This window comes from Sorex fumeus, unplaced genomic scaffold (genome assembly GCF_029834395.1).
Source record: "Sorex fumeus unplaced genomic scaffold, SorFum_2.1 ptg000034l, whole genome shotgun sequence".
Lineage (NCBI taxonomy): Eukaryota > Metazoa > Chordata > Mammalia > Eulipotyphla > Soricidae > Sorex > Sorex fumeus.
Window position 1 is genome coordinate 36,489,176 of NW_026606091.1, and position 144,179 is coordinate 36,633,354.

At 41.3% G+C, this 144,179-nt stretch overlaps 4 protein-coding genes and 2 pseudogenes across 5 annotated transcripts; 3 read left to right on the forward strand and 3 right to left on the reverse strand.

Moving 5' to 3' along the window:
- Nucleotides 1–12,352: 12,352 nt before the first annotated feature.
- On the forward strand, nt 12,353–12,471 carry LOC130026725 (uncharacterized; annotated as a pseudogene).
- A 19,967-nt stretch (nt 12,472–32,438) lies between these two features.
- Nucleotides 32,439–32,984, forward strand: LOC130026640 (allograft inflammatory factor 1-like; annotated as a pseudogene).
- A 5,311-nt stretch (nt 32,985–38,295) lies between these two features.
- On the reverse strand, nt 38,296–41,590 carry MRPL50 (mitochondrial ribosomal protein L50). Its single transcript, XM_056117193.1, has 2 exons — nt 41,478–41,590; nt 38,296–39,122 (listed from the first exon to the last, which is right to left on the reverse strand). The coding sequence occupies exons 1-2, from the start codon at nt 41,567–41,569 to the stop codon at nt 38,735–38,737; spliced, it is 480 nt and encodes a 159-aa protein (XP_055973168.1). The 5' UTR covers nt 41,570–41,590; the 3' UTR covers nt 38,296–38,734.
- Nucleotides 41,591–41,832: 242 nt separating this feature from the next.
- ZNF189 (zinc finger protein 189) lies at nt 41,833–54,047 on the forward strand. 2 transcript variants are annotated; one of them, XM_056117192.1, is made up of 3 exons: nt 41,833–42,200; nt 42,826–43,005; nt 51,328–54,047. In XM_056117192.1, the coding sequence occupies exons 2-3, from the start codon at nt 42,972–42,974 to the stop codon at nt 53,043–53,045; spliced, it is 1,752 nt and encodes a 583-aa protein (XP_055973167.1). In that variant the 5' UTR covers nt 41,833–42,200; nt 42,826–42,971; the 3' UTR covers nt 53,046–54,047. The 2 variants fall into 2 exon arrangements, with proteins under 2 accessions (XP_055973167.1, XP_055973166.1); XM_056117191.1 differs by having other exon boundaries at nt 41,834–42,200; nt 42,921–43,005.
- Nucleotides 54,048–63,930: 9,883 nt separating this feature from the next.
- Nucleotides 63,931–78,495, reverse strand: ALDOB (aldolase, fructose-bisphosphate B). Its single transcript, XM_056117324.1, has 9 exons — nt 78,380–78,495; nt 73,161–73,282; nt 71,595–71,806; nt 70,117–70,171; nt 68,508–68,668; nt 67,299–67,382; nt 66,344–66,518; nt 65,754–65,953; nt 63,931–64,482 (listed from the first exon to the last, which is right to left on the reverse strand). Exons 2-9 carry the CDS (start codon nt 73,270–73,272, stop codon nt 64,387–64,389), a joined length of 1,095 nt encoding a protein of 364 aa, XP_055973299.1. The 5' UTR covers nt 73,273–73,282; nt 78,380–78,495; the 3' UTR covers nt 63,931–64,386.
- A 37,897-nt stretch (nt 78,496–116,392) lies between these two features.
- PGAP4 (post-GPI attachment to proteins GalNAc transferase 4) lies at nt 116,393–137,293 on the reverse strand. The gene is made up of 2 exons (XM_056117075.1): nt 137,125–137,293; nt 116,393–118,202 (listed from the first exon to the last, which is right to left on the reverse strand). Exon 2 carries the CDS (start codon nt 118,123–118,125, stop codon nt 116,914–116,916), a length of 1,212 nt encoding a protein of 403 aa, XP_055973050.1. The 5' UTR covers nt 118,126–118,202; nt 137,125–137,293; the 3' UTR covers nt 116,393–116,913.
- Between the last annotated feature and the right edge of the window lie 6,886 nt (nt 137,294–144,179).

Below are 144,179 nucleotides of genomic sequence, written 5' to 3' on the forward strand. Positions count from 1 at the left end.
ATCCAGTCTGCAGAGAAACCAAATTTAATTGTCTCAAGAAATAAACCAGGGGCCAGTATGATAGTACAGTGGGTAGGTTGTTTGCCTTACATGCAGCCGACCAGGGATTCATTCCCGGGCATTCCATATGGTCCCCCATGCCTCACCAGGAGTAATTCTTGAGTGCAGATACAGGAGTAACCCTTGAAGATCAGCGCAGTTTGACCAAAAGCAAAAACAAACAAACAAACAAAACCAAAAACAAACAGAAAGAACTAAACCACATAGAACTGCATTGGAATCTTGAAGCAAGAAGTCCCACAAGAAAAATCTGATTCACTTGCTTGTAGACCCTATATTATCCAAAGCCTACATTAAACTCAAAACCAATCACCACTTTTCTCTCGTATTTGCTTTCACCCGAAACCTATAAAAACCTCTTTCCCCAAGATCAGGAGACAATGATATTTGGCTTCCTGCCTCCCAGCTATAGCAAAGCTTCTTTCTTTTCTCAAAAGCTGGTACCATAGAATCATTGGCCTCTTTGAGCTCAGCAGTAAGCCATTACTTGAGTTACATACAATAAAACTTTCCATTTCATACAATACTCTTAGAAGGCAAACTGTGAGCACTACAACAACTTAGCTGTATCCTAAAATCCCCTGCTTGGCTATAGAGCACCTCTTCACTGTGCTGAAGTTATCTTGTCCTTTTGATTTCAGTGTCACCCTTTTGCACTTTGAGAAAAGGAAGCAGAGAGTGGTACCTTTGTCCTCTTCCTTCACATCTATGTGAACTGTCAGCATAAAACTTCAGGAGGCTATTATTAGGCAGAGCTTGTTGATTTGAAGTTAAAGAATTATGGTTTGGGTACACTCTATAAGCAGAAAACCTAAAATGTGTGCCCTGTAGTAACAAAGTCAGGGGATTTTATGAGAAGTTAAAAGGAAGATGAACTTGGGGGGCTGGAGCAATAGCACAGCAGTTAAGGCATTTGCTTTGCATGCGGTCGACCCGGGTTCGATTCCCAGCATCCCATATGGTCCCCTGAGCACCGCCAGGGATAATTCCTGAGTGCAGAGCCAGGAGTAACCCCTGTACATCACCAGGTGTTACCCCTCCTCAATAAAAGCAAAAAAATAATAATAAAAAAATAAATACAGGAAAGATGAACCAAGTTATTAAAGAGTTAATAAGCTTAAATTAGTTTGACTATATTTGATTGATAACTGATTTTCTAGAAAAGATGGAAAGGCATTTGATTGATTCTAACTTCTGGCTACAGATACATAATATAGAATTAATATGTGCTCTATATTTCCAGGAAATACAATGTTAAGCAAGGTAAAACACCTACCTTTGAAGACAATCAATTTCATTTCTATTTTGCTTGTTGGTTCATTCAAACAATTATTTTGGTACATAAGGTTTTATTCCCAGTTCTAAGAAACAGGTAAAGCAGTTTCTGTAATAGCTCCTCATTTTCCTTCTAAATATGACTTTTCATGTTATTTACAATACACAGTTTCTGTAAATGATCCAGTGCCCAATGACAAATGAATTATGGAAAAAATCATGAGATATACATGCATACATACACACATGGGAATATAACTCAGCTATAGAAAAAGATGAAATAATATTTCTTCATTCAAACTTGGAAGGAGCTAAGAAAAGTCATGTTATGTAGAATAAGTCAAGAAAGCGAAGGCAAAAAGTGACCGATTATGCAAGTGGACAGATGATGGTCAATGAACACAAGCTCTCAAACTGTCAACAGAACTGACTTTACCAAGTACTCATGGAGGGAAGATGAGAGAGGGAAGGAAAGAACAGATAAGAAGGAACCTAGGAAAAGAGGCGGAGGGAATTGGTATTTTGGTGATGAGAGGGGTACATAATTTTCATGTGTAAAATATAAATATTAACACAATTGTAAATCACAGTAACTCAATTTTTACAAAGATAAAATTCTAAAAAATAATAAAAATTGCTTCACAGATGTTAACTTTTCACAAAGTAACAAAATGTCTGAATCTAAAAGGCACTCCTGATTTCACTACAAGCTAAATATGTCCATCTTGAGCTTGGACTTCCCTTGTATTTATATATTTTATAAATAATATAATCTAATCAAAGTTTTTGAAATTCATTATTGCATATATTATTGCATATATTGCTACATTATTATGCAATTATATTATTGCATTATTATGTCATAATAATGCATTATTATTATTATTATTGCATATATTGCATATATTATTGCATATATACTAATACTACAGTCATGGACTGGAGCGATAGCACAGCGGGTAGGGCGTTTGCCTTGCACGCAGCCAACATGGCCGACCCGAGTTCGATTCCTCCGCCCCTCTCGGAGAGCCCGGCAAGCTACCAGGAGTATTCGATATGCCAGACACAGTAACAACAAAGTCTCCAATGGAGACGTTACTGGGCCCGCTCGAGCAAATCGATGATCAACGGGAGGGCCTTTACTTTACTTTACTTTTACAGTCATGTATTACAAAACTTCCAATATAACAATATAAAATCTGCTCCTTTAGAGAATGTATAACATGTATTAATGTATATAAAATGTATAGCACATATTACTTTCATATTCTTTCCCTTTCCTGCTCCATCCAATATAGGACCCACTAGTCATTTGTAGATAATTAAAACTCAGTTCCTTTTTTTATGTAGGAGTACTGCTACTGATTAGGTTGATTGAATTGGGCATGAACTCCACCTTACTTTTTTTTCATTTTTTTATAATTTATTTATTGAATCACCATGAGAGCAGTTACAAAGCTTTTGGGTTTAAGTCTCGGTCATACAATGAAACACCCATACCTTCACCACTGCCCACCCTCCGCCAACAAAACTCCAGTATACCCGCATACCACCCTCCCCCTACCTGTGGAGCAGATGATTTCCACATTACTCTCTCTCTACTTTGATTACATTCAATATTTTGACACTAGACCCAGCAGTATTATTTGGGATTTTACCCCAACACTCAGATCTGCCAAAAAGGCAACAGTAGACAATTTGTTTTCTATTGCTGGTTATGAATAACATATGATGTCGGCAACTGCAGTAGTGGCTGCATGATTTTGAAATTCTGAAATTTTAACAATTAAATCTGGAGGGATTTCTGCCAAAACTTCCAAGATTTGTTCCTGAGTCTCTGGGATCATGGCCATTAAGCAGCTTGATCAGGAGCCAGAGATGCTGTTCATGGGTGGCGACTTGGGATCTTGTTGGTACAGTGAGGAAAGGGCCGGCTCCATCCCCATCCCATGAGGTGCCATGTGTCTTGTCACTCATGGCCCAAACCTGACTGTCCAATGACCTCTGGAGGATCGCAGCTACCGAACCGCCAAGGGGAAGCAGGCAGAGGGACAGCACCCTTTTCCCCCTGGGGTGGCCTGGCAACAGTAACCTACTGCAGGGTCCAGACGCATTTCTACCATAAACCGCTGGGTTTCGAGATTTGTTTCTAAGTCTCTAGGATCATGGCCACTAAGCAGCTTGATCAGGAGCCAGAGAGGCCGTTCATTTGCGGCAACTTGGGGTCTCCTTGGGATGAGGAGGAAAGAGCCGGCTCCACCCCCATCCCATGAGGCCCAAAATGTCTCGACAATGCGGGCCCAAACCTGATTGTCCAGTGGCCTCTGGAGGATAGTGGCCACTGGGACGCCAGGGGGAACAGGCCAAGGCACGAAACCTATTCCCACCTGGGGTGGCCCAGTGCCTGTAACTTATTCCAGGGACTGGACGCATTTCTGCCAAAAGCCGTTGGGTTTTGAGATTTGTTTCTGAGTCTCTGGGATCATAGCCATTAAGCAGTCCGATCAAAAACCAGAGAGGCCATGCCTCCAATATATAGCTGAGCCAGAGGTGGTTTGTGGGTGTGCCTCCCACATTTCTAACTTTTGGCTGTTTACTTTTTTGGTAAACTTTGCCCCAAGTTTTTGGGGTCTGGCCAAAGGCACAGCAGTAATTTTGGGATATAGATAAGTCACACCCAGCGATGCACAAAGAATAGGGGTTACTTCTGGCTCTGCACTCAGGAATTATTCCTGACAGTGCTCAGGGGACCATATGGTATGCTGGGAATCAAACCTGGATTAGCAATGTTCAAGGCAAATGCCCTATCCACTGTAGTATCACTCCATTCCTTCAACCATGTATTAATTGTTCAGTAGCTACATATAACAGGAGCCTATTCTATTGGGACAATGTAAATATAGAATATTTTTATCATCACAGAATAATCTATTGAACACCCCTATTTTAGATTGTAAACTCTTTCTCAAAGGTGTATGCTATACCTTATTCATCATAATATTTTTTTCATTCCCAGGACAGCATCTTTCACTTATTAATTGTTAATAAGTATTTCATCAATTAAAGGAATAAATGATAGGTGAAAAAAGATAAACATACACACAAAAAAGTAAACTTTCTCAAAGACAATATGAAGAAGCAAGAACAGAGGTCAATTTAATTTAATAGACAGTTTCTGGAGATGGGAAACACTTTAAAATACAAAAAACAAGCTTGATTTTTTTAAAATACAAAAAAACAAGCTTGATTTTTTCTTGGTAAGTCAGCGTTCTGCAAGATGCAGAGTATCAAAGGAACCTAAGCAGGAAAACAACAAGAGCACAAGAAGTAAAAAGAATTCAGTGGCCTCGCCTTACATCAGTCTTGGGGTGGTTAGAGGGAGAGCCAAAAAGATGAAACTAAACAGGAGAACAACCAATGATGGCCAATAACAACTGAAAAACCTAGAGCCACACTGTTGATACTATTCCAGGCTCAGTGTGAAAGAGACCAGCTCTCCACCTCTGGGAGTCCTTGGCTTGTCAGAAGAAAGGACTGGCAATAATTAGCAGAATGCCAACAAAGCAGGAGGCATTAAGCAAAGAAAAACAGAACAAAAGTTCACTTGCAGAGGTTAAAATTACTCATCCAGAAACAAAATTCCATTCCTTTTCTTTAAGCTGGTTGTTTTTCTTTCTTCTTTTCTCTTCTTTCTTCCTCCTTCTTTCATTCCTTCTACCCCCACCAAAATAAAACTCATAGTCTCTCCACATGATATGGACAAAATGGGCACAGGTTGGGTAAGATTAATAATATGTCCCTAAAGAGATGAAATATCAATATAGAATTTTACAAGGGTGGACTAGATGGTGCCTGAATACTGGATGACCTTAGGCCCTATTGGATAACCTAGAAGGTTGGACACAAGAAGATAATAATCCGAGCAAACTTTCCTCAGGTTTAATGGTCCATATTCTTGGAACATTATAAAGAAATATTCACCCACCCACCTTTGGTAAAAAGGGCATAAATAGGGTAAAGTCTTCTGATTTTCTCTGGAACCCTTTTGGAGAGGCCCCTGGTGATCTGGGAGTTTCTCTGCACTCTTTTCCCTTCCCTACATTCCCTTCCTCTAAATGAAGCTTCTGAATTTAGCCATTCAATCTACAGTTCCTTGCTTTCAGTCTTGGTCCTTTGAGGATAAGAACCTGAGGATATTGCCTACTTTAACAGCTAAATTTCACATTTTCTGGCCCCGGTTTGGGCAGCCACATCACCATTTTATTCCAACATAGTCTCTAAACCAGTCTCTCGGTTTGGCTGATCCATCTGTCATATATCTGTGTTTCTGAGCAAAAAAACATTCCATGAGCTGGTCATAGATGATCCCTCAGAGAACTGTACCACCCCGAGAGGAAAGAAACATAGAGAAAAACAAAAGCAGGCTTATTTGGTGTCCTATCTACTAAAATCTGAAACCTTTCAACCAGGCAGAAACAGTCTTTAATAACCAAGTACTTGCCTGAATTCAGAGAAAACCTGGAACAAGATGGATCTCTGCAGTCTTGAACTCTGGGCATTGCTGCCTAACTTATCTCATTAGAAACACTACTTTCAGCATTGAAGTTGTCTCTGCAGAAACTCTCAGCTGCTTCTTCTTTTTAAATACCGCTTGACAAAACTATGAGCTAATGCTGCCACTACGTTTGCATAGAGCCTCAGGCCAACTAATTTGTCTTTTATATTTAAATATTTCATTATGATATTTAGTGTTTCATCACAGAACTCAGATTTCTAAGCTGTTTTCCTTGAGTTCTGAACTCCCAGCTCTCAGCTTCTTTCAGCAACTCCTTCTTTGTTTCAGTCAAGCAAGTACAGAGTATTTTAAGTGTCTTACATTTAAAAGACACTTAAATGGGGGGCAAAATTTCATCCTGTGAAATTCTATATGGATGGTTCTTTTCTTTAGGGCCATATTTTTAATCTTACCCAACCTGTGCCCATTTTTTCCCTATCATATGGGGAGCAAAATTTACCACCCCAAGATGTCTCTTTGGTATTTGATGTATTGGGAGGGGAAGAGTAATCGAGGACAAACATCTGAAGGTCTCTAAAAGCAAAATGAAGATTTCCCTTTTCTAATTGCAAAGGTTTTACTCAATGGCTACTTCACGGACTCAGTCAACTGAGAGACAAGGTAATAGGTAGAGAAAGGTCTTCACAACTGGCTGATATGTTGGAAGATGGCAAGCTTGTGTCTTGAAAAGCCATCTTGCCTGCATGGTCACAAGACCCAGCTTGTAGACGAAAAGAATAGGAAAGTCCTCTTTTTATTGAAGTAATGGCAACCTGTGGGGTGCTCAGACGGACCATAAATTTGACTCTGGCGTGGTCCTGCAATGCGTGCTCTGTTGTAACTCTTGCATAAATCGAAAGAAAAATTTCTGGTGAAGGATTCTGTCTGCATGCTGTCTTCTCTATATAGTCTTCCCAGGAAAAGGCAAGAAAGGGAACTTTAGTTATATTATGAACAGTTCTTATACAAAGGAATTGCTCATTTGTTTTGCATTTAGGTTTTAGCACTTTTGAGGCAGATTTCACTCCATGGAAAAGGGAAAACAACCATTTGTCAGGGAGTTCCTTGGTTATACCAGAAGAGGAATCAGATGAAATCATTTTATGGGGGCCTGAAAGATAATACAGCACTGAGGGCATTTGCTTTGTATGCGGCCAACCTGGGTTTGACATACAATGCCCCAAAAGGTCCCCTGAGCCCACCAGAAGTGATTCCTGAGCACAGAACTAAGTGAAAGCCCTGAGTACTGCTGAGTGTGGCCCAAAACCCAAAACCGAAAGACATTTACCCCTTATCAACTGAGAAGACAGAAAAAAAATTTCTCATAAAGATACTATTCCTTAGAGTGCTTTTTCTCATAACATCTGATAATATGCTTTCTCCTTCCTGGCTCAAACATTCTTTTATTTAACTAAAAATGTTATTTAAGGAGATGGATTATGCTATTTTAGTGAGTTATTCAATTTTCCTGGTTCTCTCCTCTTCACTTGTGTTTTATTAAAGCTAGATTGCAGCCAGAACCCAGAAGGGAAAAGCAAAAAGAAATTTTTTTCACCCATACAAGTGAATTCTTAGACACATCATAGGCCCACATATCCTTATTGAGATAAGTCACCATTTAAGATTTATCTGGGGACTTTATCAAATAAGCATTCTAGGGGCCAGTGAGATAGTACAAAGTTTATGGCATGTGCCATGCATGTAGCCAACTCCGGTCAGCTGAGAATGGCTGAGAGAGGCTGTCTGTAGGCCTTCTGAGCACCACTTGGGAAATCCCTCTAGTTAATAAATAAATAAAACCTTTTGCATTTCCCACAGCTGATTCTGACTCGGTAGGTCACAGGTGAGGTTCTGAGATATCTATTTTTAACAGAAGATTCCAATATGCTCTACAGTTTAGAAACCACTTGTCCAAGGGGCAGCAGTAGCTAACACAATGGGAAATGTTTCCACTAAACCAGAACCTACGCTCTCTGTCCTACAGTTAACTCCATCAGTCACTAACCTTTGTCAATACATTTAAATAAACCAACCTATAGATTGTCCTGACTGTGCTTTCAGTTGTAGATTCCTATAAGGAAGGAATCAGGTCTTTTAAGTTTTGCATCTCTTGCAAGAAGTGAAGTATACTGGTCAATCACTGGTTTCTAGAGTCCTAGAATGGATCACAACTCCTTCAGCATCTGTGTGTCTGAAATCAGGAACTTAACTTCCCTTGTGTTGAAGACTTTTAAAAATTTATAAAATGGAAGCACTGTGGTAAAAAGCATTTAAAGTAAAATATAAGCCTTGAGGAGAAAGGACTGATCGTAGAAGTCATAGCTAAGTCAGAATATCTGGGACAGGGATGTTTTTCAGAACCAACACTCAGGAGTGGGGATGAAGCACTTCAATAAACCACATACTTTGTATATGTGAAGTCCTGGATTTAATCCCCAGTACCACCTCCCTCAAAAAAAAAGAGCAATTCTTGTTATTTTTTTTTAGAGAACAGGAATATAACAGATCATTTTTAATATCAAACTGGTTATATTAAGTGACTCATACCTCAGTATTCCATGGAGCAAGTAGAAACCCATTGCAAAATGTTAATCAAAATGTAAGGTTCTAATCTTCACACACTTTCTTCTATAATAATCTTCTATAATAATCTTCAGATTATTCATGGCAAGCAATACAAAATAAATTAACTTAGTTTTGCTTTGGGGGGCAGGATTTGGGGTTAAAGATGGAAACATCCAAAATATGGTGGTGAGAAGATGTAATGGTGGTGGAATTGGTGTTCAAATATTAAATGTAATAAAATATGTGAACAACTTTATAAAAATAAAATTAAATGAAAAAATAAAAAGTAAAATATCTAAGGCCTTATAATCAGATATAATGTGAAATCTGACTATAAAAAGTGACACAAGGTCATTAACAAAAGAAATGTAGGATTCTTTTAAAGTTAACATCTGGTTTGGAAGGAAAGAGGTCTAACTTATAAGCTGTATGACTTACTTCACTTTCCTGACTAGGAACTCCAGATTCCTTAGTTGAAAATGTAGGATATCATATTCATTTAAATATCATGGAAAAGAGGGAGAAAGATAAATACCAAATCATTTCACTCATCTGCAGAATATAGAGACAGAACAAGGGAATACTCAGTATCAAATAAGAACAAACTCTTGGTCTCAAATTACAAAACTGATTAATAGACGGTTTGGGGACTGATGGAAGGAGATGAAGATCTGACCGGGGGGACATAAGGACAATGGTGTAGGGTCATAGGTACTATGATGGTAGTGGAGGCAGCAACTTTGTATATCAATATTGCAAACATTAATACTACCATAACCATGTTACACAAACTATAAATTAAAGAAACAAAATTAGTGAACTGAAGCAATATATAAAAAATTTCAAAATTCCCAAACAACTAAAATAAAATGAATTTTCACTTTTGGGAGAGGGTGAAACTTCAATTAAACTGGTTAGATACTAGATCTTGGAGGACCCAACATAATTAACAATATTTTGTGCTTATTTATTTTGCCCCTTAGAAGTTTCCCCTTTGATTAGGCTCTAAAATGCAGAGATTTGAGCAAACATCATAGGACAATACAGTTGCTCTCTGAAAGTTAGAAGAATCTTTTTTTTGTAACCATTATATTTTATTGTTAGTTGTTAATATCTCTTTTTTAAAAAATTTTTTATTAGTGAATCACCATGAGGTACAGTTATAGACTTACAAATTTTAGTGCTTGGGTTTCAGTCATACAATGCTCAAATATCCATCCCTCCACCAGTGCCCATTCACCACCAATGATCCCATTATCTCTCCCATCCCCCACCCCATCTCCCCACCCCACCCCACCTCTGTGGCAGGGCATTCCCTTTGTTCTCTCTCTCCTTTTGGGTGGTGTGGTTTGCAATAGAGGTACTGAGTGGCCATTGTGTTCAATCTATAGTCTACTTTCAGCACGCATCTCCCATCCAGAGTGGGTCCTCCAAACAGACATTATTTGGTATTCCCTTCTCTATCTGAGCTGCCTGTGAGACCAGCATGTGTGGCCAGCTTCCAAGCCGTGGAGCAAACCTCCTGGTACTTATCTCTACTATTCTTGGGTGCTAGTCTCCCATTCTGTTACTTTATATTCCACAAATGAGTGCAATCTTTCTATGTCTGTCTCTCTCTTTTTGATTCATTTCACTTAGCATGATACTTTCCATGTTGATCCACTTATATGCAAAGTTTATGACTTCATCTTTTCTAACAGCTGCATAGTACTCCATTGTATAGATGTACCAAAAGTTTCTTTAACCATTCATCTGTTGTTGGGCACTCGGGTTTTTTCCAGATTCTGGCTATTGTAAATGTGCTGCAATGAACATACGAATGCAGATGTCACTTCGACTATACTTTTTTGCCTTTCTGGAATATATTCCCAGGAATAGTATTGCTGGATCAAATGGGAACTCAATTTCTAATTTTTTGAGAGTCATCCATACTGTTTTCCAAAAATACTGACCCAGTTGGCATTCCCACCAGCAGTATAGAAGGGTCCCTTTCTCCCCACATCCACGCCAACACTGGTTGCTTTTGTTCTTTTGGATGTGCGCCAGTTTTGTGGTGTGAGGTGGTATCTCATAGTTGTTTTGATTTGCATCTCCCTGAAGTTTAGTAATGAAGAGTATTTTTTCATGTGCCTTTTTGCCATTCTTATTTCTTCCTTGAGAAAGTTTCTGTTCATTTCATCGCCCCATTTTCTGATGGGGTTGGATGTTTTTGTCGTGCAGAGTTCAACCAGTACCTTGTATATCCTTGACATGAGCCCCTTATCAGATGGGTATTGGGTGAATATCATTTCCCATTCTGTAGATTGTCTTTGTATTTTGGTCACTGTATCTTTTGCAGTGCATAAGCTTCTTAGTGAGAGAGAGGAAAGTGACATGAAAAAAGCAATCCTGTTCATAATTGTGCCCCAAAAAATCAAATACCTCGGAACCAGTCTAACTAAGGAGGTAAAGGAGCTCTACAAAGAAAACTACAAAAACCTACTCCACAAAATAAAGGAGGACATGAGGAAATAGAAACATATCCCCTGACTGTTCGACTGTACAAGAAGGGAGACATCCACGACATTGGCAACTATCACCTGATCTGCCTGTTGTCCATCGTCTACAAGCTGTTCACTCAGTCATCCTGAATAGGATTGGCAGAAGACTAGATGAAAGACAACCATGCGAGCAATAAGGGTTCCAAAAAGGATTCAGCATGATTGACCATATCCACATGGTAACCAAGCTCATTGAGGTTTCTCAGGAGTTCAAGATTCCACTCTGTCTAACATTCATAGATTTAAAGAAGGCTTTTGATTCTCTTGAGACTGAAGTGGTCATTGAAGCCCTAGCCAAACAGGGCGTTCAAACTCAATACATCAGGATCCTCTGTGAGCTGTATTACAGATTCACTACCAGGATCTCACCTTTCTACAAGAAAGTGATCATTGATGTCAAGAGAGGGGTTCAGCAGGGTGACACCATTTCACCAAAACTCTTTGGTGCTGCCCTCAAGAACGTCATGTGATGACTGAAATGGGAAGGAATGGGAGTGAAGATAGATGGGTCAGCAACTACACCACCTCCACTTCGCTAATGACATCATTCTAATAACACCAAACATTAGCCAAGCAGCACAAATGCTGGCTGACTTTGACTGTAAGTGTGGAAAGGTCGGACTGCAGCTGAATCTCATAAAGACAATGTTCATGAGAAACAGACTCATTCCTGATGTTCCATTCACTCTCAATGGAACGATCATCTACGAATGCAGCAGTTACGTGTACCTAGGTCGAGAACTCAACATGACAAACGACCTGGCACCTGCGTTGCGCAGGAGGAAGAAAGCAGCATGGAACACCTTCAAGAGTGTTGTTTTGCTCTGCGAAAATTCAGAAAGAAAGTCTTTCCTCTTCCCCAAAACCCTCTCCAAGTAAACTGAGTGTCCAAAGTGATCAGTTTAACCAAAGGGGCAGGTCCAAATAATAAGTTATCATTATGAGTGCCTTAAAAACCCCAGGGAGCCCCTGAAAAGCCTGCCTGCTCAAAGGAGAACAGGAAACATCCCACTATGAAAAACAAGAAATGTCAATATCTGCCACCTTTGCCTGGACCCTGCTCTGTGTCAAGAGAAAATCCCTAAAACCTAGAAATTCTCCTTGCATCATGCCCTATATTTACCATTGCCAGAACCTTTCAGCAAACAACAATGTACTCTAAATAGGAAAATATACAATCTTGCTGTTGATGCAGAATAATGAGCCAAGTTTGTATTTGGAAAATGAAAGATAAAAGTAAAGAGAAAATTGTCTTTATAAGTAAATCAGACTCTAGTTTTACAAAGGTGAAGACTCTAGTTCTACAAAGAACTATATTATCTGAGGTCTGATTTAAAAGATGCCCCCTCTTTAGGACCCACTGATAGACCTTGAACAATTTGCTGTTGTTCTTTTTGTTTACACTAGAATGAGAAAGGAAAAAAGTCCAGCGTTTTCTGTCTCTGTGAGAACCAGCTTGACTAGGGGAGAATGTCTAAAAAAATTTTTTAATAAATAAACACATAAACATTGCCCCTCTTTAATAATTCAGACCCAACTTCGTTAACTAATGGTTCCAACCTAGTTTATAAAGAGAATCAAAAAGCTGCATATGCTGTCATTAGCTGACCAGGATCATGGAAGTCAGAGCCTTATCCAAGGAAACTTCAGATTTAAGAGCTAATTGCTCTTACCCAAGCTTGCTAATTGACTAAAGAACTTAGAGTAAATATCTATACTGATTCTAGATATGCTTTCTTAGTTCTATTTGCTCCTGCCACAGTATTGGATATTTAGCAGATAAAAAAGTCCAATAAACTTTAAAATTTTAAAAGCACTATAGCACTGTCCTCCTGTTGTTCATTGATTTGCTCGAGTGGGCCCAGTAACGTCTCTATTGTGACACTTATTGTTATTGTGTTTGACATATCAAATACAGCACGGGTAGCTTGCCAGGCTTTACCGTGCGGTCGAGATATTCTCGGTACCTTGTCGTGCTCTCTGAGAAGGGTGGAAGAATTGAACTCGGGTTTTAAAAACTTTACTATTTTTGGAGACAGTTCAAGATCCAAAAGAAATAGCAGTTATTTCAGGAACATCAAAAATAGATGCTGAGATAGTTAAGGGAAGCAGTCAAAGGAATGCCACAGACAGAAGATCATCCTTAATTCTTATTCAATTATTGGATTTATTGCAAATCCAGAAAATGCTTCTATTAAGCCAGAATGATTTTTCAAAAGAAAAACAATGGACATTGTAACAGAAGAAGAAGAAGAAGAAGAAGAAGAAGAAGAAGAAGAAGAAGAAGAAGAAGAAGAAGAAGAAGAAGAAGAAGAAGAAGAAGAACTTTACCAGATAAGAGAAACTACTTATTCCTGGTTTAATATAGTGAAAACTTGGTAAGGAATTATAGGAGACTTCCTATATAGAAAGAGATGCTTTAACCACATTGGTTAAAACTATCTTTCATGAAAAAGGACTGAAAGAACTGTATAACAGGCCTCAAAGTTATACTTTGTGCACTCTTAGTGAACCTAGTCAAAATTTCAAGCTGCTTATGGCTCTACTTGTTCAGCTTTGAAAAATCTATTGGCAGCTTGATTTTATACGAATGCTTAAAAACTCAGGGTACAAATAGTTATTGATGCTTATTGACATCTTCACTGGGTAGGGAGGTGTCTCCACCTCTCTGTCCTCTGTCCTCACCCCCCGCCCATTCTCAGCACTGAGAAAGTCAGAGAAATCTCTAAAGTGCTACTTAAAGAAGTAATTCCTGGGTACGTTTTTGCTTACCCGGGTCTCTACAAAGTGACAATAGATTTTTTTTTTATTTCAAAAGATACTAAGGATTTAGCCTCGGTTTTAAAAAATCATCAACTCTACACAGCCTGGCACTCCATTTTCAGTAAAGGTGGAAAAATTTAATCTCATGCTAAGAAAGATGTTAGGGGATTGGAAAAATAGTCCAGTGGGTTGGGCACTTTGGTTGGAAGTGGCTGACCCAAGTTTGATTCACTGCAACTAATATGGTCTCCAAGACCTGCCAGTAGTGATCTCTGAACACAGAATCAGGAGTAAGCCCTGAGTACTGCTGAGATCACCTGGGTGCTGGTGAAGGGATTGGTATTAGAACATTGTACACCTGAAACTCAATCACAAATATTTTTGTAACTTTATAAGTCATGGTAATTCAATAAAAAGTAAATAAATTAAAAGCAAGCAAGCAAACAAACAAAAAAAGATAGTAAGGGGCCAGAGCAACAGTACCGCTGGTAGGGTGTTTGCCTCACACATGGCTGACACAGGTTTGATCCCCAGTATCCCATATAGTTCCCCAAATGCCAGGAATAATTCCTGAGTCCAGAGCCAGGAGTAACCCCTAAGCATCCCTGGATATGATCGCCACCCCACACACAAAAAAGATATTAGAAAAAAATATGTCAAGAAATTAAGAATCTTTGAGTCTTGGTCATTAGTGGCAGCAAACATAGAGCCCAAACTTTGAAAGAACAAAATAAAATTCTTAACTGGAGCGATAGTATTTCAATAGGGCATTTACCTTGCATGCAACCTACCCACATTCTATCTTCTGCACCCCACATGGTCCCCTGAGCACCTACAGGAGAGATTCCTAAATCAGGAGTAAGTCATGAGCATCTCTGGGTGTAGCAAAACAAACGAGCAAACAAAAGAATACAATAAAAATTTTAAACCTATAAAGGGAAAATATCCATGGTTGAAGTGCAATTGAGTGTCAAAGTATCCAAGACCCAAAACAATGAAAGAGAAACCTCCCAAAATAGGCTTTGAACCCAAGCAGTTTACTCATTGACATTCAACTGAGCTTCAACTTCTCCAGAAGAGTTGATCCAGGGGTCAAATGTAGATTATGGACTAAATCTTGGGACTGGGGGTGAATTTTTAAGACACTTTTTTTTTGCCAGCCATATAAACAAAAGATAATTTCTCTTTTCTTTTACTATAAAAGTCCTGCAGTTGCCCCACATTTTACCCATACCCTGGCCTCCTACTCCTTCACTGCTAAGAAAAGCCTACTCTAAAAACTATGGATAAGGCCAAGGATCAAGCTAAACAATTATCTTTAATTGGTAGTGGTTGGGTCACAGCCCCGGTGCTCAGAAGCAACTCCTAGCTCTGTGTGTAAGGTTTCCTGGTAGTGCACAGAAGACTTTGTGGTATGGAGATGGATCCTGAGTTGGCTGCACGCAAGACAATGACCTTAATCTCTAAACTATCTCTCTGGCCCCTAAATAATTTATCTTATGATAAAGTGTTATCATTTAATTAGAACTTCTTTACAGGGCACTGGTTTTCCTCTGGAAAAATATTAATGAAAAGAACATGACCCTGCTTTTAAGAGGTCAGGATGAATCCTCTTTCCTTAGGTTAAAGAAACCAGAATAAAGGAGACCAAGAAGAATTAAAGAGGATTGAAAAATGGTGGAACCCAGCATTTGTTTTTTCATAAATTATCAGCTATTTCAGTAAGACAAACCTTTACAAATGAAATCATAAATCAAACCTGAAAAAAAAAGGAGACAGCAACTCTCTGGTGAGCATGGTGAATGGTGTCAGGTAAAGGAAGGCCAAGTGGATGCCAACCATTATGCTTTAGGTGTAAACTGGTCTCATGGTGAAATACATCACTGCAATGACAATAGTCTCATCAGGAGATATACATAAGGCTAATCACTGTCACCAAAGCTCCTATTGTAGCTGTAAACATCATGGAGAGAACCAGGAGAATCAGACATGTGATGGAGTGACCGCTGAAACTGACCAGATACTCAAGCAGCTTATTTTACTTGATCTATAGCATCTGTCACCTAGTTCCTTGTCTTGCTAAATGAATTTTTTAATAATTAAAACATTGAAAGCTGAAATACACAAGACTCTGTACAAAAAACTCCTACATTTTTTCCTGGTAATTTTTATGTTTAACCCATATATAGTTCACACTTAGAAATTTCTCTCTTTGGGGATACTTTACAAAAGGAGATCTCACATTTAAGTGGCTACATGGGTGTACTCATGACATACCAAAACTAGCAATGTTATATGCACACTTTGCCTGCTAAAAATGAAATGGGATAGAATTCCTTCCATTATTGGTGTCTGGACTCTACAAAGAGAGAACATGATCAAGTTTTTTCAATGAATGACATTATAAAACTTTGATAGATACTGTTTCTAAACTGGAAAAATAATTGAAGCAAATATTTCCTTTGTCTCCCCTCTTTCTCACTAACTTCTTTTCTCTGAACATCCTAGACCCATCTTTTTCTATATCTCTATCTCCATCTTCTATAAGTTATTAATATGACAACTAGAGACCCCAAAGCTATATCATAACTCCTCATTGGAAGAATTCAGTTTTAGCAAGAGGGAAATCTGTTACCAGTGTAACATATAATTTGTGGCCCAGGACTGAATTAAACACTATACCTACAGAATTCCCATATCTCATATAACAACTCATAAGACTTTCTAAGGAACTTGACACAGTTATTAGAACGTATCTGCCAGGACATTCAAGTGTCGCCAAAAATTGCAATGGCAAAAGATTTCTGATTTCCTGGTGACCAGAACATGATTTAAAATTAAAGATATAAAGAATCTGAGGTGTTTATGGCACAGCTAATCTGTGTTTCATTCCTCAAACTAGTAGGGGCTATGGGTGGTAAAATTGAAGAGCCCTGATTTAAATGATCTCTTGTTAAGTTCATTCTTTCCAGAAAGATTAGATTAAAAAGTAGTTTAGTTAAAAGACAATTTGAACTGGTTGACACTTCACACTAATGTATTAGCCCCACTAGCTGGCTAATTATCTCAAATCTTAACACAGAAAGAAAAGGATTTGGTTTGCTAAGATTAAGAATCTCCAAATAGATCTGGAGAACTAGAACTATGGTAAGGCATTTACCTTGCAAGTGCCAAATCTAGATTCTATGTTCTGCCTATTTGATCCCTAAACTCACCCTTGGACATATTCCCTGAGCACAGAGCACATTTCCTAAACACAGCCTAATGCGCAAAGCCCAAACCAAACAAACAAAAAAAAACTATCTCCAACTAAAGCAATTTTCTCTCAAGTTGGCAATACAGCTGCCTGCAGAATGCTGGGACAGTGGGTTGGGGTGGGGGAAGGGTAGCCTAGAGGTATAAGTATACTTGAACAGTACTATACTGAGTCCTACTTTACCCAAGCTAAAAAAAAAAAAGAGCTCATTCTTTCCTAAGAGTCCAAAGACATTCATATGTAGATGACTTTTTATGCTTCACTACCTTGAAAAATTCTAAAACTGGTGTTGTTTACTCAAAGAACTGGCAAAGGTCAAAAGGTAGCTATAAAAATCTTCACTTGTGTTGGGAAACAGAGAAATCTACACATCGTGTGGCACTAGGCCAGGAACTTTCCATAGACCCAAACCGGGTAGAAAGGAATTTTTCCCTCTTTCTGCACCAAGAAAAAAGTGAGGTTCCTAGAATTTGTCTGCTATTGCCAGAGCTAAGTCCCCTGCTTTTCCTCTGTGACCATTGGGTGACCTTTGTATAAGCTCCTTAAAAAAGATTGCCTGACTCTGGCTTGAACTTTAGAACATTCAGAAATTACAGGATCTTAAGGGGCATCTAGCATAGCCCGTCTAGCTATGGGTCACCCAAATACACTACCCTGCTAATTTTTGGTTGAAAAGGGAGATACAGGGGTCAGAACAATAATACAGTGGTAGGTGCTTGCCTTGCATACAGCCATACAGGGTTTAATCCCTGGCATCCCATATGGTCCCCCTAGCCTACCAGGAGGATTTCTGAGTGCAGAGCCAGAAGTAATTCCTGGGTATCACAAGGTGTGGCCAAAAAAAAAAAAAAAAAGAAAGAAAGAAAATGAAAAAGAAAAGAAAGGAAGAAAAAGGAGATGCAATCATAGGGTTGTAACTCAAAAGCAGATTGATCACTATACACCCTTATGATATTATTAGTTAGCAACTCTGTTACTGTCTCTGTCCTCCCGTTGTTCATCGATTTGCTCGAGCCGGCCCAGTAACATTGTGAGACTTGTTACTGTGTTTGGCATATCGAATACGTCACGGGGAGCTTGCTAGGCTTTGCCGTGTGGGCGAGATACTCTCGGTAGCTTGCCAGGCTCTCTGAGAGGGGCGGAGGAATCGAACTCGGGTTGGCCATGCTGGCTGCATGCAAGGCAAACGTCCTACCAGCTGTGCTATCACTCCAGCCCAGTTAGCAACTCTACCCAGATTTTAGAGTTAGAGTGAGTTAGAGTCAAAGTTGTCACAGTAACAGCTGTATTATGCAGATCAACAGGAGAGATAATTATGGGATGACCCTTTCTTCTATAAACACTCTTAAATTCATATTCATGTTTTTCCACTGGCATACTTACTTCTTATAAAACCACCCTCCTCTCTGGTAACATCACTTTGATGTAACAAACTGAACCCTGCAAACTATTCCTGAACTAAGGTGAATTCTATGTTGTGAATTAGTCTTGGCTATGTGCTGATTTGATGTATATCAGTGGTCAGGTGAGCCTGTACAGAAAATATCACCAGGTAAAGTCAACTTCAACTGTCACACATAAGCAGGAGCAACCAGGTGATCCTTGGTTCTAGTTTTACATTTTTCTCCAGTTTATGCTAAGTATAGATGAAGATAGAAAGCCCCTAATGCCCAAGATAGAAAAAAACACTCACAAAACTTAATCAGAAACAAAAACAATGATAGTTGGAAATGATCACTCTGGACATAAATTGAGTGCTGAAAAGAAGTAATGCTATGCACGATACCCTTTCAGTAACAGTACGGAGAACCACAGTGCCTAAAAGGAAAATAAATGAGAGAAGGGAGTGGGGAGAAGAATATGCCATTTAGGCAGGCAACAGGGGTGGGGTTTGGGGAGATAGTCAGGAGAGAAACTGGGGACATTGGTGGTGGGAAATGTACACTGATAAAGGGATAGGTGTTGGAACATTGCATGACTGAGTCTCATTGTATGATTGAGACTCTCTCATGAACAGTTTTGTAACTATATCTCAAGGTGATTCAATTACAAAATAAATAAATAGGAAAACTTAATAAGAAGCTTAAAGGGGAAAAAAATAAGCAAATAGAAAATATCAGGAAGCAGAGGTCTATGGGCTGGAGTGGTAGCACAGCGGGTAAGGCATTTGCCTTGCACACGGCCAACCCGGGTTCAATTCCTCTGTCTCTCTTGGAGAGCCAGCAAGCTACCGAGAGTATCCCGCTCACTCAGCAGAGCCTGGCAAGCTCCCCGTGGAGTATTCAATATGCCAAAAACAGTAACAATAAGTTTCATAATGGAGATGTTACTGGTGCCTGTTCGAGCAAATTGATGAACAACGGGAGGACAGTGCTACGGTGCAGAGGTCAAGAGAAATAAATGTAAAAATAATTAAAAAAAAAAAGTTTGAAACCTTGTTCTATACCCAGAAACACAAGTACTGCTGGGAACACTTCCTAGTCACTGCTGAGAAATAGCCATGAATGCACAAGTAGTGGCCTATGAAAGCAAACAAAATACCCAATTTTATTTTTAAAAATGGAGAGAATATGCCCACCGACATTTACTCAAAGACATTTACTCCTGTAGAACTCATTTGTACTGCTCCTTGGCATCTTCCAAGAACACAATGATTTGAAAATATTTATGCCTACTGTGTTGTTTGAAGTGTTGTTGATAACAATCAAGATATGGAAACAACCCAAATGTCCAAGGACAGATGAGGTGTGATATTTGTACACACAATTAAATACAACTCATCCAGAATAAAAGATGAAATCTAGCCTTTTGCTAGGATTTGTATGGAATTAGAAGGTATCATATTAGGCAAATTGATATGGAAGGTGGACAAATGCCACCTCTCTCACTGTCTCTCAACACACACACACACACACACACATACACATACGTGTGCACGCACAGGTTCATACAGATATAAATGACATGAAAAGAAACAGAACAAGGAAAATGGAAAAGAGCCAATGAAAACAAAACCTTGAACTGTAATTATTGCAGAAATGAACTAAGGGAGGGAATGTTTATTTGCCTGAGGGGAGATTTAGAGGACAGAAGATAAGGAAGCGGTGGTGGATCTTTGACATTTTTCTGATGGTGGAGGTACAATTACTTTGTACACAGAAAGTATAAGCATTAACAGATACATTTTAAACTACAATATCTCAATAATAAAAAAATTTTAGCAAAAAAAATCAGGCTGCAATTCTGCTTTTGAATTTATTGAACAAAATTAACTTAAACACATTGACCTCTCAAAAAAGGTGGGGGCACAGGCTCCTTTGTTACAAGATAGCCATCAACTGACCCATTGAGGTTCTGATGAAAGGGTGAGTTGGGGAAAATATTCCTGGGAACCTTACTATACTGTAAAACAAAGGTATATCTCTACTATTTGCCCAAAATATAATCTAAGGAGATTTTTACATCATTCTAAAAGAGTTTTCCACTGCCAACTGACCCACTTGAAGTCTGGTAACTGGATTTTATTCAAATGCTGCCATTTTGGGGATATCATTATTCTAGTTTTTACTTGTATGTCCTCTCATTGTTTTGAAAAATTCTGATGCAGAAGGGCATCCATGTAAACCATAGAAAAACTATTAATTGAATGGCTTTTTTCCAGCATGTGGGATTCTTACAGAATTGCCTAGTGATCATAGGACCCATTTCATAGGCCAAATATGAAATAAATTTGCAAAATTTGATCCATATTTCAATACCTCCACTGCATTTACAATCTCCAAGCATCAGAACTAGTGGAACATGCAAATAATATAAAACTCAGTTGACAAAACATAGTAAACTCTCTATTTTGCATTGACCCAAGTTACCCCATGATGCTTTTCACTCTTAGATCCACATATTTTGGGGAACACCAGTGATCACCAATTGACTATGTCATCATAATGATGAATAAAGCACTATATGAATTTTACCCACGAAAAGGAACCATGTTACAATATTATAAACAACTATCCAACATATTTAAAGAGCATTTAAACTTAGTGATATATATTATGCTAATCTACCTTTGGATGATGAGACACAATTTTAATCTCCAATAAGATGACTTGTTTTATGATAAGGACAAGTGAAATATTACTTGCAACCCAATTTAAACAGTCTTTTCCAAGCTGTACTAACTTATGTGCAACAAAACTTCAAGGTCTTGACTAATGAATCCACGTCTCCCATTTGAAAAGGTCTCTAGCTCACACCTACTTATGAGTTATGAGTTTATTTCTCTCTCTTTTTTTGCTTGTTTTTGTGTCATATCTGGTAGTTCTCAGGGCTTATTCCTGGATCTACACTCTGCTGCTAAGTATTGCACCTGATTTGGCTGCATCCAAGGCAAGCGCCCTACCCACTGTAATTATCCAGGCCCTCATAAGTATATTTCTGAGATAAACTAAAATTAAACCTTCTATGTACTTCCAGCTCTGACTAACATCAACTAACCAAAAACCATCAATCTCATTCTAGTGGAGAAATAACTAGAGAAACATCCATTACCTTGTCTGACAACCTATCCTGAAGATATTTTGGGATCAAAACAGGTTGCAAAGGCCAGAGAGATAGTACAGAGGGTAAGGCACATTTTCTTAAATACCCAATCTGGTTCAATCCCTTGTGTACATATGGTCCCTCAGGCACTGGTAAGAGTGACCTTGACAAAAGTAAGCTCTGAGCACAATGCTGGTTGTGGCCTCAAAGTCGACATAAATAAATAATAAACAGGCTATAAAACAAAAACAACACCTTGCCCCCATAAGCCTCACCTCAGAAAGATGGGAATACCCTAGAACCTTCTTAGGTACAAATGGTCCTCCTCCCAGATAGATAAGAGCAGACATAAGAGGAAGAATTCAGTGAACAAAACCAAAACCAAACCAGCTTTACCTCAATCATGTGCATGACTAGAAGCTGATACAATTGCTCCTCTGTGTAATTAGTCCTCTCAATCAAAGAAGGTACCCATCCCAAAACTCTACCTCCAAAGAATGATATAAAAGTTCCAGAGTAGATAAAGGTGCAAGAAATGTGAAGTGGAGTAAGAAAAGCCTCTTTAACAAATTGTGCTGGCATCACTGGACGGCTACAAGCAAAAAAATGGGCTCAGAACTCTGCCTAAAACCATGTACAAAAGTAAGATCAAAATGGATTAAAGACCTCAACATCAGACCAGAAACCATAAGGTACATTGAAGACAAAGTTGGCAAAACCCTTCATGACATTGAAGCTAATGGTATCTTCAAAGAAGCCACGCCACTGGCTGAGCAAGTGAAAACAGAGATAGATAAATGGGACTATCTTAAACTAAGAAGTTTCTGCACCTCCAAAGAAACAGTGACCAAAATACAAAGACAGTCAACAGAATGGGAAAGGATATTCGCCAAATACACATCTGACAAGGGGTTGATATCAAGGATATACAAAGTACTGGTTGAACTCCACAAGAAGAAAACATTCAACCCCATCAAAAAATGGGGCAATGAAATGAACAGAAACTTTCTCAAAGAAGAAATCCAAATGGCAAAAAAGCACATGAGAAAATGCTCTACATCATTAATCATCAGGGAGATGCAGATCAAAACCACAATGAGATACCATCTCACACCTCAGAGACTGGCCCACATTCAAAAGAACAAAAGCAACCGATGCTGGTGCGGATGTGGCGAGAAAGGATCACTCCTTCACTGTTGGTGGGAATGCCAACTAGTTCAGCCCTTTTGGAAAACAGTATGGACGTTTCTCAAAAAATTAGAAATTGAACTCCCATTTGACCCAGCAATACCACTCCTGGGAATATATCCCAGAGAGGCAAAAATGTGTAGTCGAAATGACATCTGCACTTGTTTGTTCATTGCAGCACTCTTTACAATAGCCAGAAACTGGAAGAAACCTGAGTGCCCAAGAACAGAGGACTGGTTAAAGAAACTTTGGTACATCTATACAATGGAGTACTATGTAGCTGTTAGAAAAGATGAAGTCATGAAATTTACATACAGGTGGTACAATATGGAAAGTATCATGCTAAGCGAAATGAGTCAGAAAGAGAGGCATAGACATAGAAAGATTGCATTCATCTGGGGAATATAAAGAAACAAAATATGAGATTAATACCCAAGAATAGCTGAGATCAGCACCAGAAAGATTACTCCATAGCTTAGAGGCCAGCCGGGCATTCCAGGGGAAAGGGCAGCTCAGATAGAGAAGGGAGCACCAAATAAAAGGTATTTGGAGGATCCTTCCAGGAGGGGAGATGCATGTTGAAAGTAGACTATGGACTGAACATGTTTGCTACTCAATGCCTCTTTTGCAGAACATAACACCCAAAAGGAGAGAGAGAACAAAAGGGAATGCCCTGCCACAGAGGCAGGGTGGGATGGGGGGAATGGGGGTGGTAGGGATATTATCCATGGTGGTGGAAAATGGACACTGGTGGAGGGATGGGTATTTGATCATTGTATAATCGAAACCCAAGCACAAAAAATTGTAAATCTACAACTGTACCTCATGGTGTTTCACTAATAAAAATTTTTTTAAAAAGTTCCAGAGTAATAGAGCACCCTAGCAAGGATACCTACTCAGAATCTCTAAAAAAAACTCTGAAAGACCCATCTCCTGTGGCCTCTGGCAACATAATAACTAAAATTATCTGCATAAGCCACAAGCTCAATTTTGGTTTTTATTTTTAAAGACTCATTAGACTTCCATGATGAGCAAAGATCTAAATTAATTAAATTCCACATGAGTGGTGACTTTTAATTATGATAAAGTAGACAAACCAATCTCAAAAACACCCATAAGAGAAGAAATCTATAGAAAAGTTATTGCACTATAAAAGAATTTCTATCAGCTGGCTTCAAGAATATTATGCAAAGAAACTCCAACTACAGACTTAATCTTGATCCAGTTGTTCTCACTATAGAATATATAGTATGGTCAAAAATTCAGAGGCGTGATGTGAACTGAAAGAAATCTGCCTAAGGTATTGTCAACTGTTACAGAGAGTAAAGCAGCTGCCTTCCAAAGGATCATGGTAGAATGGCAAAATAGACATTTGTTTTCCAGCAGAAAGCCAGGATGTGGACTACAAAGGAAAGAAAATTTAGTGATCTTTCTTCCAGCAGGATGGTAAAAAAATACAAAAGCTATCAACATAACTATGAAATACAGATACAGATACCTCCAGAAATACACCAGTGTTTAGAAAACCCAGAATTTTAAAAAAATTTTTATTAGTGAAACACCATGAGGTACAGTTATAGATTTACAATTTTTTGTGCCCATTTTCCACCACCACGGATCCCAGTATTCCCCCTACCCCTCATCCCCCACATCCCACCCTGCCTCTGTGGCAGGGCATTCCCTTTTGTTCTCTCTCTCCTTTTGGGTGTTGTGGTCTGCAAAAGAGGCATTGAGTGGCAAACATCTTCAGTCCATAGTCTACTTTCAACATGCATCTCCCCTCCTGGGAGGATCCTCCAAACACTCTTTATTTGGTGCTCCCTTCTCTATCTGAGCTGCCCTTTCCCCTGGAATGCCCGGCTGGCCTCTGAGCTATGGAGTAATCCTCCTGGTGCTGATCTCAGCTATTCTTGGGTATTAATCTCATATTTTGTTACTTTATATTCCCCAGATGAATGCAATCTTTCTATGTCTATCCCTCTCTTTCTGACTCATTTCGCTTAGCATGATACTTTCCATGTTGTACCACTTGTATGTAAATTTTATGACTTCATCTTTTCAACAGCTACATAGTACTCCATTGTGTAGATGTACCAAAGTTTCTTTAACCAGTCCTCTGTTCTTGGGCACTCAGGTTTCTTCCAGTTTCTGGCTATTGTAAAGAGTGCTGCAATGAACAAACAAGTGCAGATGTCACTTCGACTACACATTTTTGCCTCTCTGGGATATATTCCCAGGAGTGGTATTGCTGGGTCAAATGGGAGTTCAATTTCTAATTTTTTGAGAATCGTCCATACTGTTTTCCAAAAGGGTTGAACCAGTCGGCATTCCCACCAACAGTGAAGGAGTGATCCTTTCTCGCCACATCCGCACCAGCATCGGTTGCTTTTGTTCTTTTGAATGTGGGCCAGTCTCTGAGGTGTGAGATGGTATCTCATTGTGGTTTTGATCTGCATCTCCCTGATGATTAATGATGTAGAGCATTTTCTCATGTGCTTTTTTTGCCATTTGGATTTCTTCTTTGAGAAAGTTTCTGTTCATTTCATTGCCCCCTTTTTGGATGGGGAAACAGAATTTTTTGATACTAAAACCAATTTCAAAAACACCTGAAGCCAGTGATACAATGGATCAGATAAAACTGTACCAAAACTCAAATTCAGCAATTGCAGCCGACTTAGGTGAAATGGGGGATGTAGACATTAGTAGCCTCCAGAAAGGGAATTGCCTCTAACTTCCTGTTTAACCACCTTGGTTTTTAGGCAGGGAAATGCCGGGGGGAAGGTTCAGATTAATAAAGCCTGCTATGAGCACCCTCAAGTTACCCATGTGATCCTCTTGATCTTCATAACATGGGAACAAATCCCCGCCCCCTGGATTCTCATGGTCTCAGGTTAATGTGAGTAAATGTTCTTTGTAGTCAAATAAAACCTAATTCTCCCTTAAAGATACCTTTAGTTTCAATATCATAGAGGGTTTTTCTGACCTTTTCTTCAGTGTACCTTATGGATTCTGGTCTGATGTTGAGATCTTTAATACATTTTAAGGACAGTAGAGATAAGGGTAAAGATAATTGATGAGGGGCTGGAGCAATATCACAGCGGGTAGGGCGTTTGCCTTGCACACAGCTGATCTAGGTTCGATTCCCAGCATCCCATATGGTCCCCTGAGCACCGCCAGGAGTAATTCCTGAGTGCATGAATCAGGAGTAACTCCTGTGCATCGCCAAGTGTGACCCAAAAAGAAAGGAAAAAAAAGATGATTGATGATTGCTCCACAGCTTGGAAGCTGGTCTCACGTGTTGGGGAAAAGGTAGCTAGGATAGAGAAGCGACCACTAAGTAAATGATTGTTGGAGGAATCACTAAGGATGGTAGATGCGTGCTAAAAGCAGACTATGGACCAAACATGATGGCCACTTAGTACCTGTATTGCCAACAATAACACCCAAAAGGAGAGAGAGAATGAGGGAATGTGCCTTAATGCCCCAAAATAGAGAGAGAGTATGGGAAATATTGTCTGCTACGGAGGCAGTGGGAGGGTGGGAAAGGGGAGGTACACTGGGGACATTGGTGGTGGGGAATGTGCACTGGTGGAGGGATGGGTGTTCGATCATTGTGTGATTGTAATTCAAACATAAAATCTTGTAACTATAACTCATGGTGATTCAATAAAATAAAAAAAATTAAAAAAAAGAGGAAATGTACCTGCTACGCTGGTGGGGGGGGGGGGTAGGAAGGGGTGGTGGTGGTGGGAAGGGCACTGAGAACATGGGTGGTGAAGAATGAGAACTGGTGGAGGGATGGGTACTTGAACTTGACTGAAACGTAATTATGAAAGTTTGTAAGTCTGTAACTGTGTCTCACAGTGATTCATTAAAATAAAACTTAAAGAAAACAACAAACAAATTCCGACCACTTCCCAGGTTCCCACATTGTCATCTCTCCTCATAGATAAGAATTTCTGACAAATAGAAGACAAATATTGATGCAAGGTATCTTTTATTCAGAAAGCATAATGAGAGCAAAAGAGAAACATATTCAGAGAGAATGTAGGCTTCTCCAGAAGGGAGAGAGTCAAGAATGCAACCCCAAATTGAGATTCTGTGGTATAGGAAAAGCCCCAAGATGGGAAATGTGTACTTCTTCCTCAGCAAAGTTTGTGTTACAGGATTTTCCCAAACTGCTTTTACTTGCTGCTTTCTTTGTAGAGTCTGTTGTGAGGAAGAGCTGAGAATTTGGGTGGTATTCCTTCATGTTCTTAGCACAGTTTCTCCTCTCCTTAGGGATCCAGCCAGTGCTGGAGTTATAATTTCATCCGGTCACCATTTCTGCATCTCCATAGTCTTCAGACCTCATGCTTTGGGGATATGTTAGAGTTGGGGACACAGAGCCTTCTTTAATCCACATCTTGGTTTTGTTACTTTTGAAAAACTCGTTGCCAGTCTCTCATATATATACCTGTCTGAAATACAGCCAAACTGTATATTAGATTTATTCAACCCAATCCTAATATTCTGACAGAAAAGAAAATTTCTATAGATTTATATTATTCATGAACATTTTAATACTTTTGGACATTGATTTTTCATATAAAATATCCATAATACAATAAAATAAACTTAAGGGTCTGGAGCAATAGCACAGAGGGTAGCGCATTTGCCTTGCATGTGACTGACCCGGGTTCGATTCCCAGCATCCCACATGGTCCCCTGACCACCGCCAGGGGTTCCTTTGCACATAGCAAACCCAGTTTTGATTCCCAGCACCTCATATGGTCCCCTGAATTCAGCAGGGAGTGATCCCTGAGTGAAGAGTCAAGAGTAAACCAAGAACACGACTGGGTATGGCCCAAAAAACAAAATAAATAAATAAACAAGAAAGCAATGTGTTGTGGGACTTATAGAATGTGTTGAAATAAAATATCACATGAGTGTATGGATGGGATAAATGAATTACATTGTTGCAACATTATTATATTTCTATTTTTTGAGTAATGCAAGCTGTAAACTAGAATGCAAGGTAAACCAGAATCACTTAATAGTAGTCTGAGGAGCTCTGGTGAACTGGGTGACAGGGAGAACTAATCTGTTATACTTTAGAATAGCTAACGAAGACAGCACACTAAGTACATGAGTTAAGCCTTTACTCACTTAATATCATAGGAGAAAATGCAAGTGGAAATATAAGACATGGGAGTTCTCTATGTGTTAAAGTAATGCCAAACAACAAGATCCAGAAATTTAGAGATCTGGGGAGAATAAAAGGAATAGATCAAGTGTATAAAACCAAAAAAAAAATGGAATACTAAATAAAAGTAAGAAAGGCATTTTCTTGTGTCCCTTCTTGCTTAAAGAGGTGTCAACAGAGATATCTGAAAATGACTTTGGACTTAGAGTGAAGGACTGAGATAAAAATGAAGGTTCCTAGCCAAGAAAGGGGAAATATTGAAAGAGCGTAATGGGCCAGAGTTGCCCCTGTTCTTGACTGCAACTTCCATCAGACGACCTGTAGTTCGCCTAATCTGGTGTGAGGAGATGTTTCCCCCATTGAACCAGAATCTGGAAGCCTCAGGTTTACAATATGTAAACTCTAGAGTAAATAGGCACATGTATGCGCGTGCACACACACATATTGCTCAGTGAATATTTAATTAACCCCAAAGGAGGGAAGGGTACTGTATGACCAACCACCTGCAAACTAATAAGTATGCAAGTCATTTGTTATATTTCTATATTCTGTGGAACAGGAATTAGAACACAGTTCAGTGAAAACACGTGTGCATCTACCATCATGTCTAGTATCTCAACTGGGGGATGAAATCATGTGTACTTACGCTAGGAGTGTCATTTCCCAAATGAGCCTTCCCAAATGTGATTTTTCTGCATGGTATTTGGATGTCTCACAGCTTGGTGGTTGGGTTCCAAGCACGAGTATCTCATCACCAAGAAAAGAGATGTAGAGATTGTATCCTATTCTAGCCTTGAAATCTGCAAAATTTAACTTCTGCCACTTTATATCTACTCGTAGTAGTTACAAGTTCCTGTCAAAATTGAAGGGAGAGACTGTATATCCCTCTGACAGTGGGAGGAATGATAATTATACTGGCCAACCTTAATCTTGGCAACTTCACTATTTGAGTCTGTGATCACTTTGTTCTCTGTGATACTTGGGTCTGTAAGTAATTTCCAACTATATTTTTATAGTTGGAATTATAATTTATAAAGTTTATAAAATTATGAATTATAATTTCCAATTTTGCAATCAGGTGGGGTGTGAGCACCATGACATAGAGGTGGGATCCCTGGTGAGGGTCACTGAAAAATGATGGAGCACCATAGTCAGGAAGTGCAGCCCCTTGAGCACAAATGTGAGCACTAAAATTTCTCTGGTGAGCACTACAGTCAGAACTTGTGTGAACACCAAAACCAAAGAGAGTTACCTCTGACAATTATATGTGCAAGTACTCTGACCTACAAGAATGGGTAACTCCCAGTGAGCACCACAGCATGTATGGGATCCCTGGTCAGCACAACAAAGGGAAGGGAAAATAACCTTATTAATTTTCAAAAACATGTTCACAAGATAAAGATGCAAAGAAATTTTAGCAAGAAGGATGAAAAATATGCTCAGTACAAATTTTACACATAAGAAAGTCAGTGGGTATATATTATTTTGAGAGAAATCAGGGTACTAATTTCTCTCAAGATAAATTGTAAAGAAATTTACAATTATATATTTAAAAATAGAGAAATCTGGAAAGAGTACTGTTCTCATCTGAATAAGAAAATTTGAGTAATCTTGAAAATCAGAACTTAGCTTGTGTATCAAAGAGCTGAAGTTGCAGATCAACTAAGTAGCCTGAACCCAAAAACTTACTGGTGCTTTGAAATGATGTGGTACATCTGCAGCAAAACACAGGAGGAAGATTGAGCATCCAGACAGAGTGGGTAACTAGAATTCAGTTAAATTGCTGAAACAGAGATTCAGAAAAACTCTTCAGACAGAAATAATATGATCCCATGATACAAGATTAAAAATTAAATATATCCTAAAAAATAAGATCACTAGAAATGGTTACAAAATAAAATGAATAAACATTTTGTTCCTTCATTTTTTTCCCTTTCATTTCTCTCGACATATAAATCAAAGTATAAGAGATTTATAATCACAAGTCCTTACTGATATCTTCTGTAAACAAAGTCCAACTGGATGTATTTACCCTTATCAGAGTATTCTAGGAACTCTGCTGCTGAGATTATAAAATAAGAACTATGCATTCTCAGCAGATTAACTGGTTCATGACTGGAAGCCTGCCTCAAGTGCTGGGGAAGAGGGCAGTTGAGTTAGAGAAGGGACCACTATGACAAGGATGGTTGGATGTGAAACTTTGGATGGGAGATGTATGCTGAAAAAGGGTAAAGGAACAAACATGATGGTTTTTCAGTATCTGCATTGCAAATCATAATGCTCAAAAGTAGAGAGAAAAAGACAAAGAAGAAAAGTGTCTGCCATAGAGTCAGGCTGGGGAGGATAAGGAATGGTGGCAGGGAAACTGGGGACATTGGTGGTGGACAATGTATGCTGGTGGAGGGTTGGGTGTTGGAACATTGCATGACTGAAGCCCAATCATGAACTTTTTTTTTTTTAATTTTTATTAGTGAAACACCATGAGGTACAGTTGTAGATTTACAATTTTTTGTGCTTGGGTTTCAATTGTACAATGATCAAACACCCATCCCTCCACCAGTGCCCATTTTACACCACCAGGGGTCCCAGTATCCCTCCCACCCCCCATTCCCCCGTCCTACCCTGCCTCTGTGGCAGGGTCATTTACTTTCCATTGATCACTTTGCATATAAGGAAATGTCACGCGGCCGCTTATGCAGCCCTGCAGTTCGGAAAAAATGTCCTGGTACCCGCATGCCACAGCCATGCTTGTAGAAGCTCATGGTCACCGGGATTCCATCTGGAGAAGGTGGGACAGCAGCACCTACCCCATCTGGGATCTTCCCGTGATATTGGCTCTGTTTGGGACCTAGAGTATTCTCTAGGAGCTGTGGGGCCCTCCAGCTGGTTTTCTTCTTTGTTGCTGTGTCACAATCATGAACAACTTTGTAACTATGGATTTCATGGTGGTTCAATTTTAAAAAGAATTAAAAGTTAAATTAATAAAATACATCTGTTTTAAGCAGCTTGAAGTATATAGTTATGTGAAACCACTTCTGTTAACCCTTTATTTATATTATATTAGCAAGTTTTACATAAACTTACTTATTAAACTCAAACATAATCAAATAAAACTAATAGCCAAGTTGATAACAGTTTTTATGCAGCATTTAAAAAGATGCAAATCCTTCCTAATTACATAACGTCATAATATTTGGTTATTTCAGCGAACAAGTTATCATAACTAACTTAGTTTTCCCTAGGAAACTAAAGCTTTGAAAAAGAAAACAAAAGCTCATTTATCCCGTTTATTTTGTGTTAGAATTGTATGGCAACAGCGCCCTCTAGCGTCAGCAGTGGATGTGCAGTTTATTTTCAGTTGCCTCAAGTTGTTTCAGTGGGTGCTACTCATTTCCCACCTCAGTACTAGCACCCAGGGTGGTGTTTCTCAAAACTCTATCAGCATTGATAGGAATGTTTTAGAAATGCAGCTCAGGACCTCTTTACCTATTTTATCACTCTTTAAAATTTTTAAATTATTTATTTAAATATCTAAAGAATTTTAGGGAACAGAAAATATAGGGGTTAAAGCATGCGTCTTGATGCAGTTGACCCTGCTTCAATCCCCCGTACCTCATTATCCTGAGCATCACCAAGTGCTGCCCTGGAGGCCCCAGAACTGCTGGCATAGCCTAAGTAATCTTGGCATCACAGGTTCTTGTATTAAACCACTGTCTAGCTGAAAATCAGCTACAGTGGCCCATGAACATCACCTGGGAGACCCTCCTCACCCTTGACACACATACACTCCCCCCCCAAAAAATTTTAGTACCAGAAACGTCATTCAAAGCGCTAAGAACATAGTATGCATGCAGAAAGCATGGGGTTGATCCCCAGGAAATACAAATGGTTTCTTTAGCACCCCTAAAGAGTGACTCCTAAGCACAGAGTTGGGAGTAGACGCCAAGAACCACCATAGGTAGCCCTAATTCTGCCCCCATTTTAAAAAAATCATTCGATTTGCTCCAGCGGGCCCAGTAACGTCTCCATTGGAGACTTTGTTGTTACTGTGTTTGGCATATCGAATACTCTCGGTAGCTTGCCGGGCTCTCCGAGAGGGACAGAGGAATCGAACTCGGGTCGGCCATGTTGGCTGCTTGTAAGGCGAATGCCCTAAAAAAATCATTGGAGAGAAAAAAATCCAAATGCATTGATGGGGGCACATTTGGCAGTGCTCAGAGCTTACTCCGGGCTCTGTGCTCAGAGATCACGCCTAGTGGGCTCAGAGGAAACTATAGGGTGCAGAGACGAAACCTGAGTTGGTGATGTACCAGACCCACTGTCCCATCTCTTTGGTCCCAGTTCTAAAATTCTTTATGGGGGCTATTAAAGTCTTGAACTCTACCTAGGTTTACGATCAATTCCAATGATTTTCAGACAATGAAACAACTTAGCTTCATTTTTAAAATAAGTAAGGAAAAAAAGAAAAGTGTCCAAGAGGAAACACAGGCTTCTCAAAGAAAACCCATTATGTACCCAAACACAGAAAAGGATGTGGGCAACTCCAAAGTGTCCAACTAGCACAGCAGAACCTCTATGTGGGGGACTGAGGGTGCGGGCAGCTGGCCCTGGCTCGTGAGCCCTGACAAGTCCCACTTCCCTGTACCCCTCTTTGTTTCCTGTGGGAGGGAAGGTATCGGCTTGCTCAAAGCTGGCAAGATCAAAGGCTGGCAGAGATCAACTTGCAGTTTCCTTGTAACCAAGCAGATCGTCCAGAGACGCTTGAAGCCTTCAGAGACAAGTACATGGAGTTTGAGCTGAACATGAGGGCATGATTGGCCTGAAGTCTTTAAAGAGGATGATGGGGAACCTGGGAGTCTTCAGGACCCATCTGGAGATAAAGAAGATGATGCCCCAGGTGATGGGTGGGAGCAGCGACATCTTTTCTCACCAGGACTTAGTGAACATGATGCTGGGAAATAGTTCACGGTTCCCAAGCTGGTCATGAAGCTTAAAGGAAAAGCCAACGACAATGGCCCCAAGCTTTCAGGCTCCCTCCAGAGAGAGAACCACTGAAACCCCCCAACACACACACTTGTCTCCTGTCCAGTCACTCATTATGTCTTTTGGTTCTGTGTGGTTCCCGTGATTGTGTCTTCCCATTGGAAAAATTAGCGATTGCTTTTGCAAAGCACACATTCTCTGCCTTAAGGAGACCTGTTCCTATGCTGAGAGGGGGACTCCAGGCTTGCCTGAAGGCAGGGGGGAGGGTGTCTGCCTCCCTTCATGCCTTCTTTGCCCCTTCCCCATGCAGAAGGGCTACAGGCAAACCAAAAGTCAGAGGGCTCTAGGCCGAACCAGGGGGTAAGGGCCCACGCTTCCATTCTTGGAGCAGGCCCACCTGTTCCTTCTGGACACCTCTGTGCTCAGTTCAGGCTTGCTGGCCTGGCACTAGGAAGCCTGTTTTTAGAAGGCACTGAAAGGGACTGTGGGGACACCTTAGTATTTCCTTGGACAGCTGTGTAGTTCTGAACCTCTGGGGGTGTCCAAGGGGTGGACGCTCAGGAGCCCAACTGATCCCCTTCAGGCCACTCTCCTGAGCCAACAGAGGAGGAGGGGGGTGACAGGACTTAGCAATTTGTGCCCTTCAAGAAAGTTTTAGGAGTCCTCTGGTCATACCTTTCCAGGCATCTCTGGGGGAAGGGCACTTCCCCAAGCTTTGGAGACTTGGGAAGTGGTGGGGAGAGGAAGGAGAAGCATTTGCTCAGGTAAACCCCCTCTTCAGGAGACTGTGAGGACAAGGCAGGAGGAGGAATATGATTTGTGGCCAATAGAGCTGGACCATTAGTCCTGGAGCTGGGAACGAGGTTGTCTTCTTGCTAATAACACTCTCCTTGACCTCCAACCTTGTGGCTACTTCAACCTTTACGTTTGCCATCATTGATCCATTCATTCATTCACTCCACCCTGCATCTCTTGGTCACCTCCCAGAAGCTTTAAGTTCTTGGCGCACATTTATCCTGACCCAGGCTGTATCCTTCCATCTCATGGTTTGGGTATGGGATTGGTACCCAATCCCAGCCTTATCCTTTCTGGGGCCTCATGAAACTTCAGAGCCCTGATCTGTCCATGGGTGAGTAGGTCCAGGTGAGGAGTTGGGCCGGCTCCCAGGGAATCAGCACCTTGCCCGTTGTCAGGGTTGATCAGGAGAGAGAAGGCACTGACCCACAGCCAGCACTCACAGGTCCTGTCTATTGATGTATTGGGACCACTTTAATCAGCCACAAGAACAAGAGACAAGGAATAGTGGGAGGGGCAGGCTCCTGGCTGGGAGCAGCGCCTTCAATTCTGCCTCAGGCTTGGGTGAAGAAAGTACCTGTCTTTGGATTTCCTCCTCGAACCACCTGACCAAGCCACTGTGCAGAATGCACACAAGAGAGTAAGCCTGTGTTAGAAAAGATGAAGTCATGAAATTTACATACAAGTGGTACTACATGGAAAGTATCATGTTAAGCGAAATGAGTCAGAAAGAGGAGAATAGACATAGAAAGATTGCATTCATCTGGGGAACATAAAGTAACAAAATAGGAGACTAACACCCAAGAATACCCGAGATTAGTAGCAGGAATTTTGCTCCATGGCTTTGAGGCCAGCCACACGTGTTAGGGGAAAAGGGAGCTCAGGTAGAGAAGGGAGCACCAAATAAAGGGTGTTGGGAGGATCCTCCCAGGATGGAAGAAGCATGCTGAAAGTAGACTATAGACCAAACATTATTGCCACTCAATGCCTCTTTTGCAAACCACAACACCCAAAAGGAGAGAGAGAACAAAAGGGAATGCCCTGCCACAGAGGCAGGGTGGAATGACGGGGATGGGGTTGGGAGGGATACTGTGACCCATGGTGGTGGAAAATGAGCACTGGTGGAGGGATGGGTACTTGATCATTGTATAACTGAAACCCAAGCACAAAAATGTGTAAGTCTACAACTGTACCTCATGGTGTTTCACTGATAAAAAATAATAATAATAATAAAGGGCTGGAGCGATAGCACAGCAATAGGGCGTTTGCCTTGCATGCAGCCAACATAGTCGGCCCGAGTTCGATTCCTTCACCCCTCTCGGAGAGCCTGGGCCCGCTTGAGAAAATCAATGAACAGGAGGACCGTGACTAATAAAGTAAGCATGTAAGTCCAAGCCTTGACTACTTTCCATATCTCATCTCTATTCTGGAGAAACTTTCCCTGACAGCCCAGGATTTTGATGCACTTCTTCATTCAATTCATTGATGAAATTCCTGCTTTGGGTCAGGAACCCAGTGGTGAAATTGACAGACTCGCAGGATTCGGTGTTGTAGGAAGTTTGATGTGAGTGATAACAAGTGAGATGATGGGTTTGCAGACTGTTGGACACCGGGTTCACTGTGACAAGGTTCAGGGAGTTGCCCTCACTAGATACTGCTCTGAGCAGCTGGGGGAAGCAGGTAGGGGTGGTGGGTGGATTCCTCTGTTGGTTTCAGCCTGTTCCCAAGCAAGAGTACTCAGCCATGACTGGCTAGTTTTCAGTCTAGGAGATGTTTCGATCATACATGCCTCATTGAAGTTTAAACCCCAGCAAAACACCACTTTGTAAATGTCAAATCTTTCTTGGAATCATTAAATGCCTGTCTGTACCCTTTCCCCAATGCCCCTTTCCTAGAACAGACTGAGATCTTTAAGGAGGGCTGGTCTTTGCAGATCACTGATCAGAGCAGACTCACTCCTCACTCATTGCAGAGCAGAATATGCTTATTTCAGACTGTTCCAAGACTTGTAAAACTAGAGCAGGGCTCAAGGATGTAGAGCAATTGTGCCTGTCCTGTTCTGAGGAGACAGGGAAGAGTGGTTGGAGACTTTCCTGGTTTGCCCTTTCACTTCCTGACCATTTCTTGGAACTCATCCCTGAAAAGAAAAGGGAAGAGGATTCAAGAATGGTTTCTGGGAAGCAGAGAGCATTCGTCTATATTTCAGACTCTGGCTTTCATTCAAACTCCTGATTTCTCTGAAGGTTTTCTTCATCCCTAAAGCTGTATTCCTCTCTCAAAGACCAAATCTAACTCAAGAAACTCACGATTTGGGGGGACTGCCAAGTATGCCTTTGTCCCCTCTGAACTCCCAGGAGGGCAAGGTGTTGGGTAAGTTTAATAGGATGATGGTGTGTGGCTTGTGGATGACAGAAGGTGGTGTGGGATGGCTTCTGTGCAGACAAAAAACTTCATCAGAACAAAAAATTGGAGTGCAGAGTAAAAGGTGCAGGTCACCTCTGATTTGCACCTAGCCTGCTTCTGAAAAGCTTTTACAGGCCTCTTGAAGCTTAGAATTTTCTATGCAAGTCAGTCCTCAATAGGCGTAATTAGGGAAGGACTGAGACTTATGTTATCAAGGTCTTTGTTCCTACTGAGCAGGATGCCCTTCCACATAGAGTGGGGCCTTAATTTAGCCTTTGGGCTGGTATCCTCTGGCTGGAGGTAGGGACTAGTGGCAGGAAGGTTTTTAAATCATGTTCTTGGTTTTGTTTTGCACTCATTGCCAAGGGGCCACCTGACTATTCTTTAATTTTGTCATTCAAAACTATCTAGTAACTTGCTATTTAATTACCACAAATTAAGTATATCAATCTGCAGACTTATCACAGTAATGGTTATTCAAATTGTCAGTTTGATATATAAAATGAAATTGTTTTCTGGTAAACTGTTACAGAGATTACTCCCTTGAAATCATACCTATTTTGTGTATGTTAAGGTGTTATGTTAAACACTCAGAGCCAAGAACAAGGAAGATCAAGACTCCATAGTATACTGGTCAGAGCCAAGAGAATAATATTAGATGGCTGGAGATATATATATATATATATATATATATATATATATATATATATATATATATAGACTAAGTGACCCATGAACAACTTCCAAATTATAAAAAAAAACAAAAACAAAAAATCTATCAACCGCCTGTAGTAATCAAATAAGGTCAGAATTTGGGTGATAACAATACTCTAGGAAATCTTCACCCCAGAGTCGTCCTGCCCTCTCCCCCGTGCCCCCCCAAATCATAACTATCCCAGCCTTAATTTGCCTTGCACGCAGCCAACATGGCCGACCCGAGTTCGATTCCTCCGCCCCTCTCAGAGAGCCCGGCAAGCTACCGAGAGTATCTCGCCCACACGGCAGAGCCTGGCAAGCTCCCCATGACGTATTCGATATGCCAAACACAGTAACAACAAAGTCTCCAATGGAGACGTTACTGGGCCCGCTCGAGCAAATCGATGATCAACGGGAGGGCCTTTACCTTATTACTAGTCTCTCAAGAGTATGACCACACTCCAATTCTGAGATTATGTACTATTACCTTTTTTTTAAATGTACTATTACTTTTAGTATAATATGCCTTATACATCTTTTATTCCTTTTTTCTGACTCATGTCTAAATTCTTTCAACTATGCGGGTCAAGAAAACCTGGTGCTCTCCTCTCTGAAAAGAAAGATGGCGGCCGCACGGGAGCCTTGTGGACAGCAGGTATGAGCCGGGGGTCAGGGGCGACAGGGACCTCATGGGAAAGGGGGCGTTCTGGCCCATCCTTCACGCCCTACCGAGGTCACCAGTTGCCCCCCACGAGCGGCTCTCCGGCACGGCCACGACTCCAGAGCACAGAAACCAATCTCTTAACTATCTAACTTTTAATAGAAATACTTCCAGGGTTAATAAGTAAAATAGCAGAAATCCAAAACCAACATTTAATTCTTGAACCCAGCTGTAGAAAGCAAATCATTTCACAACGCTTTTTCAGCATGTCTGATTTGGGGGGGAGGGGCATAAACTCTAAACAATAATGGTGCATCTTTTATCAAAACAATGAATCTAGTCAAAGTAGATAGTGTTAAATAGAACTCATCTGCCTCACAGGAATTGGGAGGGGTGGAAGGTGGGGTACTATTGGGGTTCGTGGTAAAAAATAAGTATTGGTAAAGGGAAAGGTGTTTGATATTTACATGACTGAGACCTAAACCTGAGAGCTCTGTAACTTTTCCCACGGTGATTCAATAAATAAATGAATTATTTAAAAAAAAAAAAAGAAAACCTGGCACCAGATCAGAACCCAGGGGTCATGGTCCTAACTGGACTCTTCCTGCATCATGTATAATCTTCAAAGAAAGTACTCACTTAGATATAAAATCTGGTATACCTAATTATTAAAAGTCACAACACTTAGTGGTTGGCACCTATTTTAATTTTTTTCATTTATAATTTTAAAGAAATTGCAAAGCAAACAGTATATTCTATTAACATTTTTTTAAAACACAAAACACTTCAAAAAGCTTTCTCAAAAAAAAAAGCTTTCTCACAGATTAATCCATATCAATATTTTTATTTCTACTAGAATAATACAGTGAAAAAAAGACACTTGTCATTTTAGATTATATGCTTTTATGTTTCTTTTTACAAATATGTTTCCTTGTTTGTACATGTACATGTAATAACCTCTTAGATTTAATAGATCTAACAGGATCAATACACTTCCATGCATCATTTTCTGCTTCTGAAAAAGACCACATGTAAACTTGTAGTGGCCACTTATTTAAATCTACATTATAATGTCTTCTGAAGAACATTTTCATAAAATAGTGGTCTATGAAAAAAGTTTCAGCAAATATGAAAAAAGAAAATTCTGTTCACTCATGGTATGAGAAAAGATAAATTTTCCTCCACAAAGAGTTTAGAGAACAGTTCTGATAGCGTTCCTCAAGGTTAAATAGCCCGATGATTTCAATGTATTCCTCTTCTGATCCGCTTAGTATCCCCAAGTAATTTTTAAGTTAGGAGGCAGATTACTGGCAAGAAGATCATCAAATTTAGATCTATCCTGAATAGGGACATTATAGAAATCCAGAACATCTTTGACCCTGCACATCTGGTGAAGTCTAGAATTAGGCACTGCGTGGCCTAAGTCATCAGCTAACCGTGTCAGGAAATTAAACTTTAGATGACCATCTTCCAGAGAGATGTCTTGCCAACTGCTAGAAACAGATGAGCCAAAAACCTCTTTGGCACAGGATTCCAAACGGTTCTGGAGATCGTCAGGTGGAATATACGTTCGGCTTCGTAAAGGTGGGCACACAAGTCTGGATTCTTCCTTCACTTCTTCTACTGTCTCAACTACCAATGGCTTTTCTTCTTTTCTGGAATGATTGAAAACAAGTATGTGAAATGGTTCATTACTTAACAAACTGATAACTCGATCAACACTGGGCTCAACCTTGTCTACCAACTGAATACATTTGCACACTTAGAAATTAAGTGTGGTGCTGTCAGGATGACAATTGCCTACTTATGGCCAAACTGACCGGGTACAGAAAAATAATCAAAAGGCAGTTAAAGATTTTACATGTTCTAAGACTTCACCAAAATGAGCCAAACAGGCAAATCATTGTCTTGGATTACTGGATCTTAATATTCTACACCCAATCTACCCTCAAACCTCATCTACGACAAATCTCTAGTATAAAGTCTATGCCCAAACAAAACTACGTGAGTTCCTGTTTTACTTAAATTGCCTGTCTTCGGAAAATGCCTCTTGTATCTCATCTCCACTTATGAAAATCTTCTTTCAGCTTGTAAGTATTAGGAAAAAAGTCTCTCCCGAGAAGTTTTACTTGATTCTTCTCAAGCAAAATATGTTTCTCTCAACTTCAATAGCATTTTACAGTTTATGAGGATTCTCCTTGAGTTTTAATTTAATGTCCTACTCCACTTAGGACTTCTCTAAATGGTTTCTCTTTTTTTTGTACTGGCAATTCTTTGTAATGGGGAACAGTGTCCTCTTCACAGCAGGATGGTCAGCATCATCTCTGTCCTCTACCCACTAAATGCCAATAGAGCCCACCCTCCAGACATATCAAAGAGACATTAGCCCTTGGGAGGCAAAACTGTCCCTAGTTAAGAACACTGTGCTAGATTATACATTTCTGAAAATAAATACCTGCTTTGCTGATTTGGGGAGCTACTGAAAACTACTGGAGTAACAATGACTGCATTAGGGAGCCAATGTCAGAGAATCTGCCTGGAAAAACTATTTTCGTGCTTAATGAAAGACTTGTCCACAAACAGATTCTTGTCTTTGATGAAGCTGGCATCTGATTAGGATGAGTCACAAAAACCAAAGGCCTAGAAGTAGGTGACATGTGGCCAAGAACATGTTTGAAATGTTATTCCTCTCTGCCTCCTAGTCTTTTCCAGCAATTAAGTCTTTCTGCAACAATCTTTCAATCAACTTTCCCTCTCTAGTGGAGTATTACTGGGGCCCCGATAATGTACTACATAATATACTACATAATATACTACATTTTCTCCCCACCTGTCAGAGAGGAAGAAAATTCCTCTTGGACTCCACATTCTCCTGCTGCCTTCAGGAAACCTCTTCTAAGAACCAACCATCCTTCACCTCCTACTTCCTCGGCTTCTGAGTCTCCCCTCAAACTACCCCCACCAAGTCTCACCAGAGTGGACGGAAAGAATACACCCAGGGGCAGGCATCTCTTCTAGGCCTGCAGTTTTCCTCCTGCTATGCACCACGTTCTGAATTCAAATTCAAGGCCATCTATTGCATTGTCCCTCCCCATCCCCACAAATGTGCTTCCCAAGAACAAAGATACGGTCCATCACCAACAATGGACCCCATAACGTGGCTATGGAAAGGACTCTATAAAGATTTGTTAAATGAGGGCCCCTGAGCGATACAGGACAGCAGGTAAGAAAGGCGCATGCCAGGCACACGGCGGACCAGGGTTCGATCCCCGGCGTCCCGGACGGTCCCCAGAGCACCGCCAGGAGTGGCTCCAGAGAGTATCGTTGGGTCTGGCACAAAAACAAACAAACGAGACTGGTTAAGGGAAACAAGCGTGCAATCCAAAATTAAGAAAAGCGCGTCCAAACTGGGAGGGGGAGGAGCTAATCAACAAAGGAGCCGATGGAGAGAGGGAAAGAACAAATTCGACCTAGCCAAGACGTTTGCGATCAAAGAGGGCAAATACCGATCCCTGAAGACTCGTCCCAGTTTTGATGCTCCGAGCGAGCGCCGGTGAGTTTGGCGATGGCAGAAGGGGACTAGCGCTGGGGGCCAAAGGGTGCTTTGCCAGTAACTTGCCTAGTCGTTGGCAAAACTCTTCCTCCCCGTGCGGGGGTCCCACCTCTCCCGGTCGCTGCACACGAGCCGCCAGTTCCCTGAAACGCTGCATACCTGGGACCACAGGTTGGGGGGGGGGGGGGGAAACGACCGCGCGAAGTGGAAGAGAAACGCAAGGGCAGGGCAGGAGGTGCGGGCACTTCTGGCGTGAGGAAACCAAGAGAGAAGCGAGCGGGCTCGAGCACTCGCCGAGACCGAACCCGGCACCGGCACGCGTCTTGCCGCCCTTCCCCTGCGCGTCCCGTCCGAACGGCGCGGCGCTTTTCACGTCCTTCCCTTTGGCCCTCCAGAGCTCATCAGACTTCCCATATATAGAGATATACATGCCCTGACGGCCGTTCTCTCGCTTTACCTGGACCCAGACCAGAGTGGTCTGCGTGGCGTCCAAGACGCTGCCCGCGTGAGGCCCCTTCTCAGAACGCCGGACACGGAGAGCGCCGCCATGGCTGAGGGACGGCCGGGACACCAAAGCCCCGCCCACCGCCGGAAGCGCCGTGACCCAGACCAGCCAATCGCGTGTTGAGTTTAGTGACAGGTTCCGTCCTCGTGCTCAAGGCTCCACCCGCCGCTTCCTTGCCCGCCTGTGCACGCCGGGAAGTGTAGTCCGACCGACCTCCGTCGCGGACCGCAGCTGGCCCTCGGCGCTCTCTCGGAGCATGACGGGAGTTGTAGTTCGGGGGCGTGTCGGGGGGCTTCCCGGGAATGTTTCGGGTAACGCCTTCTTGTCCGGGGGCGGGCGGCCGGGGAGCTGCTGGGCTGAAAGGAGGAGAAGCTGACAACACGGAGGAGGCTTGCAGGGAGGTCCGGGAGGCTGGGCAGTCTGGCCGAGGACCGGGTTTGGGTTGGGGAGCAGCCCAGAAGCGCGGGTAATGTGCCGCTAGGGTCGTGACCGCTTAGGGACCGAGGCAGGACCTGGCCAAACCTAGCCCGGAGGCCTCGCCTCCATCGGGCCTCGTTTCCACCGGCCGGCTAGGCCTCCGCAGAAGCTTCTTTCCTTGCGATCACCCCGGATTCCTGCCCTGATTTCCTGGTCCGCCGGGAGATGGCCTCCCCGAGTCCCCCGCCGGAGGCAAAGGTAAGTCATCCTCTCCGGGTACTCCGGCTTCCCTGGCCACTACCGGAGCCAGGCCGCGCCTCCTCGGCCCCCCGCTTGGCAGTCCTTGGGCTCTAGGGCCAGGGCCCTGCAGAGAAATGCCCGTGGGGACTCCAGGTCCGGACTGGTCAATCAGGGGGAGGTGCATTGCTGCAAACTAGTGCTCTGGGGTGTTTGTTCGTTCTTTCAGGTGCAGCACCAATTTTTGACCCTCTTCTGTGCATTCACGATGCCTAGACCTCAGGTAGACACACAGAAACTTGCAAGCAATTCAACAGGATCGCAAGTCGGGGTGCAGGGAGGATTGGAGCCGGGCAAAGAGGGGGAAGGAAGCTGCAGGACTCCATGGGACAGTGTACGAGGGTTAAGATACCAGGTTCCGATTTATGACTGAAATTAAAATGTGGGAATCCAAATTATTAGGACAGAAAAACCCTGTGCTTGGGCCCCTCGCTGCTCTGGTCCAGCTCCCTCAGCCTCTGGTTAGACATGCCCATCAGTGACAGTCGCATCCCACCGGTGGCCTCATTTGGAACTCTCCCTGATGTTCGGTCCAGCCTCCCTCCCTGCAGGGGTCAGTGATTGCTTCTGCCACTTTTCCTGGTAGAGCTATCCTCAAGGCAAGAACTGATTACAGCAAGCTAGCTGTTCCAGGGGTTGCTGACTGACATTTGAGAATGTGGCTGTGTTTTTTTTACCCAGGAGGAGTGGGATTACCTGGATGCCGCCCAGAGAAGCCTGTACAAAGATGTCATGATGGAGAATTACGGGAACCTGGTCTCCCTGGGTAAGAATCCGCAGTTTTCGCTGATCAAAATATCTACTGACTAACACTCACTGACCAAAATACAAAGACTTTGCTGGCTTGCTGTCCTCATAATCTTACTCCCATATTGCTCTGTACTTTCTCTCCTGGCTCATCCTCCCCCAGTTTTCCTCCCACCCCCTTTCACTCTGCCTTCTGGATCCCCTGTTCCTCTTCACATAATGTTCCTTACCCCTCCTGGCCTTAACCAAAACCTGGCTCTTTCCCAAGGACACCCCTTCTCTGGCAGGCACTGATTATTCTCCCACATCTCCTTCCTTCTCATCCTTGGTCTCAGGGCTACAAGGAAGGAGTCGTTGTTCCCCCAGCTTGTCTGTTCTGATCCCAAAGTGTAGGTCTTCTATTTTGAGGCAAAATGCCTGTCCTTGAGGGCCTAAGCCATCTTGTTCTACCAGTGAAATCCCTTGTCCTTTGTCAGCTTCTTTTGGTCCTTCCCACCAAGACTTTCATCTTGTTTCAGACTGTTCTCTATGCTAACCCACGCCATGGAAGAGGGAGTATCTACTTTAGCTTTCTTGTGTCTTGACAATATTGTGCGACCCTGCTTTACATTTGATTCAACAACTCACATCAGTGATTCCACCACCAAAAGTTTCGTAGGCAGACCTTAAATCCCAGTCTTGCATTCTCTGACCAGTTTATTCTAGTGGTGGGTGTTTATGGCTATAACTAAACGAGGGTGACTAAAATAGACATAGTCGCTGCTCAGGTGAACTATGTCTTATCTTCCTACCTCTCCTACTTCACCTTTTCCAGTTAAAAAAAATTAATGCTTTTTATCATAGCATGACTATTCATGCTTTAGGCATACAATGCTGTTGCACCACCAGAGTGCCAGTATCCCTCTGCCACTGTCTCTTACCCTTCTAACCCTCTTCACACAACCTTCCTCCTCAGTTCTGTTGGTAGTTCATTTTCACTGCCCGTTATCTCTTCCCTAGCTTTTTTTTTTTTTAGTACTCCACATATGAGTGAGATCGTGAGGAAACCTACTCATTTTTTGTAATGTTTCCCTTTCCTTGACTTCTTCGTTCCTGCCCACCACCTCCCTCTTATCTTCTCCTCCTCTACTCCATGAGCCCATATATAAATGATTACTAGCATATTGTCTTGCTACCTTGTCATTACATTTCTGCAGACTTCAGATCCTATCTTAGGTTATTAAAGCTGTCATTTCTTCTCTCCCACTTGAGTTGCTCAACATAACAAGAGAAATTACCTTTATCCATTTTCTTTTTTCTCTTTTGGTTTTTAGGCACACCTGATGGTGCTCAGGAGCGTCTCCCTGAGGTTCATGTGGGTGAGCGGGGTGGGAAGCCATAAGGGTAGCAGGAATTGAAACTGGAATTGAAACTCTTGGTTGCAGAGCATCCGCTCCAGCCCGCTGAGCCATCTCCCTGAGCAAGAGAAATTCTTCAACTAAAAGAATTGATATTTGCTTTTTTTTTTCTCCATATAGCTAAGTCTCTGTGTGTCTCTGTTTTTACTCGACTAGTGTCAAATAAGAACACTTGCATATCATGGCTCTTCCAGTTGGGTAAAGGAGGAGGAAAGAGAAAAGAGAAAATTGCTTTCAGGCACAGTCTCCTTCTTGATACTTTCTGTAACTTGCTATTTGTTCTCTTTGTAACCAAATTTAATAAGATTATTATGTATTCTGTGCTTTTTTTATTTTTTTGCTCTTTTTGGTCTCATTATCACTGAGCTTCCTTTATGGCTTCTCTAGCTTCCCTTAAATTGTTTGGTATTAAATATATATGATATACTGTAGCACCGGTTAATAACCCAATTGTCGAGTACAGTGGAGTCTTTATGAGCTTCATTTATGTTCCCTCATCATTCATGTTTGAAATTCTGTTGTTTTCCTCCATAGCCTTGTATTCTTGCACTACTTCTAGGTCCGTATAGTTCTTCAGCACAACTTATCTACAGTTCATCAGGTACCATTATGTGATGATAAGTCCCATCTTTGTCTCACCAAAGAGAGGCAATATGGAATATAACTGCACAGAATCTGCCTAAAATCTGCCACTACCTACCGACATGCATGATCATGCATGAATTTGCTTTCATTCTTTGTGTCTTGGTTCCTTATGTAATGAAAATAATAATAGCATTCATCTCTTGGTATTATTGTGATATAGTACTTGTTAAGCTCTCAGGACACTAACTAGCAATGAAGTATAATATAAATGTTGTTTGCTCTCACCATCAATATTACTATATCTTTTCTATTGAGTTCCAAATTCCTGTCATTGTCTTTTGAAGAACTTGCTAGTAACTTACACCTGGAAAATCTCCAAAAAAAAATCCATTAAGATTTGAAAATAAATCTTCTCTTTAGAAGTAAGCACTGCTTTTAGGGTACTACCTTAAATATACTTACTTTATTGAATTCTTTGTTCTTTCTCAAGCCACACTGTTCATCATGGGGATGTTTAATTCTCATTTTAATTTTCTAGCAGGTTAGTACAAAGCCAAACGTATCCTATGTGCTTCTCAAATATTTGTGTTATTGAATGAAAAATTTAAGATTCAATTCTTGGATAGTTTATTGCATTAGCCCGTAAATTACTGTATTGGCACTAGTTTCCCTTTCTTCTAGTATATCTCTTTACTTCCATCAGAGTGGTTTTATATTAGTTTCTAATGGTTTTGGGTGTTTTTTGGTGAAGCAGGTAGTTTTTATTGAACAAACTCCCTTAGAAAGATGTAAGGGGGGTGGGGAAATATGTGTAAGAGAGAATACAGGCTTCTTCAGAGTGTAAATGGCTAGCAAAAAAACATAAAAGCAAGCAAGTCAGATATCTGTTCAGTGGCGACCACGGACTTGAAGAGCCTAATGCTTGAACATTTTCAGAATGAAAAATCTTGGAGCTAGAGCAATAGCACAGCAGGCAGGGCGTTTGCCTTGCACACTGCCGACCCGGGTTCGATTCCCAGCATCCCATATGCTCCCCTGATCACTGCCAGGAGTAATTACTTCCTGAGTGCAGAACCAGGAAAAACCCCTATGCATCAGCAGATATGACCCGAAAAAAAAAAACAAAAACAAAACAAAACAAAAAGAATGAAAAATTTTAATTCCTTATCCTACATACGAGAACCTCCCCAGAATAGTGCCTGCCTAGCTTTCTAGTATTGTCTCTTACTTTCTGCGTACTGCTTTAATCACTGGTCCTATCAGCAGCAGACTGTTTTTTTCAGAATGCCATGGTATCTCTGAATTACTGCTAGCATTACCCATACCTACTGTATCCTGGTTGATAGGATTACACAAATACCACCCTAGACTTTCCCTGCTGTAGAATGTGAGTACCATATGGACAAAGGCATGGCAGCAAGCCCATCTGTAGTTTGCATTTTCAGGCACTCTTTCAACGGAAACATAGCATCTCAGCATTTATTATTCTTCGCCCCCAACCCCCAATCTTTTCCTCCTCCTCTTTATACAGACTTTATTCTCTTGAAGAGACCTGCCTTGCTGAGAGACCACCATTACTCAACAGTTCTAAAGTAGTGTTTTCACTCACTTCATTTTGCTTCATAACACAGCTGTGTTGTAGCTTTGTGATTTGAATTTTTCACACCTTCTCGTGACATTTTTTTAAAACTTAAAAAGCGTTGGTAACTCCATTGATGGTACACAGCTTGATTTTTAGTATATTTTTTAATTTAAAAATATTTTCAATGGGGCTGGAGAGATAATATAGCAGGTAGGGTGCTTGTCTTGCAATAGCCAATCTGAGTTTAATCCCCAGAGCCCTAGTGGTCCCCCAGGTCCCACCAGGAGTAATCCCTTAATGTAGAGTCAGGAGTAAACCCTGAGCACCACTGGGTTTAATCCCCAAATCCAAAACAAAAGCAAAGAAAAACCTTTTTCTTAAATATAGTTTTCTCCACAGTGATAAGGGTGTCTCAGGAGCTACTCCTGGTGTTACCTAGTCCAGCTGTGTACAGGGGACTTCCAGGTCTATACTCAGAGATGCTCAGTGGAGATGTAGTGTCAGAATTGAGTTTCAGGTTTACAGCATAAAATCACGTACTCTACCTGCTCCCAGTCCCTTGGTTCTTGATCTTACAGTTCTTTCAAGTGAAATTAATTCCAGTTTTAGTGACTTTTTCTAGTCTCTATGAGTCATATAAGGCTTTGACAGAATTGGGAATTATTGTATCTCACTGTTAACTCACTGTTTCTCTTCTTTGATTATAACCTCTTCAGTTATTTGTTCAAGTGTTTATTCATTCAGTAATTATCAAGCACTATGCCCAGCCTTAGACTGAAAGTGTTTCCCCTTTCCCCTTCCCCTTTCCCCTTTCTACCATTCCCTGAGAAAGTTATTAATTACAATCTCTCTTGATGGGAGTAGAAGGTCTCATCCTTAGCTAAATCTAATCCACTGCCTGTTTTTGTAAATATAGTCGTGTTGGAACATGGACATTCCCGTTCCTTTTTGTGTTGCCTGTGACTGTTCTCACCCTATAGTTGCAGAGTTGGCTAATTCAGCAGAGACCACATGGCTTACATAGCCAAACATTTCTTTTCTGTCCCTTTACAGAGAAAGTAAACCAACAACGTCTCTGGCATAGAGTTCAGGCACTTTAACTTTATCATGTCCTTGCCTTATCTCTCTTCATCAGCTACCACATTGTTAAAACTATTGGGTTAAGGATAATAGACATTCATTAATGTTAGCTTAATTCACTAAGAAAAGTTATAGTCCCAGAGATGGTTCATGTATATAAGCAGGGTTGTAATTTGCTATCAGAAAAGGACTGAAATCAGAAATTACATCACTTCTGTAAAGTCAGGAATGATGTCTTTGTACTCTTTCTCCTTGACATACTAACTCCCTTCTTAAGTTCTTGAATATGTTCCTTTAGCTTCTAAATAGATTACAGTTCTATAACATCCCAAGTAGCTGCAACAGGTTGACTAGATATTTTAGCTTAACTCCAAATTCTTCTGAAAGGACCACATTTGAGTTTGCTCTTACTGTAGCTCACAAGATGCAAACATACAGTACAAATATGGCAGATACCCCAGAAGAGACCCCCGCATGTTTCCACCATACCCACACCTTATAGGTCTTCTCAAGGCAATCTATGTGGAAGCAAGTCACTTATTTTCTTTATTAGGGTATCTGATAAATCAATATTTTTATATCAATGCTGCGGTTGTTTAGCAATATATTGCATTTTATATTTGATAGGATGTACCAATTTTTATTCAGGATGTTTCAGTAATTTCCTGTATTTTATTGAAATTAAAATTCGTTGAGTTGTTTTTTTTTTTAACTAATGGGATTTTGATCAGATTGCAGTAGGTTCATAAATTGATTTGAGGAAAAATAATCAATTTGGTTGATCCCAATTCCTGTTCCCTTCAGAAAAATTTTATGATTGCTTTTAGTCTTGCACCAAGTTTGTTTCTGTGTTTTATATTTTTATTAATGTTGCAAAACATATTTTAATTTTTTATAGTATTTGCCAACTAATTTCTGGGTAGTAAGAGCCAATTTTCAATTCATATATTAGTCTTCTTGTTACTGCTTTTTGATATAATTCTTCTAAGAGTTGTGGTAGCTATTCAAGCAGTCTGAAAATAATATTTTGTCTTTATCCTTGATATGGACTCCTGGAGCTATTGGGGAAATATTACAAGGTGACTGTCCCTTTTCACACAGGATATAATCCAGTAGAAGAAGAAGCACAAACAGTTCAGAGTACAATAGTAGTTCTAATGGTGTTGTGGACCAGCACTCATGAAAAAATATACACACATACATAAATTAAGTAAAACAGAACTAAATATGTCTGATGAACTTTGGGATGGCTTTGTAAAGAATAGAATCGAATATTAAAGATTAGTCAGCAGTTTATAAGGTAAACAATTTGAGAACCGTTTAGTAAATGAGATTTACAGTGAATTGTCAGATAGCATGAGCTGTTTGCCCACTTAAAGTGTAATAGTAAATTGCAGCTTGGAGACGATGTCAACTATCATATTTTAGAGAGGTGTATTTTTTTTATCTTAAAGGTGGTGGAATGCTAATGAATTCACATATAAACATAATTTTATGAAACTCTTTGGTTCTAGTGAAGTGATTATGTGGAATGTACTAATTTATAGATTATTAAGTTGCTTTTGAAATTATCTAAGGAAAGGGTGGTTTTGCAGGAAATGGAAAAGGTAGTTGTTAGAACATCTGATTTTGGTGACTGATTAATATTAAGGAGGTGAAATCTAAGATTATTTCCTGCCTAGGGACTGTAGGATAGTAGTGGTTGCTTTTAAGAGATGGAGATAGGAAAGCAGATGAAGAAGATGATGATGTTAATAATAGGCCTTTTTGAGACTGGTGGTGATATTCAGAAAGTATAGAGAAAAAAAGATAATGATAAAAATATCTGAGTGTGTGTACAAATAATATAATTGTTGACAGAAGAACAGAAATGTATGGAAGTGTAGTAAATGAAAAACACAGGTAATTAGAAGATGGCAACAGCTTAAGAACATAAAGAAGATAGTATCAAGAAATTCAAGCATCATATGCTGCTGAGTAAAATGACAAAAGAACATCAATTTGTTTGTTATTCTAATGTCACTGGTGATTTAATAAGTTGCTCTTAGATATTAGAAACAAGCTTTACTTCACAGCTATGAAATAAATAGAAAAAAGGGGGCTGGGACAATAATACAGTGGGTGTTTGCCTTGCACATTGCCGACCCACATTCAATTTCTGCCATCCATATGGTCCCCCAAATCTCACCAAGAGTGATCCTTGTCCAGTGCCAGGAGTAACCTCCAAATATAACTAGGTGTGACCCAAAACAAAAAAGAAAAAAAGTTGGCCATGAAAAAAGGTGGTGAGAAACTGGAGTTACTATGTTAAGGTTCCCCCCATCCCCCACCAGAGCTTGGCTTTAATCAAGAGAAGAATTGTAGGTTTAAGATTAAATTAGGCATATTTGTATGTTAATAGGAAGGTGTCACTGTCAATACAGATTGAAGATAGAAAAAAAATTCACCCAATTTTATTCGGTGGGAAAAAAAAGAGTTCATGTGGAGATGAGAAAAAAATACTCTTTAGTTCTTAGCCTAAAGTAAGGTTCTGATATGTTTCTTTGGGGAGTAACAAAAAGGGGGAGATTCTGGAATAGAACAACTTTATGGTCAGTTTAAAGCAAATGAAAAGTCAGACATCTCCCCAGAAAGCTAGAAAATTAAAATAAAAGAAGCAGTCTGAAAAGGAAATTGCTTAGGAATATATGTAAATTTGGTAGCTATTGAATCTTATAGTGAAGTTATCTAGCAAGAGTAAGAAGTAGAAAATCAGGAAATATGTCAAGGGAAGATGTAATTATCCTATATGTTATTTTGTTATTTCACAAGCCATTATGATATGCTAGATTTTCACTTTATAGATATAATGTAGACTCAGAATCTTGTATCTTTAAAGGAGTAGGAATCATGTATACTCTTGAAGAATGGGATGTGACTTGTGATGGGTGAAGTCAGAAACTATGATAGAATGTTCTTTGCCTTTGTTTCTTTTATGACCTTATTCTTTTAAATTAATTTGCATTTCCTTTTTCTGTCATAAACTCCATGTCACTTTGATACACTTTTTTTAAAAGATCATTTTGTCACTTAACATAAGAACTTTTTCCTTACTGTTTTCATTTGCATATTCTTTTCTTTCCTCGTTTGTAATTTGTCATTTTATAGATGCTTGCATACAATCTCTAATTCCTGGCATACAAAACATAGAAAACTTTCAATCACAATATTCTTTTCAGCATCATGTTATGTGTTCCTTTTTCTCAGTTTAGCCACACACATCTCAATAATGTTATATCCTGAATTTTTAGAATTTATTGTTTTCTTTTCATATTATGCTTTCTTCTTTGACACACTGGTTCATCCCTGCATTAATTGTTCTTTTTCTTTGTTGACCCGTCTTACCATGCATAATTTATAACTGTTATGCTACCATCCTTCCAATTCTACATGGTCTTAATGACTTTTTCTTTGTTTTGTAAATATCCTAACTTTTCTAACTTTTCTCCAAGATAAACATTGGTACAATGATGTAACTTTACCTGGTACCATTCTAAATGCTTGATATCTATAGTATACAAGTTTAATTCTTACAATGGTGCTCAGGTAAGCTATTATATTTTGTTGAAGAGTAGATTATTTTCTTAATCTTATTTTCCTGACAGTTTCTTCAAATAACAGTTTGATAGTTTGATTTTTTTTTCTATTATCATTTCAGATGTTTTAAACAGAGATAAGAATGAGGAACCAACTGTGAAACAAGAAATGGAGGAAATTGAGGAAGATGTTGAATCACAGAGTGTAATAGTCACAAGAATTAAAAGTGAAATGGATCAGGATCCCATGGGTAGAGAAACCTTTGAACTTGTTGGTAGATTAGATAAACAAAGAGGAATCTTCCTATGGGAAATACCAAGAGAATCTTTGACACAAGAACAGAGAATGTTCAGAGGGAATACTAACATTCGTAAGAGACTAAACTCAGAAGAGAAATGTCATAAATGTGAAGAGTGTGGAAAGGGTTTTGTCCGCAAGGCACATTATATTCAACATCAAAGGGTCCATACTGGTGAGAAGCCTTTTCAATGCAATGAATGTGGGAAGAGTTTTAGCCGCAGTTCGTTTGTTATTGAACATCAGAGAATTCACACTGGAGAAAGACCCTATGAGTGTAATTACTGTGGGAAAACTTTTAGTGTAAGTTCAACCCTTATTAGGCATCAGAGAATTCACACTGGAGAAAGACCCTATCAGTGTAATCAATGTAAACAGAGCTTCAGCCAGAGAAGGAGTCTTGTTAAGCATCAACGAATTCACACAGGTGAAAAGCCCCATAAATGTAGTGATTGTGGGAAGGCCTTCAGTTGGAAGTCGCACCTTATTGAGCATCAGAGAACACACACAGGTGAGAAACCCTATCATTGTACCAAATGTAAAAAAAGCTTTAGTCGTAACTCTTTACTTGTTGAACATCAGAGAATTCACACTGGAGAAAGACCTCATAAATGTGGTGAATGTGGAAAAGCATTTAGATTAAGTACATACCTTATACAACACCAAAAAATCCACACTGGTGAGAAACCTTTTCTTTGTATTGAATGTGGAAAAAGCTTCAGTCGAAGCTCTTTCCTTATTGAACATCAAAGGATTCATACAGGGGAAAGACCCTATCAGTGCAAAGAGTGTGGGAAAAGCTTCAGTCAGCTCTGCAACCTTACTCGTCATCAACGAATCCACACAGGAGACAAACCGCATAAATGTGAGGAATGTGGAAAAGCTTTTAGTAGAAGTTCGGGTCTTATTCAGCATCAGAGAATCCACACCAGAGAAAAGACTTACACATACAATGACAGTAAGGAAAGTTTTGACCCAAATTCTAGTCTGATTATACAGCAGGAAGTCTACCCTAAGGAAAAGTCTTACAAATGTGATGAGTGTGGGAAAACTTTTAGTGTAAGTGCTCATCTTGTACAACATCAGAGAATCCACACTGGTGAAAAGCCTTATCTCTGTACTGTATGTGGGAAAAGCTTCAGCCGGAGCTCATTTCTTATTGAGCATCAGAGAATTCACACCGGTGAGAGACCCTATCTGTGCAGGCAGTGTGGTAAAAGCTTTAGTCAACTTTGCAATCTTATTCGGCACCAGGGTGTACACACAGGTAATAAACCTCATAAATGTGATGAATGTGGGAAGGCCTTTAGCCGGAACTCAGGCCTTATTCAGCATCAGAGAATACACACAGGAGAGAAACCTTATAAGTGTGAAAAATGTGATAGAAGTTTCAGTCAACAGCGCAGCCTTGTCAACCATCAGAAGATCCATGCAGAAGTGAAAACTCAAGAGATCCATGAATGTGATGCTTGTGGTGAAGCTTTCAAGTGCCGCATATCTCTTATTCAGCATCAAAAACTGCATACAACATGGATGCAGTAAATATAGTGAAATATTTAAATTCAGTTTGACTTGAAACTAGCTACCCAAGTGCAGTTTCATTATGACTCATAAGAGTCATTTAATAGTAAAGCATATTCGTGTTGGCTTCCAGCAAGTGGGTTCTAAGTATTCTCTTCATAGTGGGCAGCTACCCGCTGGCACTGGAAGATTTATGTTACTCCTTGTTGTAATGATCATAGAGAAACATAAATTAATTACCTTAGCATCTTTAACAGATTTTCAGCAGAGAGGTTAAACCCAGGTTCAAAGAATTTGGTTATAGTTAAAGCAGGGACAGAATAATAGGCGGAACTAAGGATCTGGTAACAGATAATATTAAAATAGAACTGTTCAAAGAGCCCTCATCTATCATCTTATATGGTTGGTTCAGCTTTGTGAAATGTTTGGCTGTGCATGCCAAAGTTAGGTGATTAACCGTTTGATTAAGTTTTTGAAGAAATAGTCCAACTTTTATAACTGGTATCCAAAGTTTTTGTCATGTTTAATTTCTAAAGCCAGTTGTCAGACATGTGAATTAAATAAAGGCATTTCTGGTGCCTTGTGGTTCCTGGATCTGTGAAATTAGTGTACCATTAATCTTACATGTAGAAATTATGTGGGTCATTAAGTCTAGCAAAGATGTTACTAAGGAACCTTTAGGAGAGTGCCTTTTTTTTAATCCAAGATGGACCCAAGAAGGTGGAGGAAGACACTTATTTTTGTGCCCTCCATCTGTGAAAAATATTTGTAATCCTATACAAATAATGACTTCTCCTCTTCCAGTAGCATGTGAAAGTGTACATATTTTGATTATCAAGAATTGGAAATAAAAAGACCTGAAGTCTGCTAAGAGGCAGAGATATTTTTTGTATTTCTTTTATTTTTATTGTAACTAGACTCTGCATGCAGTTTAAAAATTCTTCTTATTCTAGGGTTTACCTTAGTTTATAGTTATTACAAACTTATTCATCTGTTTTAATCATTAAACCTTCCTTTTTTTGTTTAAGAGTTCTTTGTTATTTTACTGTAAATGCTGTACGGTTTTATTGCTGCACTTAAATTAGAACCATGGATTTTTTTTTTATTTGAGGCACTGATTTACAATACTTTCCACGGGTGTTTCATGTATACAAAATTCCAACACCAAACTCATCCAGAGTGTCTGCCTTCATCCATCTGTCCTCTCCCATCCGTAGCGCCTCCATGTGCCCCCCCCCAACCCCCTTCTGCCTTAGTAAGCTCAACTCTGTAGACCAACTCTCAGGATCTGTTGCCTTTGGTAATGAGAAGAGTTTGAAGATTTTAAGACTTGGTTTCTAAAATTAAATGAGAAACACAAGGAAGAGAAGAAGCAGCTGCAGTTAAATGGTTAGTATTCTCATTCACTAAGCAGGTTTTTTTTTTTAAAAAAAGGACAACAAAAGCTAATGTGGAGTCAGGGGATTAAATAAAATGTTTTTATACATGTCGAGTTTGACCTATCCATAAAACAGTATGGATACCCAGAGGTTATTGTAGATGGAATATGGTACGAGAGGAGAGATCTAAGATATAAACTGATTTAGAAATTCCCTGATGTTTAAATACAGAAAATTAACTAAAGGGGGAAAAAAGAAAAAAAATGAAATAATAGGAATTGACTTAATAGACTGGGAAGGCCAAGATACTGTCTGCAAACTGGAGAACCATGAAAGGTGGTGTGTTCAGTGCAAGACCAAAGACCCAAGAACCAGGAACACTGATGTCTAAGGACAAGAGAAATGGATACTTCAACTTGGGCAGAGAATAAATTCGTACTTCATCTTTTTGTTCTATCCAGGCCCTCAGCAAATTGGATGATGCCCATGTCCATTAATGAAAGTGATCTTTATCCACAGATACAAATGCTAATCTCTTCCAGAGATTTCACAACACAGACATACCAGAAATGTTTAACCAGCATCCCTTAACCCAGTTGAGGTGACAACCATGACAGCATTTTAAAAGGAGTCTACACTGGGGCTGAAGCAGTAGTACAGCGGGTGGGGCATTTGCTTTTATGGGACCTGGGTTTAATCTCTGGCATCCCATGTGGTTCCTTGAGCCCACCAGTAATAATCCCTGAGAGCAGAGCCTGAAGGAATCCGTGATCACTACCAGGTGTGGCCAAAACAAAAGACAGTTCTATATTGGTTTGCAAAGTGTAGGGAAAAAGGTCTGCGAGGAAGGGAAAATAAAAATAAAGATGTTTTTGTTAAAAATTAAAAAATGAAAGTTTACAGAAAAAAAAAAACGAGGAGAGGGGAGTAGCCTAAAATCATTTTTTACTTTTCCCTGTACTTTTGATGAGTCCGACCCCATTTTCACTTTCCTATATAAAGGAAGAGGTCATTGACAAATAGAAGAGCATATCCATAGCTCTAAGGACTAGAGTGCTTGCCTAGCATGCAGAAGCCCTGAGTTACAACAGCACTGTCTCCATAGTGTAACTTGATTGTCCCCAGCACACATGGCCTGAGGAGCAGGCATTGAACATCTCAGCCAAGTGGATGTGCTTTCATTCACAGCAAAAAATCACACCCAGATACTGCAATCGTGTTTTAAGTTACTGTTCCTAATCTGTATTTAATATCCTTCACTTTCCTTCTCTATCTCCTTCAAAAGTGTTTTGTGATCTTGCATGTTTGGGGAAGATGAGTTCATTGATTCTCTAAAAAGACAAAGATTATATATATATATATATATATTACATATATAACCACATATAATATATATTACCACACAAGTTGTATAGGCTCAATTAACATACCTTCAAGGTTCTATGTTAATACAATTAACATTATGTAGTTGTAACACATCATTTTTCTGTCAAGGACACTTTGAGGAATAAGTCTAATACAAACTACATTATATTAAGTTTAATACAATAAGTCTAATACAAACAGGAAAAATCACCTCACTTTTCATAAAACATTTGAGCTTTGATACATTCTGCAATAAGTAATAGTGCTTATTTCTAAGTATTGCAGAATAAAGCTAATACTACTAATATTTCTGTGCTATTTCCTGTCCAGAGTTCTTCCAGGTAAAGCCAGAGCAAGACAAGAAAATATGGGTGTGACTGCAGGAAAATGCCTTAATTTGAATTTTATAAGAGGGGAAGAGAGAGTTTTCTGGTATCTGAGATCTTGGGCTATTGAAAACTGCCAGAAAAATTAGTACTATGTTACAAAGCTAAATTAACTTAATGTTTCATCCCAATCCTCTGTATACCTCAGAAGATATCACAGGTCTTTATTTTATTGCTTCAAGAAAAGATTTCATAATATCCCTGCCCAATCTCCCCTTCTTCAATATTCTATTCAATTTGCCTCACCATTCTAGTCTTATTTCCCACAATGTCCACAACACAAACTGTATTTCAATTAGACCCATTTCATATTTATTTCCATCCTTTTATTTTAGATTTTTTCAAGACTCAACTGGAAATATTGTTCATATTTATTCATCACATACCTGCTATAGTACACAAAAAATGGAATATTTAAATATTCCATTAAAAATATTAAATACTTCATTCAATTATTTTATTCATTAAACATAAAATAACCTTCAAATAATTGTTTTACATGTAAGAAAACTCGAATTCAAATGGGCTATGTTCCCCAATATATGATTAACAATTATTTGCCTAGAACTCATTTCATTGCCTATAAAAGCATTTCTTCCTTTTTGATTCAGCACCAAGCTTAATTGAGTCTCATAATTTAAGATATTATACTGTACTATTTTATTCTTTAATGGTGTGTTATCTATACAGAGCTGAACTTACAGTAATAGATGCTGAACTTGTTGACTGGTCTTATCTGTTTACATGAATTGATTACCAGATCTTGAGTGTTATAGACTATTTTTAAGAGGCTTAGGCAGAGATAGATATTTAGTTTTAAAAAAACATCTTTGCTACTCAAATCAGTATTTGAGCAATGGGAAAGACATGTAACCAGTTGTGGCAATATTTGCCTATCTTTTAACTCATTCTCAGAATAAAGTGGGCTTGAGGGTCTTGGTAGCATAACAGTCATCTGGGCTATTATTAAGCATAAAGTTCTTTCACCTTGGAAGTGCAACAGATATTGTTATAAGGAGAGGCCCACAATTCTTAATCTGAGAGTCTGTTTTCAAAGTGAGAAATATTCCAGTTTTAGAGAGTGAATACAATTTAGAGAGGTGGCCTCTCATGGGGCCATTTCAAACAGTACTTGGCAGGGGTGGAGGTGAGAGGCTGCTCCTGGCTAGCTTGTGTGTAGGATAACATTGATTTGTCCTTTCTGCCTTGCCGCAGGGAGTTTAGGTTTATTGGGTTACTCCCATCACAGTGCTCCCATTCCTCTGTGTTTATTTGTAATCTCTTCCTTTGTGCTCTGCTTCCCCAACTGGTCAATTACCTTTATCTCCTAAGCAGACTCTGTTAACTTGTGAATATTGCTTTTCTCTTCTCTTTAAGTCTTTTGCATAGTTAATCCAGAGCAATGTACTTTTTGTATGGACATAGAAAGGCAGTTAATGCTATGCTTTTGTAATTCAGGAGTTAATTGACTGAATTATGTTCACCCCCGGTCATCTGTTCTCTCGAATGAAGCCTCAGTTGCCCTTACTTCCTAGCATCCCAAAAGCAGGGCCCTGACGAGGGTCTGGATGGTCTAAGGGCAAGCTGTGAGCTCCCCTGGCATTGACATGGGTAATAATACTTAACTATGTTAAGAGCACGGTCATGAACAAATTCTGTCATGATCAGCAACCAGCCTGGCCCTCATTTCCTCCTTCATCCGCCCATGACATTGGCTGTCCCGGGTGGGGAAGCAGCTCAAGATCTCCGCACGCAGGTGGCAAGAGAGAGAATGCTGCTAGAGGCTTCCTACTCGCCCAGAGATTACACACTTGGGGAGCCATATGGAACAAATTCAGAGCCTCTCACATGCAGAATATGCAGTCAGATCTTTGCATTATCTCTCTGACCCCTAACTTCAATTTCTATGCTATATATTCCATTAAGCCCCTTACAGCATGAGTCAGCAACAAGATGCATTAAAGTTTCTGTATCCAATCAGTGTACTTAAAGACACTCTCCAGTCAGATTTTATCCTCGTTTTGCTGCATTTACAAGAAAATTTGATTTCTAGAAAACTTTGAATTTCTGAACTGCAGACATGGAATTGTGAACTTATATTTGAAATGTCTTGACATACTTACTCTGAATCTTTAAGATAATATAATTTTGTTCTTTGGAGATGTAAAAACCAAATATCAAACAGGTAGAATAATGTATTCAAGATCCAGTAGTTAGTAAGTGCATATGATTTTAGAATGTTTTCACTCGAGAAGCTCTGCTTTCCACTGCTAGTAGGACTTTGTCTGAGGAAGATTGCAAATGACATTGTAGCACTGTAGCACTGTCCTCCTGTTGTTCATCGGTTTGCTCGAGTGAGTACCAGTAATGTCTCCATTGTGAGACTTGTTGTTACTGTTTATGGCATATCGAATACATCACGGGTAGCTTGCCAGGCTTTGCCGTGCGGGCGGAATACTCTCAGTAGCTTGCCAGATTCTTCAAGAGGGGCGGAGGAATTGAAGTCAGGTTGGCCGCGTGCAAGGCAAACACCCTACCTACTATGCTATTGCTCCAGTCCACAAGTAACATTAGCCCAGGTTTTAGCTGCTAGCATGTGACCTTAAACAGCGTCTGAACAGAAGTCTAGTTTTCCTCATTGCAGTCACAATGAAATATAAATGTGAACTGGACTTCTCAGGAAAGTTAAACTAAATGCACTTGTACATCCATTCCTGATTTGTTGCTTAAAGCCCATGTCAAGATTTCTGCAAGTTTCTAAAGATGAATATTCTTGTTATCACAGTTGGCTTCTGCTTCTACTAAATTAATTTACATTATGAATCATTATAAGTCTTAGTAACTTGATCTTGTAAAGCTTATACAGATGCATTATGTGAAACTCAACTCTTTCTCTTAAGAAAAAAATGTACCTTAAAAATGATATGTTAACAGAAACTTTCTCAAAGAAGAAATCCGAATGGCAAAAAAGCACATGAGAAAATGCTCTACATCATTAATCATCAGGGAGATGCAGATCAAAACCACAATGAGATACCATCTCACACCTCAGAGACTGGCCCAAATTCAAAAGAACAAAAGCAACCGATGCTGGCGTGGATGTGGCGAGAAAGGGACACTCCTTCACTGTTGGTGGGAATGTCCACTGGTTCAGCCCTTCTGGAAAACCGTATGGACGATTCTCAAAAAATTAGAAATTGAGCTCCCATTTGACCCAGCGATACCACTCCTGGGAATATATCCCAGAGAGGCAAAAATGTATAGTCGAAGTGACATCTGCACTTGTTTGTTCATTGCAGCACTCTTTACAATAGCCAGAAACTGGAAGAAACCTGAATGCCCAAGAACAGATGACTGGTTAAAGAAACTTTGGTACATCTACACAATGGAGTACTATGTAGCTGTTAGAAAAGATGAAGTCATGAAATTTACATACAAGTGGTACAATATGGAAAGTATCATGCTAAGCGAAATGAGTCAGAAAGAGAGGGATAGACATAGAAAGATTGCATTCATCTGGGGGATGTAAAGTAACAAAGTATGAGATTAATACCCAAGAATAGCTGAGATCAGCACCAGGAGGATTACTCCATAACTTAGAGGCCAGCCGGGTATCCTAGAGGAAAGGGCTATTCAGATAGAGAAGGGAGCACCAAATAAAGGATGTTTGGAGGATCCTCCCAGGAGGGGAGATGCATGTCGAAGGTAGACTATGGACTGAACATGTTTGCCACTCAATGCCTCTTTTGCAGACCACAACACCCAAAAGGAGAGAGAGAACACAGGGGATTGCCCTGCCACAGAGACGGGGGGATGGGGGGATGGGGGTGGGAGGGATATTATCCATGGTGGTGGAAAATGGGCACTGGTGGAGGGATGGGTATCTGATCATTGTATAATTGAAACCAAAGCACAAAAAATTGTAAATCTACAACTTTAAAAAAAATAAAATAAAATAAAGGGAAAAAAAAATATATATATATAAAAAAAAAAAATGATATGTTTTGCCATTGTCAAGTCTTTTAGTCACCTTACCGTTAATCCATATTACTCTCACTTCTAAGACTTGCTGAAGCTTCCGTAAAGCTAAAATGTCTTGTGATTACTTTCAGTGACTTGCAGCACTGGGCTTTACTTTTAGTACTTGTTTTATTGCTAGCAGAAATATTCTGTATATAAAAATCTAGGAATCACTCATATTCTCTCCAAGATCATCCAGTTAATACTTTCTATATCCACTCCCGGTCACACACACACACACACACACACACACACATACACACAAACATTGAAATGTAATATAGGGATTTTTTTGGAGGGAGGAGGAGGGGGCGGATGGGGGTTATACCCTGTGATACTCAGGGGGCTTTTCCTGGATCTGCACTCAGGAATTACTCCTGGCTGTGCTAGGGAGACCATATAGGATAATGTATGTATCAAATCTGGGTTGGCCACATGCAAGGCAATCATACTATTGCTCTTGCCCCTCTGAAATGCAATTCAGTCTTGATCAAAATATATAAATAACTCAACCTTGATTACAAATTCCTCGTCCATTTCTAAATAAGAATTCAAGAGATTTCTTTGCACTATAGTATCGGTGATTCTGAGAAAGTTCTCTTGAAAATTTTTAGTCAGAAGAGCTTTATCATGCAAAGGTGTTACCAGATTTTGCCAGCTTGGCTCATAGTATGAGCCCTAGTGCTTGCTGATTGAATAAGTCAAATTCAACAGTAAACATAGAAGACCTACACTGGTGGCAGAGGTATTAAACACTGCTCTTCTTTGGCCTTGTGTCCATTATAATAGAAAAGATCTGAATTATGACTTATCTGCTTCATCTGCTGCCTTAAGTGGGTGACTACCAACAAGTAATTTGACTGCTTTAATCTTGGTCTTGGGCTGGAGTGATAGCACAGCGGTAGGGCGTTTGCCTTGCGCGCAGCCAGCCTGGCCGAGCCAGGTTCGATTCCTCCGCCCCTCTCGGAGAGCCTGGCAAGCTGCCGAGAGTATTCAATATGCCAAACACAGTAACAAGAAGTCTCACAATGGAGATGTTACTGGACCCGCTCGAGCAAACCTTGGTCTTATCACCTCTGAAATGAAAATCTTGTCTGGTGATCTCTAAGGTAGATTTTAATTGTTTATATGACAATAATGGTTTTTAGAAGCATAATACTGGTATATGGAAATAAATATTCAGATGCCATAGAGGAACATCATAATTAAAACATCTCCCCCACCCTCCACTTTTAGTCATCTACTCAGTTTCTTTGGAGTCTATATTATTAGTCTATACCCAGAGCATTATCATGTTTTTGCACTCTTGAAGACAAAGTAGTTCACTACCTTCTTCTATGCTGTACTGTATGATCATTTTAATGACTTATGTGCATTTCCTTTATTAGTTTAATAGACAGGAGTACTATTTCTTAATCCATCCACTTTAAGCATCCTAACCTCACAAAATGAAATAATGCTCTTAGCTTTCCTCCACTTCTCCTTCTCCTTATATTTCCCAGGTTTTTTGCCTGCTTAGGAAGAGATTTCTTGATTCCTTCCAAAATTTATATTGAAATAGTCCAAAATTAAAACGTTTAAATTCTTGGGGGCATGGTACCGCCAGCAGGTCAATCGGTACCCATGAGGCGAGTGCATCAGCAGCCTGATGGTGCCTTCAGACGTCCAGATACCCCAAAATTGCTGCTGTGCCTTTGGCCAGACCCCAAAAACTTAGGGCAAAGTTTACCAAGAAAGTAAATGGCCAAAAGTTAGGTATATGGGAGACACACCCACAAACCACCTCCAACTCAGCTATATAATTGGAGGCATGGCTCTCTGGTTCCTGATCAAACTGCTTAACGGCTCAGAGACTCAGAAACAAATCTCAAAAGCCAACCACTTTTGGCAGAAATGTGTCCGGTCCCTGCAGTAGGTTAACGGCGCAGGGCCACCCCAGGTGGGAATAGGTTCTGTGCCTTGGCCTGTTCCCCCTGGCGGCCTGGTTGCCACCATCCTCCAGAGGCCACTGGACAGTCAGATTTGAGCCCGCAGTGACGAGATACGTGGGGCCTCATGGGATGGGGGTGGAGCCGGCCCTTCCCTCCCTGTCCCAACGAGACCCCTAGTCGCCAACCACGAATGGCCTCTCTGGCTCTTGATCAAGCTGCTTAATGTCCATGATCCCAGAGACTCAGAAACAAATCTCGAAACCCAGAGGCTTTTGGCAGAAATGCATCCAGTCCCTGCAGTAGGTTACCAGCACTGGGTCACCCCAGGGGGGATTAGGTTTTGTGCCTCGGCCTGTTTTCCCTGGCAGCTTGGTGACAGCCATCCTCCAGAGGCCACTGGACGGTCAGATTTGGGCCCGCAGTGATGAGACACGTGGGGTCTCACGGGATGAGGGTGGAGCCGGCCCTTTCCTCCCCGTCCCAATGAGACCCCGAGTTGCCGCCCACAAATGGCCTCTCTGGCTCTTGATCAAGCTGCTAAGCACTCATGATCCTAGAGACTCAGGAACAAATCTCAGAACCCAGCAGGTTTGGCCAGAAATTCCTCCAGATTTAATTGTTAAAATTTCGGAAGTTCAAAATTGCTCGGCTACTACTGCAGCCACATAACATCATGTGTTATTCATAACCAGCAATAGAAAAGAAATTGTCTACTGTTGCCTTATTGGCAGATTCAAGTGTTGAGGTAAAATCCCAAATCATAAGGGTGGGTCAGGTGTCAAAATGTTGAATGTAATCAAAGTAGAGGGAGTGTAATGTGGAAATCATCTGCCCCACAGGTAGGGGGAGGGTGTGGGATGGGGGTATACTGGGGTTTTTGGTGGTGGAGAATGGGCACTGGTGAAGGTATGGGTGTTTCATTGTATGACCAAGACTTAAACCCAAAAGCTTTGTAACTTCTCTCACAGTGATTCAATACACAAAATTATAAAAAAATGAAAAAAGTAAGGTGGAGTTCATGCCCAATTCAATCGGCCTAATTAGTGGCTGAATAAATAGCAGTACACTTACATTTTAAAAAATTAATAAATAAAAAATAAAATAAAATGTTTAAATTCTCTTTTGTGATTATGTTTGTCTTTAATGCTGTTATGAGTTCATTTCAAAATCTAAAAATCCAATAAAGCATAATTATGTGGGTATTATTAACTGTAGTACCAGGCAGTCTGCTTGGATGTGCAGAGAAAGATGTCCTGTCACCACACATGAGCCACTTGGAGAGGAAAGCTTTAGGACAGGCATGGTAATTGTCTTTGTACACTCAATTTATTATTTTAAACAATTTTATATTTCAGCTAGTTTCATATTACAGATTGCTTTCAATTTCAACATCTGTAGATTGTCAATGTTCAGACTTGACTGTGTATTGAAATCAAAGGGGCTTTAAGAAACCCTCGTCTTTAGAGGATCCCACATCGAGAATTTCCTATTTCATTAAAATGTGGCATGTATATCTTTTTTTAAAAAAAAAATTGCCTGGACTGGCCAAAGAGTAATCAAAGTTGAGCACCCTGGCCAACAATATCAATCACGTCTAATAGAGTCAAAGATAACAAAACACACTGAGTAGAGGGCCAGACAAATGGCTCAATGCACAGATGCACGTGCTCCACATGTGTGAGTTTCAGATTTAATCCCCAGAACCACATAGTCCCTAGAACTCAGCGAGGTAAGCTGTCCCTCCACCCCCCTGATCCCGCCACCATAAGAAATCTATTGATTTCTTTTGAAAGCAAGAACTGAAAATCAAAACCCTATACCAATCTAAAGCTTATAGAATATTTTATTTTTTTTTTGTGGTTGCTGTTGTCTACATAATTTACCACTGCAAACATTGTTTAATAAAATGCATTTCTCAGCGCTCATCTTCTGAGGCATATGAATGGATAGTTGATATTTGAACAGAAAACTGATTTCATTTGAAAGTCTGTTTTATTTTTTATTTGGTGTATGTGTGGGGATGGTGGGACTTGGGTGATTGAGGTGTAGGAAATAGAATGTGTTATAAGGAAACCACTAGGTGAAGTTTGCCAGATCCTTGGTAGTCAGACTTTTGTTCAATAACTGATTTTTTTCCTTTTGACTAAGAATTTGAGTTGTATTGGCTTCCCAGTGGTTCTAAAATGATTTTGTCTAATTTCCAATGTCAATTGAAAGCTGGTGCCTTTTAATCCCTCCTTTTACGACACTCAGAAGAGCTAGAGTCAGGTTGGCCATCCTTCTAGTAGGTATAAGATGTTATGAAAAGGGACTGAGTAGAAGCAGCACCAGAAGAGCCCGAGTGAACATACTGTCCTTTGGCTGCCTGGGAATTTGCCTAAAAAAGCAAGCATGACAGAAGACTGTTAGAGCAAATGTAACCCTGGGCTTGACCCTCTCGCACCAGCTCTTGTTTGAATTTTTTTTCTCTTTGAACTAATTTACTATCCCTTCCCTTCCATAATATGTTATCTCCTTTACTAATCCCAGTTTTCTGAGTATTTCTCAAGAGATTTGAGTAATGAGGAAAGTTTCTTCTTAATACCAGCAGTAATACAATAGCAATACTAGAAATTCATATTGATGAACTTTCCATTAATATAATAATAAAATGTTTGTTTCTATCTTAACAGTGGGGGGTTTAGAATAGCTGTCTGCTAGGAAACTGACCATATCAATTGGCCAAGCATCAGACAAAGTGCAGCAAAAAATATACTCTGGAAAAATTAGATGTACTTACAAATTAAATTATGTTTACCTGTATTTGTCTGTCCATTCTACTAGGAAATTTATGGATGGCATGGTCAAGTATCAGGGAAAGTACAACTAAAGGAGCATTATAAACTTTTTAGTTTATTTACAAGTATTTCCTACCTTTATTTCTCTAAAAGAATATTTTATCTAGTTGTTATATTATTCTTTGATTCCTGTTAATTAGATAAATTCTAATTAAAATTAAGTTCAGAATATTGAAACCCGCATTGTAATTTGAGTGCCTTTTTATAGTACCTTCTCTTTACATCACAGTTGTTATTGTCTTCTCTCTCTAGAATTTCTTTGTCTCCAGTAATTTTTAGAATGCTTTACGAACCTAAGCACATGTTTGAAAGAGCAATGATCTGGCTTAGCCTCAGAACTGCAGAACCAGAAATTTGTGCAGTTTCTTGTTGGTTTGTTTATATTTTTGGTTTTGGGACACACCTTGCAGTGCTTGGATATTTCTCTTGGCTCACAGTCCTCAGAGATCACTCCTGGCAGTTCTCAACTGGACCATAACGTGTTATCTGAGGATACCTTCCTTGACTCTTCCTAACATACTGTCAGTGTTTGTCCAGATGGTTTCTCTTCATCTTCCCCCAAAGCAAGATATTCTTGATTTAGTCTTTGATCCTCCTGCCTACCTTCAGTAGTCTAGTGAAACTGTCCTTCAATTATCATAAACTATCCCACTGCAGATGATTCAAAACTCTTTCTAGTCCTAACCTTTCTATTGAGTTCCAATGCCAAAGACCATTATGCGCTATCTGAAGATACCTTCCTGGTCTTAAGAAATCAAATTTCCTATCTCAAAAAACCAGCTCAAGCTTTCAGTAAACGAGAGCATCTTACCACAGCCCGCTTCATAAAAGCCTCCTGAGTTGCCTTCTTGTTTGCAGCCTTGCCACCCCAGGCAGCCAATGCACTGGCCTGCAGGGCCCGTCCGTAAGAGAAGCTCAGTTTCCAGGGCCTTGGTAGAGGGCACAAGTTGATGGCATTGAGATTGAGAGTAGCATCCTCTTCACTCATGCCGCCAGACAAAAAGCAGATGCCTGAAAGGACAGAACATTCTACGCTACCACTTCCAGCTTACACACCTTGCTTAGGAAAGTTAACAGTGAATTTATATGCAACAATATCCCTATCTTTTCTTCATTTGATATGCATGAGACTGGGTAGGAGAAATTATTTTGTCTTTGCTGAGACTAGGAGGGGGGAAAATGTTTTAAATAAGGAGGATGGCGAAACACCAAAGAAATCAGTGGCTTGTGTGCAGTGGATAAGTGGTCTTAGGCTACTGAGGGCAAAGTGCTGACTGTTGTGAAATAGCAGAGGTCTGTTTCCTAGTGAGACTTAAGATTCCTGGGCAAACACGAAAGCTCGTGGAAGTTCTTTAGATGATCAGAGCTAAGACAGAGTTGGAGGCACAAAGAAAGCTTTACCAGGAACAGCAGCAGGAACAGTCCGGTGGAGAGCCGTGACAGTGGCCATGGCTACTTGCTCTGGAGTATATTTCTTGGTGCAGGCATGTCCAGCAGTCACCATGTTAGGCTTCAGTAGGGTGCCCTCCAGGTAAACATGATGGTCACTGAGGGCCTTGTAGACAGTAGCCAAGACCTGAAGGAGAAAAAGTTCATATAGGTGAAACCCAGAGCCAGTTTTTGAATCACATCTCTTTGACTCTGCTATCCTGGAGGGACACAGGATGAAGAATTTTCAATAAACTGCTTGGCTGAAGCTGTCTGACCAGCCCCTATCAAGGCAATGCATTGCAAATTATACCTGTTTGTCACTGCCAAAATAGCCTATTTCAGCTCCTCTATTCCTATTGTCTGTGCTGCCTAGAGGTCCTTCCTTCCTTCTTCCTTCCTTCCTTCCTTCCTTCCTTCCTTCCTTCCTTCCTTCCTTCCTTCCTTCCCTTTTATCACTTGAAAGTTTCTCAATTTTCTTAGTTTGAACATTAAATTAGACTCCATTCTCTGTCCCTACAGAAGTACATGGTTGTAAAAAAACATTTTAGAGGCAGAAGTGTTTTTCATCATTTCAGTTTTGTTACTTTAAACTTTTTATGAATCTCATGTTATCCCATATCTTATATTTTTAAATGTTTCTTAGTTTTTGAATAGTGGAACCAATGTATAAAAGGTACATATGACTGATCCAAAGTCTGAAAACTGGGAACCCAAATCTTGGTGATTCCAATTCTGTACTTTTTCCATAAAGTGCATCCATGAACCAAAAATAAAAGTTCTAACAATTAGTTCCTAATTTTCTCAATACTACACAATATTCCAACTAAAGAACATTTCACATACAATATCTGTTACATATTATGGAGCAACTGTTACTTTAAAAAGATTTTCAACTGGAATTTTGACCTTTATATGCAAAACTTACTTTCTCTGTCACATAAAGGCAGTGTTCTAAGTCGTGGTCTCCATCAGGAATTACCTCTGGTTCAACAATAGGTACCAGCCCATTCTAAAGAGGAAAAAAGAAAGAAAAAAGTGAAGTTGTGTCCATTTGCAGCTTTCCTAAGGATAGTCAACAGTTGCAGTTAGTCTAAAATGAAACCATTATGAAGAAATAGCCTATACATGTGAGTTATAGTCCTTGAAGAAAAAGTTTATGGGACATTTAGTGAGCATAGCCTACTAGAGATAGTAAGGGGGTTTTTAAAAGCTTCCCTGGAATGTGATTTTTAAGTTCAATCTTTCAAAAAGTCTTAAAAATGCTTTAAAATTTCTATATCTCATTCTGAAGACTATTTGAGATTCCTCAAAACCTATCTGACTCATTGAAGAACTGATCCACAGAACTGAGTTTAGGAGTTGGACAAAAGGGAGTAGCTTTAGGGTTCTTAGGAGAGGGAGACAGGTGGACTGGCTATGGATGTGGTGTTTGAGTTATGTACTAAGGAAATCATCATATACGGTATTGTAAGTTGTAGTACCTCAATCAATTAAAAATGTTAGAATAAAAATTCTCTATCTCTCTTTTAGAGCAATAAAGCTTAAGTAACTAAGAAAGATATCTTTTATGTGAGTTAAAAATTCAAGCCATTCAAATTGGAAATCTCTGGTTGCCTATAACTCAGGCCACCTCAATATAGCATGCATGCACGCACATGCACATGTGCACACACATGTGTGCACGCATGTGCGCGCACACACACACACACACACCATACTTAATACTTAATGTGGATCCCAGAAACATTTAAATATGTATTGTAATTTTAGTATCAAGTCAGATTTCTCCATGAGATTAGTAGAATTGATAAAGATCAGAGCTACCAGCTACCAATTGAGATCCATAAGGAATATTTCTTAGACATATTAAAGCATAGACAAGCAAGTATCCTGTTTTCTCAAGAGCTTGAGCCTTTTAAGACCTACTTTGTAGATATTTGGCAGGGGGAATAAATCAAATGCCTTTTGGACATAGCTTGTTTGTGGAGCCAGATCATTCCCACTATACTTGATTATGCCAGAAGTTTTGAAAAACTCTGCCAGGATATGCAATGAAAGGTATTAGAGTAACATGAAGAAGACACGAGGGAGAGCTCCCTGAACTGTTTTTATGGTCAAAGGGAAGACAGGGCACCTGCTGACAGATGCTGGCATAGCGGGCCAGGGCGTTGGCATTCTCCTGGATAGCAAGGCTGGATGGGCACTGGTCAGCAATCCTTAGCACAGCACGCCATTTGCCAAAGTCAGCACCATCTTTCTTATACTGAGCACAGCGCTCAGAAAGGCCATCAAGCCCTGCAAGTCACAAAGAGAAAAGAGATTCTTCATGTGGTTCATAATCCACAGGGTTTCCAAAACCATGAAGTTTTCCTCTGGCTTAGCTTTACGTAAGTATACGTTGAACTGATCACATCCAAACAAATAAACAAATAATCAAAATTCTCAGCCAAAAGTTCTGGGTTTAATGTCTTGATGCATTTTGTGCATACTGCCTAAAAAGAATTCATCTGTCTGATCCTGAAGCTTGGGGTCTTTCCTTTCTACTGCTACTGATTTTCCTTTCAAAATAATACTTCCATGGGGTTAAGGATATGGCCCTGCAGTAGAAAAACAACTCACAAGAGTCCGTAGCTTTGCTCTCTAGCATCAAATAATACTTACATACACATGTAAAATGACACTTTGGGTGAAGAATGGCTATTTTTGTGCAAGCTATTGCAGTTAGCTCTTTCTGTCTGCTTTATAGTTTTATCTCACAATTATTCTGTGATTAATTGATTGATTACTTAATCAATGGCCAAGATCCAGAGACTATAAAACCAAGCTCCCAGAAGAGAACAAGGCAGAGTCTCCTGCCCCCATGCCTGGCTGTCCTCACTGGGGCTGGGTTAAGTTCCCTTCTTCACCCCGACAGCTGAAGACCTCTGGGACCCAGCCACAGCCATGATGAGACCACTCTCCACAGGCATGGATGAGCCTCACGCATGAAGGAACCGGCAGAGGAACCCAGGTGTGCAGGTCCCGGGGCTGAGATCTCCAAGCCTGCTCGGTTCGGGACTGGGCCTCCTCCACCCAGATCACCCATCATCCAGTAGCTAGACAGTTACACCCACCAACTGCCATGTAACCCCATAAGGATCCAGAGACTATAAAACCAAGCTCCTGGAAGTGCGCAGCCACATTTTGTGACCACACAACCTCTTATTCTCTAGTTCTCACTCAGAGAACCCGGCAGGCTACTGAGAGTATGCCTGCATATATGCCTGACTGGGAACACTTGTAAAGGTGATTAGAGGCTACCCCAAAAGCCTCCATTCCTCTCGGAGAGCCCAGGAAGCTACCGAGAGTATCCCGCCCACACAGCAGAGCCTGGCAAGCTACCTGTGGCATACTTGATATGCTAAAAACAGTAACAATGGTGGTCCTCATTCCCCTGACCCTGAAAGAGCCTCCAATATGTCATCTGGCTACACTAGCACGTGACACGTACTAATGGGGACATTACTGGCACACGCTCGAGCAAATCGATGAACAGTGGGGTGATAGTGATATTCTGAAAAGCCCATTTTAATTGGCACCAAGAAAAGTTACGTAGCAGTTTTTAGAGGAGCAGAAATTGCAAGTCAAGTGTGTGTAACTTTAACACCAGTACCTTAGTCATATTTTTGCTTTCCCTTGCTCACTTCTTTGCCTTCATTGGTAGCAGAACTGGCATAATTCACATCTGTGGATAATATTCTTACCTTGAATGGTGGTTTCTTTGTTGGTTCCTGCAAGGGGAGCAGCTCCTTGGTCTAACTGTAAACATAAATAATTAAGACATCATAAAAGGTGTCAGGTATCCCAGTAGAACAGAAGGCAGGCCCCTCATCCTAAGTGACAGTTTTGTTCCTTCCCAGATCAAAGAGTTGAATTAGAAAGGTTTATTAGCTATGGAGCAGGTGACAAATTTAGTCCAGAACAGAAGAACACTTATCGGAAGGCTCAAAGCAGAATGTCAATTTTAAGAAAACGAAGAATGAAAAGCACATGTCTGGAGTTTGGGAAGTGAGGAGTAATTTTCTAATACTAGGAATGCAAAGAAGAACAATATCCCTTCAATTCATTCATTTTTTTCCATCTATCTGCACTCTCAGTAGAGCATAGGCTAAGGTCATGAGCAGTAGACAGATTTGGTTTGAACTGACTCCCACTCCAACTTTTTTAAAATTAAGGGTCACCCTAAAAGAGCTTTGGACTCCCTGAGACACTTCAAGAGATGGACTGATGGTTTCGTGCTACAACCAGTAATTTAGTGCTTCTTCACTCTGCAATTCTCAGGGGTTACGCTTAACAGTGGCCATGTAATGCTGGGGGCTGAACCCAGTGCCTGGTGCACAATGAACATCTGTCCTACCACTTGAGCCATATCCTTTTCCCTGAACTAGTTCTAATTTTATCTGTTGTGGGCAAATTATAGTACTATTTTGCCATTCTGCTTTCATACCTCATCTCTAAAATAAAGATTTGAGTCTATCTCCAGGGTTGTGAGGAGGATTGAATGAGCATTTGGAGTGAAAACACTTAGCAAATACTAAATGAAGTATCAGAAGATCTAGCTTCAATAGAACAGTAAATGCTTTATTGTAACAGCTAGCATTAACTAAATAATAAGTAAAAGGAACTGTTTTATAAAACTCATTTCGTCTTTATAAGAACCTTGTCAAGTAATATTAATTTCCTTTATGCTTTATTGTAACAGCTATCATTAACTAAATAATAAGTAAAAGAAACTATTTTATAAGAACCTTGTCAAGTAATATTAATTTCCTTTTAGACATGAGTATTTTCCTTGAGACCCTAAGGAAATTGTAGAAAATTTAGTTGAAAGAAGATAACAGTGAAAGAAAAGTTTCAAGAGTCTCTGGAGTTCAGTGGAAAGATGATGGCTGGCATGAGATAATGAGAGTGGAGAGAATAGGGGCAGAACCTCCACTAACAATAACGGGTCACATTCCCCTGACCCTGAAAGAGCCCCCAGTATACCATTGGGCTACGCTAGCATGCGACAGGGACAAATGGAGGTATTACTGGTGCCCACTTGATAAAATTGATGAACAACGGGAAGACAAGTGTTACAAGTGATACAAGTGGAGAGAATAGCATCCACCCCAGGCCTTGGGCAGGAAAGTCTGCTTTAGGATGCGGCAGAGGTGGGGGAGGGGGGAATGGAAGTATTCACCTTGATTCCCACCACAATCCCCTTTTCCTTGAGGATGTTTCTGAAAAGTTTTCCCTGGCTGTCCTTCTGGTAGAGAGTCTCATGGAAAAGGATCACACCTCCGATGCTCTGGTTCATGGAATTTTCCGACGTGAAGAGGATTTCTCGGAACTGCCGGCGGTTCTCTTCCGTATTCTCCACCTTGATCCTCTGCAGGCGGTTCCCCATGGTGCCTGTGGAGAAGGAGATGTTGAGGAGCAAGACAGGCCCTCCCATGGCCTTTCTCCATATTTTCCCAGTGTGCTTTAGCTTGAGAAACAAAAATGGACAGCAGCAAGACACTATTTTTAAAAGTTTGATTCAGAGCCCTTACTTTTTTTTCTTTAAATCTTCTTCCCAAAGAAAGACTTTTGTTGCTATCAGTCTACCCATTAGGATGTCTATGGGCTGGAAATGTCAGAAGTAGGATGGACATCACCCTGAGTCCTGAAGCAGAGTAGGACCAACTCTTGCGCTTCTCTGGCTTCTACTGTTTTGTGGTGAGCCTTGTAGGCAGCCATCACTCCCTCCACACCATCTGCACCATCCTGAGATTCTCTCTGTCATAGCCTTCCCCTGTTTCAATGGCAGATTCTTTCCTACCTCTGTGGCAGGGCATTCCCTTTTGTTCTCTCTCTCCTTTTGGATTCTGTGGTTTGCAAAAGAGGCATTGAGTGGCAATCATGTTCAGTCTATAGTCTACTTTCAGCATGCATCTCCGACCCTGGTCAGATACTCCCAACACCCTTTACTTGGTGCTCCCTTCTCTATCTGAGCTGCCTTTTCCCCCAGCATGTGCAGCTGGCCTCCACGCCATGGAGCGAACCTCCTAGTACTTATCTTGACTATTCTTGGGTGTTAGTCTCCATTTTGTTACTTTATATTCCACAGATGAATGTAATCTTTCTATGTCTGTCCCTCTCTTTCTGGCTCATTTAATTTAGCATGATACTTTCCATGTAGTATCACTTGTATGTAAATTTCATGACTTCATCTTTTCTAACAATTGCATAGTATTCCTTTGTGTAGATGTACCAAAGTTTCTTTAACCAGTCATCTGCTCTCAGACACTCGGGTTTTTTCCAGATTTTGGCTATTGTGAACAGTGTAGTAATGAACATAGAAGTGCAGATGTCATTTCAACTATACTTTTTTGCCTCTCTGGGATATATTCCCAGCAATGGTATTGCTGGGTCAAATGGGAGCTCAATTTCTAATTTTTGGAGAATCGTCCATATTGTTTTCCAAAAGGGATGAACCAGTCGGCATTCCCACCAGCAGTGAAGGAGGGTGCATTTCTCCCCACATCTGTGCCAACACTGGTTGCTTTTGTTCAAAGTGAAGGTCTTGAACCTCTTTTATGTTTCAGAAATCTAAACTAGAACCATAGTACTCAAAAAAGACGTATGTTTACGGGGTCCTGTGACCCCACACCTTTGTCCATAAATGTTTACTTCCTCTGAGAGGACAGAGAGTGGGGTTATTATCAAATTGTTTTAACTAAGTATAGAAGAAAGAACAGGATTGCTGAATACTTCCCCTACTTACCTACAGACTCATCTGCAGCCAGAATCCCCTTCCCATTGGCAACAATGCGCTGGGCGATATCTGAGAGTTCCTTCTTCTGTTCTGGGGTGAGGGCTGGAAATCTGTGAGCCATGGTGACAGATCTGGAAAAGTGAATTGATTGGAAAGCTTTGATCAGAGCTGCGGGTAGCTCAAATGGATTCATGACAAAGACAGCTAGGGTCTATTTCTGGCACATTTTCACAACTAGAAGTTAGTCATGGTCCTCCCATTGTTCATCAATTTGCTCATGCGGGCCCAGCAACATCTCCATCATGACACTTGTTGTTACTGTGTTTGGCATATTGAACACGTCATGGGTAGCTTGCTAGGCTCTGCCACGCGGGCGAGATACTCTCGGTCGCTTGCTGGGCTCTCCGAGAGGGGCAGAGGAATCGAACTCGAGTCAGCCATGTTGGCCGCTTGTAAGGCAAACGTCCTACCGCTGTAAATTATGTCTATATTCTCCCTTTAGCCTAAGTAGCTGTGACCATTTGGAATACATGATCGCAGGATGCCACATTTCACATGATGCAATATAGAATGCCTTCCAGGAGACCCTTGAAATGGAAATATCTAACCATTATTAGATGTAACCATTTAATAATCAGTGACCAAATAAAGGACACCACAGTAATTAACGTGCTTGCTAATCTGTGGATTCCTGGTTATTCCTGGTTCAGGCTCAGGGATCACTCCTGGCAGTTCTAGGGGATCACATGGGATGCTAGGGATCAAACCCAGGTTAGCCGTGTGCAAAGCAAGTGCGTTACCCACTGTACTATCTCTCTGGGCCCCAGACTTAAGAAGATGCGCCTAAGTATCTTCCTATGCAAACTTCCTCCTCTTCCCAGTCCCTTCTGTCTTCACCTTCATCCACAGGGTAGATGTTCCATTCCTACCTTCTCTTTCCTGAAATCCCAGAGGTCCTCAGTTCTCTTTGATCTACACAAAAGCAGGGTAACTAGGATAACTAGGTCAGGTATTCTCTTCATTAATGAATGAACAAACTAAGTCTCAGAGAAGTTAACGAACTTGCCCAAAGTCCCAGGTAGGATGAAATTGAGTTTGGCCCCAGCCATGTCTCTCATTGCAAATCAATCACTTCATGTTATCTGGTCCCTTCAAAAGCAGGATTTCAGTCCATGGTCCTTTGATATAAACATCCGATGGCTACTGAAGTAATTCATGAGAAGATATATAACTAATGCCACTACACAAGAAATTCCTTGTCTTAAGTCAAAAGAAAGGAACTACAATATCATCATTAACAGAATGATTGATAATGATCTCTAGAGAAAATGATCTTCCAAGACCCTAAATATCTTGGCCACCTGAAGATAATATTTTACCCTCTTTACATATTTGTCCCAAATATTGTAATCAGACATTTTTAGTTTTAGATCTGAACTCCAGATCTTCATATGGATGAAAGCCAAACTGAGATTGCTAACCTTCAGGCTAAAGTGCAAATTTTCTTTCTCAATTGAAATATTGCACAAAGGACCTGACAACCATCCAAAAATAAAGATGTTTTCTTAATGAAACAAAAGGGAAAAAATAGTTCCCTAATAACAGCAAATTATCACTTATCGCCAGTCTCTCTGTTAATTGTTTTACATGCACTGTATAATTTATTCCTCAAAAATATCTCACAAGGAAGCAGAGCTTTCCACACATTCTCATATACTAGATAAGGAAATAATATAACTGAGCTTACTTCCCCCCCCCCCCCCGAGACAAAGAGATTTAAAAAGCACAAAGTTGGGATAAGGGGAAGGAACCCCATCTTTCTAGGAATCAGTGAAGTTGGTGAAACGACTCAGCCATTTGAGTAACTTCAATGATTTTCTTTCATCAGAGTACCTGGGTTTCTGGACCACTGCCCCCACGAGACAGACCAAATCATAAACATCTGACACATTCATAAAGACATTTGCTGCTGGTAGGTCATGTAACTCTCATTCAAGGACCAACTCTTCCTCCATGGTACCATAGGCAAGTAAAGTCAAAATGTCTCTGAATCCTGGCTTGCTAAAAATTTAATGATATATCTACTCTGTTTCATTTCAAAAGAAGTCAAATGTGACCTATAAGCACAGGTCTTTATAGTAATTAAAAATATATTTGTTGGATTGTAGGCTAAACCTGAAAGTTTTATTAAAGCATTATGAAAATTTCAGATATTTCTATTTATTTCTTTTAAATTAATAACTATCTAAGGTATAGTTGATTATCAAGCTGTTTTCTTCAGTATGAGTGTGCTGACTCAACCAGAAAAAGAAAAAAAAAAGAGAAAAAGGTCAAATCAAACCAATATTGTTTACAGGAAGTTAAACTTCTACAGAGGGATTAAAGGTCCATCCCACATCAGCAAAAATGTTGCCCCTCTGTTAATCATAAGTCAGGGTTACAGGCCAATGTTCATCACTGGAAGACAGGCAACCAGCCAGAAGTGAGCATGATAAAAATTTCTGTGCCCTTAAACCTCTTCTCTCTGTATTTAAGTATAATCTTAAGTATTTTTTTTCTTAAATATGATGGGAAATTATTCTCATTATAGCATTAAGTGAAAAGGGCAAGTTTCAGAGACAATATATACAGTGTATAATATCATTTTTGAAAATTTAAGTTGGTATGCACACAAACTGTAGGACTATAGCAACAGGATGAGAAATCGGATGAGGTAGAGTGATTCTCATTTTACTGTATGGATTTTTAAAATATTCGATTTCTTAATAAATGAGTTTATATATTATATATATCTCTTCTACATGATAGGCTAACAAGGTAGAGGGATGAATAAGTTAGACAGGTAGGTTGAAAGAAATGTGTGAGTATCAACATATTTTTAAAAAAAGATAATCACAAGAAAACAGAGGTACAATATTCTCAGTGACTTATAACTTTATAGGTTTTTTTGGGGGGGTGTGGATGAAAAGGCCAGGAATAGAACCCAAAGCTTCACACATGCAAGTCAAATGTGACCTATAAGCACAGGTCTTTATAGTAATTAAAAATATATTGAGCTCCATTCCCAGTCCCTTCAACCCCACAACTTTAGAAATTTGTCTGATGCGCCTTCTATCGGAATGTTTTAGGACTATCCTATTCTACTGGCTCGTAACCTAGATTATTTCTTATTCTCCTTCACAAAAATAACAAATGGAACCCTATGCTGTGGTTCTTTCCATCTTCCTCGAGATGGTTCTGTGAAAAGAATAATTTGTAGAAACATGAATATTTGACTCTCAGGAAAATCGGAGGCAGTATAGAGTCAATGAGCTTTTCTTTGTGTAATACAGATGGAGTCCAAGTATGGGGGCCTTGATGGCTTACAAGTCCACATTCATGTTTGTGGAAGTGCCCAAATCTTCCTGCCCCCTACCGCCACTCCCGGTAGTGTTATAGAGTCAGGTGTAGGTGAGATGATCCCTGGTGCTTTTAAATACATGTGGAATAGTCTGGAAAGAGATTTCAATGCTGCTTTTTTCTCTAAATATGTAAGTCAAAGCAAGCATTGCCTGCATTCTCTGCTCACACCTCAGACCCCAGCCTGGACCTGGGTGTTTTCCTGAGATGTGTTAGTCAAAAGTGATGACGGCTACTGAGCTCAAGCCTTGTTGTATCTTAATTGTTAATGGTAAATATGTAAGTAGAATTTCATTAGGACTGCAGATATTGCACAACAAAGGCATTTGCCTTGCTTGTGGATGAATCTGTTCGATCTTCAACACCCCAAATGTTTACCCCCTGAGCCTGGCCATAAAATTTCACCTGAACAGGAGGCTAGGCATAAGCTCTAAGCACTGTTGGATGTGGCTAAGCCCCCCACCAAAAGAATAAAAAGAGAGAGAGAGAGAGAGAGAGAGAGAGAGAGAGAGAGAGAGAGAGAGAAAGAGAGAGAGAGAGAGATTTTTTCTTATTTTTTTTCTTTAATCCTTTTTGTTTATTTTTTTCCCCTTTTGCTTGTTTGTTTTTGTTTGGGGGCCACACCTGAGAATGTTCAGGACTTACTTTTTTGGGGGGCGGGGTCACACCCGGTGATGAGTCACACCTGGCTTTGCACTCAGGAAATACTCTTGGCAGGCTCAGGGGACCATACGGGATGCTGGGAATTGAACACGGGTCAACCGCGTGCAAGGCAAAAATGCCCTACCCTCTGTGCTATCACTCCAGCCCCACAGGAATTACTTCTGACTCTGCACTCAGAAATTACTCCTGGCAGGGCTCAGACCACTCAGCTGAGAATTGAAGCCTGTCATCAGTGTGCAAGGCCTTCCACATTGAACTCTCTCCAGCCCCAGAAAAGACAACACATTTTTCAACATGCCTATTTTTCACATAGTAGTACAATGTATAAAAAATATACCAACTTTTAATTTCAAGTCTTTTTTTTATTTGCTTGGTTTAGGGGTCCCTTATGACAGTGCTCAGGAGCTATTAGCCATTCAGAACTTTGGGGTTGCTCTCAGTGGTGACTGTGAACCCAGGGATTGAACCCAAGGCCCCAGCATGTACTCCAACCCTGATTCCAAGTATCTTAATTTACAGAATTTTTAGTATTACGTGTCAGTAAAAAGTATTATGGAAAGTAACAAGTGAAAGATTTGACAATTCATAATCAAATGACAACTACGTTTAGGGTCATGGCCACACTTTCTCACTGGAGCTGTGGAGAAGGGTAAAACATGCCAAGGGTTCCTTTCTATGACAAAGAAACTAGTGTGAATACTAGAGGTGTGGGAAGAGAATGAAGAAAATTGCATAAGGCCATACATATGTAAATAAAGAACCTAAATGATAAAAAGCAGTTGTTATAGAAAGGGCAGAAATGCACAGGGATCTCAAAATCTGATTAGGACCTAACAAGATAGGTGGTGTCAAGTTATTTTTACTAGGTTACAGGTTCAGGCTTAGTAAAACCCTTATGCAGGTAGCGCAAGTATCTATCATCAATCAGTGTCATCAATTAAAGCACCTTGCTTCCACTCAGAGCAGGAAAGAGAGGAGTAAACACTTCATGCTTTGGAGAAGAAAACAATTATTTTGACAGATTCATCATTTTTCCCCCCAGGCACCACAAGATTGTGGTTTATTTATTTTTTCTTTTCTTTCTAAAAGCAAAAGCAAACATCCCTTCTGTAAACTCTGAAGTGTTGTCCTTAAACAGGTAGACAAGGAAAAATTCTTTTACTTACAGTTTAGAGACGAATCCTAGATACCAGGATCAGAGATGAGGCAGCAACTGCTGAATATGATGGACCTTTGGAGAAGCAGAGATTTTATAGGCTTTTCAACAAAGGGGTTTTTTTTTTGTTTGTTTATTTTTCCTTTTTTTTTTAGACTCTCCCCTCCCCTTCTCACCTTGGTCTGGTAGGGCGGGGTTTAATCCGATGCCTCTGATTGGTTCATAAATAGCCAAGCCTTCTGATCCTACTAGCATACTAAGTCTGAGAGGGCACAGATCTTTCTTACACCAGAGCCTTTATTTTACAGGTGAGGAAACTGAAGCCTAGAAAACTGGGACAAGGCTGGAGGAAGTCCGTTAATCATGGCAGAGAGTGAGTGATTGAGCTGTGGGGTTCACAGAGGGAAACTGGGAAGAGCCTTAGTTTAGGGCAAGCATTCTAAACACATGAACTTGGTCAAAGATTTTTGAGGTTTGTGTGTGTTGTTTTTCCTTTGAGTCTTAATTTTATTTCTCTGAGCTTTAATTTTCACCTCTGCAGAGTGAAGTTTAAATTTCACAGTAGCATTAACTGGGTTTGACAAGAATTTGCAAAGAGTAAGTATTTAAAAATATTCCAGGTAGCCCCAAACCACACTAGGCTCCATGACTTTTTAAATTCCAGAGCACTTTATTTTATTCAAGTTCCATTCTCTCTCAACATTTCCATCTTTTGTCTTCAAAATTAGAAAAAAAGATACATTAAAACTCAAAATGATCCAAGCCAATATTCTCTCCTGTTATGGGTATACTCTACAAGATTTTTTCCCTAAACATTAAACCAATATCTAATTCAAGAGATGGTAAGTGGAAAATAATGTATGCTTCTAGAGGCAAATAATAAAGTAAATAAAATTTATGGAGAAATCTGAAAGCAATGGAATAAGCCACATAACTCAAGTGCACATACTCCTTTGGAATGCATTGTAAAATGGAGGGGAAACCCCATCAAATAAAAATGTTATAATCCAATGCTAGAATCCTGGTTCAAAGGTGAAATAAAGAAAAAAGGAAGTAAAGAACTTGGTTGGTAATGATTTTATGTTCAGACAGCTCTAAAAGTTGCTTGAAAAAGAATGTGTGTCAAAGAAGAAATGAGGAAGGAGAGAGTATGGTGAAGAGGAAAAGGAGAATCCTTAGTTTCCTTTTGCCAGCTGCTACCAAAAGCTCCATTTTAACTGTTTTCATTCTTTATTTTTAACATTCCTTGGAATTACTGGGCTTTTTCTGTAAATGAAAACAAGTACCCAAGATCATGAATTCTGCCCCAGAGTTTAGTCTCATCAAGACTAAGAGACAACAGATAACCAAAAAGGCCCATGTCCAAATAGATAAACTAAAAGACCAGACTGGGGACATTTATTGTAGAAATAGTTTGGTTTATGTTAATAATATTAATTATTCTTATTATAATGAACCAGAGCAATTGTTTTCATTGCAGGCAGATAAGTAGGGGGGACCTGGTAATGCAGTTTGGGTAAATAATAAAATTTAGCCCTGAAGCAGCCCAAATCATTTGCATGATTTGACATGCAAATCCTGAGTTCTTTGATGAGGAGAATTTGAAGCAGAACCTAGATGCAGAAATTCAAGACCCCACCCAAAAAGGGTGTACTCCTCAAAAAAGAAGAAGCTGCCAAAGAATCCATGATATAATGAAAAGATTATCAACCTTGCAAGGGATTGGATAATAAAGATACCCTAAATAGAGCAAGGGATGAGATTATGAGATTAAGTCCATCAACAGTACAAGGTTTTCCATGACAAAAACCAAATTTTTTTCTTTCTTTGACTTTGGGTCACACCCAGTGATGTTCAGGGGTAACTCCTGCCTCTGCACACAGGAATTACTTCCTGGCAGGCTCAAAGGACCATATGGAATGCAGAGGATCAAACCCTGTCGGCTATATGCAAGGCAAGTGCCCTACCGACTGTACTATGGCTCTAACCCAGATTAATTTTTATATATAATCCAGGAATAAAAACATTTGAGGAATTGTGTGACACTTCCTCCCAAACTGCATTCAGGGATGGCTCTGCAAGCCCATGTTCTCCCTTGAACACATAATTCCTTTGCTTATCTCTATTTATCTTTGACTGCTTGTCCATGTATTTCCTTGAACACACATTTCCTCTCTTTCACCCCCCCCCACATATTTCTAAATAAGTTTTGTTCAGTAAAAACTATCTTGCTTCACTATTTCACCTCCTCCTGCAATTCTTTTATGTGAGGGAAAGGTGACAGACCCAGAATGACTGTGCCAAGGTTAGGACTGACTTTTCCTTTCCTGCAATGAACAATTCCTCACTCCAGCCTGAGTTCATGGTTCTTGGAAAAATAGGGTGTCATGGATCATCTCCCACATCTTGCAGAACAAATGCACTTCAGGGCATTTTGCCAGCTGCTACGTGGAACTGGTATGAGGTGAATGTTTGTGCTGTATAGGTGTTCATAGAAGACTTTACAGGTCCTGACCTAAATCCAGGTACTTCCCCCAATGCAGGGGACTAAGGTGGGTCGAGCAGAGAGGTGACAGCACTCTTTTCTAAAATATACCTTTCTCACTACCCACTTTACTCAACCACCAGCAACATTTTGAAGCAATTGTTTCATGATACTTCAGGGTCTTTTTATACATATTCTTGAACCTCATCTCCTCTTTGATCAAAGGTTCATTACGTCTTATTTTCAGGATAAGAAAATTCCAGTTCAGATAGTGTGCACAACTTGACCAAAGCCATTGCACAGGTGTGCAAAGTCTGCCTCACTCCAAGTTAAAGCAGAGCTTCTTAGATTTTGGACAGACTGCTCAGCCCCCTTCACCTCAGAGGTTTATAACCTTGGATGTTAGGCTTAGATTAATCAGGGAAAATGACTTGCGTTGGCATTTCGGGATGGCTCTGGTCTTGCTGGACATTGTTTCACGTGAACGGCAGCCCAGTCAAGCATGTCAGAGGTGCATGGGGATGCCCATCCTTTGTGTTGCTACTGATCCCATGGATCAGCATTTGGCCACCCCCAGTGTCACATGGAACAGAAAATCAAAGTTCAGGAGAGCAAGCCTTAGGCCTTATTCCCCTTAGAGAAACATCAACTCTTTTTCAGTCTGTTAGCTTGGTGAAATATTAAGAATTGAAGTATCAACACAGGAGAAGGCAGGGTATGGAGAGGCTGTGAATCATTGTGGACTCCCTCAACTTCTTTTGTCCTCAGTCTTTCATCTATTAATGGGCTGGTAAAATATACATCAGAAACTGTGACGCATAAGTGGAAAAGCATACAACTAAAATTTTAGTACAGAGAAGCTTTTATAAAATAGCCAGAAAAGAATGCACAATTCTGATTTGGAGACTTTTTTCAAGTTCAGATTCTAGCCACAGCAACAATAAGATGATGACATTCAAAGTTATCACTCTAACATCTGCCTTATTTATTTTCTACTCCCTGCTTCACGCTATATAATTCTTTTATGAAGGGAAGGTATAATACTCGGCAATATACAAGGGTAACTCCTGACTCTGTGCTCAGGGATTACTCTTTGCAATGGTTGAGGGATACCAGGGATTGAACCTGTATTGGCTACGTGCAAGGCAAGTGTCCTACCAGCTGTACTACTTCTCTGGGTCTAGAATTCTTATTTGAATATGACATCAGTATAAATCAATGGGTCATGAATAAATTAAATTCACTTGCCAGTATAAGATATGAATCCACCAACTCATATATGCAAGTAAACCTCATGAATCATAATGAGGCTTGACTAGGATTAGTAATATTAGAAAGAAATTTCAATAAAAGGGACTACTTCTACATAAAGCAAGGAGGAGACAGGGCTGTATCACTGGGGCATTTAAAAGTATCTTTTCCATTTTGTGGTACAAATATTTCCTTATCCCACTTCAGTCTGATTTGGAGGTTGGCCTGGTCACAACACCCTGAAATCTGCAGTTTTTATTAGGGCCACAGAAATAAGGCTAGCATTACTCCACAAAGTTCACAAAACATCTGTTTAGTTTCTGTGTGTTTCAAGGTATTTTGTGAGGTATAGAGACAATTTATATAGGATACACTTTTGTAGATAATACAAATGAATAAGAGTAAGCTTTTCTGAAGAAATGTGGGGGGCCAGAGCAATAGGACAGTGGATAGGGCGTTTGTCTTGCATGCAGTCAACCTGGGTTCGATCCCCGGCATCACGTATGGTTCCCTGAGCACTTCCAGGAGTGATTCCTGAATGCAGAGCCAGGAGTAACCCCTGAGCATTGCTGGGTGTGACCCATAAAGCGAAAGTACATATATAAAGTATATGAAAGGATAGTTTCAAAGTTATTTAAAAAAATGTATTGGTTGGAGAAGAGACTTGAGCAAGATAAGGCCAGGATCAAAACAAATCAAACTAAATAAGAAATCATATATGGAATAGCTTGTGGGGTAGTGGTTGTGCTGACTATTGTTTTTGCAGTGCTCTTAGCAGAATCTATTGAGGAATATGAAGCAAAAATCCAAACACTCTGGAGTTGTATAAAATCAAGTCATACTTTATACCAATTGATCCAACCTATCATCCAATAACCAGCTGGGGAGTGGGAACCCACTTTGGTGACCCCAGCACTCTCAGGAGGCACACAGCCGATTTTTATATAAATAAATAGAAAATGTATGATTGCATTCTTATACATCCCAGAAAATTCTGGAGTTACTACCTCTTAATCCTCAACATTAAGCACTTTAAATAATTAAGAGCTAGAATAAAATGATCACTTTTCAAAATCTGTATTCAGTTTTGAAAGTTCTTTTCAATCATTATTCTTTTGATATTTTCTAGGAATCCAGGTTTCAGTTCACCTGAAAAGCTGAAAATGAGCCATAATTCTTCCTCTACTTTTTAAAACAAATTGTGATAAAATACATGTAACAAAAAATTTACTATCTTCATTATTTTTAGTTATCCAGTTGAGTTGTGTTAAGTATAGTCATATTATGGGGCAACCCATTATCAATTCCTTATCTGGCAAAACTAAAGAACGCTATCTATTAAATATTCACTCTCAGTTTCCTTTTGCCCTAGTCTCTGGAAATCACCATTCTGCTTCCTACATAGATGATTTTGACTATTCTAACTCAGGTAAGTTGAATCATAATGAATCATATTATGTAAAAGTAATCACGTTATAATTTCCTTTTTAAGACTAAGTAGTATTCCATTGCATGTGTGCATATATGTGTATATGCATGTTATTATATAGACATATAATATAATTTGGCTATATGAGTAATATTGGTATAAACAGATAAATACCTATCTCTTTAAAACTGTAAAATTGTTTGAAGACACAAAACTTAATTATTTTTGGTTTGTTTTGGGGCTATACTGGTGGTTATCAGGGGCTACTCCCAACTAATTGTCCAGAATTTGTTCCCCAAGGTGCTCAGGATACCGTATGGTGCTAGAGGTTAAACCCTATATACAAAGCATGGACTCAGTTTATTGGTCTTTCTCCAGTCTCTACTTTTTAAAAATTTAAGATGTTTTTATTGAGATAATATTTCATGGAATTATGTGAGAATGAGGTGTAAGGCAATATACATTAAAAATAAGTTTACCACTAAAATTCTGATTCCATCTGTTACCATGCAATGGAATTCTTTTACCAGATTTGTTCACCTCTGTTCCCCCTTCCCTTTTGATAACCTCAGATTTTGTCTTCTAGTCTGAATGTTTATTTTCACTTAATGTCAGAGTCATTTTATTCTTGTTTTGTTTTGCTTCTTGATTTACCACATATAATTGAAGCCATGTGGTGTTTGTTTTACTCCATCTGATTTCTTTCATTAGCGTAATATCCTGCAGGTCCACCATGTTATTGTGAATAGCAGGGTTGCATTATTTTTATAGTTGTGTGGTATTCATTTTGTGTGTATATATTACAAATGTGTGATATTCCATTATATACATACATAAGATCTTCTCAATTGTCCACTGATTGCACAGTGTGCTTCTAATTCTTGATTATTGTAAATAATGCTATAATGAACATAGAGTTGCTCATATCTCTTCAAATGAGTGACTTTGTATTTTGGAGAGTAAATACCAAGAGGTGGGTATTACTGCATTGTAATAAATGTCTATTTTTCACATTTTTGAGGACTACCCATACCCTTTTCCGTATGACTGCACCATTATACCCAAATTTTTATTGAGACACCATGATTTATAATACTGTTATTTATACCACTTTATTCATACAGTGTTCAAACACTACACCCCTACCAGAATTTTAGCATCCCTCCACCAATGCTCCAGGTCCCCTTCTACCTACTTGCTCCCAAGCTTAGTAAGTTCAGTTCTGTAGATCACCTTTCAGGTCCTATTGCCATTTTTTATTTCCTTATTATGTTTCTTTATATCTTATTTGTGGGAGAGATCGTGGGAGCGATCATTCTGTATGCGTCTGTAGTCATCTGCCTGAGTTCCCTTAGCATGATACCCTCAAGTTTCATTCATACAACTTCAATGTGCATGATTTTATCTTTAGCTGAATAGTGTATATATCAGTCTGGGGGGAGGTCATAAATGGCATAAGTAACTGACAGCCCTGATTAGTGTGGAGAAAATTGAACTTTGAGATGATTGAGTAAAAAGCAAAGAGAAAACACTGACCAGGCAATAAACAACAACTCAGTAAACAATAGTCAATTATATACACATATATACTTGGCCTTCGTGACTGCATCATTTTATGTCCCCATAAGCTGTGTAGTTTCCCTTGTTTCCTCATCCTCTCCATCACGTTGTTCCTTATTTTTTATAACAGTATGAGTCTTATAAAATATAAGAACTCTATTCAGAAACACCTGGTATACAATTTGCCTATTTAATGTGTACAATTCAGTAGTATTAGTATTTTCACATAATTAGAGAGTTAAATAACAATTTATGAGAGAGATGTAGTAGGCATCTTTAAATCCACATTCAGAGAATTTAAGTTATGTTAAAATGCCAAAAGAACCAGTACCCTTTGGGAGCATCAAATACAGGAATGAAAGTGTTAGGTATTTCCCTCCAATTTCTCATGCTGTATCTTAGATGAGGCCCTCCCGTTGATCATCGATTTGCTCGAGCGGGCCCAGTAACGTCTTCATTGAAGACTTTGTTGTTACTGTGTCTGGCATATCGAATACTCTCGGTAGCTTGCCGGGCTCTCCAAGAGGGGCGGAGGAATCGAACTCGGGTCGGCCATGTTGGCTGCGTGCAAGGCAAACGCCCTACCCGCTGTGCTATCGCTCCAGCCCGGTATCTTAGATACTCTTCACAATAAGAAATATGAACCTGTATTTCAGGAAGACTAATGTAATTTACCTATATTCATGTATCCAAAGTAGGTGAATTTGTTAGAGAACTGCAGAGTTCATTGAAAATAATGGGCTGTCACATTTTCAAACTACTTCATAATTAGTATTTTCGTGACAGGAAAGAGTTACAGTGTGGTCCGCCGTGGCCACCCATCCCCGTTGTCCTATTCCCGTGGAGACGTTGTTTACTGCCTGATCAGTGTTTTCTCTTTGCTTTTTACTCAATCATCTCAAAGTTCAATTTTTCCCACATTAATCAGGACTGTCAGTTACTTACGTCATTTATGACCCCCAGCCTGATAGTTCTTTCACGATTTCTTACCTTTTTGGTGAAATTGGCCTAGAGGTGAGTAGACATTGTGACTCGTGGAAAGGGCAGAGGAAGAGGAGGCAGGAGGTAGAGCGGTAGGTCAAGTTCTGCCCAACTTTAGCCAGGGGATGAAGGGAAATCATTTTATCCCAGATGCCCTCCCGGTGTGTAAAGTTGTCCTAGTGCTCTGACTTTTGTCTAACTTTACCATACTGTGTGCCTGCTGGATGTTATCCTTTGAGTGCTTTAAAAATGAAAAAGCCCAGAAACCAGGAGACAGCACAATGGTTCGGGAACACCCACAACTCAGGTTCACTTCCTGGCAGCACAGAGTCTCCTGGGTATTGGTGGATACTGCCCTAGAGGCCTCCAAGCACAACTGGATGTGGCTCTGGAGGCCCCCAGCCACTCTGGGGTGACCTGCATATCCCTAGCACCACAGGGTCTAATCAGCATTGCATGATAGGACCTGGTATTGAACCACCTGCCTGGTGGGGTTCCACACAAATCCTGAGACAAAGATAGGAAGCCCCCCAAATTCCTAAAGGCCTCAACAAGAGAAATAGCTCAAGTAGAGAACACATGCCTAGCACGTGCAAGGTCCTAATACATATCCCTGGCACTTTATGACCCTGGAGCCCAAACATTACCAGGTTTGACCCTGGTGGACTCTATCAAGTCCTTCCAAATTACTCAGCGTTATAAACCATGTTACTTCACGGAAACAACCATTCCCCACTCCTATTTCATGTGCACACATATAACACAGAGACATGCATGTCAGAATTAGATACAAAGTTCTGGCCCAAGTTCTAATCTAAATTGTTAGTTGAATATGATGAACAAAGAGTTTAACCATTTGTTGAGTGTTTACTCCTTCCAGAGTCTTTTTAAAGAACTCCACATAGAATAATTCATTCAATCTCCACTCCATGGAGAAAAGTTGTTGGTGGTAATTGTTTAGGAGGGAAGAAAGTAGATCCTATTTCGGTCCCAAGGTCATGTCATCAGTAAGTAGCACTGTAGCACTGTCCTCCCATTGTTCAACGATTTCTCAAGTGGGCACCAGTAAAGTCTCCATTGTGAGACTTGTTACTGTTTTTGTCATATCGAATACACCACAGGGAGCTTGCCAGGTTCTTTATCAGTAAGTATTAGGAAAAATCTATGTCTCTAAGTCTTTTTGGATTCTTGAACTTATCAGCTGTACATTGAAGGATCAGCTATACAGAAAGACCAGTATTGTATGGTCTTTCTCTCCCAAACTGCATGAGTTTTGACCTACATGACTGCCTAAGAACAAAAGAAGTGGTTGTTCGGTGTTGGTGCGGATGTGGCGAGAAAGGGACTCTCCTTCACTGCTGGTGGGAATGCCGACTGGTTCAGCCCTTTTGGAAAACAGTATGGACGATACTCAAAAAATTAGAATTTGAGCTCCTATTTGACCCAGCAATACCACTCCTGGGAATATATCCCAGAGAGGCAAAAAAGTATAGTTCGAAGTGACATCTGCACTTGTTTGTTCATTACAGCACTCTTTACAATAGCTAGAATCTGGAGAAAACCTGAGTGCCCAAGAACAGATGACTGGTTAAAGAAACTTTGGTACATCTACACAATGGAGTACTATGCAGCTGTTAGAAAAGATGAAGTCATGAAATTCATATACAAATGGTACTACATGGAAAGTATCGTGCTAAGCGAAATGAGTCAGAAAGAAAGGGACAGACATAGAAAGATTGCATTCATCTGGGGAATATAAAGTAGCAAAATAGGAGACTAACACCCAAGAATAGCCAAGGTAAGTACCAGGAGGATTACTTCATGGCTTTGAGGACAGCTGCACACGCTAGGGGAAAAGGCATCTCAGAGAAGGGAGCACCAAATAAAGGGTGTTGGGAGATTCCTTTCAGGATGGGAAATGCATGATGAGAGTAGACTATAGACTGAACAAGATTGCCACTCAATGTCTCTTTTGCAAACCACAGCACTCAAAAGGAGAGAGATAACAAAAGGGAATGCCCTGCCACAGAGGTAGGGTGGGATGGGGGGATGGGGGGTGGGAGGGATACTGGGACTGGTGGTGGTGGAGAATGGGCACTGGTGGGGGGATGGGTATTCGATCATTGTATAACTGAAACCCAAGCACAAAAATATGTAAGTCTACAACTGTACTTCATGGTATTTCACTAATAAAAATTTAAGAGAAAAAAAAAGAAGTGGTTGTTGTTCTTGTAATCATGTGAGTTTCTATCTAACAAAAATATATAGATATTTTCTTTAGGAGAATATCATTGAAATAGATAAAAATACAAAATAGTGTAGATATTTACTTTGGAAAAGTACTGCTGAAATAGATTAATTTTTAACTAGAAATTTTCAAAGTACTGCTTGTATGGCATAAACCAGGTGAAACATACTCATAACCTCCAACTTCTCCCAAACTCTTTATTCCATCCTTCTTTGTATTTTCTTCACCTACTTCAGCACTCTTTGAAAAATGAAGAGTTCCAGTTGTGGAGTATAAAACAACGTAACATGAGGCTGACACCTAAGGATAGTAGATACATGGGACAGGAAGATTTCTCCATAGCTGGAAGCCTGCCTCATGAGCAAAGGGGAGAAGACAGCTGGAATAGAGAAGGGATCACTAAGAAAAAGATGGCCTGAGGAACCGGTTGGGATGGGAGATGTGTGCTGAAAGTAGATAAGGGACCAAACATGATAGCCTCTCAGTGTCTGTATTGCAAACCATAATGCCCAAAAGTAGAGAGAGAGAGTATGGGGAATATTGTCTGTCATGGAGGCAGGGGGAGGGTGGGAAATCGGAAGTATACCAGGGATATTGGTGGTAGTGAATGTGCACTGGTGGAGGGATGAGTGTTTGATCATTGTGTGATTGTAACCCAAACATGAAAGCTTGTAACTATTTCATGGTGATTCAATAAAATTTGAAAAAAGAAAAAGAAAAAAGAAAAATGAAGAGCTCCAGGCTAAACAGATCCAGAATTCATTTTCCTGGAAGACTGGATACAAGACCCTCATGGGGAGGACATGCTGGTGCCCAGTCATGGAGAGAGCAGACTGGTCTGTTGCACAGTGATCACCCTTGTGCCACTCTCCCACAATATCAAAAACACAAGGTCACTCAGCTTAGTAGTATTATCAATTTCTTAATCTCATTCCACCTACAAGCTCAACCTTTTGCTGTTTTGAAGACCCATCCATAAATTTTCTTGGCAAGACACGATAATTAGTTCCCAAGTATTTAGACCTTGAAGTCAGATGGAACTCTTTTCAAAATCATAGCTTTTTTTTTAGTGGTTAAAAAAATGCATTTATTCTCAAAGTCAGAGGGTCTACCTATTCAGTCTTCTCAGTTTTTTAATAGTGTACTTTCATCTTTTTTAAATAACAATATATACATGTATATGTTTTTTGGCTTTTTGGGTCACACCCGGCGATGCTCAGGGGTTACTCCTGGCTCATACACTCAGGAATTGCTCCTGGTGGTGCTCAGGGGACCATATGGGGTGCTGGGAATTGAACCTGTGTCGGTCATGTTGGCTGCATGCAAGGCAAACGCCCTACCCGCTGTGCTATCATTCCAGCCTCAACAATATATTTTTTAATGAATCACCATGAGATACAGTTACAGACTTGAAAACTTTCATGATTACATTTCAGTCATAAAATGATCAAGTACTCACCCCTCCACCAGTGCCCATTCTCCACCACCAATTTTCCCAGTATCCCTCCCACTCACACCCCTTTCCACCACCTGTCTATGTGCCAGGCACATTCCCTTTTACTCTCTCTCTCCCTTTGGGTGTTATTGTTTGCAATACAGGTACTAAGCGACCATCATGTTTGTCCACAGTCTACTTTCAGCACACATCTCCCATCCTGAGAGACCCCTCCAACCATGATTCACTTAGTAATCCCTTCTCAATTCCACCTGCCTTTTCCCCCAGCACGCGAGACCGGCTTCCAAGCCGTGGCACGATCCTCCTGCTCTCTACTATCATTAGGTGTTAGTCTCCTATTATGTTACTTTATATTAAACAAATGAGTGCAGTCATTTTATGTATGTCCATCTCTTTCTGACTCATACTCTCCATGTCCATCCACTTATATGCCAATTTCATGATTTCATCTTTTCTAACACTGCATAGTATTCCATTGTGTAAATATACCAAAATTTCTTTAACCAATCATCTGTTCTAGGGCACTCGGGGTTTTTCCAGATTCTGACATTGTAAGTAGTGCTACAATAAACATACAAGTGCAGATGTCATTTCTACTATACTTTTTTGCATCTCCAGGATATATTTCCAGAAGTGGCTCTGCTGGGTCAGCTGGGAGCTCAGTTTCTAATTTTTTGTACTTTCATCTTTTGAGCCTCAATTTTCTCAGCAACAAAAGTTTAATAATAAACTTAACACATAAAGTTGTGGGAAGATTAGATTGGATAATGAATGAAAGCATTAGGTAAAAGGACTGATACTTCCTTACTTATACCAAGTATGCATTGGATAAATGACAAATATTGCCATCATCATCATCATCATCAACAACAACAACATCCTTCCTTTTTCACATTCCTCTAATTCCCTTACAGATTAATTTCAAATTTTTTACTCCTATATAGCCCATCCTTATCATCTACTGCTTTATTTTATTTTATTTTATTTTATTTTATTTGGTTTGGGGGCCACACCCAGTGGTATTCCGTGGTCACTCCTGATTCTAAACTCAGGAATCATCTGGTGGTGTTCACATGACCATACGGGATGTAGGGAATAGAACTCAGTCGACTTTGTGCAACGTAAACACCCTACAGGCTGTACCATCACTCCAGTACCACCTCCTGCATTCTTTAGCACAAGTCTTCCCATCTCACTCCTACCTTCCAAAGCTTTCTTTATGTAATATATAGGAAAACACACAAAAAACCTTCTTTATAAAGAGCTGGGTGCTGACTTCATTTCCAATGTTGCATAACCACTACGTAGAAAAGGCATTCTTTCCTCTTAGAGGACTGTGGGGTGATAAAGACCTTATTTACTTATTTATTTATTTTTAATTTTTTAAATTTTATTGAATCACCATGAAATAGTTACAAGCTTTCATGTTTGGGTTACTATGACACACAATGATCAAATACCCATCCCTTCACCAGTGCACATTTCCCACCACCAATATCCCCAGTATACCTCTGCTTTCCCACCCTCCCCCTGCCTCCATGGCAGACAATATTCCCCATACCCTCTCTCTACTTTTGGGCACCATGGTTTGCAATACAGACCCTGAGAGGTTATCATGTTTGGTCCTTTATCTACTTTCAGCACACATCTCCCATCCAGACCGATTCCTCCAGCCATCATTTTCTTAGTGATCCCTTCTCTATTCCAGCTGCCCCCTCCCCTTTGCTCATGGGGCAGGCTTCCAGCTATGGAGCAATCTATCTGTCCCGTGTATGTACTATCCTTGGGTGTCAGTCTCATTTTATATTGTTATATACTCCACAAATGAGTTCAGTCCTTTTATGTCTGTCCCTCTCTTTCTGACTCATTTCACTTAGCATGATACTTTCCAGGTCTATCCATTTATAAGCAAAGTTCATGACTTCATCTCTCCTGACAGCTGCATAATATTCCATTGTGTAGATGTACCAAAGTTTCTTTAACTAGTCATCTGTTCTAGGGCACTTGGGTTGTTTCCAGATTTGGGCTATTGTGAACAGTGCTGCAATGAACATATAGGAACAGATGTCATTTCTACTATGCTTTTTTGCATCCTCAGGATATATTCTGAGAAGTGGTATTGCAGGGTCATCTGGAAGCTCAATTTCTAGTTTTTGAAGAACTGTCCAATTGTTTTCCAGAAAGGCTGGACTGGTGGGCATTCCCACCAACAGTGAGTGTCCCTTTCCCCCCACATCCACGCCAGCACTGGTTGTTTTTGTTCTTTTAAATGTCTGCCAGGTGGTGTGAGATGATATCTCATTGCTGTTTTGATTTACATCTCCCTGATGGCTAGCGATGTGGAGTATTTTTTCATGTGCCTTTTGGCCATTTGTATTTCTTTTTTGAGGAAACTTCTGTTCACTTCTTCTCCCCATTTTTGATGGGGTTGGAGGTTTTTTTTTTTTTTGTACAATTCTACTAGTGTCTTGTATATCCTGGAGACCTTATAAACCCATAACACAAATAAAAAAATTTGAGTATGACTTATCCACTGAAGTAGATGGAGATGGTAGAAACACAGATTCAAGGAAAATGAAGAAAAGACCGCAATGGGAAGGAAAAGGGGGAACAAAGTTACAGATAAATTAGGAGCTAAAGGCATGCACCCAAGCCCTGAGCTAGAAACAGAGAGAGTGGCAGGAAGGGGTGCTCAGACAAACTGACATCACTACAGACCTGTGACAAACATTTAAGAGGGACCTGGCAACCATGTGCCCTGCCACCCTCCCACATGCTTGTCCTCTATAGTCCAGCTGTCTTGGGCAGACCAGAACACATTATCTCCATAGCAAGAGGCCAGGGGGAGGGCCTCATCAGAGTGCTAGAACCCCAACATTCTTATGAATTTGGAGTGGTAGCGATCAGGAGCACAGGTTGTGGTGCTTCTATTCTGGGGCTGGATGGGGGTGGGGGTTGGTGGGGAGTAAAGGCACTTTCATCTACTTTTCGCTGCTCACTTTGGTAATTTCCTTCTGTCCATTTTCTAAATGAAACAGATCTCCTCGGATCCCAGAGAGAACTATAAAGCTGTTATTTTAAAGTGTAGGAAGAGGCGGTATGGTGCCACCAGCAGGTCAATTTGTACCTGTGAGGCGAGTGTATCAGCAGCCTGATGGCACCGTCAGACTTTCAGATACCCCAAAATTGCTGCTGTGCATTTGGCCAGACCCCAAAAACTTGGGGCAAAGTTTACCAAGAAAGTAACCGGCCAAAAGTTAGGTATGTGGGAGACACACCAACAAACCACCGCTGGCTCAGCTATATAATTGGAGGCATGGCCTCTCTGGTTCCTGATTGAACTGCTTAATGGCCAGGATCCCTGAGACTCAGAAACGAATCCTGGAACCCAAGGCTTTTGTCAGAAATGTGTCCTGTTCCTGCAGTAGGTTACTGGCACTGGGCCACTCCAGGTGGGAATAGGTTTTGTGCCTTGGCATGTTCCCCTTGGTGGCCCAGTGACTACCATCCTCCAGAGGCCACTGGACAGTCAGGTCTGGGCCTGCAGTGATGAGACACACAGGGGTTCACCAGATGGGGGTAGAAACAGCCCTTTCCTCCCCATCCCAGAGAGACCCCAAGTCGCCGCCTGCAAATGCCTCTCTGGCTCCTGATCAAGCTAATTAGCGGCCATGATCCTAGAGACTCAGAAACAAATCTCGAAACCCAGCGGCTTTTGGCAGAAATGCATCTGGACTGCATACAAGGTGGCTGCCGCCTCAGAGCTTATTGGAAAACCAGGTATGAGCCTGTGGTGATGGGGCAACTGCAGTCTCGTGGGAAGAGGGGCAGTACCAGCTCATCCTTCACGCCCTACTGAGGTCACGAGTTGCCCCCCACGAGCTGCTCTCCGGCACGGCCATCGCTCCATAGGCAAAAGGACTTAATCCAGAGCCCGGCAGCTTGCAGCAGAAAAGTGAATGGACCATGTGTTAAACTTCCGCGCCATGCCACCCTGAGAGGGAAAGGGTGTTGCTCCCTTCCGCCTCCCTGCCCCCTGCCAACAGCAAGGTGGCTGCCGCCTCAGAGTTTATAAGAAAGCCAGGTATGAGCTGACGTTGATGGGGCAACTGCAGTCTCATGGGAAGGGAGGCGTTACCGGCTCATCCTTCGTGCCCTACCGAGATCACGAGTTGCCCCCCACAAGTGGCTCTCCCGCACAGCCATAACACCAGACACACAGAAACAAATCTCTTAATTATCTGGCTCTTTGCAGAAATCCAAAATCGCAAGGCTGCTATTGTGGCCATGCAAGATTATATGATTCTCATAACCAGCTATAGAAAACAAAGTATTTCACAATGCCTTTTCAGCAATTCTGATTGTTAGGGGGGAAATTCTAAACAATAATGGTGCATCTCTTGTCAAAGTAATGAATGTGATCAATGTAGAGAATAGTTAAGTGGAAATCATCTGCCTCACAGGCATTGGGAGGGGTTGGGGGTATAGTGGGGTTCTTCGTGGTGAAAAATGACTACTGGTGAAGGGAGAGGTGTTCAATCATTGTGTGACTGAGACTTAGACCTGAAGGCTTAGTAGCTTTTCCCACAGTGATTCAATAAATAAATATAAGAAAAAATAATAAATAAATAAAATTATGAAAAAAATGTAGGAAGAGAAGGGTCTGGTGAGATAATTCATGTGTTGTGTGTGGCATCTCCCACTTTCCACCCCAGTATCACTGAATACAGCCTAGAGGCCCCCGACACTGCTAGGGTGACCTGAGTAATCCCTAGAATTGCAGGGCCAGAGTAGTATCACAGTCCCTTATATTGAACCACTGGCCAGGATGGTCAAGAACACTCAGAGGAGCCCCAGGCCTCCTCCTGAGTACTACTGGGAAGATCTTTACTTTAAAAACTATAGAAAGAAAAATAGCAACCACTTTTTCAAAAATATTCTATTAGGGAAAGTCATGAACAGAAACTAATAATCGCCTGCTGCTAAAACTCTTGCTTTCACGATGAGGGTGAATATGCCTCCTTAGAGTAATTTTTTTTCTAGTGTTCTTACCTTTCTTGTCCAACCCGTGAAGGCACTGACATTGGGGGTGCTCAAAATTTCTGTCTCCCTCCCAGACCAGTGAGGCAGCTGTCTATCGTTAAGCAAAAGTGGAGGTTCCTTTTGAATCTAGTGGGGAATAGAAGGTAAGATCACTAATGGGTACCTGTAATTGTGGTTTCTGCTAGACTTTTCTGATCTTTTCAGACCCAGATAAAATCGGCTCAAATTTTCACTCAGTAACCTCCAGAAAGTCCAATGCTTTCCCCTGATTTGGGGGAGAACCATGGGGTTATGAAACACATTCTGGCTCAGAGCTTTATTTATTTATTTGTTTGTTTGTTTGTTTGTTTGCTTTTTGTGCCATATTCGGCGATGCACAGGGGTTACTCCTGACTCTGCATTCAGGAATTACTCGTGGAGGTGCTCGGGGGACCATATGGGATGCTGGGGATCGAACCCGGGTCGTCTGCGTGCAAGGCAAATGCCCTAAGTGCTGTACTATAGCTCCAGCTCCAGAGCTCCTCACTTTATATTCGGTCAAGCTTACTGGTCATGACCCAGGCCCCAAGCACCTGGAATACCATGGGGAAAGGGCAACTTCACTTAAAAAAAAAGAAACTTGGTGAACCCAAGTTGCATCCCCAGCAGTGGAGCCAGTAGTAAACCCCTAGCACTGCCAGGTGTGGCACCAAAACTAATAACAACGACAATAATAATAATAATAAAGGAAACATACAAACAATTTCACCTACCCAAAGTCTCTGTGTAGAAATGCTAAACGAGGTGTCCTTTACTCATTGTGGAGGAAATCAGTCATTCTGGTGATGGTGTCATATTGGAATGATATATGTGTGAAAAGCATGATTAACTGCGTTGTAAATCCAAGTACCTCAAAAAATGGTTTAAAACATGTGAAAAATGGCTAAAGGTTTGGAAAGATAAAGGGGAATGATGCAGTACCATTAAACATTTAAAAAATTGAGTATTAGGGGCCATATAAATAGTTTAATGGGTAGGGCATTTGCCTTGCATGCATTTGCCTTGCATGCAACTGACCCTGCTTCCATCCAGCATCCCATATGGTCCCCCCAAGCACCACCAGGAGTGATTCCTGGGTTTAGAGCCAAGAGTAACCCCTAAGCATCATTGGGTGTGCCCCTAACCAACTATCCCCCCAAAAAGAAAATAAAAGTTGGAAGTTTAGTCATCCTATTTTTCTAAAGGATCCTCCAACCACCTCACCAGATAGGGAGTTTCACTCACTGCTGCAGGTTCTTCTCACAGCTTCCCTCACAGATGGCACCCAGAACTCTGAATTATTATTCTACTAGCTGAAATAGTACCTCCTAAGTCAAAATTTAGTTTCTTTTTTGGAATTTGGGGAGCATAACTAAAAGTGGTCAGGGCTTACTCTTGATTCTGCTCAGAAATCACTTTTGGCAGTACTCAGAGAACCACAGGAGGTGCCATCATTATTACCCGGTTAAGCCGCATGCAAGGCAAGCATCCTACCCACTGTACTATCTCTTGAGCCCCTGTTTCTAAAATAGATTCATCTCCAAACAGATTAATCCACTGACCTATTTGATAAGACCATCCACTCTACAAGTCACAAGTCATGACTCCACAAGTCACTCAGAAACACCCAGACTTTCTAATCCTGAAAAGGCACTTTGGGTATCTCATCACAATTTTGGGTTCTCATCCAAGCTTGCCATACACAAGACAAGCTGGAAAGGGAGTGTGCTTTTCAGATCCTGTTAAGGAAGGATCCAAATATTAGACACTGACCACTGGGAGTGCAGGTTCCTGCTATGTGTCAATGCCAGGTGTGTGCTCTGTGTGTGTAACGGAAGGTTGAAAGTTGGGGCCGAGCTGGGATAGCAGCAGTTCCCCACGTGTTCCTTCTTGCACCTTTGCTCCGTGTCCATGGGAGTAACGCAGGCCCAGAAAACACCAGATAAGCACTTGGAAAGAAACACACAAACAAAAACCACAAGAATTCCTTATTGCTTAAATTTTCTTAAGCTGAAAGCAACCAGGACAGACAGTGACTCTATCAGTTAATCATTGCCAGGAAGAAAGGCAAGGAAAGATAAGGACAATTCTGAACCTTAAATTGTTTTTCCGGAGACATCTGCTTCCTTTAAAATGGAATGCAAAAACTAAGCTTACACAGAAATAACATTTTTACACATTTGTTTGTTAAAGCAAAAGTAGCATTGTTTCAAATCAGGTATTTATTAATGAAGATTTTTTATATTAGCCAAAAGAGAAGTTGAACTAAGGCTAATAGGGGCTAGAGCGATAGCACAGCGGTAGGGCGTTTGCCTAGCACACAGCTGACCCAGGTTCGATTCCCAGCATCCCATATGGTTCCCTGAGCACTGCCAGGAGTAATTCCTGACTGTATAGCCAGAAGTGACCCCTGAGCATTGCTAGGTGTGACCCAAAAAGAAACAAAAACAAAAAAAACTAAAAAATTTTTTAAAAAGGGGGCTGGAGCAATAACACATCGGGTAGGGGGTTTGCCTTGCACACGGCCGACCCGGGTTTGATTCCCAGCATCCCATATGGTCCCCTGAGCACCGCCAGCAGTAACTCCTGTGCATCGCCACGTATGACCCAAAAAGCAAAAATAAATAAATAAGGGCTGGAGCGATAGCACAGCGGGTAGGGCGTTCGCCTTACACGCGGCCAACATGGCCGACCTGAGTTCAATTCCTCCACCCCTCTCGGAGAGCCCGGCAAGCTACCGAGAGTATTCGATATGCCAGACACAGTAACAACAAAGTCTCCAATGGAGACGTTACTGGGCCCGCTCGAGCAAATAAAATAAAATAAAATAAAATTTGTACTATAAATTTTCAGTTATTTCAGGAATCTTTTCAAATCCAAATAATTTTTTTGTTTGTTTTTTTAATTTTGTTTGTGTATTTGTTCGTTTTGGGGCCACACAAAGCAATGTTCAGGAATACTATGCAACTATTAGGAGAGATGAAGTCATGAACTTTGCTTATAAGTGGATAGAGATGGAGAGTATCATGCTAAGTGAAATGAGTCAGAAAGAGAGGGACAGACATAGAAGAATTGCCCTCATTTGTGGAGTATAGAATAACATAACATGAGGCTGACACCCAAGGACAGTAGATACAAGGGCCAGGAGGATTGCCCCATAGCTGGAAGCCTGCCTCATGAGCAGAGGGGAGAAGGCAGATGGAATGGAGAAGGGATCACTAAGAAAATGATGGCTGGAGGAATCAGTCGGGATGGGAGATGTGTGCCGAAAGTAGATAATGGACCAAACATGATGACCTATCATGTCTGTATTGCAAACCATGGTGCCCAAAAGTAGAGAGAGGGTATGGGGAATGTTGCCTGCCATGAAGGCAGAGGGGAGGGTAGGAAAGGGGAGAGAGATATACTGGGGATATTGGTGGTGGGGAATGTGCACTGGTGGAGGGACGGGTGTTTGATCATTGTGTGATTGTAGCCCAAACATGAAAGCTTGTAATTTTCTCACAGTGATTTAAAAAATTAAAAATAAATTAAAAAAAAGAATCATTCCTAGCAGTGCACAGGGAACCATATGGGATGGCGGAAATCAAATCCAAGTCAACTGCATGCAAAGCAAGCTCCCTGCCCTCTATTATCACTTTGACCCGTGAAAACAAATAAAACTTTTTCTTTTTAAATTGACTGCCATACCTGGAGTTTTTCTGCTGAGTGCAGATGACTGGTTTTCTATCAGACCTATCCCAGAAGATTCCTTAAATTTTGTTAGGACTATACCACAGAATCAGAGACATCTGAGCTTCACCTTCAAGGAAGTTCTCAGGTGAAGTTTTACATGCAGTAATTGCTTCATGTGTACATTCAAAGCTAAATATTATGCAGTCAGAAAAGCATGCTAAAAGTAGTCGATAGACCAAACATGATTGCCACTCAAAGCCTCTCTTACAAAACACAGTACCCAAAAGAAGAGAGAGAGAACAAGGGGGAATACCCTGCCACAGAGGCAGGATGGGACAGGGGCGGGGGGGGAATGAGGGCTGGAGGGGGGGGGGGGATGCTGGGACCCGTGGGGATGGATGACGGGCACTGGTGGAGGGATGGGCACTTGATCATTGTATAACTGAAACCCAAGCACAAAATTTGTAAGCCTATAACTGTACCTCATGGTTTTTCACTAATAAAAAAAGAAAAAAAATGCATACATTTAACTCTGGTTTAAGAACTTCTTCCTTGGACGCTGCCTATGAACAGCCCCTCTGGCTGCTTCTTAAGCTCCTTAACCGTCATGATTCCAGAGACACACAAATGAATTTCGGAATCCAGTGGCTTTTGGCAGAAATATCTCCAGACTTAATTATTAAAATTTCAGAATTCCAAGATCGTGCGGCTGCTATCATATGCTATTCATAATTAGCAATAGAAAACAAATTGTCTAATGTTGCCTTTTTGGCAGGTCTGAGTGTTGGGGGAAAATTCCAAATAATAATAGTGGGACTGGTGTCGAAATATTGAAAGTAACGAAGGTAGAGAGAGAGTAATGTGGAAATTATCTGCCACACAGGTAGAATGAGGGGGTGGAATGGGGACATACTGTGGTTTTTGGTGGTGGAAAATGTGCACTGGTGAAGGGATGGGTGTTTGATCATTGTATGACCGAGACTTAAACCCGAAAGCTTTGTAACTGTTCTCACAGTGATTCAATAAATAAATTTACAAAAATAAATAAATAAAAAAGAATTTCTTCCTTGTCAATGTACTATCTTTTTTTTTCTTTTTGGGTCACACCCAGCAATGCACAGGGGTTACTCCTAGGTCTGCACTCAGGAATTACTCCTGGCAGTGCTCAGGGGACCACATGGGATGCTGGGAATCGAACCCGGGTGGGTCGTGTGCAAGGCAAATGCCCTACCCACTGTGCTATTGCTCCAGCCCCCGACAATATACTATCTGTAAGCTTAAAAATTTTTAAAGTAGCCTAGATCTTCCTTGGTGTCTGAGAAGCCTGTCCCATGCCTGTGTGTGTATGTGTGTGTGTGTATGTTTGTGTCTGTGTGTCTGTGTGTGAGGAGACAATGAAAGATTTTAAATTCACAATAGTGGTGTGTAAATTTGTACTCAAGTATACTAATTATCTATCAAAAGATTACCTGAAAGAAATATTAGGGGAGGAACACTGTACAGGAACTGTGTGTTGAACATAGGTAAAGGGATATTCATAACCTTTCAGAATCTGTATTGCAAACCATAATGCCTAAAATGAGAGAGAGAGGAGAGAGAGAGAGAGGAGGTGCCTGCTCTAGAGGTAGGTGGGAGTGGTGGTGGTGGGGATGCTTTTGAGGGGTGGGATGGAAACTCGGGGCACTGGTGCTTGGAAATTACTCTAGTGGAGAGGTGAGTGTTGGAACATCATATGACTTAAACCCTATCATGAACATCTTTGTAAAAAAATAAATAAATAGATTATTTAAAAAAAATAAAGTACATTATTATAAATAACCTCAAAAAAGAGAGAAAGAAATATTAGGAGAGCATTTAGTGAAGACTACAAATTTCATCCAGTGCAGATGATATCAGAAAGAAGTGCAGAGAATGGACACATGACATATCCAAGCCTTCACTTTCCTTCTGGAACTGTTTTGGATGAATAATACTAATGTCTTTTTGATGTGATATTGTTTGACTCGTCTGAGAGTCAGCATTAAAAATAAATTTGTGTAACTCTCTAACTATATTACCATAATGTCAGTACAGACTGTGCTCATTAAGAAGTGCTCAGACAGAAATTCTTGTCTGATCTGAGAGCTAAAAATAGACATACTTGTCGAAGCAATCAGTTTAATTTGATCTCATAATGTCAGGTCATTGCTTGAGTGACCAGTTTTCCATTTTTATTGCCTGTTGAAATTTGCTCAGAAAACGTTTTTGTTGTACTCCTATCAGATGGTAGATTACAGTGACTGGTTAGTTAATCGTAATAAGTTTGGCTAAAGTTCTTTTATGTTTATTTTTGGGGGTTTGGTTTAGTGTTTTAGTGTCTATTGGCTTTTATTGTTAATCCTTTTGGGGATAAGGAGCTCCAGGCAGTGTTCTGGGGACCAGGGGCCTCTTCCAGCGAGATATGCCCAGCCAGGCCAGGTAATTCAATGCTAGGGCCAAGGATGATGAGCTCCTCAGGCCCTGGAGTGTCACGGACTATCGGGATCATTCTAGTGGTGCTGGGGGCCCTCCAGGGCTATCCCTGTGAGTGCTGGGGGAAAGAAGATATGAAATGCGGGGTTTGAACCTGGATCCCTGCACATGCAAAGCATATACCCTGACCACTGAGATATCTCTCTAGTCCCTTATTTTTAATATATTATACATTAGTACAATGTACTTTATTTCAAGAATGTATCAAGGCTGTAATCTAAATGTATTTAACACAAATACTTACTTGTATGAGTCACACATGGTCTAAATGGTTTTTTGATTCATTTTATTCTTATGCATTTCTCAAATACAAATAATAGAATCCACTTTTTCTTAACTCTAGTTGATATCACAAATACCTAGAGTGGGTGACTTAAACACCCCCCCCCACTCCCCTCTCCCAACACACACACATACACACACAGTTTCAGAGGTCAAGAAATCCAAGATCAAGAGATCAAAATATCCAGTATTTGATGAAAACCCATCTACTGGTTTGCAAGTGACCAACTCCTTGCTTCACATAACCAGGAGAAAGAGAGAGTAGCCACAAATTCTTCTGCTGTCTTCCTATAAGCACTCACAAATCCCATTAATGAAGGCTCCTTCCTTGCTCGTGGCCTAATCTCTGCAAAGCCCTGCCTCCTAATCTCATCACGTTGGAGATTAGTATGATGGTAAATTTCCACATATGAATTTTTAATTTTTTTGGTTGTGGTGGTGTTGGGAGTCACACCGAGAGATGCTCAAGGGTTACTTCTGTTTCTGAGCTCAGTAATTACTCCAGGCAGTAATTAGGAGACCATCTGGGATGTGAGGAATCGAACCCTGGTCAGCTGCATAAAAGGCAAGTGCCCTACCCACTGTGCTATTGCTCAGAGTATCACTGTATCACTGTCATCCCATTGTTCATTGATTTACTCAAGCAGGTGCCAGTAACGTCTCTATTCATCCCCGCCCTGACATTTTTAGCAGCCTCTCCTTATTTATCTTTCCCAATGATTGGAGGCTCTTTCAGGGTCATGGGAATGAAAACTGTTACAGTTACTGTTTTTGGCATACCAAATACACTATGGGGAGCTTCCCAGGCTCTGCCTGTGTGGGCGGGATACTCTTGGTAGCTTGCTGGGCTCTCCAAGATATACATTTCTCGGGCTGGAGCCATAGCACAGCAGGTAGGGCATTTGCCTTGCACGCAGCCTACATGGCCGACCCAAGTTCGTTTCCTCTGCCCCTCTCCGAGAGCCCGGCAAGCTACTGAGAGTATCTCGCCTGCACGGCAAAGCCTGGCAAGCTCCCCGTGACGTATTCGACATGCTAAACACAGTAACAAGTCTCACAATGTTACTGGGCCCGCTAGAGCAAATCGATCAACAACGGGAGGACAGTGATACTTGCATATGACTTTTGGGCTGGAGCGATAGCACAGCGGTAGGGGGTTTGCCTTGTGCAAAGCCAGCCTGGCCGAGCTGGGTTCGATTCCCCCGCCCCTCTCGGAGAGCCAAGCAAACTACGAGAGTATCTCGCTCGCAGGGCAAGGCCTGGCAAGCTACCCATGATGTATTCAATATACCAAACACAGTAAGAACAAGTCTCAAAAATGGAGATGTTACTGGGACCCCTCGAGCAAAACTCGATGAAGAACGGGAGGACAGTGACAGTGATTTCTCACTATGATTTGTTGTCTACTGTCTGAACCCCATCAAACATGGTGTGGTAATTATGGAATTAAGTGAAACATAGGCAACCTCTATACTAACTCTCCTGTAAAATCTACTAACTTGATAGCACCTATGAAAAGGAAATCCTCAGGCTGGAAAGAAAGAACAATGTGTAGAATACTTGTCTTGCAAGCGGCTGACATGGGTTTAATCCCTGTCACCCCATATGGTCCCACAAAACCCTCTAGAAGTGATCCCTGATAATAGAGCCACGAGTAAGCTCTCAGCACCACTAGGTGTGGCCCAATAGAGAGAGAGATATTATGCTGTGAAGCTCCTAAGCTCAAAAAGGTCAGTATGAATAGACTTAGAATACAGAAACACCATGAGTCTCCCTCCTAAATGCACTGGGTCTTGAGGTAGAATCTTCTTTTGTGAAAATAGCACAGTGGGTAAAGCATTTGCCTTGCATGCAGCCGACCCGACCAACCCAGGTTTGATTCCTCTTCCCCTCTCGGAGAGCTCGGCAAGCTACCGAGAGTATCTCGCCCGCACGGCGAAGCCTAGCAAGCTCCTCGTGACGTATACAATATGCCAAAAACAGTAACAACAAGTCTCACAATTTGTTGTGAGACATTACTGGTGGCTGCTCGAACAAATTGATGAATAATGGGAGGACAGTGCTACAGTGCTACTCTATTGAGTCAAAGAGATAGTAGAAGGGTTAAGACCCTTGTTTCACAGAATTAATTCCGCTCACTCCTCAGCACCACATGTGAACCCTGGGAGCACCACCAGGAGTGATCCCTGGGCACAGAACCAGAAGTAAGCTCTGAGCACTGCTGGATGCAGTCCCCAAAACAGAAACAAAACACCACTATTAGATTTATTTAAAAGTATAAAAATCTCTAGCATAATGTGAGTTGTCCTTTCGCTTCTATGTCCTATAGCAAAAATGGTATCAGTCAAAGGCAGGTGTGTAAACTCACACAAAAGGGGGCACGGCACACAGCGGCAGTGGCTCTATCTCTCCCGCCACCCGCGTGCGGTAGTCTCACCCTTCTCCCACCCCGGGGAGGTCGATGGCGATGGTCAGGCAGAGGAAGGAGACGAGGGCAGGCTGGTTGGTATTAGTTGCAGTTTATTCCAATCCTCTCTCCATCTACACCAGTCTCCCTTCTCTCCCTCTGCTCCCTCCTCTCTTCTTCCTCCCCCATGCTACTTCATTCTCCTTCTCCATCCCCCTTCATCCTCCTTCTCTACAGTCTGGGTTCTGATCCCTCTTTCTCTTCCTTCTGATCCCCTTCTGATCCCTTCTCCTTCCTTCTCACACCCCCAGCCCACTCTTCTAGAACAGTTAAATCCCAAAGCATGAAGGGTTGGGGTAATCATTACACATAGGTGTGGTCACAGTCAATAGGGGTAGAAATCTTAGCCTCAGTGAAAGCCGCTCCTAGGACAGATCCTTTCTCAGCAGGACGACCCACCCTAGAGCGGATTCTCCTGGGTGTGTCTCTCCTCTCCTTGTCCGACAAGCATATAAGAATATATAATATAAATCATTTTGTATGTATACAGTAAGAAATTTCTTAAACTTATAGAAATGCTCTCCTAGGGCCATCTCGATCTCAGACTACAGTGCTCAGGCCAGATAGTCTTTCCCACCCCTAGCAGGATCCTAGTCTTGTCGTTACCTTTGGATCATGACAGCATTTGTTTATGATCAAACTCTTAACTTATAGTTAAGAATCATGGCACTTTGGCCTGGTCCATTTCGATGCCAAGGTAGCTCACCGCTTGCCCTGGGTCCATTCAGTCCCTCGTCGGGACCCTGCTTTTGAGGTATTAGGAACTAAGGGCAACTGAAGCTTAAGTCGAGAAAGTAGATGCCTGGGAGTGAATAATATTCATTCATTCATTCATCATCCTGTTATTCGTCGATTGCCTCGAGCAGGCCCCAGTAACGTCTCTTTCATCCTAGCCCTGAGATTATATTCAAGGCTCTTTAGGAGAACGAGACCCATCATTTTTACTGGTATTTGGCATATTTGGTACGCCACGGGGAGTTTGCCAGACTCTGCCCTGTGGGCAGGCTACATTCGATAGCCTGCAAGTTTGTCCAAAGTAGGAATGAGATAATAAGATGTCATAAAAAGATGTCCTGATAAGATGTCGAGCAGCCGTTCAGTTCCGGGAGCTGGATTTTATAGTCTCTGAGTCTTGGCCGCTGATGGGATTACACGGCGCCAGGGGGCCAGGTGGTGGGCGTGACCCCCGCCTACTGGAATTTGGAGGATCTGGGTGGAGGATGCTCAACTCCAATCCAAGTAGGCTTGGAGATCTCGGCCCCGGAACCCGCGTGGCTTTGTCCCTCTGCCAATACCTTCATGTGTGCGGAGAGTGGTCTCGGCATGGTGGTGGCTGGTCCTGGAGATCTTCCGCTGCCAGAGCCCTGGCGCGGGGCGGGGAGGAAAGCTCAACTCGCTCCCCTCCAAGGGACCCCGGCGAGGAACAGCCAGGCGCAGGGGCAGGAGACTGCACTGGTCTCGTCCGGGAGCTGGATTTTATATAATAATATTCAAAGCCAATCAAATCCTAAGTTACAAAGCATAATGTTAACGGTCTTCCTGCATTTATACAAAAAAAGGCATTGCTTTAAAGTAAACTGTTCATAAGACACAAGGAGAGGAGAAAGGCAATATATCACTTGTACATATAAAATCATAGATTTCTGGGAATCTGACCTTACAAATTAACAGAGTCTGATTAGGCGAAAAGCTGATTAACTGGGTGGGGAGGAGAGCATAGGGAAGACTGTTTAAGGATAAACACAATGGAATGGAAATGCCTCAGGAGCACCGTGATGGGTGTAACCAGATAAACCTAAACTCCTTGTGGAAGAAGGACAAAGCAATGTTACCCTACAGGCTGGGAAGAAAATTTAAATGGTTAAGCACATGCCTGGGATGTATGAGGCCCTGAGTTTAATTCTTGGCAACAGAGGACAGCCCAGAACTTCTGGGTATAGCCCTGGAGACCCCCTGAATCTTGATAGACCTGATCAGTACTGCATAAAATAGTATCACATCACTGGGCCCAGCATCAGACCCAGAGGTTGGTTGTACCTGACAGTCAGTGCCACACACATTGAAAGATGGAATCTGGCTGAGAGAAATAGTACAGTGAGTAAGGCACTCACTCACCTTGCATATAGCCAACTTGAGTCTAATTTTCGCACTGCACATGGTTCTCCAAGCACTACCAGTAATGATTCCTGGCAGTGCCAGGAGTAAGGCCTGAGAACCACTGGGGATTTACCTCCTCCTGATAAAAACCAAACAATTGAATCTGTTGGCATAAGGGTTTAACAAATGCTTCTTCTAGATGACATGAGAGTAGAAATTAAACATATGCCTGACCAAACCAAACTAAGTCCTCAAACACTGCTCTTTTAATATTCTCTTTTATGTACTGTAGACTCAGTATATTGCTCAGAGTACATGTGAATTTTGTAAAGGACACAAATGTTTAGTCCCTAGTAATACTGCAACTAGTTCAAGCAGAAATGGATTTACAAATGGCTCTTTAGCAATACCCACATTTCCAGCGGAGTTAGATAACTAATCTTGTCAGCTACCCAGCCAGAAACAAGGCTGATAAGGTCTCCATATCCAGAATATACCTGGCCACGCCACAGGATGGGTCTAGCAAAAGATTGTAGCACTGTAGCACTGTCCTACTGCTGTTCATCGATTTGCTATAGTGGGCACCAGTAACATCTCCATTGTGAAACTTGTTACTGTTTTTGGCATATTGAATACGCCGTGGGGAGCTTGCTATGCTCTGCTGTGAGGGCAGGATACTCTCGATAGCTTGCTGGGCTCTCTGAGAGGGACAGAGGAATCGAACCCAGGTCGGCCGTGTGCAAGGCAAATGCCCTACTTGCTGTGCTATCACTCCAGCCAAGCAAAGGATTGAAAAAGCAAAGCAACAGAAGGCCTGTAAGATAGCTCAAGTGACAGAGCATGTCTTGCATATGTGAGCCCCCACCCCAGCTACCAGCGCTCCACAGCCCAAATTAAAAATAAAAAGGTAAAGGTAAAGGTCCTCCCGTTGATCGTCGATTTGCTCGAGCGGGCCCAGTAACGTCTCCATTGGAGACTTTGTTGTTACTGTGTTTGGCATATCGAATACTCTCGGTAGCTTGTCGGGCTCTCCGAGAGGGGCGGAGGAATCGAACTAGGGTCGGCCATGTTGGCCGCTTGTAAGGCGAACGCCCTACCGCTGTGCTATCGCTCCAGCCCTCTACAGAGAAAAATAAAAAATATATAAAATAAAAAAATGCAAAAGAAAATAGCAAAATTAGAAATAAACCTAAACTGATATGACTGCAATCAAAGGAACAAACTCACTTTTAATTCTATCTTTACCAGTTTCTCTGTTACAGTTTCTCTGAAAGTACCATCTGACACAGCTCTCTTCCACTTAAGATGGGGGTGCCAAGTGAGGTAGAACTCAAGTCGTGTACACGATTTACAGATTTTCTTGGGAAAGCTCAACTTAGTTTGGAGCCATCAGAATGTCAAGGGGACAGTTCAAATATTTTGGAGGCTGGAGAGATAGTACAGCAGGTTAGGCAGGTCATCACCCACCTGGATTAGTTCTCTAGTATCTAGTGACTATCCCTAAAGCTGTATATATAGTTCACTCTGATTTTGCTGTACTTCATATTCCACTATTTCTAACCTAAAATACCCTGAACTTATTTCCCATGTGATACAACCAAAGATACAAAAACAACTAACATTTATTTAGTTTTTAACACAAACAAAAATTTTTATATACTTATTTAATACATATCACCACTGTCATTCCCATTTTAAAGATGAGAAAATGGAAGCTTTTGAGAATTTCTGCACAAGATTATACTGGGCTGGAGAGATAATACTGTGAGTATTATCTCTAAGGGCTGGAGCAATAGCACAGCGGGTAGGGCGTTTGCCTAGCATGCAGCCAACATGGCCAACCGAGTTCGATTCCTCCGCCCCTCTCGGAGAGCCCGGCAAGCTACCGAGAGTATCTCGCCCTCACGACAAAGCCTGGCAAGCTACCTGTGACGTATTCCATATGCCAAACACAGTAACAAGTCTCAAAATGGAGACGTTACTGGGCCCTCTCGAGCAAACTGATGAACCACGGGAGGACAGTGACAGTGACAGTGATTATCTCTAAACACAGGTAGAGTTCAAGGTGCAGACCTTTAACTCAGTCGACCCCTATTAGATTCCCAGAACTGCATCTGGTCCCCTGGGCACTGCCAAGAGTGATCCCTGAGCACAGAACCAGGAGAAAGCCCTGATCACCACCAGGTGTGGCCCCATACCCCACCACTGCAAGAAGAGTATATTGAACTGAGATATGATCCTCCCACATGAGACTCTAAAGTTTACATTACATCCTTCTCTCTACTCAAGCTTTCAATGAAGGCACGCTAATTTCTAAAACAATTCAATTGGTATGATTGAAAAAAGTAATTTTTTTTACATTTGCAGTAAAACAATATTTATATGGATATTTTTCCAAACAAATATCTATACAAAAGGCAAAATCCTGGTATCAGATCACCAGAATTTCTGCTTTTGCCAGCAAAACCCCTATAGACAGACCACTGTGTTCTGCCAGTAGTTTGCTCCAAGAGGCAGTGGTTGTTTATCTCCTGGTGACCTCTTGTGGCTAAGGGCTACCTGCTGAGAACTTGCCCCATGAATCTTCCTTTTCCATTTCCTTCTCTTCAATTAGGACTAAAAATGAAATGGACATCTACCAGAATAATAGGAAAATATATATCTTTTTACAGGTACATTGGAGGTCCCAATAAGAAAATGAAAAGCTCGAGAAGCAGTCAGAGGCAAATACTTATACACTAAGTTGGACAAAAGTCATAAATTGTCAAACTATGAGAGGCATAGTTTAGCATAAAGGGGCTTAGGTTAGCTTAGGTTAGGTTGCCAGAGAAGGGATGGGAGGGCAAGGGTTTCCTTTTCCAGCCCGGTTTCCAATTTCTGCTGATAAGGATGACTCTTTCCTGCTTCAATAGGGAAGACATCTTTCTCATGGGAGTTTCCTCTCCTGTTTCCCAGAATAAAAACTAAGTTTATTGTGCCCTTCTTCACAGGCAATGCCTTTCTTGCATCTGCTGTTTTTCAATAGTATTGGGAATCGCAAATCATTTTATGTTCAGGGTTATTTAGGATACTGTCATATTCTGGTTTACCTCGTGGATCACAGATGCAAGGGAGATCTGTGACAAGTAATAGAATGTAATAAGTGCTCTAAGAGAGACCTGGCAAGGAGAAAAAGGAAGTCTTCAGTGCTTCTCTAGAAGATTCCTGTCAAGTCTAGGGAACTCAAACTAGGGGAGTGCACATGTATTCTGTCCTCTAGGGGGTGCTCGAGGTCTTGTAAAGAGTATTTCTAAGTAACAAAGGTAGAACAAGATATCCTAAATCCGCCGCCCCGCCGTGTTCATTTGGTCTTGAGCGTCTCTCTTTCTAGATATCTCCTATTGGACTTCTTGGGTATTTTGCTCCTGTGCAGCCATTACTGTACGATGAGTCTTCCTCTCTTTTGAAAAATTTGCTTCGTTCCCTTGTGTGTGGGACACTGGGATAACTGTAGAGGGAAGTGTACACTTTGGTGGAGAGTGTGGTGTTGGAATGCTGTATGAACCTCTATCATTAACAGCATTTTAAATCTGTAACTTGTATAAAATGTTAGAGGCCCTCCCGTTGATCATCGATTTGCTCGAGCGGGCCCAGTAACGTCTCCATTGGAGACTTTGTTGTTACTGTGTCTGGCATATCGAACACTCTCGGTAGCTTGCCGGGCTCTCCGAGAGGGGCGGAGGAATCGAACTCGGGTCGGCCATGTTGGCTGCGTGCAAGGCAGACGCCCTACCCGCTGTGCTATAAAATGTTAAAAGATCAAATAATTTTGGTCCTTTTTTATTCAGAATCTTTTCCTATTGACATTTTTTTTCCACGGCCCCCACTTGGGGCCATAAGCCCACTTAAGAGACAAGGCTACATTGGACCTGAGAGATAGTACACGAGTAGGATGTTTTCCTTGCATGCAGCTGACCGGGGTTCAATCCAAGGCATCCCAAATGGTTGGTTCCCTGTAAACCACCAGGAATAATTCCGAGAGCAGAGCCAGGGTAAGCCCTGACCATTGCCAGGTATGGCCCCCCAAACCAAAAAATATTAAATGAGATAAATTAGGCTACGGAGCACTCTGCCAGCCGGGGTCATCTCTGCTGTACTAACTCCCCACTGGATTCCCAGGTCCTGAGAGAAAAGAAAACAAAATCTTCTTTGCAGGTCCTTCAGCACTGTTTGTTCCAGGCACTCGATACATGAAAGTTGATGTGAGACATCACAACTTGTATCTCATATAACACAACAGTTATTTACCCCAGCGGGCAAAGTTGTTCCTGAGGTATAAAGCTGAATTTTAATTTGTTAAGGCATTGAGTGACACTAGGGATTACTTAGCTAAGACAATCCTATTTATTTATTTATTTATTTTTTTAGTGTTCACCAGTGAAAAATAATATGATTCTAAGCTCCACAAAGCCTTTTCTGTCTCAAATGGTCCCGCGTTTCTGCAGATTGGGGGGAATTCAGCTAAAAGTTTTTAGAGTAAATAATTGAAGTTTGTGTTATCTGAATAGTATTGTTAATATAATTATGTATTTATCAAATGGAGATTGGCCACATGTGGTCTGGCCCGAGTAAGTTCAGCGCTGTTGAGTCAGAGCAGCATGGTGTTACCACACCCTAGCACTGAACCATGAAGTGTGCACCAAGAGGCTATATATCACCAGAAGCCCTGTCCTCAAAATATATGTAATTATTAGCCATTTCTATATTAAAAGTATGGTTCCAAACAAGAAAAAAAGATGCTTTTTTATTTTCTTGTTAAAGGGTTTAGGGCATACCCTGAGTATGCTTTATAACAAAACAAAAAAAGAAGTCACAGAACTCTTCCTCCTCCACCATAAACCTCATTGGAAGAATGGTTCAAAAGAAGTTAAGTTCCTTTTATTGAGTCCCAGGGGGCTATAGTCTAGATATCTGTGGGTTGGGAAGGGAAATGGTGGAGAAGGTTGAGGGGAATTACCCAAAGCCTTGGCTAAAAAGAACCTACAAAGCGACCGATATGTGTTTCAGAATTATGGGCTGCTGGCTGTACAAGGCAACATGATACCAGATTCCCATGGCACTGCAATGTCAGGGCTTACATCATTTCATGCATAAAAGTCAGGTGGGGTACATTCTTTGTCTAACATGGCCAGTGCACTAGTATTCAGAGAATTTATTTGTTTTGTTTCTTGGGCCACACCCAGTGATGCTCAGGGCTTACTCCCAGCTCTGTGCTCATTGATCATTCCTGGCGTGCTTGATGAACCACATGTGGTGCTGGGCATGGAACACAGGTTAACTGGATGCAAGGCAAGTGCCCTACCTATTGTACTATCATTCTGGGCCCAGAACTTACAATTAAATAAGACTACATAAACAAAACTTCTAAGATGATACTGGTCACGTATCAGAAAAATAATTTTTCTTCCTCAATCCCAGTTTATGGGAATGCTTACCTCCCTGTGACTGGTTTGCATAAGACCATTATTTATTTTCCAAAGAATAACATCTCTATGTGATTATTAAGCCATTCTTGCCACTCAATGAGAGAACTTGAGGTTTGTTGGGTAATATGATCAGTATCTTATTCTCATTACAGTTTCTTGCCTGAAGGATCCAGAATTATATTGTGGAATTCCCACGGTGGTGGTAATGGCAAGATGATTCTCATTGTTAATGCCAGGAAGGTGAATTGGAGTTTATAGAAAATGCACCCTTCCCCAAAATAACTCACAGTACCCCTCTTCCATCCCCACCCCCATATGAGCACAAATACACTCTGAAAACAAACTTTAATAATGAAAAAAAGAGTAGTTTTGTGATGGTGTGAAAAGTTTACACTTGCTTTTCTTTCTGCCTGGAATGCATGTTAAAAACTTTTAAAGGGGGTCAAAACTAAGTATCCTAATCAATCTCACTTCCCAGATCATACTCTTTGTTCTTCTCATAATTTTCTTCCTGAGTACTGCTTCTCTTCTTTCAGTATTTCTCTTTTATTTGCAAGCAATTCTATTCTGAGTCTCTTTATTTCTCCCTCTTCCTCTCTTTCACTCTCCACTATGTGCCAAGTATTATTCTAGGTCATAGAGATATGAGTAAATAAATCAAAGAAGACCCTGGTGACATGGAGTTCATTCTATTCTGTAGGGGGAAAGATAGGGAGGAAATACCAAAATAATAAATAAATAAATGGAATTTCAGAAATGCATGACAAGAGCTTTGAAGGGAGACCTAGGGTTGAAGAAGAAATAGAAAGCTCAGAAAATCTTCATGGAGATTAAACTTGAGTAGAATTCAGGAAAAATTTAGTCAAGAAAGCACCTTCCAGACACAGAAAGGCTTCCCAGCAAGAGCCAAGGTACAGTTCAAACAACTGAAAGAAACCTGGGTGGTGAGAGCTGGGAAAATGAGGACGGGATGATAAAACATATAGTCAAAATTTTCAAATAGAGCAGTTTTGGATTTTATTCTAAACGCAACAGTGGTGGGGGCTGGAGAGATAGCATAGGGAATAGTGCATTTGTCTCGTATGCCAGTGACCTGGGTTCAATCCCCAGCATGCCATACGATCACCTAAGTACTCCCAGGAGTAATTCCTGAGTACAGAGCCAGGAGTGACCCCTGAGCAATGCCAGCTGAGGTCCCAAAATTAAAGTAAACAAATACATAAATTAGTAAACTAAATGCATTAGGGAAGCAGGTCCTACTGGCAAAGTAATTAATCAGTTATCCATTTAGGTCCTCTGCATTCTTCACAGGCTGTTGCTACTTCTAGATTTCAAGACAGTGGAACTTTCATAAAAGATTTATCATGTAAGGAAATTTGGGACACCTTACAAGTAACAAAGATGAAGCCCCCATCCCCAGCTTCTATCTTTAGCCTATCCCCCCAACCTTTCTGAGATCTTAAAGCTCCCCCATTCTCATATATTTAGGCCACTGGTATTTGTTTCTTTCTGATAAACTCATGTTTGCCTTTGGAGCCTTCATCTGTTTTTAACCACAGGTTGCTAATGTAGATGGTTTGGATGTGAAGGGATGGTGCTGGGTCACACCTGGTGGTACTCATGACTTACTTCTGATTCTGTGCTTTGAGATCATTCCTGGTGTGCCTTAGGAGACCATATGTGAATCTGGGGATTGAACTAGGGTTAGCTGTATGCAAGGCAAGTGACTTAAGCTCTGTACTATCTCTCTAGCCCCACCGATGATTTACAAAAATCAGTTAATATTTCTTTGTATATTGACAGAGGAAATATAAGAAAATGTGCTACTTATGAACCAAAAATTCCCATTAAACTGACAAATGACTCACTAGAATGCTGCAGTCCAAGTACTGCGTTGATCTGCAAGTCACAGCATGTCTTCATTGTCCATTGCAGTTATGATTTATTTAGTACATTTTTTTGCTGTTAGGATTATTCAATTTCCAGCTATTTTTGACATAAATCCAAAGATTTTCCAGATAAAATTCCACCTACAAAAAAAGTGCCAGTCAATAAACATTTCTTAGTAAATTCTTATAGGTGGGATAAAAATACTCAATGGCTCATTTGATTTAAAATTACCCAATTTATGTCATGGGTTATTGTAACTCACATCATGGTTATGTACAAAAATCCCATAGTAATCAGCTTCATTTAGAATGCCTCCTCTCTACTCAAGTTACCCATTAAGTAAATTCTCCCAAGTGAGAAGTGTGTTAAATAAAATCTATTGTTATATTAACCCTATTTGTCTCCTCCAATTGCACAATAGTATTCTTCCCACTCTTTCATAAAAGTTAACAAAAAATTAATGCACAGCTTTAATGTTTCCACTTAATAGATCAAAATCAGTTGTAAACATTTTTGTCAGTGATAGTGCTAAATTCAGGGACTCAGACAACTACTCTACCACCTTTAATTCACATCCCCAATGTACAGAAGGAATGTTCAAGCACTCAGTCCATACTTTTTGGATGCCTATGTGGGTCCCTACAATGATGTATGTGTGAATGTGTTTGTGATATTATTTACCAGATCAGAAAAATCTATCCAGCGGATTGGAGAAATAGTACAATGGGTAAGAAACTTGCCTTGCATGTGAACAACCCAGGTTTGATCCACGGCACCTCAAATGGTCCCCAGAGCTCTGTTATAAGTGATCCTTAAGCGTGGAGCCAAATTAAGTCTTGAGTACTATGAGGTATGGCCCCCAAACAAAACAAAACAAAAATTTATCCACAGAAACAAGAGAATGATAAAAATCTCCTCGTGATGACCTATCTCAAGGTGCTTTTATTTGAAAGTTATGTTAAAAAAGAGAGAATGGTTATGCCTATGGATACACTCAATCACAAAAGGAAGCTTTATAGTATAAATCTGACTAAACTCTGAAAGGTGAGCAAACTGTTAGGGACCTTGACACTCTAGGTAATCTATATCTCTTAATACTGGAAAAGAACTTCTGTTCTCTTCTGCCGCTGTGTTAAAGATTAAGACTTTAGCTTTTTATGCAAAGCTGTCAACAGCTCTAATCAAGAACATCACACAACAATTAGATGCTAGGATAAAGGGAATAAGGGAAGATGATACTGAAGTGGATATGGATGAAAGGGAAAAACTGAGATGCATTAGCAGAAAATGTCCATGGATATAGTTAAGTTCTAAGCTGGGTAGGAGGTGGGGTGTGTGGCAGGGTGGAGGGGTAATGAAGACAGCTGATATGCAGGTACAGGAACTAGTTAAAGAAAGATGTCCATTCACCATCTGAAATGAAGGAATCAGAGAAAGGAATCTTGGCATGCAATAGAAATGAATCACAAAGGGCATAGGGATAAAGCATCAAGGATGACCTATCTTGAGCTTGACTAGGTTAGATGTGGCCTTCCAGTGACTGCAGAAAGCATTTTCATGACATATCTCTGTGTTTGAGGATCACTTATAATAGAGCTCTGGGGACCATTTGAGGTGCCCTGGATCAAACTTGGGTTGATCATATGCAAGGCAAGTATCCTACCCACTGTGCTATTTCTCCGGCCCCCTGGATAGATTTTTCAGATATGGTAAATAATATCACATATACATTCACACATATATGTTACATCAATCATTAATGCAACAAACTCCAGGGAGGTCTAGGCTGTGCAAGGTTCCCTTCTCATACATGGGGTATATATCAGTTACTAGAAAAGAAGCAATGCAGAGGAGTGTGAACATCTTAGTAAGCCATCTCTTAGCCCTGGTCTCTTTTGAGACATTGCAGCTCAGCATAACAAGATACTGATCTTGGTTTACTCCCAAGTCCCAGGTGACAGTGAGTTTTTACCATCATAGTAAATAGATACAATCTATTTTATTAAAGAGAATCTGGCTACAGACTTTTATGTGGCAGAGAAAACAAGCACTGGGGCTAGAAATCACAAGAGCAACTTTCTAGTGGTAGCACCTGCTACTGTTCAGCCAGGTGATTCAGGAGATGGATCAGTAGGTGTCTTCAGAGTTTGTGTTTATCTATAAAGTGTGGTGATCAGTTCCCCCAGGACCCCCTGTGGTTCCCAGAGCAGATCCTGAGATAGCAGCTCACCCTGGAAACAAATATATATGGGAAAGGTAGCATTGAGTTTGAGTTCCATTCTAATCTCCATTTAGGGATTGTCAGCCACTGCTTTGATAAGGGTCTGTGAGAGACATTTAGTCATCTTTGAGAACAGGAATTTCCAGATGCTACTGTTAGAATAAGTTCAAGAGCAGTCTTGGATAATTTCCAATGTGAATAATTCTTAACATCTGGCTGGAAGTGGTGTCAGATAAAAGCTGAGCTGTCTGCCTTTCAGAAGCCACAATAAAAAGTCAAGGCTATTTTTCTAGCAGTGTTTCACCTGGAATAGCTGCTCCATGGATGCCCAATATCATTACTTTAAGCAATATCACTAATATCTTTATCTAAATTAGTTGTATATGCTTTGTATAGGAAAAAAAAGAACTGGTATTTGCCTACTGTCTCCTATGAGTAGAGCACTTGGCTGGTGTTTTACAAAAATTGTATCATCAAATCCTCAAGCAACCTTAAAAGGTTTACATACTGTTCATTAAAGGTGAAGAAACTGAGACACAGAGTGGTGTGGCTTGTTCAAGTTCATTTCACTAGGGCATTCCTAAGACGGAAATAATTCAGATCTCCAGATGTCAGTCTGCCTATTTTCTTCTAGAACACAATGCCACCTAGGGAAAAAAAGTGAAAGGAGGTGAATGGTGAACCAGCAAGAGTTAAGGGGGAAATATGCTACTAATAAGAGCTCACCAATTCTCAATTTTTCTGTAATGTCCAATTTAAAAAGAATTGAACTGATGGAAATCTTCGATACTAACTCACTATTGAATTCAAGAATCCTAACTGATAGTTCAGAGGGGCTTCTCAGTCTGGCTGTGTCTTGGAGTTCTCACTAATGATAGAGTAAAAAAGCATCAGACACCAGGTCACCCCCCTGCAAGACATCAGGCTCAGCAACATGCTTCATGTTGGTTTTAATCAGCTTTTATTACACGAGGTCAAGGAGACAAAAGGAATCTATCAACATGATTCTGCCTCTTTAAACACAGATTCTAAACATAGATCCATTCTCATGCTCAAGAGACAAAAGAACTCAATTCAAAAGGCATGTGACTTTCATCAAATTTTACCCTTAAAGTCCTAACATAGTCATTAACACTGTGCACAATATTTCTGTAGTCACAAGCTTGATCACCAAGCAGAACTGAACACAACTGGAGGATACAACTAGCAGTCCCATGGCCCTTGGGTGGGTGGGTCAGACAGCATGAGGCAGTGTGGCTGAGCGGAGAGATTCTGGGCCTGAGCTGTCACGCCTGCCAGAGCTTACCAAGCCACTGCTCTTGACTTAGCTGTTCCCTCAGCTGTCCCAGTGCCTAAAACCTAGAACACCAAACACGGTGATATCTGCAAGCAACCAAATCAAAGCTCCATAGAGGAAATATCCAACAAGCGGCCCAGGCCGGAGAGTCCTCTTCCCAGATGCACACTAGAGCAGGCTGGGCTGGAAGTTGTACCGGAGGCTGGAGAAGAGTCCGATGTGTTTCACGAGGTTGGGTTCCACCACGTAGGCCCGCTCGCCCTTGGCCTTCAGCAGGGAGAACAGTGCCGTGTCCTTGCCGAAGCCCTTGTGGCAGTACACCTGGGACAGGTAGGTGAGGGTCCGGCGGGCCGCGGGGGCGGGGAAGAGCATGGCAGGCGTGCAGCAGTGGGAAGCGGGGACCACGCTGTACAAGGACGGGCTCAGTCGCCGCAGTTCCAGAAAGTAGTGGCGGCCCACCAGCTCCACCAGGCCCATGCTGTACAGGGAGAAGAAGAGCAGGACCGGCCAGCTGAAGCCGGGGCGGCTGGCGAAGCGCATGTAGATCCAGGTGAGGAGGGGCCCCAGCACCATGCCCACGCCCAGCCACTCCAGGATTCGCATGGGCTCGGGGTTGATGTAGTGCTGGAGCCTCTCGGGGTGGTAGAGCTTTAGATACAGGGCATCTCTGAGATGCGGCTCCGAGAAGCGAGCCCGCAGGAGATGCTCTAAGACCGGGAAGATCTGCTCCTCGGGGACCGCGTCGTCTTCCACCATCAGGACATAGTCTGGGTTATAGGTCTGCAGGGATGACTCCAGGCAGTAGACATAGTCCTGCTTCTCTTTCTCAAACGAGTTGGTCGAAGGGTCATCGCCGTAATCGTCCTCCGTGCCCTCGTAGCGGTTGGCGACCGGGACGTACTTGGACAGAAGCTTGGCATCGAAATGGCTCACGCTTCGCTCCACGTTGCAGAGGAAGAGCTGGTGGCCCTCGCACTGGGGGCCGCACTGCTGCAGCAGCCGGTGGAACTGGGACACCACCTGCAGGACGTAGTGGAAGCCGGGCTGCCTGTCCACGGTGATGATGGTGATGACCAGCCAGGGGCGTGGGGTGGCCTGCCAGACGATGGGCACGGAGCCGTTGGCCGAGGGCAGCTCCTCAAAGTAATGGAGGGCCGCTTCGCCCTCTTTCAAGCTTTGCTGCAGGAATTCTTGGCTCATTTGGTTCAGATGCCAGTGGCGCAGATAGAAGTAAGAGTGTAGAAGCCGGTGGCAGGCGAGGGGGGCCAGCAGGCCGAAGGTCACCACCGTTAAGACGAAGAGCTGCACGGCCGTGCTGCCCCAGGAGAGCCGTCTCAGCCTCCGGAGCAGCATGGCAGCGGGCGAAGCGGGGGTGCTCATGAGGTCAACTGGTCGTCAGGTCTGATCCCAAGAACAGACCATCCTGCAACACGGGACAGAATCAGCATGAATCAAACCTAGAGAGGGAGGAAAGAGAGAATGGTGAAGAGAAGCACTAAAAACAACAACAACAACAACGAACAAACCCCAGTAATAATAATGCTCCAAGAACCAAACTCAGAATGTATGAAACCAGAAATCCTAATTCTAGGCTGTGTACCCATTGGAGAACTAGAACCCTATTCTCCAGCATGCAACTCTTTTGCTGTGTCTGTTTATGATCTGGGGCCTTCTTTGATTGTTTCTTTATGATTTCTGCAAGCAAATGAAAATCTCCCAAACAAGTTTACTTTCCAACAGGTGCTTAAGTTAGCTTCATAAATTATTAGCCAGAAAGTCTAGTAAGACCTTTATTTCAAGTAGGTAGACATATAGGTGCAGGTTCTTGGCTACAATAAAAGGCAATACACAATACATTTCAAAATTGCAATAGAAGTAAATTCACAGTAGGCAATTTGTTGACTCAACTGTACAGTGACTTCTTAAAACTAACTGTCTTGGGGTCGGAGCGATAGCACAGCCATTAGGGCGTTTGCCTTGCACGCGGCTGACCTGGGTTCGATCCCCGGCATCCCATATGGTCCCCCAAGCACCACCAGGCGTAATTCCTGAGTGCAGAGCCAGGAATAACCCCTGAGCATCGCTTGGTGTGACCCAAAGGCAAAAATAATAATAATAATAATAATAAAATACTTTAAAAAAAACTGTCTTTTCTGGAGGCTGGAGCCATAGCACAGCGGGTAGGGCGTTTGCCTTGCACGCAGCCAACCCAGGTTCAATTCCCAGAATCCCATATGGTCCCCCGAGCACCGCCAGGAGTAATTCCTGGGTGCAGAGCCAGGAGTAACCCTTGTGCATCGCCAGGTCACGCCAGGTCAAAAAAAGCAAAAAATAAAAACTGTCTTTTCTGTACTTTCCAAACTGTAAGAGTACTTAGGATTCCCTAAATCAATTTTGTCAAGATCTCCCATCGCCATCACTCTAAACTAATGCTACTATACTTATGATTGGTTCTTCTCCTGTTTTAATTTTTAAAGGACCATGATGGGAACTAGAGAGAGAAAGCATCTCCCATCTAAAGCAAACTCAAGAGCCTTGTGATGCTCAGGGGTAACTCCTGACTCTGCACTCAGGAATTACTCTTGGCAGTGCTGGGGGGGGCGGCATATGGGATGCTGGGGATCAAACCCAGGTCAGCCACATGCAAGGCAAACACCCTAGCCACTGTACTATTGCTCCGGTCCCTATAAATAACATTTTGATGAGGGAAAGAGTGACAGCGGAAATAAGGAGGGAGGAAGAGATGTGCAGGAAATGAGGAGGGAAAAGCTGGATAATCAAAAGCTTCAGTTAATTCCACATCTGCAATCAAAACGTATAGCAGAAACAATTAAAAGACAGGGACTTCAGATCACCTTATGGGAGGGATGACAGTTATGGCAGTTGGAAATTTCAGAATTCTATTCTATGCATGATATTTGTTGGTCATAAGGAATATATGACCTGACTGATGCATAGAAAATAAGAGATCAGGGATTAATTCTTTTAAGGGGAAGGGAACTGTAATGCATATAAACCCAGGTCACCGTGTGTGGTAGTGTGGTGTGTGGAAGAGAAGGAGTATGGACGGTAGGGCAAAGAAGAAAGAAGAAGCTATGAGCAGTGAACAAAGAGCAGAGTGGCAAGATGGAAAAAAAATGGACAGCAATCAGAGTAGCTGTCCAGGATGTGAAGGTTCCTCTTTCTGTAGCTGGCACAACCCACAGAGATACACCTGCGTGAGCTGTTAAATATAGAGTTGCTACCCACAATGACTTGATACAGAAGACCTCTGAGGAATGGTATGCTAATCTTATATTCTATCCACAAGGATCCCAGAGTTGGTCAGTAGCCATTTTCACAAAAGAAAGGACAGGCAGAGACAAGAGGAAAGTCCTTTGCCCCAGACTGCTCCAGAAAAGGCTGTGGCATGACACAGTAGCTCAGAGAAAATATCTGTTTCATAGGTTTTCTGTGAAAAAAAAAAAGCCCAGCAAAATGAAGCTGAATTAAAATGTCATTTAAAATATTCATATGAGGCCAGGAAAATGGCTCAAAGGCTTGGAGTGAATGCTTTGCCTGAGAGAGGCCTGCATGGCCCCTGAGCACTGCTTTTCAATTTAGGAATTCTGAGATGGAATAAAACAGGGAAAAACATATTCACACCATAAAAAGAGAATTAAAGGGAGGAGGCACAATATAACATTAGCGAATTCAACACGAAACTAAGTGGTGCCTATAGAATAAGAGGCAAGCTTCTTACCTTCGTCTTATAATTAAAAATTTAATTTTGCATCTGGAAACAAACATTTGGAAGCAAAAAACTTGTGGGAAATCACAAAGGCACTATATGGACTGCTGTGTTGCAGTCCCTTGAGCTTTCACATACATGCTCTCTCAACCCTTCTGAGAGTGGAAAGTGACATCTGTGAAGCCACTTTAAAATGGAATTAGGGGTCCTTACAGAGAAATTGCATTACTTGTGCTCTGTTTGATGTAGGCCAAAATCTTTGGACTGAGCCACAAGCAATGTTTTAAGAAATTATCAAGCAATAACTGTTTATAACAGTTATATGCTCTATGGCAAATGGAATCAGTTCAACCTCTTTCACCATTTGTAATGAATCATAATCTATCTAACAAAATTATAGCCAATGTTTTAACTTGTTAACAGTAACAGCTATCAGTGTTCTTTAACAATTGAACTCATATTTTCTTCTATAAAGTCCACTGATATGTCCCTCCTAAGGGAATATTCTAAATTTTCTACCTGAATCTGTGCATACAGAATTACAATTCTTTGATCCACATAAGCATGCTTTACCTTTGCTATTAGTCCTGAATTTTTAAGCTGACATTAAGCACACATTTCCTAATCAATCTCACAGATGAGGTGACTAGGGCTTACCACTAAAATGTGAGCAAAGGGATTGGTCTGACATCTGGACCTGGTGCCTGGAGCAAATGTGCCTTCTCAGCTTTCTTTTTCTCCATCTGCTGACTCAAGGCATGCCAAACTTATTTAGCTTATACACTCCTTCCATAAAATAAAAATCACTCTGCAACCCCAGGAAATCTACCTTTTTGAAGCAAACAGAAGTGCTTTCCAAAGAGGATACTAAATGCCATGTCCCCTCCCCCTACCATTGTTCCAACATACCTGTAGGTAGGAATGGTATTGCCCATTCCAGGAGCATGGCTAAGTAAATAAACAGTTTTGATGAACCTAGAGGAGGGTGGAACAGCAAGAAGGCAGGAACCTCATTCCTTATTAAATTCATCACACAGCTGTGCCTTCCTGGCTCACCTCTCTGCACCTCCCAATTTAGAGTAGACTGTTCTCACGGTAACGGTCATGGTCCTCCCGTTATTCATCGATTTGCTCGAGCGGGCCCAGTAACATCTCCATCGTGAGACTTGTTGTTACTGTGTTTGGCATATTGAATACGTCACGGGTAGCTTGCCAGGCTCTGCCGAGCGGGCGAGATACTCTCGGTAGCTTGCCAGGCTCTCCGAGAGGGGCAGAGGAATCAAACTCAGGTCGGCCATGTTGGCCACTTGTAAGGCAAACACCCTACCGCTGTGCTATCACTCCAGCCCGTTATAATTCATAAACCATTGTGTCTGACCACTTATGGTTTTGGAGCTGCTAATTATAGCAGCTATTCTGCCATGATACTAGAACCATGTATATTAATCTTCTCTTTATAGTAAGATGATAGTAATTTCATGAACTAGAGAGCAGGTCTTATTTCAGAAAGAGATTGTTACTGTAGACCCTGAAGATGATACTGTCCCAGTACTAATAAAAGGTATGAATATTTATTTTATTATTTTTATTTTTATTAGTAGTAGTACTATTTTGGGGGTTGGGACACACCCATCTGTGCTCAGAGATCACTCCAGGCATTGTTCAGGAGACCATATGGGATGCCAGGAATTGAACTTGAGTCAGTTGCATTCAAGCTAAGCACCCTGGCCACTGTACTACTTCTTTGGTCCCAGATATGAATCTTTAGGTACTCTACGAGGCAAATAAACAGGAAAAGTTCTGGAAAGTGTGCAGTCCCTGGTCTATTGGTTTGGATACGTCCAGATTACCGCAGATTTGTGTCTTCTCAGATATTCCCAGGACACTGAAGTTATTAATAAATCAGTGGTTATCCCTTCTTATAGTCTCATTAATTTTCCACAACACAACTAGGAGAAAATAAAGACTGGAACTTGGTTGAGGTCATACTTCTGGTAAACAGGCCTCAGGAATAGAGTCTTCAGCAGGTATTCTGTTCATGCTGCCTTTCTCAGTCTTGCCCAGGCTAAGAGTAACACACTTATAAAACAGGGGGATTTGACTATACTTGAACTTCCATTTTATTGAGAGAATTTTTTTATATCATAAATGAGTGTTGTATCTTGTCAAATGCTTTCTCTGCATCTATCATTATGATTATATGTTTTTTATTTGTTCCTTGAACTTCCATTTTATTGAGAGAATTTTTTATATCATAAATGGGTGTTGTATCTTGTCAAATGCTTTCTCTGCATCTATCATTATGATTATATGTTTTTTATTTGTTCTTTTATTGATTTAGTATATTCTGTTGATTGACTTGCAAGTGTTAAACCATTCTTGCAACCCCAGAATGATTCCTACTTGGTGCATGATCTTTATGATGAGTTGTTTGATTCTATTTGCTAGTATTTTGTTGGTCCACATTTGGAAGCCTGCCTCAAGGGCTGGGAGAGAGGGCAGCTGGGATGGAGAAGGGACCACTATAACAATAATTGTTGGAAGGGATCACTCTGGATGGGAAATGTGTGCTGAAAGTAGGTAAAGGACCAAACACGATGACCCCTCAGTATCTGTATTGCAAACCATGAAGCCCAAAAGGAGAAAGAGAGAGAGAGAGAGAGAGAGAGAGAGAGAGAGAGAGAGAGAGAGAGAGAGAGAGAGAGAGAAGATAGAGAAGAGAGAGAAGAAAAGTGTCTGCCATAGGGGATCAGAGTTTGGCAGGAGTGATACAGGGGATATTGTTAGTGGGAAATGGAGTGATACAGGGGATATTGGTGGTGGAAAATGTACACTGGTGAATGGATAGGTGTTGGAACATAGTATGACTGAAATCCGATCACAAAAGCTCTGTAACTGTATCACAGTGATTCAATAATTTTTTTAATGTAGGAGTACTGCTATTTATTCAGCCATTGATTAAGTTGATTGAATTGAGCATAAACTTCACATTACTTTTTAAAAAAAATTTTAATTGGATATCTATGAGATAGACGGTTGAAAGGTGTTCATAACTGGGTTTCAGTCATACAATGATTCAGCATCCATCCCTCCATCAGTGTACATTTCCCACCACCAATGTCCCCTGTTTTCCTACCATCATCCCCCAATCCCCACCCCCATCCTCAGTGTCCCTCCATGGGAGGCACTTTCATTCTTGCACTCTCTTTCTCCTTTTCCTTTTGTGTATTATGGTTCACAATACAGGTGCTAAAAGGTCAAGGTGTTTGCTCAGGGCTTTCGGTATTTTTATTGGGATGGTAAGGCTGGAGTAGCTTTTCAATTGGGTGACCACTTTGGGGTGTGGATGTGACTGCTGAGGCTTCCGGAAGTACAGGGAGGTGGGGGGAGATAGTCCATCTCACCCCAAGAAAGCCTGGAGATTTCAGTCACAAAAATCGCATACCAAAATTTTCAGCAGATTATATCTTGGTGAGATCTGTCCTGAGATAGTGAAGTCAGGCCAGGGGTATGGCGGCAATTTTGGATTGTGGAAGCAAGCAGCTCCCGGGGGTTCTTCTTGGATAGGCACAGGCTAATCCATGCCCCATCGATTTACCCCCATCTGTTCAGCCATGTGGGTCCAAATTCAACTACTGCTATTGATCTCTTTCGAGATTTATTTATGGGTCTCTGAAACAAGGACGGTAGTAGAACTTACATGGTGGTGCTGGAGTTGGCTCATCAGGGTGACTGCCAGTGCTTACATGAGTATTGAGAAGTCGGGGGAGATATCCCATTCCAACTCTGAGAAAGTTTGGAGATTTACATCACAAAACCCGCATACCAAAATCATCAGCACATTATATCTCTATGGCGAGGGCCATACTTAGACGGTGGAGTCAGGTCAATTTTCGATTGTGGAAGCAAGCGACTGCTAGGGACTCTGCTTGGGTGGACCACCAGGCCAACATGCCCCCTCCAGTTTACCCTCATCTGTTCAGCCATGCATGGGTCCCAGATTAACTACAGATTTTGATCTCTTTTCAGATTTATCTATGGATCTCTGAAACAAGGCCAATACATGAGCTTGTACAACTGAGCTGGAGGTGGTGGGCATGGCTCCCACATACCTAACTTTTTGGCCATTTAATTTCTTGGTAAATTTGGTCTCAAGTTGTTGGGGTCCAGCCCAAGGTACAGCAGCAATTTTGGGGTCTCAGGAAGCCTGAAGGCACCATCAAAATGCTGATGCACTCACCCCGCAGGTACAAGTTGACCTGCTGGCAGCACCATAACCCCCCAATTTTTTTAAATCATAAAAAAAAAAGAAAATAGGGAAAACATAGGCATGTAGCTGGGAAAGTAGCTGGCACATAGTCAAGGATGCACAATGTAGAGGTTTTTATTTGGTATGAAATTGCTACCAACCATATACCTTTTTTTTCCAGAGGCTGTTTTTAGCAGAACACAAATGCGGCATTCTGATTGAGGTAAATACTGGGAATGAAATGTTAAAGGATTGAGGGTTCATGTGTGCACATGAATGAAGTTATTCAAAAGTTTAAATCTGATCATGTCACTCCTGTTCAAAGTCACTTTTTAGCTTCTCTTTGTTTTTTTTTTAATAAAAGCCCAATAATTTCTTACCTACTGCGGCCTATGAGGTTCCTTCAAATTTGGACCCTCCTTCCCTCCCTCCCTCCCTCTATTATCTCAGATTACTGCCTGCCTCTCTCACTATACATACTATAGACTAAAGTTGATAACATATTCCTGTAAAGGATTGGGTAGCAATACTCTACTTTATCAAAGCCACAAACTCTTTTTTGCTGCATAGTTTTCTTAGACCTAATATTTTCTTAAACTCTTCTAAAATGTAAAAACTACATCTTGTCCAATAAAAACAGACTATAGGCCAAATTTGCTCCACTAACACAACTAATTGAAAATTTAATAGTAGTCATAATAAGAAGTAAAACTAGGTAATTTAACAATACAGTTTTAATACAATGTTATAAAACTATTACTTAGACATGAAACTAACTGAAAAGATGTTAATGAGGTATGTGATGGTCTGATTTGCACACTAATTGTCTAAAATTCAGTATGAACTTTACATTTGTAGACTATCTCAATTTGAACTAACCTCATTTTGAATATTCAAGTGCAAGTGACACAGCCCATGAGCAAGGCAGCTCTAGCCACAGTGATCTCTCTGAACACTGACTGTGCTAAGTTCTAGCACATTGCCTGGCCTTTGCTCCAGCAACTCCTTCATTAGAAGCACATTCTAAGGGCAGCAGAAGTTAAAGCTCTGTAGAATTAATTTGTGAATATCTAACAAAACTTTTTTTCATTTTTTAAACTTTTATTTTTTATAAAGTAGTTCACTTAATTGCATTTATTTACTCCATGGCTGCTTCATGGCACAGCGGTAGGGCATTTGCCTTGCACGCAGCCAACACAGCCAACTCGAGTTCGATTCCTCCGCCCCTCTCTGAGAGCCCGGCAAACTACCGAGAGTATCTCGCACGCACAGCAGAGCCTGGCAAGCTACCCGTGAAGTACTTGATATGCCAAACACAGTAACAACAAGTCTCATGATGTAGATGTTACTGGGCCCGCTTGAGCAAATCGATGAACAACGGGAGGACCGTGAAAGTAGTTCACAATATTTGATTACATTTAATATTCAAGCACCAATCCCACCATCACTACACCTTCCCACCACCATATTTAGGATGTGTCCATCCCAAACACCAACCCCAAAGCAGAAACAAAATAATATATTTTGTACTGTTTCCTAACGAAACTATTGATAACTCAGCAAACTCCATTTCTAATGGTCTCGCCTCAACAAATATTTCCCTGTGTAGAAAGTGACTTGCATCGTCATCTGAAACAGCAAAACAGTCCCAGGTGCTGGACCTGAGTGATAATATAGCATGTGGGGCATTTGCCTTGTACACAGTCGACCTTGGTTTAATCATTGCATCCTACATAGTCCCTAAGCACCGCCAGGAGTAATTCCTGAGTGCAGATCCAGGAGTAACCTGTGAGCATCACTGGGTGTGACATGTCCCTCCCCACACTTAAAAAAAACACACACAAAAAAACAAAAAAAAATATATTACCCATGCCTATCAATGAATGGTGAGTCAAATGACTTATGATGCAACCCACCAAAGGACAATTAAGTACTTACTAAAAGAAAGCAATCCTCAAGAGAGACAATGGTGTTGCCATAGAAGACTCCTAAACATTGCTCCTCCTGAGGACACACTAAAGTACAGCTACATAGGAGAATTTCCCTCTAAGAGAAATCCTAAATCTAAAGAGTGACTCCATCACATAGGAAAAATGAGACAACACCCACATTTGAACAGGCAGAAAAGGCTGACACATACTCTCACTATAAACCCAACCCTAGTGCCAAACTATGAAGGCAGAATCCCTAAATCCCAGTTTGTCCTCAAGAGGTAAAGAGTTTGCTCAAAATTTTAAGACCCCAACCTAAGTGACAAGCCCAGAAAACATCTAACACTGAAAGTCAATGGGGTTTATTTCCACTACAGGAAATAAAATAGCAGTTTGTAAAGGGTATATGCACACTCACTGTAGCTGTACCTGCCAAGGCTTATGCAGAGAGTGCAGACAGAATGTTCTCCCAGTCTTTTTCTAGAAGTGATTTGACTGATAATCTTACAAGCTGTTGCTTGAGAGTCTGGCCCTTAATTTGGTACCCATCTAAGAACTGGCTATTATACTCCTTAAATTCTAGAGCTTTTGGACCAGAGTTGGCAGCTACTTTCTCACCTTCTTTCCCTCAGTCATTTTAATGATAAAACAAGTTCAGCAGCATCTTTCTGAAACAAGCCTGTACATACACTTGGCATCTTAATATTATGGCTGTCATCACAGCAGCAGATTATTTCCCGGCTTCTAATCACTTGCACCTAGATATTTACTGTGATCCTTCCCTTCGGGACACAATAGAGTTTAGGCATGCTTTCAACTGCTGGAAGCCACTGAAAACAAAGTAGATGAAGTTTTGAGAAATGATGAGAATGACATCACTCAATTCTTGATTGATGAAATTTACTTTCTACATGATGAGACCGGTTTGTCAAGACTGGAAGAAGTAGCTATTATGTGCAGAAAGTAACACCGAGGATCAAAGAAAAAATAAGAAACAAGAGAATGTGTTCCAAATAATAGCAATTGCAATACTAGAATATGAGTCTGGGATGCAGCTCAAGTGGTAGAGCACATGCCTTGCACCAGCAGGTGTGGCCCCCACAGCAATTTTTTTCAAGGATGAAATTTCATAGAACAATTTTAATTAAATAAAGGTAAGTGATCACCTAATAAGCAGTTAGTTCTCTAGAGCTAAATTTTCAAACTTTTCCTGACCATGTCCCCTTTCTGATCTTGTTTCCTACCTTTGCTCCCTATAGGATGACCACCTAGTTGCATGCCATGGCACCTCCATTTATGTGATTTTCACCTGGGCACCCTTGAGATATCCTGGGGCCCACAAGGTACCATATAACCTCTAGTGGGAAAAACTTCCCTAAAAGGAAGTTAAGGATACTAAATGCCTAAACTAAGAAAAAAATAGATGTCGAATAGGAAGCTTAATTTTACACCCAAGAAACTAGAAATAGAAGTGTGAACCAAGCCTAAAGTTAGAAGTAGGAAGGAAATTAAAAGGGTTGAAGCAGAAATAAACTAGAGACCAAAAAGCCAATCCAAAAATTCAATAAAAGAGCTATATTTTTAGTTTAAAAAAAAAGATAGTCTAATGATACTAAGAAAAAAATGAAACTATATAAAACCAGGAATGAAAGTAGACATTATAGGCATTGCAACCCAGAATTATTATTATTATTACTATTATTATTATTATTGGACTGGAGCAATAGCACAGTGGGTAGGATGTTTGCCTTGCATGTGGCTATCCCAACCGACTGGAGTTCAATTCTTCTGCCCCTCTCGGAGAGTCCGGCAAGCTACTAAGAGTATCTCACCCGCACGACAAAGTCTGGCAAGCTACCCATGATGTATTCGATATGCCAAACACAGTAACAACAAGTCTCACAATGGAGACGTTACTGGGCCCACTCGGTCAAACTGATGAACAATGGGAGGACAGTGACAGTGCTACTATTATTATTATTGTAGTTGTTTTCAGACTCCATCTCTTTTTCCCAGCTGCCTTCCACCTAATAGGAATTAGAGCTACATATACAAATACAAAAGTAAAGCATTCAGAGACCTCAAGGAGGAAGTGATTAAAGGTTATTCTCAAGAAAGGGCCTGATTCTGTCCTTCCTTAGTAGCTTTAGGGTAACTCAGTGTTCTCTGTGGCTTCAGGATTCACCTTGGCCAAGATAAAATAGAGTTATTAAGATTTATAACATATTCTGCTGAATATTTACTCATTCTTTTTAAAAAAATGGAAGGAAATTTTATCATTTGTGACAACATGGTTGAATTGGGAGGACATTATGCTAAATGAAATAAGGCAAAAAGAAAGACATATTGCCAGGTTTCACTTGCAAGTAGTATCTTAAACAACAAAAGTAGCACTGTAGCACTGTCCTCCCATTGTTCATTGATTTGCTCTAGCAGGCACCAGTAATGTCTCCATTGTGAGACTTGTTGTTACTGTTTTTGGTATATCAAATACGTCACAGGGAGCTTGCCAGGCTCTGCCGTTTGGGTGGGATACTCTCGGTAGCTTGCCGGGCTCTCTGAGAGGGACGGAGGAATGGGAGGAATGGAACCCGGGTCAGCCGCGTGCAAGGCAAATACCCTACCTGTTGTGCTATCGCTCCACAACAAAAGTAGGACTCAGAAAAAGAGTAGAATTGTATTTCCAGAGGCGATAAATGGGGATAGTAGGAAGAGGAAGCCTGGTAAAGAGTACAAATTTTCAGTTATAAAGATAAAAAGGGTTGAGGATCTAATGAATAACATAACTGTCACTGTCACTGTCCTCCCGTTGTTCATCGATTTGCTCGAGTGGGCCCAGTAACGTCTCCATTGGAGACTTTTGTTGTTACTGTGTTTGGCATATCGAATACGTCACGGGGAGCTTGCCAGGCTCTGCTGTGCGGGCGAGATACTCTCGGTAGCTTGCTGGGCTCTCCAAGAGGGGCGGAGGAATTGAACTCGGGTTGGCCATGTTGGCCGCTTGTAAGGCAAACGCCCTACCCCTGTGCTATTGCTCCAGCCCCAATGGATAACATGGTGATTATAATTTATAATTCTGTTATAGAACTGAAATGTACTAATTTTCTTGTTATTACCAAGAAAAGGGGGTAGAGGAAGCAAACTCTTAACAGATACAGAAAAAAAGTTAAGATGTTTTCAAAGACTGTCACTGTCACTGTTCCCCCGTTGTTCATCGATTTTGCTCGAGCGGGCCCAGTAACGTCTCCATTGTGACTCTAGTTATTGTATTTGGCATAGCGAATACTTCACGGGTAACTTGCCAGGCTTTGCCCTGAGGGCAAGATACTCTCAGTAGCTTGCCAAGCTCTCCAAGAGGGGTGGAGGAATCGAACCTGAGTTGGCCAGGTGGGCCATGTGCAAGGCAAAAGCCCTACCTACTGTGCTATTGCTCCAGCCACACTCAGCAGTGCTCAGGGCTTACTCTTGGCTCTGTCTGTACTCAAGGATCACTCCTGGCAAAGCTTGAGGGACAGTAGGAACAGTACTGGGTACAGGGAATCAAACCCAGGTAGTCATATAAAGGCAAATGTCCTGTGCTCCTTACAATAACTACAAACCACTCCCACCTCCCATTTTTAAAAAACTATCTGCACATTTTAGTTTTTAAACTAAAAAGAATTGTTTTGGGGCCACACCTGGAGGTCAGGGCTAACTCCTGGCTCTGAGCACTGAGCACAGGCATCACTCCTGGCAGTACTTGGGGAACCATACGGGGTGCTGGGGATGGAACTCAAGATCAGCTGTGTACAAGGCAAGCACCCTACCCACTGTACTATCATTCTGGCCCCTGTCTTTACAGTTGAAAGGTACTATTCACTTATAGAAAATAGGTGCCAGTTTAATGTAGTTAACATTAAAAAGATTTTATCTGTAACAGTAGCTTGTCTAAGAGACCTGCTGCAATTTCATTTCATAGACCTTCCACATGGAAACATACTCTCCTAGAGAGCAATGAGCTTATCACACATGATCACCATGGATACCCAGCACTTGGCAATATGTGCCAGATGAGTGGCAAACAAACTGATAAGTTTGTCCGGATATGACTCAAAGCACCAAGTCCTCCCAGACCTGTAGGAGCCTGGTGTGCTTATGGCTCCAGATTTTTGTACTAGTTATTTGTGTGTTGCACGTAGATAGACTAGGAGGGAGAAGACTCTCTTAAAGGTATATTTATAAAGCAAGCATGATGCTTTGCCTTAGGTTTCATTATTTATGGGAAGGGGTAGGAGAATTAGGGAGATCTAAATTCAACCCAAGCCACTTTGTGTTGTTGCATCAGCTCTTCCCATCACTTTACTGTTCAGGTTCTAACATGTTCCCCTCTGACAGGTGTTCTAGAACCTTGTGCTGACAAAAGAGGCCTTTATTCCCCGTACATTCATTTCCCTGCTGGGTGTTATAAATTCATTAACATCTCAGAAGTTCATTGTTTTAAAACTATGGCTGTTTTCACAAGATAAAAATATGACTGGGAGTCTATTGATCTGCTAGAGATGAGGAAGGAGGATTCAGTTCAGAGGACACAAACATAGTTGCTTGTGTCCGACTTGCTGTTTGATGAATGGCCACAGATCTCAAAGCTAATATCAACAGTATGCATTTCCTATACATGGGTCTGTGGGTAGCTGAACTCAGCCCCATTCTGTGGGTTAGAATCAGGTCATTCCATCTGCCTTTCATTCCATTTGAGTTGTAGGGGGAAAAAGTTACCTGGGAAATGTTCTTTTCATCGATGACCACCATCATTCATTGGGTGAAAATATGGGTACAGGCCCAGGAAAAGCTGGGGTCATCACTGAATTTGAAAGGACTACAAAACTGTTTCAGAAATGGCAACAATTAAGTGTGTTGTGGATGATATTGGTAAAACATATCCCCAGATATCCTACTCAGCAAAAACATTTCCATCTGAGTAGGCCCAAACCATTTCTGACAATGCAACCACCGTGATGAATGGTAGACAGTCATATACTCTTCAACTCATTGATATTGCAGGGTAAGAGGACTGTGCCAGATTTCACAGAAAACAGAGTTATAATTAGTTTTTCAGTGGTCTCCCCAGCCTCATATGAAAGTGTGAAGGAAAAATGGATACCTAAGATAAGTCAAGCCTGTCAAAGACTCCTCTCTTGCTGAGACTCAAATTGATCTCAAAGATGAGCCCTCTACTACTGAGAAACTTGCCAAGAACAAACAAGTACCACCACTCCAAATGTTAAGTGCCAAAGTTGATTTAATTGTTAAAGTTATCTGTTATAATCTTCTACAATATCTCACAATTAAGGACAGTAACATCCTTGTGGTTCAAGGTTTGAGAAAACATCATCCATCGCGATCATAACAAAAGCCAGGTTTATATCAAACTAAAGTTTAAAAATTGAAACTCCTTTCTGCAATAATAACAAATGTCCACTATTTGTGTATGTCCACTATTTGCCTCATCGATGGCAACCTGCCAAGTTCGTTCACTGGTTAAGTAATGGGGTAGGGAAATTACTTTATCCATCAAATAAGGGATAGGAAATGTGAGGGTTGAACAGAATAAAATACAGGTAATTTCTAAACTCTCAGAAAGAAACAATGGGCCTAGTAATCTTCTCAAAGAGTCTGGGAAATTTCTAGAATGCTCACAAAACATCTGACTCCCATATCATATACTGTTATGAGACAGGACAGATTTCAGTAATTACCTCCCTATCAGGGATTTGAGTCAATGACTGGTTTGCTTTCATTTTAGCCCCATTGCGTTGTGAAGCATTTCAGACTTTGTTCTTGTTTGCTTTTTAAAATATGGGGTGTGGTTCCAAGAGTACCATAAATGTAGCTTTTTTCACTGCAAATTTCATAAGTGGGTAGCAAACTACTGAACACAGTAGACTGGTCCAGAAGACATCTTTAGTCAATACCTGACTTTGGCTACACAGAGATTAGGAACCCAAGAAATTCATCTTAAAACCATTAGAAATGGTCACAGACTTTCAGACTATGATTTTAATGGCATTAGTATGTAATGCTCTCCTCTCGGAGAGCCCGGCAAGCTACCGAGAGTATTCGATATGCCAGACACAGTAACAACAAAAGTCTCCGATGGAGACGTTACTGGGCCCGCTCGAGCAAATCGACGATCAACGGGAGGGCCTTTACCTAAAAGGCCTTTACCTTTTAGTATGTAAAAATAATATATACTATTATATAAAACCTGGATGTGTGGACACATGCATACATATATTTGTCGGTTTTCATCTGATAAACAGTAAATGAATTCCATAAAAATCGTATTCATATGGAGGAAGGTGGAAACAACAAAAAGATTTATGGATAATTGAAGAAACATCCATAATACATGTACCATAAAATTCTACTGAAAGATACATGAAAAAAGGATTTAAGAAATCAAGAAAAATATCTTTCATGAAAAGAAAGACCCACTAAGGAAAGTGAAAAGAGGTCTTTTCTCCAAAATTAATCTTTGTGTAACACAGTATCAATTCAACTTCCTTCAAGAGGAAGAGGCCCAGTTTAATGAAAAGACTTTTTCATATAAATTGGTGCAACTTTTGGACAGAAAGTAGGGATGGTGGCTATAAAAATATTATATACTCATCCCCTTGGAAACAGAAATTCTACTTCTGGGAATGTACCCTGATTTGCTACCAAAGATGGATAAGGAATGTTCCTTGCAATAGTAAGAAAAAAGGGCAAGAACAAGTAATGGAGGATAAGGCAGGAAGAAAGAAAGGAAACTTTGGGTAAGACATTTTTAGATAACTCCACAAAAGAATGATAAAGACATAAGAGAAAAAAAGTTTTAAAATACTGACATTCAAATAGTGTTAGCGGAGTTGGAGAGGTAGTCCAGGGGTAAGGACCCTTGCCACACCTGACCACAGTTTGAGACCCAGGACTGCATATGGTACACCACCTCCCTCCCCCGCACTGCCAGGAATGGTCTCTGAACACAGAGCTAGGAATAAGCTCTGAGCACACCTGAGTGTGGCTCCTGGCCCTCGCCAAGTAGTTTTAGCAAGGTCTCTGCTATAGGCTGCATGTTTATAGGATGCACGAGACATATTTTGCTCCAGATGTTGACACTCTTATGAGGGGCCTTGTGATGGTCTTGTCAAAAGGGCATGAGTTTCTTCTCTGCTCTCTTACTCTGCCATTAAGGACACAGCAAGAGAATTGTCAGGGAAAAAAGGTACTCATCAAGGATATTGGCACCCAGGTCTCAAACTTCCAGCTTCCCTATTTGTGAGAAATCACTTCTGCTATTGAAGAATTTGTCCTAGTAGCCTGAGCAGAATAAAATGATCTCTAAAGGAAAAATGCAAATGATGTCAATGCAAATTATAGAAAATATAGTAGCATCGGTGAAGAAGAGACAAAGGACATAGTGGATGGAGGTTTCCAGCTTCACATTCTACATTTGTACAAAGAGACATATTAGTTTTATAATCATCATTAACCATTCAGTTCAATAAATCCTGAGTCCTGTGCACAGACACTGAGATGGGGGAAAATGACACTCAGGCTTTGGGGAGCTATGTTATCAAACATCCAATATAAGACCAAATATGATTTGTGTTTGTATCTTCTGATAAAGTGGGAAGAGGCTGGAGAACTTGACCAAAACATTCTAAAGATCATCCAGAAATAGTACTAAGACAAACTGGTAGTCCGGGTCTGGAGGCATAATGGAAGGACACTTGGAAGACACCACATCTCCTGAGAAATGATGATGTATAGTCTATGGAGTACTTTGTATTTTTTTTTGTTTTTGGGGTCACACCCAGCAATGCACAGGGATTACTCCTGGCTCATGCACTCAGGAATTACTTCTGGCAGTGCTTGGGGGACCATATGGGATGCTAGGAATCGAACCCGGGTTGGCTGCGTGCAAGGCAAACACCTCACCCGCTATGCTGTTACTCCAGCCCCTACTTTGTATCTTTTAAATTGTAGTATTTACATACATAATTTAACAGACCTCAATGAAATATGTATTAAAGTGGTGCATTATGTTGCATGTAAATCATACCTCAGTAAGACTAATATTTTTTAAGTCAGAAAAAGGACAATAGCACAGTAGCACGGTCCTCTTGTTGTTCATTGATTTGCTTGAGCGGGCCCAGTAATGTCTCCATCGTGAGACTTGTTGTTACTGTGTTTGGCATATTGAATACGTCTCGGGTAGCTTGCCAGGCCATGCCGTGTGGGCAAGATACTCTCGGTAGCTTGCCGGGCTCTCTGAGAGGGGCAGAGGAATCGAACCCGGCTCTGCCGGGCCGGCTGCGTGCAAGGCAAACGCCCTACCGCTGTGCTATCGCTATGAATAAAAAACCATCTAGCTACTCAGATATTAAACATGTAACGTTAGGGTGTACAAGTTTGTACAATTGTAATAAAAATATATAAATATATAAAAATATATAAATATATAAATATATAAAAAGAAAATATGTAACAATTCTATCCTTAACGGAGGAAGTTTAAATCAGAGGTTTAAAAAGAATAGCTTTGTAGGTACCAGAGAGAGTACAGGGTTAAGGCAATAGACGCAGCTTCATCCCTGAGCACTGTCAGGTCTGATTTAAGAGCACAGAGCCAGAAGTAAATCCTGAGCATCACAAGGTGTGGCCTAGCTTCCCCCCCTCAAATAGCTTAGGAGCAACTGGCTAAACTAAAACTGTAATGAGGAGTTTAGCTAGTAAGGAATCATTCTCCTGACAAGTTAAACTAGAACTAGCATATACTCCACAATAAAATATGAAAGCTTAAGACACCCGAAGAAAATAAAGAAAAAGTTATATAAATTTGGGTTAAGAAAGTCCTTTCTCAGTAAGAATCTCAAGTACAGTCCACAATGGGGGGAAAAAATTGACTAAATAAAGAAGTTCAACTTGTATGGTCAGAGATTTTAAAACAAAACCAAACAAAGCCAGTAACATATTAGTCAAACCGGCAAATATTGTGCAACATATATGATAGAACCACTGTTTTAATCTGTAGTACTAAAGAGTACTTAGAAGGGAGGGAAAAAAAAAACCTGTAAAGACTCCAACTGAAGAGGCAAAAGAATTAAGTCAATTCTCCCACACAAATGCAAAAGCCAATTAATAGGAGAGAGGAAGGAGGTGAGGAAACCACCTCTACGTTCATTTTAAGTGATCTTTATTTTCGCCTTCACATTTTTGTTTTCAGGAGGCTACTGCAATCAGCCTATCCTTTTCAAAATAAAAATCCTAACAATATGATAAACGTAAGGTGTTAGATAAGACACACACAGCTTTCTCTTCTCACCCCTTAAAAGACCCTCTAGAAATGCACCCTATTAAATAATAATAATAATAATAATAATAATAATAATGAATCGTCTTTTCCCTTTTTTCAAGGGTTAGCTCTCGGGCAAATGTAAATGCACTCGGCTGCCCTGGCACAGGCGTTGCTCAGGGTCCGCAGAGTGAGATCATCCTGGGAGCTGCCCTGGTGGGTCTCCCCAGAAAGAACAGGACAACCAAGGGAGGATGGGAGCCGCGGGGGTGCCTGGGTCACACCCACCCTGCTGAAGCTCTCGCTCTACCCTCCACCCCCAACACCGCGGGCGCAGTGCGGCACCCGCCACGCCCGCACCCCGAGGCCGAAACGAGGGGCGAGTCCTGCCGCCTGGGCCGAAACGCCCCTGTTGGGGGGGTGGGCTGGAGAACGCGAGCGACTGACGCTCCTACAGTCTGGGACCCGGCCTGTGCCGCTGACCTTGGCCAGTGCCCGCGGCGCTGGAACCTCCGTTTCCTCTGGGCCAAAGCGGACGCGCTGGCCCCCCGCGCTGCTGGCTCCTCTTTTAGGGAGGGGTGCACGGGCGACGCGGGGGGAGGGTCCCCCTCCTCGGCCGGGTGGCCTTCCCGGATCCCCCTCCCGGTGCTGCCCGGGGACCCGCGGACGCCCGAAGCTGCAGCTGGGCCAGTCCCCGGGTGCCCGCGGGAGGCCAGGAGGCGATGGGCCCGGCCTTACCGCTTGTGGGCCCCGCCGGGCTGGGCACACGGCGGGGCTCACCTGGGCTCCCGCGCTCGGGGTTCGCGCCCGCCTGCCAGCCGCGCCCTGCGGCCCCCGGGGGCCAGGAGAGGGCAGGCGCCGGCGCTGGGCACACACGCATCCCCGCGCCACGGGCCGACCGCTGCTGCTGCTGCTGCTGCTGCTGCTCGCCGGGAAGTCCTTGTGGGGGTTCCCGCAGTGGCCCAGCAGGAAGCGGCCACCGCCACCCCTGGGGCCCGCCCGTCCCGAGCCAGCCCGGGGGGCACAGAGGCCCCGCCGGGCGGCGCCAGCCACGGCAGCTGCCACCCCGCTGAGCAAACCCTCCGCCCTGGGCTCGGGTGGCTCTCCCGAGGCCGCGATGCCAGACGCGCTGGGCAGACCGTGCGGGGACCTACCCGGGGGGCAGCCGTCCACTCCCTCCGCTGCTGTCGCCGAGGCCGGCTCGGCTCAGTCCCACGGAGCCTCGCCTCCTCCTCCCGCCGGGTGGCCTCGCTCCGGCGGGCCATGTGACCTGCGAGCTGCGGAGCGACCACAGCCCCCCAAGTCAGCAAGGTTGGGGGTGGGGGGGCGGGGAAGGAAACCACGGCAGAAGGCGCCCAAGGCGCCAACTGTTGGGCAAAGAGGGAAAAGCAGACTCTGCGCAAAGGCACTGCAAATGCTGAACTGGGGTGTGCCAGCTGCTCCCAGGCCCCGCGCGGGTGAGCAAACGGGGGTGCGCGGCTCCCGGGATTTGATTTTGTCGGTAATAAAAAATAATAACCGCCGAGGCCGCCGCTAATCCTCAATGTCCCAAGCGTTGTCACTGGCTCCGGATGAACCTTCTTCTCGCTGTCTTTTCACTCCTTTTTTGCATCGGAGACTGTCTCCTGCAATGGACAGTGATGGAGATTTGAGAAGCTCGTTCTCCAAATGCTGCAACCCTTATTACAAAATCAGAAAGATGGCTTTTTTTCCCCTAATCAGGTCTCCATGCCAAGGGGTGAGGTATAGATGTGTGGGTGTCCACGACCCTCTCTGTCTCCATCACCCACGGGTGCCTTTGCTTGTTCCAGCCCACAGCAGTATCTCTCTTCAGACCCTAATGTTGGCAGATAGTTCATTTCATTGCCATTTTACAGGGAAGAGAACATGTTTGACACAATGAGTGATCTTGTCCAAATGGAAGGACTGGTTCATCTAGTCCTCTGGTTAATAACAGTGCTTATTTTCTAGGAACTATGCAAAACGTTTTATTACTAAAAAACACTCTTACAAAGTGGCTACTTGTTATTCCAAGTACGAGAACTGCGAATCAAAAGGGTTATGGATTTGCAGAAGGTAACACAGCTTGTAAGTGGAAGAGCTTAGATTAGTATCTAGTTAGGTTTTATTGTTCTTGTTAATAGACTGCACCTGTCTCCAGTCCGCTTTGTGTGTGTGTGTGTGTGTGTGTGTGTGTGTGTGTGCTATCCCCAACTTCTTTGTCCTTCCTATTGCTTTTAAATTTTGCCAGACTGTCTAACCAGTATCAGGAGGCTCGTGGTAATTGTCACCTCAACAGGCCAATACTGAGCTCATCCTAATAAACAGGTCTTGGTCAGACAATGACTGACTTTCTGTGGCTAGAGCCTAGACCATGTTATTTATAGATAATGAATCTTCTCCTGAAGAGTGTGGGATATTATTTTTAGGGAGAAGATAAAATCTGAGTATATTTCATTGAGAATAAAAACCAATCAGTGAGTTCCTACGGAATGTGACAGTGGGCTCCTGCTCCGATCCCTCTACCTTCCTCCATTGTCTGCTAGTCCAGTGGTCTTCAACTGCTGTTACAAAGGTACAGAGAAGTTGAAAACCACTGGTCTGCAGCCCTGATTATGACTGCCAGTCTGTGGACTGGTATGCAGGACAGGTGCTGGGTGGCAGGTATAAAAAAGATTGAAGATCTGCTCCGCTGCACATCAATCAAATGCACCAAGCCCACTTCTACTTTAGGGCCTTCATAGCTACTATGCCTCAGCTTGGATCACTCTCCTTCTAGACTGTCATGTGTCTTGCTTCCTTCCTGTCTCCCACCATCTCACATAACTCCCACACATATCCCTCAAGTCAGTTTCTTCCTTTTCCTCTCCACAGTGAATCACACATGGATGATTATGAACTCATCTATTAATTCACACTTTCCACAGAACATCCAAAAGAGAGAAATGGGCAAAGGAAGAACAGGATATAGGAGGTACCTGGAAAGTGACTAATTACTAATGAAAGGCTCTCTTGCCTTGAAAGAGATAATTTCTGAGCTTCCCATCTCAGAAATTAATAGGCCGTGGAGGTATAATTAAATATCTTATATATAATTAGGTGATAGCTAGGCAAGGTATTTTAGGATTTATTGTGAAGGAGCCACAATATTTGCAATAAATTTAAATTTAATGGTTCCTGACGATGTGATTTCTCATAAACTGTGAGTTATTTCATACATATATCATGAATGAAACTACCAAAACTTTAGAGCAGTAGGTCTAAAGTCAACACTCAGTCTCCAAATGAAATTGTAGACTATTTTCCCTGTCATATAGGTCTATCCAAGTCATTCAAATATAAATATATATCTATATATGTATACATATATTCAAGTACACACAAGTGTGTTTGTACACATGTGGGCATGTGTCTGTGTGTGTTTATGTGTGTTATGTGTGTGTGTCTGTGTGTGTGTGTGTGTAGAGCTGATGTTGCCTTAAGGGTAGCCCTCAACTTATGCAAGCAAGCCAGTTCTATCTTTTGTATAGAAAAGAAGTCAGCATTATATTTCATCGGGTAGATGCATAAAGATATACTTACCTAATGAAATTTTTCTCTACGCCTGATAGCCCCTCATTAATAAGTCATTACTTTGGGTCTTGAATGTTTCTCAGTCTTCCAGAAACCAATTTAAACACAAACAAGTCCTCAGACTGATGACACAGGAGAAAATGTTTACATTGATCATAAACAATCCCAGAGGGCCCAGACAATAGTTCAATGCCATAAAAGCCTGCCTTGCCTTGAGGCTGTGAGCTCAAATCTTCAGCATCACTTTCATATGCCAAGCAGTATGCTAGCAGTTATTCTGTTCAGGGACTGTAGTGCCAAATAAAGGGTGTGTGTGGGGGGTGGTGTGGGGTGTTGGTGCAAATAAAGAAGGAGAAACACGTGGGTCAGGAGTGTGACTTCCTCTTCACCCTGTAAGCAAGTGTGTGAATGTCCCTGAGACCTCAACAAGCAACACAACCAGATGTGTGAGCACCACAGCCAGGGAAGTGTGTGACTCCAGTTATTAGAGAACCAACAATGACAAAAAGATGGAATGGGATTGGGTTGTCCCTGAGAAAGAGGAATCCCTGAGGAAAAATTCCTGGAAAAAAGAATCCCAAGGAGAAGTGGAATGCCTCAGGATGGAAAAGGGTAGAATCAGAAGAATGGTGAAATCATCTGTGTTCCACCCTGGGCTTTCCTCCCAGGATTCTCATCACACATTTTTCCAGCCTTCTTCCATGCTTTTAATTCTAGAACCAGTTCGCTTTTCCAGGCTCTGGGTTAGCAAGCTACAGCTTGCTCCCATGTTGTGTGTGCACAATGAGATAATATGGTTTTTACATAATTAAATGTTTAAGAATAAAAATATTTTGAGATGAGAAAATTATGTGAAACTCAAATTTCAGTCATCGTGAAGTTTTATCATAACATTGTTACTATCATATAACAAGAGTTGACTTATTATGACAGATATTTTGACCTACAAAAATACTTGCTCTCTAATCTGCTGAACCTACTCTAAGAAGTCTATTCTGGTCACATGGTAAAGGAGCAATGCCAATTATTTCTCAGATGGTTTCTTCTTGTGTGTGTCAGCACTGTCAATTATAGATACTAAATTTCCTTAGAATCTCACATTGACTCATCTGAGCAGCTATCCTCTTGTCCTCTGTTTTCACAACCAATATGTAATAAAGAATTATTTTGACAGCGCCAACACTAGAGATAAGAATGAAATTTTGGTAGCCAATGGTTTGTGCTCTCAGGGAGTTTGGTCTTAAGAATGTTGTAAAGTTGTTTAAGACTAGGTCAGCTGGCACAGCACGGACCCCGCCACGCGTCCAGCTCCGGGACCGGCCACCCAGCAGTCCACCGGCCCCCCCCATCCAGTTGTACAAGCTCAGTAGTAAATAGCACCTCCTCCAAAAGTTTCACTCAATGTCAGTTATAAAACAAAGAATAACGCCTGATTGAGAAGAAGGTCAGACTCAGAAAGGTAGAAGAGGCCCAACTAGCAGCAACAAAGCTGAACGGCTCCTGGCAGTCTCTCCTCACTCAACCAGAATAGTAACAGTGACTGTGAAGGACCAAACCACACTGGTCACAATGGTAAAGCAATGGAAAAGCCCACCAAACTTTCTTATTCACGAGGAAAGCCCAGAAGACACCAACAGTACTATAGCGTTAGACAACCTCTCTGACAAGGAATTCAGAAGGGAGCTACTTAGGATGCTTAGGGAACTAAAAGAAACAATGGAAAGCAATGCCAATAAAAGACAAGAGGATTTGAAGGCAGAAATGAGGAAAATGCAATCAGAAATGTCGGACCTGAAAAACCTGGTAGCCGAATTGAAAACCTCAGTGGAAGGCCTCAGCAGCAGAGTAACAGCGGCTGAGAACAGAATCAGTGAGCTCGAAGATCAAGTTCAGAGACTTGCCAGTAAAGAGCAGAAAATGGAAAAGAGACTCACAGTTCGAGAACAGATGGCAAGAGAAGATCGTGACGAAGCGAAGAGGGATAACATAAGAATTATTGGAATCCCAGAGGGACAGGAAGAAAACCTTGATGAAGAAGAAACTGTCAAATAAATCATTGCTACAACGTTTCCAGAGTTGAAGAAAACTTGTGACCACATTCAGGAGGCCCGAAGGGTACCAGCTAGAAGTAAGTAAAGTAAGTAAGTAAAGGCCCTCCCGTTGATCGTCGATTTGCTCAAGCGGGCCCAGTAACGTCTCCATTGGAGACTTTGTTGTTACTGTGTCTGGCATATCGAATACTCTCGGCAGCTTGCCGGGCTAGTCCGAAAGTAGTGAGTGGTCGCAAGGTCAACCTAAAGTCAACCTGCAGCAAACTATAAACTAAACTCCTGGATGTACTTGGATTTACCTAACTCTCTCACTACTGCACTTGACCAGCTAGAAGAATTCCGAATAAAAATACCCCAAGACACATCCTGATCAAAATGACCAAAACCTTAGACAGAGACAAAATTCTGAAAGCAGCAAGATCAAAGAAAGAAATCTCTTACAAAGGAGCATCCTTAAAATTCACAGCTGATTTTTCTGATGAAACCCTCAGGGCCCGAAAACAGTGGAGGGACATAGTGAAAAAACTGAATGAAATAAATGCCTCTCCAAAAACACTTTACCCAGCGAGACTCTCATTCATAATAGAAGGAACAACACACAGTTTCACAGACAAACAACAGCTCAGGAACTTCATAGATTCAAAACCATGGTTACAAGTACAACTAAATGGGCTACTTTAAGGCAAGACAGGCCCCTCAAATACACCAAATTTCAACAGAACAATGGGACAAAATCCCATAACAATAATCTCTCTCAATGTCAATGGGCTAAACGCACCAATTAAAAGACATAGAGTGGCAGGATGGATTAGAAAATTGAACCCAACATTCTGCTGCCTGCAAGAAACACATCTCAATAGTCAAAGCAAACACAGACTCAGAGTCAAAGGCTGGAAAACAATCCTACAGGCAAACAGCTCCCATAAAAAAGCTGGGGTAGCCATCCTAATATCAGACCACATCGATTTCAGAGTGAAGAAGGTCATAAGAGACAGTGAAGGCCATTTCCTATTGATCAAAGGATCTGTACAACAGGAAGAACTTACAATAATAAATGTATATTCACCTAATGAGAGACCAGCAAAGTACTTAAAACAACTACTCATAGATTTGGAAAAAGACATCAATAGCAACACAATACTAGTGGGAGACTTCAACACCGCTTTGTCACCTCTTGATAGATCAACCAGACTCAAGCTTAGCAAGGACATACTTCATCTGAGGGAAACAATGGAAGAAAGGGACTTAGTAGATATATACAGGACACTTCATCCACAAAAAGCTGAATACACATTCTTCTCAAGCGTACATGGAACATTCTCCAAGATAGACCAAATGCTGAGCCACAAAACATGCCTCCATAAAATTAAGAAGATAGAGATTATATCAGCAATCTTCTCAGACCATAATGCGCTGAAATTAGAAGTAAATCACACACAAAAACAGAAAATTAAATCAAACACCTGGAAATTAAACAGTGTGCTATTAAACAACGAGTGGCTTAGACAGGAAATCAAAGAGGAAATCAAAAGATTCCTAGAAACGAATGAAAATGAGGACACGAGTTACCAAAACTTATGGGACACAGCAAAAGCTGTCTTAAGAGGAAAGTTTATAGCACTGCAAGCATTCCTCAGAAAGGAGAAGCGAGCCCACATAAATAAACTAACCTCACAGCTTAAGAACTTGGAGAAGGACCAACAAAAGAAGCGCAACCCTAACAGGAGGAAGGAAATAATAAAACTCAGAGCAGAGATTAACGAGATGGAAACCCAAAAAACAATCCGAAAGATCAATGAAACCAAGAGCTGGTTCTTTGAGAAAATTAACAAGATCGCTAAGCCCCTAGCAAAACTCACAAAGAAAGGGAGAGAGAAAACCCTAATAAACCGAATCAGAAATGAAAAGGGGGTCATTACAACAGAAACTACAGAAATTCAAAGGATCTTCAGGGAATACTTTGAAAAGCTTTATGCCACGGAACATCAAAACCTCGAGGAAATGGATAAATCCCTAGACTCCTACAGACTCCCAAGGCTGAACCAAGAAGACCTGGAATACCTGAACAGACCTATCACCATCAAGGAAATTGAAATCGTAATAAAAAGTCTCCCCAAGCACAAAAGCCCGGGCCCGGATGGATTCACCAGTGAATTCTACCAAATCTTTAAAAAAGAATTACTCCCAATCCTCTAAGCTTTTCCACGAAATTGAAATATCAAATACACTCCCGGACAGTTTCTATGAAGCAAATATCACACTGATACCAAAAGCAGACAGAGATAACACAAAGAAAGAGAACTAGAGGCCGATATCCCTGATGAACACAGATGCAAAGATCCTCAACAAACTACTAGCAAATAGAATCCAACTACTCATCAAAAAGATCATACACCACGACCAAGTAGGATTCATCCCAGGGATGCAAGGATGGTTTAACATTCGGAAATCAATCAACATAATCCATCATATCAACAAAAGAAAAGATAAAAAGCATATGATCATATCAATAGATGCAGAGAAAGCATTTGACAAGATCCAGCACCCCTTTATGACAAAAACCCTAGCCAAAATGGGTATAGAGG

What these genes read in the sequence shown, in the direction of transcription:
- MRPL50 (XM_056117193.1), bottom strand. Translation starts at nt 41,569, where the DNA reads ATGGCGGCGCTCTCCGTGTCCGGCGTTCTGAGAAGGGGCCTCACGCGG. An exon ending in CCACTCTGGTCTGGGTCCAG is followed by an intron (nt 39,123 to 41,477) that starts GTAAAGCGAGAG and finishes CAATCATTCCAG; the next exon opens with AAAAGAAGAAAAGCCATTGG.
- ZNF189 (XM_056117191.1), top strand. Translation starts at nt 42,168, where the DNA reads ATGGCCTCCCCGAGTCCCCCGCCGGAGGCAAAG. An exon ending in GTCCCCCGCCGGAGGCAAAG is followed by an intron (nt 42,201 to 42,920) that starts GTAAGTCATCCT and finishes TTTTTTACCCAG; the next exon opens with GAGGAGTGGGATTACCTGGA. An exon ending in CGGGAACCTGGTCTCCCTGG is followed by an intron (nt 43,006 to 51,327) that starts GTAAGAATCCGC and finishes TTATCATTTCAG; the next exon opens with ATGTTTTAAACAGAGATAAG.
- ALDOB (XM_056117324.1), bottom strand. Translation starts at nt 73,272, where the DNA reads ATGGCTCACAGATTTCCAGCCCTCACCCCAGAACAGAAGAAGGAACTC. An exon ending in CAAAGAAACCACCATTCAAG is followed by an intron (nt 68,669 to 70,116) that starts GTAAGAATATTA and finishes TGTGACTTGCAG; the next exon opens with GGCTTGATGGCCTTTCTGAG. An exon ending in TGTTCCTGCTGCTGTTCCTG is followed by an intron (nt 65,954 to 66,343) that starts GTAAAGCTTTCT and finishes CTGTCCTTTCAG; the next exon opens with GCATCTGCTTTTTGTCTGGC.
- PGAP4 (XM_056117075.1), bottom strand. Translation starts at nt 118,125, where the DNA reads ATGAGCACCCCCGCTTCGCCCGCTGCCATGCTGCTCCGGAGGCTGAGA.